General features: G+C 45.7%; 7 non-coding genes across 7 annotated transcripts; 1 reads left to right on the top strand and 6 right to left on the bottom strand.

The window, feature by feature from the left end:
- Positions 1-57,126: 57,126 nt before the first annotated feature.
- trnaw-cca (transfer RNA tryptophan (anticodon CCA)) lies at positions 57,127-57,198 on the top strand. The gene has a single exon. It is a non-coding gene; the product is annotated as a tRNA-Trp (tRNA).
- A 2,231-nt stretch (positions 57,199-59,429) lies between these two features.
- On the bottom strand, positions 59,430-59,502 carry trnav-uac (transfer RNA valine (anticodon UAC)). Its single transcript has one exon. It is a non-coding gene; the product is annotated as a tRNA-Val (tRNA).
- Positions 59,503-63,242: 3,740 nt separating this feature from the next.
- On the bottom strand, positions 63,243-63,330 carry trnap-cgg (transfer RNA proline (anticodon CGG)). The gene is given in 2 exon segments: positions 63,243-63,278; positions 63,295-63,330. It is a non-coding gene; the product is annotated as a tRNA-Pro (tRNA).
- Positions 63,331-71,237: 7,907 nt separating this feature from the next.
- Positions 71,238-71,325, bottom strand: trnap-cgg (transfer RNA proline (anticodon CGG)). Its single transcript is given in 2 exon segments — positions 71,238-71,273; positions 71,290-71,325. It is a non-coding gene; the product is annotated as a tRNA-Pro (tRNA).
- Positions 71,326-75,444: 4,119 nt separating this feature from the next.
- Positions 75,445-75,517, bottom strand: trnav-uac (transfer RNA valine (anticodon UAC)). The gene has a single exon. It is a non-coding gene; the product is annotated as a tRNA-Val (tRNA).
- An 11,187-nt stretch (positions 75,518-86,704) lies between these two features.
- Positions 86,705-86,779, bottom strand: trnan-guu (transfer RNA asparagine (anticodon GUU)). Its single transcript has one exon. It is a non-coding gene; the product is annotated as a tRNA-Asn (tRNA).
- A 13,534-nt stretch (positions 86,780-100,313) lies between these two features.
- On the bottom strand, positions 100,314-100,386 carry trnak-cuu (transfer RNA lysine (anticodon CUU)). Its single transcript has one exon. It is a non-coding gene; the product is annotated as a tRNA-Lys (tRNA).
- Positions 100,387-144,179: the final 43,793 nt, after the last annotated feature.

Raw genomic sequence — 144,179 nt, 5'->3', positions numbered from 1 at the left:
GACTGTTCAAGTCACCTGCTAACTCACTTTTAGCGTGGAAGCAAGTCTTTCTCGCTTTCGAGGGGCTGCATATGATGATGATGTTACATAAGCATTTGGCGGCTCATTGACTGAGGGATGGTTCGTCTGATTTAGTGCTGATAATTGAATTTAGTTGGTGATTACCTTGTCAAAGATTGTTAATTATTTTAGTTTGGAGTCTATTCCTTGCTCCCAAATTAACGTTTAATTTACCTGTTTATTTCCCTGCCTGATAGTTAACATCCTGACGATTGTGATCCTGCCTCGTGGAAAGTGCGGTCTCTCCAGATGTGTCACTCGCTATCTGGTGGCCATGGCAGTGACAGATCTCCTGGTCATTGTCCTCGACCTGATACTGAGACACATTCCGATTCTTTATCAGAAAGTGTTCCATTTCGTGCGGTTCTTCCATGTGTCTAATATTCACGCCGTCTTACTTCACGCAGCCACAGATTGTTCTGTCTGGTTCACCGTCAGTTTCACCTTTGATCGCTTTGTCGCCATTTGTTGCCAGAAGCTGAAAACTAAATATTGCACCGAGAGAACGGCGGCTGTGGTTCTGGGAACCGTGACTTTGCTGAGCGGGTTCAAGAACATTTTCTGGTATTTTATGTTGACAGGTTTCTATATACTTGACTACATGCCCTGGTTTTGCTATATAACAGAAGATGTTCTGAATTCACCGGTCTGGGGAGCAATCACACTCATTCATTATATTCTCACCCCATGTATCCCATTTGCTCTGATTATGCTGCTCAATACTGTCACCGCCAGGCATATTATATTGGCCAGCAGAGCCCGCAGGTAGCTCCTGGGTGCCAGCAGTGGGGAGTGTCCCAGTGACCCAGAGATGGCGAGCCGCAGGAATTCCATCATTTTACTGTTTGTTATCTCCGGCAATTTCATCCTGTTGTGGGCGGTGCTTATGGTGAATTCTATCTGGACCCACATGTACTTTTTAGGGTATGATTCTGTATATAAACCTATTTATGAAATGGACGTTGGAATAATGCTGCAGCTGCTGAGTTGCTGCACAAACACGGCAATTTATACCGTGACCCAGACTAAGTTCAGACAGCATTTGAAGAATGTAGGGAAATATCCCTTCACACTGATTCTGAAATTAATTAAACGATGAGAGGATGCAGAAACGTTCCTGCATCAGACTCCCTGTGTCCTGATATTGTGAGCGAGCTGCTCTCCCCCGCGTGGCCAGTGATTCGCGTGAATAATAACACTCTCACTCACACACTGATGACAACGGGTGCCCTGTGAGGGGCCTACAGTCCGGATGAATCACCATCAGCATCATAGACAATCCCACGAAATATAGAAACATAGAATCATAGAAAATAAGTGCAGGAGTAGGCCAGTCGGCCTTTCGAGACTGCACCACCATTCAATAAGATCATGACTGATCGTTCACCTCAGTACCCCGTTCCTGCTTTCTCTCCATACCCATTGATCCATCCGTAACGGCCATATTTTGAATATATTTAACGAATTGGCTTCAACAACTCTCTGTGGTAGCGAATTCCACAGGTTCACAACTCTCTGAGTGAAAAGGTTTCTCCTTATCTCGGTCCAAAATGTCTTACGCATTATCCTTAGCTTTGGACTTCCCCAACATTGGGAGAATTCTTTCTGTATCTAAAATGTCCAGTCCCGTCAGAATGTTATATTTTTCGAAGAGGTCCTCTCACATTCATTTAAACTCCAGTGAATACATGCACAGTGCATCCAATCTCTTCTCATATGCCAGCCATGCATCCCGGGAATCAATCTGGTGAAACTTCGCTGCACTCTCTCAATAGCAAGACCGTCCTTCCTCAGATTAGGACACCAAAACTGATCATGATAATCCAGGTAATGCCTCATCAAAGACCTGTACAACTGCAGTAAGACCTGCCTGCTCCATTACTCAAATCCCCTAGCTATGAACGCGAACATGCCATTTGTCTTGTTCACCACTTGCCAATTTTCAATAACAGATGTACCATGACTCCCAGGTCTCGTTGCACCTCCCCTTTTCCTAAGCAGCCACCATTCAGATAATATTCTGCCTTCACGTTTTCGCCGCCAAAATTGATAAATTCACAATTATCCACATTATACCTCATCTGCCATGCATTTGCCCACTCACCTAACCTGTCCAAGTCAACCTGCAGCCTTTTAGCATATTCCTCACAACTCACACCGCCACCTAGCTTGGTATCATCTTGAAACTGGGAGATATTACACACAATTCCTTCACCTAAATGATCGATGTATATTGTAAATTGCTGGGGTCCCAGCACTGAGCCCATCTGCACCACACTAGTCACTGCCTGCCTTTCTGAAAATGACCCGTTCATCCGGAATCTCTGCTTCCCTTCTGCCAACTAGATCTCTACCCACGTCAAAATATTACCACCAATACCATGTGCATTAATGTTGCACAACCATCTCTTGTGTGGGTCCTTGTCCAACGCTTTTTGAAAGACACCACAACCACTGGTTCCGCCTTGTCCACGCTACTCGTTAAATACTCAAAAAATTCTTGAAGATTGGTCAAGCATGAAGAGGGCTTACTTCCACGCCGACAAATGACGCGTTGGGAGCGAAATCGAGGAGCAATAATTTAGGCAAGTTATAGTGAAGTCCAAAAACGTTAGGGTAGTCACAGTGATATTTGGAAAACAGCGTGTTCACATCATAGGGAGGGAGTTCTGTGCCGTGTTTGGGAAGCAAATCAATAATTCATCCGGCGTGCAGAAGCACGTGATAGTTCACACTGACGAGAGCTACCACTCAGAGGCTCTTACTGTGGAAAGCCTTTTAAGCACTTGTTCCATCTGCTGACACACCAGAGAGTTCACGCTAGAGAGAGATTGTTTACCTGCCACGGGCGTGCGAAGGGATTCACTCAGTCCACGAAACCCGTGGAACTGCAGTGGATTCACAGCGGAGAGAAACAAGTTAAATCTTAGAATAAGGGGACATTAAAAACATAGAAACATATAAAATAGATGCAGGAGTAGGCCATTCGGCCCTTTGAACCTGCACCACCAGTCAATAAGATCATGGCTGATCATTCACCTCAGTACCCATTTACTCCTTTCTCTCCATAACCCTTCATCCATTTAGCTTTAAGGGCCATATCTAACTCCCTCTTGACTTTATCCAATTAACTGGCATTAACAAATCTCTGCAGTAGGGAATTCCACAGGTTAAGAACTCCATGAGTGAAGAAGTTTCTCCTCATTTCAGTCCTAAATGGCCTGCCCCTTATCCTAAGACTGTCCCCTGGTTCTGGACTTCTACAACATCGGGAACATTCGTACGGCATCGACCCTGTCGAGTACGGTCAGAATGTTTGTTGTTTCTATGAGATCGCTTCTCATCCTTCTGAAATCCAATGAATACAGTCCCAGTCACTCCAGTCTCTCCTCATATATCTGTCCTGCCATCTAGGGAATCACTCTGTTAAAGCTTTGCTGCACTCCCTCAAATCCAAGAACGTCCTTGCTCGGATTAGGAGACCAAAATTGAACAAAATATTCCAGGTGAGTCCTCACTGAGTCCTTGTACAACTGCAGTAAGACCTCCATGCTACTATATTCAAATCCCCTCGCTCTGAAGTCCAACAACCAATTTGCCTTCTTCACCACCTGCTGTAGCTGCATGCCACCTTTAAATGACTGATGTACCATGACAGCCAGGTCTCGTTGCACCTACCCTTTTCCTAATCTGCTGCCATTCAGATAATATTCTGAATGGCGGAAGATTCGGAAAACGGGAGGTGCAACGCCCATTTAAACCTGATATGATTAGGAATTTCTTCTCTCAAAGCTTAGTAGAGGTGTTCAATTCGCTGCCTCAGAGCGCTGTGGAAGGTGGGTTATTGAATATAATTAAGACAGAGATAGACAGATTCTTAACAGATGTGGGGAGAAGGGGTTATGGGGAGCAGGCAGGGAAGTTGACCTGAATCCGTGATCAGATCAGGCATGGTCGTATTAAATGGTGGAGCAGGCTCGAAGAGTCGTGTGGCCTGCTCCTGATCCTATTTCTCATGTTCATATGTCCTTACGCTGTTAAACGTACCGTGTATGGCAATGGCTCCACCCATGATGGTGCATCAGCGAGTTCACACTGAGGAGAGCAGTGCAAGGAAGGTAGTGCAGGGGTCCAATGCATTCAGTCCCCTTCAAAACAGATACACCGCTTTGGGTATTTTTGAGGGGGAAGAGTCATCGGGTGGGAGTAGCAGCAGCCAAGGTCAAGGCACCGTGGGTGGATCTGCTGCACAGGAGGGCAGGGAAATCAGTGGGAAAGCTCTCGTGAGAGGGGATTCGATTGTAACGGGAATAGATAAGCCTTTCTGCAGCCGCAACCGAGACGCCAGGATGGTATGTTGCCTCCCTGCTACAAAAGTCAAGAATGTCTCGAAGCGGGTGCATGACATTCTGAAAAGGGAGGGTAAACAGCCAATTGTGGTGCTGTAGGTAACAACGATATCGGTAAAAAAAAAAGGAATGATTTCCTCCGAGACGAATTTCGGGAGGTCGGAGCTAAATTAAAAGGTAGGAGATCAAAGGTAGTAAACTCAAGATTGGTACCAGTGCCACGTGCTAGTCAGAGGAGGAATCACAGGATAGCTCAGATGAATCCGTGGCTTGAGAAGTGGTGCAAGAGGGAGGGCTTCAAATTACTAGGACATGCGAATCGGTTCTGGGGGAGGTGGGACCAGTACAAAGCAGACGGTCTGCACCTGGGCAGGACCGGAACCAACGTCCCAGGGGCAGTGTTTGTTGGTGATGTTGGGGAGGACTGATACTAACATCATGGGGGATGGGAACCTATGCAGGGAGACAGAGGGATGTAAAATGGAGACAGAAGCAAAAGATAGAATGGAGAATAGTAAAGGTGGAGGGCAGATAAACCCATGGCAAACAACAAAAAGGGCCGCTACAACAGAAACATTCTGAAGAGGCAAAGTGTGTTAAAAAGACAAGCCTGAAAGCTCTGTGCCGCAATGCGAGGAGTATTCGGAATAAGGTGGACGAATAAACTGCTCAGACAGCAGTGAATGGATATGATGTATTTTGAATCACAGAGACATTGCTCCAGGTTGACCAAGTTTGGGAACGCAACAGCCAGGGGTATTCAACATTTCGAAGGGTGGAGAGAGGAAAAGAAGTCCGGGTGGCGTTGCTGATTAAAGAAGAAAGTAATGCTGCAATAAGGAGGAACTTTAGACTGGATGATGTGGAATGGGTGGTGCGGCGGAATTCCAAAGGGCAGAAAACGTTAGTGGTACTTGTGTACAGACCAGCAAACAGTAGTAGTAATGTTGGACACAGCATCAAACAAGAAATAAGCGGTGTGTGCAATAAAGGAACATCAGTTATCATGGGCGACTTTATTCTACATATTGATTGGGCAAAACAAACTGGTAGCGATGCGGTGGGGGAGGATTTCCCGGAGTGTATTAGGGGTGATTTCTGGACCAATACATCTCGGAACTAACGAGAGAGCTGGTGATGTATAATGAGAAGGGATTTTTAGCCATCTTTTTGTGCGAGGACCCTTGGGGAGGAGTGACCGTAATATGGTAGATTTCAATATTAAGATGGAGAGTGGCACATTTAATTTGGAAACAAGGGTGCTGAACTTAAGGAAACGTAACGTCGACGGTTATGAGGCGTGAATTGGATAGAATAGACTTGCAAAGGATACTTAAAGGGTTGATGGTGGATAAGCAATGGTAAACATTTGAAGATCACATGGATGAACTTCAGCAATTGTACATCTCTGTCTAGAGTAAAAATAAAACGGGGAAGGTGGCTTAACCATGGCAAACAAGGGGAAATAAGGAGAGTGTTAAAGCCAAGGAAGAGGCATAAAAATTGGTTGAAAAAGCTACAAACCTGAGGACTGGGAGAAATTTAGAATTCAACAGAGGAGGACTAATGATTTAATTTAGAGGGGGAACATAGATTACAAGAGGTGGCTTGCAGGTACGTAAAAACAGACTGCAAAAGTTTCTAAAGAAATGTGAAGAGAAAAATTCTAGTGAAGGCAAATATAGGTCGCTTGCAAGCGGATTCACGTGAAATTATAATGGGGAATAAAGAAATGGCAGACCAATTGAACAAAGACTTCGGTTCTGTATTCACGAAGGACTGCACAAATAATCTTCCGAATGTTCGAGGGGACAATGTGTCCAGTGAGGAGGAACTGAAGGATATCCTTATCAGGCAGGACATTGCTTGCGGGAAATTAATGGGATTGAAGGCCGATAAATACCAGGAGCCTGATAGTGTGCAACCAGAGTACGTAAGGAAATGGCCCTAGAAATAGTGGATGCATTGGTGATCATTTTCCAACAGTCTATCGATTCTGGATCAGTTCCTACGGACTGAAGGGTAGCTCACGTAACATCACTTTTAAAAAAAAAAAGGGAGAGCGAAAACGGGTAATTATACATCAGTTAGACTGACATGAGTAGTGGGGAAAATGTTGGAATCATTCGTTAAGGATGAAAAAGCGGCGCATTTGGAAAGCAGTGACAAGTACGGACCAAGTCAGCTTGGATTTATGAAAGGTAAATCATGCTTGACGAATCTTCTTGCATTATTTTGGGATGCAACTGGCAGAGTGAACACGGGAGAAACAGTGGATGTGGTGTATTTGACTTTCAAAAGGCTTTTGACAAGGTCCTGCACGAGAGATTGGTGTGCAAAATCAAAGCGCATGACCTAGGGGGTAGTGTACTGATAGAGAATTGGTTGGCAGACAGGAAGCAGAGAGTCGGGATAAACGGATCCTTTTCAGAATGTATGCAGTGACGAGTGGAGTGCCGCAGCGCTCAGTGCTGTGACCCCAGCTCTTTATAATATACATTAACGATTTAGATGAAGGAATTGAGTGTAATATCTCCAAGTTTGCTGATGACACTAAACTGGGTGGCGGTGTGAGCTGTGAGAAGGACGTTAAAGGGCTGCAGGGTGACTTCGGCATGGAAGGTGAGTGGTCAAATGCATGGCAGATGCAGTATAATGTGCAATTGGTGGCAAAAACACGAAGGCAGAATATTTTCTGAATGGCGGCAGATTAAGAAAAGGGGAGATGCAATCAGACCTTGGTTTCATGGTTCATCAATCGTTGAAAGTTGACATGCGGGTACAGCAGGCAGTGAAGAAGGCAAATTGCATGTTGACCTTAATAGCACCGGGATTTGTGGATAGTAACAGGGTGGTCTTACTGCAGTTGTACAGGGCCTTGGTGAGGCGTCACCTGTAGTATTTTGTTCAGTTTTGGTCTCCTAATCTGAGGAAGGACGTTCTTGCTATTGAGGGAGTGCAGCGAAGGTTCACCAGACTGATTCCCGGGATGGCTGGACTGTCATGTGTGGAGAGACTGGATCAACCGCGCCTTCATTCACTGGAGTTTAGAAGGATGAGAGGGGATCTCATCGAAACGTGTAGGATTCTGAGGCAACTGGAGAGGTTAGATGTGGGAAGAATGTTCCCGATGTTAGGGAAGGGACTTTGTCTTCGGATATGAGGTTTGCCATTTCGGACTGAGATGAGGAGAAACTTCTTCACTCAGAGAGTTCTTAACCTATGGAATTCCCTGCCGCAGAGAGATGTTGATGCCACTTCATTGGATATATTCAAGAGGGAGTTAAATATGGCGCTTACAGCTAAGGGGATCAAGGAGTATGGAGAGAAAGCAGGAAAGGTGTATTGAGCGAAAGTTCAAGCCATGATCTTATTGAATGACGGTGCACTCCCGAAGTGCAGATTGGCCTACTCCTGCACCTATTTTCTCTGTTTCTCTATATCTATGTTCACCTGCTCCCAGTGTGGGAAGGGAGGTACTTATTAGAGCTATCTGCTGAAACACACACCGAGCAGTTCACAAAAGATTCCCCCTGTTCACATCTGCTGTTCGTGCTAGTTTTAATCACATCCAGGTCTGAACTGTACCTGAGCTGTGGTTAATATTCTGGATATTTTTCAAATAAAGGAAAGAGTGATGGGCCTTTAAAAGGGCTTAGTTCCATTGCTTTAAATTACCAAGTATGTCGTCAATACATCCGAAAATAAGATTCATTCCTCTGGCCGGACGTTGCAATTAGATGACTCTGTGAATGATCTGAGCCATCACGATCTGTTCAGTAGTGACACCTGCGTCCAGCAGATGGGGATGTTCCACAATTTAATTCCAACTGAGAGGCGCGGAAAAGTCCCCGAGAAAAGTATGTGTGAGGAGAGCTCAGGGTCAGATTCTGAGCATACAGCTCCCCACATGGTCATCACACATTGCACCCTCCCTGGGGCAGCTCTGGGTCAGACACTGAACATACTGCACCCTACAGGGACATCACACACTGCACCCTCACTGGGGCAGCTCTGGATCTGACACTGAACATACTGCATCCTACAGCGACATCACACACTGCCCCTCCGTGGGGCAGCTCAGCGTCAGACTCACCACTTACTGCATCCCACAGGGACATTTCTCACTGTCCCCTACCTGGGGCAGCTCAGGATCAGACACTGAGCATTCTGCACCCCACAGCGTCATCATACTTTTCCCGCTCCTTGGGGCAGCTCAGGGTCAGACAATTCACCTCGCAGTGATATCACGCACATCCCCGTCCCTGGGGCAGCCCAGGGTCAGACTCACGCCTTACTGCACCCCACAGGGACATGACACACGGCGCCCTCTCTGGGGCAGCTCAGGGCGAGACACTGAACACACTGCAATCCACAGTGACATCACACACTGCCCGCTCACTGGAGCATCTCAGATTCAGAAACTAAACCGCAAAGGGCGATCACACACTGTCCCCTCCATGGGGCAGCTCAGGAACATGACCTGAACAATCTGCACCTCACAGGGCGATCACAACCTGCATCCGCCTGTACGAATACAGGCTTTGGTGTGTATTTTGAGGAATTAGGCATTGCAAGTGTCAAATGAACCAAAGACATTCATTGAAAAGCTTGCTTCTGCAAAGTCAAAGACACTGCTTTGGATTTTATGCTGACGCAAGGTCATGGCTCTGCCACCAGTCACTATGGTATTACGTCACACATTATCACTGCGAAACAAATGTATTATCACTGGGAAATAATACGGAGGAGCTCAGATCTGTCTTAGTTTGTCGCTCATCTCACTTCTCTGTACGTAGAATCACACAGAGCACTAGCAAACTGTTGAAAATAATAAATTATAAATCGTTTTTTCAAATTGTAATGCACTTAATTATAACTCGTTACTATCAAAATCCTGTGTTGCGTCGTCAGCATGGAAACTGAAAAGCATAACAGAAAAAGCTTGCACTGAGGTTGAAGATAAGGTCTTCTATAACCAATGCCTGGAGACAGAGGGTCCCAGGCTCCAGACTGGGAAGATGTGGATCTATAGGAGTTTAAGAGCGAAATACCTGAATTAGGGTAAAGTAATTCGGTGTGATTAAATAAAGTAAGAAAGTCTGAGAGTAGGATTTAAAGTAAGTTCATGGTCGAATAGTTGTATTAGGCAGAAACATTGAAGTCAGAGAAATTCTCTTAGGAGATAAGTGCACCCACAAGATTTATGCAGACACTTCACAAACATAATGAGAGGAGGCCACGATGTTCCAGCCACAGGAGATAACAGGAACAATGCCTCTTTTAAGCAGAGGGTAACCATATGTCTGCCAAGGAAATTAGCCTGAGAATTAGCCTGAGAAGACATTCGCAGAAAAGTTACACAAAACCTGCAGAGGCTTTTCCCCAGCAACAGTCGCTAGAACTGAATTAACCAATGGAAACATTAGAATTTACTGTATCCAATAAAATTAATGTAACTGTACCACCAAATGAAATTGCTGTAACCTGTATTGACCAATAGAACACTTCCCCGCGTAGTTCCACCATTTTGACTGTATTTGAACTGTATAAGAATGTAACTGCGGAGCTTGTCCCATGAGATCGGCGTTGAGAGCAGTCAGTAACGGTACTAATGAGGCTGGATCTCCGTTGATTGATCTGGTTTTAATAAACAACACTTTTCTCTATAAAAGACCTTTCTTGTGAGTGTTTTATTTTTAATAATCCACACCAGGAGATACACGGTTGGACAGATTTTTCGGTGGCTCCGTTCCTGGGGTGTATCTTGGTGAATTTGGATTATTCTCATCGTGATCGTGTCAGGAAAGGCACCGATCCAGAGACGGGCAGACGGTATACCAGTAGCAGGAGCGAGGAATAATCCTTCCTCCATCCCAAATCACCATCACGAGTAATATCATTCTCATTTTTAATTAGAAAACTTCTGCTAAACTCCGTTATTAATTTTCGCTTATCCTTAAATAAAATCTGAACTATTCGCACTGTGGTGTCAGCTTCAGTCTTTTGAGCAGACAGTCCAAAGAGAGTTCCAATTTAATCTTACGCAGGCACATCATACACGGCCCTCTCGTCGGGGCAGCTCACAGTCACTCACTGCAAAAAAGTGCCACCCTCCCCCCCACCAACTCACAGGGACATCACACGCTGCTCCCTCCCTGGGGCAGCTCAGGGTCAGGCACTGAACAAACTGCAATTCACAGTGACAGTGACAGTGACATCACACATTACCCCCTCCCTGGGGAAGCTCAGGGTCAGACACTGAACAAACTGCACTCCACAGGGACATCACACATTACCCCGTCCCTGGGGCAGCTCAGGGTCATAATTGCAACATACTGCTCTCCACAGGGACATCACACATTACCCCCTCCCTGGGGCAGCTCAAGTTCAGAAACTGAACACACTGCTCTCCACAGGGACGTCACACATTACCCCTTCCCTGGGGCAGCTCAGGGTCATAATTGCAACACACTGCTCTGCACAGGGACATCACACATTATCCACTCCCTGGTGCAGTTCAGGGTCATCATTGCAAAATACTCCTCTCCACAGAGACATTAGACACGGCCAGCTCAGGGTCACTTGCTGCATAAAGTGCCAACCCCCCACAGGGACATCACACACTGCCCCCTCCCTGGGGCAGCTCACAGTCACTTACTGCTCAAAGTGCTCCCCCCGCCCCCGACCACATATTGACGTCACACACTGCCCGCTCCCTGGGGCAGCTCAGGATCAGACACTGCACCCCACAGGTACATCACGCAACGCCCTTTCCCTCGGGCAGCTGAGGGTCAGACACTGCACACCACAGGGACATCACACACTGCCCCATCCCTGTGGCAGCCAAGTGTCAGACTCAGAATTTACTGCACCCCACAGGGACATCACACACTGCTCCCTCCCTGGGGTAGCTCAGGGTGAGACACTGCACCCCACAGGGACATCTCACACTGCCCCATCCCTGTGGCAGCTAAGGGTCAGACTCAGAACGTACTATACCCTACAGGGACATCACAGACTGCCCCATCCCTGTGGCAGCTAAGGGTCAGACTCAGAATGTACTACACCCCACAGGGACATCACACACTGCCCCATTCCTGTGGCAGCTAAGGGTCAGACTCATAATGTACTGCACTCTACAGTGACATCAAACACTGCTCCCTCCCTGGGGCAGCTCAGGGTGAGACACTGCACCCCACAGGGACATCACACACTGCCCCATCCCTGTGGCAGCTAACGGTCAGACTCAGAACGTACTACACCCTACAGGGACATCACATACTGCTCCCTCCCTGGGGCAGCTCAGGGTGAGACACTGCACCCCACAGGGACATCGCACACCGCCCCCTCCCTGTGGCTGCTAAGGATCCGACTCAGAACGTACTGCACCCTGCAGGGACATCACATACTACCCTCTTCCTGGGGCAGCTCAGGTCAATCACTGCAGCCCACATGGACATCACACACTCCCGCTTCCCTGGAGATGCTCAGGTTTAGACACTGCACCCCACAGGGACATCACACACTGCCGCCTCCCTGGAGCAGCTCAGGGTCAGACACTGCACTCCAAAGGGACATTACACACTGCCCCCTCCCTGGAGCTTCTCAAGGTCAGACACTGCTCCCACAGGGACATCAAACACTGCCCCCTCCCTGGGGCAGCTCAGAGTCAGACACTGAACAGACTACACACCACAGAAGCATCACATACTGCCCGCTCCCTGGGGCAGATCAGCTAAGATACTGAGCATACTGAACCCCACAGGGACATCACACACTGCCCAATCCATGGGGCTGCTCAGGGACATCACCTGAATAATCTGTACCTCACATGGAGATGACAAACTGCATCCACCTGCAAGAACACTGGCTTTGGAGACTATTTTTCAGGATGAGGCATTGCAAGTGTAAAATGAACCAAAGACTTTATTTGAAAAACTTGCTTCTGCAATGACTAACACATGGCTTTGGAGTTTCTGCTGACGCAAGGATCTGGCTCTGTCACCAGTGACTTTGTTGTTTGAATCACACATTATCACTGGGAAACAGACGTATTATCACTTGGAACCCTAACCCTAACACCGGGGAGCTCAGAACTTTCTTAGTTTATCGCGCATCTAGCTTTTTTCAAGGTAGATTCACACAGAAAATTTGCAAACTGTTGAAAATAATAAATAATGTAGTTTCACCTTCAGTACATTGAGCAGACAATCCAAAGAGACTTCCAATTTAATCTTACACAGGACAATCACACACGGCCCCCTCCCTGGGGCAGCTCACGGTCACTCACTGCCCCGACTGGGAAATCACAGGATGTCAATCCCTGGGGAAGCTCACTGTTATGAACTGCACATACATCAACCCACATTGACATAAAAACATCCCCCTCCCGAAGGTAGCTCGGCGTCATAATGTGAAAAGGCTGCACCCTTGCGATGATGCGCACACTGCCCCCACCCTGGGGAAGTCAGTGTTCGAGGAATTGCAGCTAGAAGCGAATCTACTCCACACCTTCTTGCCATGAATCCAGAATCGGATCCGGACCGAATCCTGCAATTTCCGGCTGCACTCTGTGAAGCCACGGACACGACGGGAATCACACGGACCCTACAGAAAATCACACTCACTACCACCGCAGGCCCCACAGGTTAGGGCAATCGACCTGCGACAGAGGGATCATTGTCTCTCCAAAGGATTGTTTGCTCCATCCTCTCCCAGAACGCAAAACTTTGGCTAACAGACCTGAGCGATTGGGTCACGAAACGGAAGAAGACATATCTCCCCCATTCCAGACCCCACAGGTGAACAGCTCTGTCATTTCTCCACAGCAGCTATACTCCCTTGAAGATGCTGACTCGGGCTCAGGGGAGAATTAATCACTGATCATCTTCGATTAATACCACAAGTCTTACAATTGAAAACTCTCATCGGCCACTGTCCGAGTCTCAACCAGAACCTCTCTCACGGTCTCCTGTCCGACGCCCACCCGCCGCCTCACCAGTCCCTGTGCAGACTAAACCACACCTTCACTCATCATCCCCTGTCCCAGTCTGAACCAGACTGACATAGACTCTCCTTCACCAGTCCTGTCGCAGATTGATTCAGATACTCTCACCAGTCTCTGTTTCAGGTGAACAAGACCGAACCAGATCCGCCCACCAATCCCTGTGCAATGCTGAAGCACAATCGTCCCCACTCGCTCCTGTCCCATTCCGTAGCAGACTGAAACAGACACTGCCTCACGAGCGCCTGTCCCAGACTGAATCAGACTGAACCAGATGCTCCCACCATCCATTGTTCCAGTCTTCAACGGAGTGAAATCGACCCCTTCACCAGGCACTTTCAAAGTATGCACCAGACGGAAGTGGACCTCCATCACCATCCTCTGTCCCAGTATGAAAAACACTGACCCAAACCATCCCTCACCATCTCCTGTCGCAGTGTGAACCACACTGAGCCAAACCCTCTGTCACCAGCCTCTGTCCCATTCTGAACCAGATTGAATCAGACTCATCCTCACCATCCACTGACCCAGTCAGAACCAGACAGTCCCAGACCTCCTTCACAATTCACTGTCCCAGTCTGAACCAGACTGACCCAAACCGGTCCCCGCCAGCCCCTGTACCAGACAGAAATAGACTGAACCAAACCTACTGCACCAGCCACCGACCAGGTCTAAACCAGTCTGAAGCAGAAACTCCCGAATCAGTCCCTCTCCCAGTTTGTACAAGAAACTCCCTAATCAGCCACACTCCCAGTCTGAACCAGAAACTCCCTAATCAGACCCTCTCCTAGTCTGAACCAGAAACTCCATAATCAGTCCCCCTCCCAGTCTGACCAGAAAATCCTTAATCCGTCCCTGTCCCAGAATGAACCAAACCCTCCCTATTCAGAATATTTCCCAGTATGAACCACAACATTCCTAATCAGTCCTGTCCTAGACAGAAACAGAAACTCCCTAATCTGTCCATTTCCCAGTCTGAACCAGAAACGCCCTGATTTGTACTTGTCTGCGAATGAACCAGAAACTCCCTAATCAATCCCTGTCCCAGTCTAAACCAGAAACTCCTGAATCTGTCCCGGTCCCAGACTGAGCCACAAACGACCGAATCAGCCGCTGTCCCAGTCAGAATCAGAAACTCTATAATCAGTAACTCTCCCAGTCTGAACCAGACTATCCCTAATCAATTCCCCGTCCCAGACTGAACCGGAAACTCCCTAATCGGCCACTGTCCCAGACTGAACCAGATACTTCTTAATCAGTCCCTTTCCCAGTCTGAACATGAAACTCCCTAGTCAACCCCTGTCCCAGAATGAACCAGACCCTCCATAACCAGTACCTGCCCCAATCTCATAGAAACATATACGATTCTGTCGGTTACACGATAGGTTACATGCGGGTAGAGTGTTCCCGATATTGGTGAAGCCCATAACCAAGGGACACAGTCGTAGGATAACGGGTAGGCCATTTAGGACTGAGATGAGGAGAAACTTCTTCACTCAGAGAGTTGTTAACCTGTGGAATTACCTACCGGAGAGAGCTGTTGATGTCAGTTCAATGGATATATTCAAGAGTGATTTAGATATGGCCCTTATGTCTAAGGGGATCAAGGGGTATGGAGAGGAAGCAAGAAAGCGGTACTGAGGTGAATGATCAGCCATAATCTTATTGAATGGTGTTGCAGGCTGGGAGGACCGAATAGTTAAGTTACTCCTGCAACTATTTTCCATGTTTCTATGTTGCTCAGCCCCAAACTGAACCGGACCCTCTCTAATCAGTCCCTGTCCCAGTCTGAACCAGAAACTCCCTAGTCGGTCCCTGTCCTCGTCTAAGCCAGGAACGCCATAATCAGACCCTCTCCCAGACTGAACCAGAAACACCCTAATCCGTCCCTTTCCCAATATGAACCAGAAACTCCCAAATCATTCCCTTTCCCAGTTTGAACCAGAAACGCCCTAATCAGTCCCTACCCCAGACTGAATCAGATACTCTATGTTCAGTACACCTCCTCGTCTTAACCAGAAACTCAATAACCAGTCCCGATACCAGAGTGAACCAAACCCTCCCTAATAAGACCCTGTCGCAGTCTGAACTCGCAACTACATAATCAGTCCCTTTCCCAAACTGAACCAGAAATTCCCGAATCAGTCATTATCCCAGACAGAACCAAAACGTCCCTAATCAGTTCTTATCCCAGACTGAACCAGATACTTCCGATTCAGTACCTCTTTGAGTCTGAAACAAAAACTCCACGATTAGTCCCCATCCCAGAGTGCACCAGACACTGCCTAATCAGCCCCTGTCCAAGTCAGAACCAGAAAGTCCAGAATCATTCACTCTCCCAGTCTGACCCAGACTCTCCCTAAACAATTCCCCATCCCAGACTGAACCGGAAACATCGTAATCGGCCCCTGAACCAGATTGAACCAGATACTCGCTAATCAGTACCATTCCCAGTCTGAACATGAAACTCCCGAATCAGCCCCTGTCCCATACTGAATCAGACCCTCCCAAATCAGTCCCTGTCCCAATCTCATAGAAACATATATGATTCTGACGGTTACAGTATAGGTTACATGCGGGTAGAATGTTCCCGATGTTGGGGAAGCCCATCGCAAGGGGACAAAGTCTTCAGATAATGGGTAGGCCATTTAGGACTGAGATGAGGAGAAACCTTTTCACTCAGAGAGTTGTTAATCGGTCGAATTTCCTGCCGCACAGAGTTGTTGATGCCAGTTCATTGGATATATTCAAGAGTGAGTTACATATTACCCTTACGGATAAGTGGAAAAAGGGATATGGAGAGAAACCACGAAAGGGGTACTGAGGTGCATGCTCAGCCATGAACTTATTGAATGGTGGTGCAGGCTAGAAGGACCGAATGGCCAACTCCTGCAACAATTTTCTATGTTGCTATGTTTCTATGTCCCAAACTGAACCAGTCCCTCACTAATCAGTCCCTTTCCCAGTCTGAACCGCAAACCACCTAATTAGCACCTGTCCCAGACTGAACCAGAAACTCCCTCATCTTTCCCTGTCCCAATTGAACCAGAAACTCCCTAATCGGTCCCTGTCCTAGTCTCAACCAGAAACGTCCGAATCAGTTCCTGTCCAAGTCTGAACCAGAAAGTTCCTAATCAGTCCCTATCGCAGTCTGAACCAGAAACTCCCAAATCAGTCCCTTTCCCAGTCTGAACCAGAAACGCGCTAATCTGTACCTGTCCCAGTCTGAACCAGAAACTCCCGAACGAGTCCCTCTTCCAGTTTGAACCAGAAACTCCCTAATCAGTCAATTTACCAGACTGAACCAGATACTCCCTAATCAGTACATCCCCTGGCCTGAACCAAAACTCCATAATTAGCATTTATCCCAGACTGAATCAGACCCTCGCTAATCAGATCCTGTCACAGTCTGAACCAGAAAGATCTCAATCAGTCCCTGTCACAGACTGAAACAGAAATTCCCTAATCAGTCCCTATCCCAGACGGATCCAGAAACTCCCTAATCAGTCCCTATCCCAGACGGATCCAGAAACTCCCTAATCCGTTCCTTTCCCGGTCTGAACCAGAAACTCTAGAACCAGACCCTGTCTCAGTCTGAACCAGAAACTACCTAATCAGTCCCTGTCCCAGATTTAACAGAAACTCCAGAATCAGTCGCTATCCCAGTGTGAACCAGAAACTCCATAATCAGTCCCTGTCCCAGACTGAACCCGAAACACCCTAATCCGTATCTGTCCCTGTCTGAAGCAGAAACACCCTAATACGTCCCTGTCCCAGACTGAATCAGGAAATCCCGAATCAGTTCTTGTCACAGACTAAACCAGAAACTCTCAATTCAGTCCATTTCCCAGACAGAAGAGAAATTCCCTAATTAGTTTCTGTCACATACTGAATCCGAAACTCACTAATCAGTCCCTGTTCCAGACTGAACCTGAAATTCCTTTATCAGTTCCTCTCACACACTGAAACAGAAACTCCCTAATCAGCAACTGTCGCAGTCTGAACTGGAAACTCCCGAATCAGTCACTGTCCCAGTGTGAAGCAAAAGATTCCTAATCAGTCCTATCCTATGCTGAACAAAAAACTCGATAATCAGTCCCTGTTGTACGCTGAACCTGTCCGTCCTTAGCCAGACCCTATCCAGTCTGAACCAGAATCTCTCTAATCATTGCCTGCCCAGTCTGAACCAGAAACTGTGTGATCAGTCCCAATCCCAGACTGAACAAGAAACTCCGTAATCAGACCCTGTCCCAAGCTGAACCAGAAACTCACGAATCAGCCCTGTCCCAGTCTGAACCACACCTTTCCTAATCTGTCCCTGTCCGAGTCTGAACCAGAATACCTGTCCCAGTCTGTCCCAGACTTAACCATCAACTCCATAATAAGCCCCGCTCCCAGTCTGAACCAGAAGCTCCCCAATCAGTCCCTATCCCTGTCTGGACCAAAGCCTCCCTATTTTGCCCTGTCCCAGTTTGAACCCGCAACTCCCTTATCGTTCCCTTTCCCAGACTGAACCTTACACTTCCTAATCAGTGCCTGTCCCAGTCTGAAACAGAATCTCCCTTTTTCGTCCATTTAACAGACTAAAGCAGACCCTTATCGAATCAGTCCTTGTCTCAGACTGAACCAGAAACTCGCTAATCTGTCTCTGTTCAAGTCGGAATCAGAAATACCCAAATCACTCCTGTCCCAGTCTGAACCATAAACTCCCGAATCAGTCCCTGTCCCAGTCTGAATCAGAAACTCGCTAATCATTCTCCTTCCCCAAGCTGAACCAGAACATCTCTAATCAGCCCCCGGCACATTCTGAACCAGACCCTCCCTAATCAGCCGCTGTCCCAGTCTGAACCAGACCCAGCGGTCGCACATTTAACTTGTATAAGGCTAGCACTAGCTCAGATGTAAGAAGCTGGTTATTTACCGCGTAATTAATGGACATCTGGAACAAGGTGTCATTTCATGTGGTGAATGCAATTTTGCTAAGTTCCTTCAACTGAGAGCTGGATCTCAGGGAATTCACGGTTAGAGTGATCTTCTGTATAACCGAGATTGTACCCAGAGGAATTTCATAGATTTTTTCCCCAAATTGGAGTGTTTGTTTCTGCTTGTTTGCCTGTCCCATGAGATCACACTGGTTCGGTTTGGTAGGTGTGGATATATTCTAGTACACATGGTGTCGGAATTTTGTTATGCAGGCACGGTGGAAAAGAGTGTCTTTACCTGTCCGTAATTATTCAAATGTCTCGATAATTCACGCCACTTTCTGAATTTGGACATTTAATCGTATTCTGTCGCAGGACTGACAGAGAACTAATTGGCCCAGTGCTTTCGAATAAGACGTCAGATCATGGCCCAGGAAATGATGGACATACAGGGTCCCATGGGAGAAGATTAGACATTTCTCCCCTCTGCCGATGCAGAATAACCTGTTGTTTCTCATATATACTTCATTGAAGAGATAGATAAATATATAATCGTATCAATAGGCCACCTCGTAGTGAACACGTGACACACTCAGTGATATGGGTACCAGTTCCCCAATCGGAACATACACCAACAAAATGATTTGGTTTACTTCTTCTTCAATCACTATATACAAACTGAACATTTAATTCAGTCTCACTGAGTGTATCACCGATGAATATAAAAGCAGACCGATTATGCTTCAACTGCATAAAACACTGGTTCAGCCACAGTTAGAGTGCAATTCCTGCACATCTACTACAGGAAAGATGTGATTGCACAAGAGAGGGTACAGAGGATATTGAAGAGGATGTTGCCTGGACTGGAGAATGTTGGCTATGATGCAAGATTGGATAGGCTGCGGTTGGTTAGTTTCGAACAGAGAAGGGATACATTGTTGACGTGTATAAAATTATGAAGGGACGAGATAGAGTGGATATTTCCCTTAGCAGAGTGGTCAACAACCAGGGTCACAGACTTAAAGTAATTGGTAGACGGTTTAGAGGGGATTTGAAGGGAAATGTATTCATGCCAAGAGTGGTGGGGGTCTGGAACGCACTGCCTGAAAGGAAGGTAGAGGTAGAAATGCTCACCACATTTAAAAAGAGCATTGGATGTGCACTTAAACTGCAGTAACCCACAGGGATACGGACCCAGAGCTGGATGGTTGGGTTAGACTGGATAGCTCTTGGTTTGCCTGCGGAGACAGGATAGGTCAAAAATGGCCTCCATCCGTGCTGTGAATTTCTATGATTCTATGATCGTGCTGACCGAGAGTCTGGAGATTATAGTTACATATATTTGTGAAAAAATTATATAATTTAAGAAGTTTTAATTTGAAGGACATTGTTTTCTACGGAGAAAAAGTAATCCTATCTTGACAACAATATTACCAGGTGGATACATAGTGATAAAGTACCAAGTATTTGAGTGAGAGGCGCTTGTTGATGGTCTGGGAGTGCACTGTTGTGTTCAGGGTTGTTGGGGAAGGGGAAATGAGGGGTGGTAGCAGATTGCGTCAGGAGCAGCATCAACCCCTGATCACCAGCCGACAGGGCGCGGAGGAATGAAAAGGATATCACTGCTTCATTCCCAACGCTACTGGCATCCCGTGAAATATAAACAGACGAGTTACCTCCTCCTGTTCCCAGGTATCTTTAACCTGTTACTTACCAGTTAGTCATTTCGATTCACATAACCGAGAACGGTCGCATAGTGGTTATGTTACTGGACTAGTAATCCAGTAATGACCTCGAGCTATAAAAGCCCACTATGGCTGCCGGTGCATTTCAGTACAGTTACTTAATTAAATCTGCAACAAAAAGCTATTGGCAGTAATTGTGACCAGGAAGCTACCGTACAAGTGAAAACAATATTTCCGGATTGTCTTAAAAGCCCATCTATTAAACTCCTTCATTACAGGGAAATCTACCGTACTTACCCAGTCTGGCACATATTTGTGACTCCAGACCAAGAGCGCGGATACAGATTTAGTTTAGGTCTAACTGATCTCTGAAACGGTCTACCGAGCCATTCAGTTGTACCGAGAACAACGGATATAGAAGGCGGTTCACCACCACCTTCTCAAGGACAGTTAGGGATGGGCAATAAATCCCGGCCTTGCCAACGACGGCCACATCCCATAAATGGATAAATAAAAGGAACCCTGTACCAATGGAACTTTCTTAAACTCTTCTAGCAACACTATACGCTGCTACCAACAATGGTATGGTAAACAAAGAAAATATTTCCCAGCCTTCAAAATCAATAGTTCCTCAATACCATTGACCTTTTCTGCAAGATCTACATAGAATAACCAAAGAAAGCAGGCCGATTTCTCCAAACAGGGAGGGCATGGAGCGTAATTCCGACTGTAAGCACTCGACATCGAAATCTGGCACTAAATTGTCAGCTGTGACTCAATGGGTGCACTCACTTCTGTGGCGGAATGTCAGAGGTTCCAGTCCCACACCACAGACTTCAGCATATGCTCTAGGCTGGCACTCCAGTGCAGTACTGAGGGAGTGGGCCAACGTCCATAGTGCTGTCTTTTGTGTGAGATATGAAACCAAGGCCCCATCTACTTGCTCAGATTCCATGCCATTATGTACACAAACAGTAAGCCTTTCTTTAGTCGCTTTTGCCACATGCCTGATATCAATGATTTTATTACCAACAGCGTTCAAATTATTCCCCAAACCTAAATCCGATGCATTAATCTATCCCTTATAACAAGTCAGTAAAAGTAAGAATGGTAAACCATAACAGTTAATATTAACCAAGTCATATATTACTTAACTAATTACATTTAAAAACAATCACACAATGACATAGCACACCATGAGGCCATTCGAACCATCATGATTGTGTAGGCTCTTTGAAAGTGCTACCCATTAGTGCCACTACAGTGCTCTTTCCCCATTGCCCTGTGAATGTTTCCCTTCAAACGATATATCCAATTACCGTTGAAGCGGCCAAAAAATATTTTCCAGCAGTGCATTCCAGATCATGATAACGTGGTGCATAAATAACTCTCCTCATCAGCCCACTGGCTATTTATTTGGTATATAACTTAATTACGAATAAGAGGTGTGATTATCGAAACGTATAGGATTACGAGGGGCTCGAGAACGTGGATGCAAATGGGATGTTTCCACTGAAGGGGGAGACTAGAATTAGGAAGCATAATCTTAGAATAAGGGGCCGACAATTTAACACTGAGATGAGAAGGAATTTCTTCTCTCAGAGTGTTGTAATTCTGCAGAATTCGCTGCCTCAGAGAGCTGTGGAAGCTGGGTCATTGAATAACTTTAAGATAGATAGAGACAGTTTCTAAACCGATAAGGGAATACGGGGACATTTGTAGCGGACACGAATGTTGACCTGAGTCCATGATCGGATCAGCCATGATGATATTAAATGGCGGAGCAGTCTCGAGGGGCCATATGGTCCACTCCTGCTCCTACTTCTTATGTTCCTATGATCCTATGTGAATATGTGTCCGATGGTACAGCCCCTCTTCCCAGTGGAAGCTGTCTACCCTATCTGTCCTGTAAATAAATCCAATAATGTTGAATACCTCTGTTAAATCTCGTCGTATTCCACTTTGCTCTAAGAAGAAGAATCGCAGCCTCTCTATTCTCTCCACGTAACGGGGTTCCCTCATCCCTGGGATCTTTGTGTTGAATCCCTCAGCATCATCTTCAAGGCAGATATACTTCATATAAAGGGAGCCAGGAATTGGACACATTACTCCAGATTATACCTAATCTCTAATTTACAAAGGTTTAGAATAACTTCCTTGTGTTCATACTCTATATAATTTAAGAATTAGGAACAGGAGTAAGCCATCTTGCCCCTCGAGCCTGCTCCGCCTTTCAACTAGATTATGGCTGATCTGGCCGTGGACTCAGCTCCACTTACCCGCCCGCTCTCCATAACCCGTAATTCCCTTATGGTTAAAAATCTATCCATCTGTGATTTGAAAAAACTCAATGAGCTAGACTCAACGACTTCCTTGGGCAGAGAATTCCACAGATTCACAACCCTCTGGGAGAAGAAATACCTTCAAGGCAGATATACTTGGTTTTAAATTGGCTCCCCCGTATTTTGAGGCTATGCCCCCTAGTTCTCGTCTCCCCGACCAGTGGAACATCCGCTCTGCCTCCATCTTGTAATTATCCTTTGGCATACAATGATGTGGATTTTTTCTTTCGTTATTTTCCTTTCTAATCCTCTGCTTGAACTCCGAGGTCAATGACTGGGCATCCTTGTGCTTCTGGGTCGTTTTGCTTTGGGCTCTAGTGATGTTTGGGATCTCTATTTTACACAAGAACATTCCCAAAAAGCAACCATTACCGCATTGTGATTCACTAATGGGCTTGGGTTTAGTCCCCTCCAGTTCCCTGGTGATGTTTTATCTTAACCACACACACTTGTGTGGATTTCCTTGGTTCGAGCTATTCGTGCATGTCCATGATTGGTTCAGCCATGACGGACCCTGTTCCAGGCTTGTCCATTCCACTTCAATTCGCCCCCTTTTGCATTTTCCGTGAAAGATTGAGTTTGTATTGGAAATATTTTATTGATAGCCCTCTGGACAACTTATCGCTGGGTCGTGGTATAAGATGGATTTAGCCAGTATTCCTCCTACTCAGACGAAGGTCCTGTAAAACAGAACATGTTTTCCGCGCATCACCAGTCGGTTAGGGTTTCATGTTATGCATAATGTTTTAACTGTATCCAATGTGTCCACCGTGCGGCTCCCCTTATCGCCACAAACATGCAGCTGTCGCTTACCATTATTACCTGGTGAGTGCCTGTCCATTTTGTTGAGAATCCTGGCTTTTCGGCGTATATTTCTACCGTTACCTTGCTCCCAATCTGTGGTTTCTGAGCGTTTTGTTCCTTGGTGCCAGCTTCCCAGTCCTTGATCACTTGCAGATCCCTGGTGTATGCCTCAGATCTTGTAATTGTTAACATAATTGCGTCACTAATCTCCTTACTTGGTCCCGGTAGGATCTGACTAAGGTCCGATATCATCACTCCCCATCACAAGAAACGCAGGTGATCTCATTGCTCTTCCTGTCATTAGTTCGAAAGGCGTGCAGCGAGTGGTCCGGTTTCGGCTCGCCCTGAACTTCGTTCAAATGAGGGTCAGTATATCTACCCATCCTTTTCCTCTTTCGTTTATCACTTTGGCCAGTGCCTTCTTCAGGGTCCTATTCACTCGTTCTACTAATCCGGATGATTCTGGATGATAGGGGATATGGAATTTCTGCCCGGTTCCCATTAGGCAGCATATTTGTTTCATTACTTGACCAGTGAGGTTTGTAACCTGATCTGAGTCTATCTGTATAGGCAATCCTCAACTAGGTATAATTTCTTCTGCTAATTTTCCAGCCACCGTCTCATTGAGCAATTTTTGTTGTGATTGGTTTTCCCCATTTTCTGAATTGATCTATTATAACCAAGCACTACATGTTCCCCTGGTGATTTGGCAGTGGGCCGTTGAATCCTGTCAGCATGTTTTATCATGCTACCTTTTGTCGGGGTTGCTCTCTCATTCTCAACTTTGTTTTTCCACCAAGGTAATGCTTTGCGCATGTTAAGCACTTCCTACACTACTTTTCTATATCGCTTCCCATTCCCTTCCACCACCAACATCGGGCCATTGAACTCGTCATGCATATCTTACCTGTATATGCATACCCGTGCTATATACTCAGTAGGTGTTGTCGGATATACCCTGGGCTATCACATTACAATCTTTTCTCCAGATTCCATCCATTCCTTTTTTACTTCCTGCCTTTTCCAATCACCATTTCCCTGCTGTAGGTTAGCCTCCTGTACATTAAACATATTTATTGCTTCCGGCCCAAGCGCACAGGTGCTTATTTTAGTCAATAGGCCGATGCTTCTGGCAATTTCCAACCTGCCTCATCTGCCGATGCATTGCCTTGCTGATGCCGGTCAGTTATTTTCTGATGGGCTTTGATTTTTATTATTGCATATTCCTGGGGCTGGATGGAAGTCTCTACCTGTTCGGTAAATATGTTCTCGTGTCGAATTGTTCCTCGCCCCGATGTCATGTCACCTCGCGGACTCCAGGCTATCATGTAATTGTGGACCATCCCAAATGCGTATCGGTTGTCTTTACATATATTTATCCTTTTACCTTTTGCCCCTTTGAGGGCTTCCGTTAGGGAGACTAATTCAGCCACTTGGGCTGAGAGGCTCGATTCCGATTAAGCTACTCCCCGTGTTTGCCCTTCACCATCTGTGTTCCCCAACTATTCTCTATTTCTTCACTCAAATGTTCCAGTGGGGGTTATATTGGTATCGGTGCAGGCAGTGCAGTGTGCGCTGTCGGTCGCCCAGTTACTGCTGCATATATTGTAACATTCCTACTGCTTACTTCTGCCTCTTCCATCTATTTTATTTTAGCTTTTAGCTTCTGTATTATCTGATCCTTTCTTTCCATCACTTTATTTTGTACTCGATAGCAGGCTAATACTACCGTGTGAGCCCGGTCTCCTTTATTCCTTGGCTTGCACCTCAATCACCTTGCCTGCCTCTCCACTGTATCGTCTGGTTGCGATTCCTATTTCTTCATTCCCTCATTTCGTGTTATGTTTTTACCTGCTAGCATTTTCCGTATATATCCTGAGAGTCACCAGTCGTATTCCCCGCCATTTCTAAAAGTGATAAGAGACTACCATTCCCTTAGTGGGCTCCTCTTGAACCTCCATCGTGTCTTTGACCGATTCTTGGTCGTTAGTACCGCACGCCGGTTAAACTCATTTCAGCCGACTCACACCCCAAATTTTTACTTGGTCTCCGTCCTCTCCTTGTCACGTTTATTTGTTCTCTCTGTAGATCTCCTGCTTTCCCGTAAACAGTTTAACAGCTCCAACTTGTAGCTGGTATTTAATAAAAGGAATTCACCCCAACAACTGCCACATCATTTCGGGTTTGCGTATAAAAATCCTGCAAACTACGCCAATTGATGGGGAGGATCGCCATTCTACTCAATTAACAAACTCGGAATCAACAGACTGATACCTTCAATAATGTTCAACGATTTTTTATTTCAGCACGTACATGTGGAGCATTTCACTTCCCATCCGCCTGAGAGGATCTCAACCGAACTGTTCAAATTACACGTTAATTATCCAGGATTTGGCACATGTGTGTACTCGTGGACAGACCTTAACAGTGACGTGATTGGTTTTACCAATGCATGATCGAAAACCAAATTGTTCACTTTTTCCAGGTGTCACTTGCCTTATATTGTTATATTGTTGTACAAGTTTATCTTTGAATTTTCTTTATTTCTCCCTTGAGTCCGAGGTCAACGCGTGGTCATCTGGTGTGTTCGATGCGAAGGTTTGGTTTTAAGCACAGCTCTTGTTGAGATAGCTAGGGCCTTCATAATAGCCTATAACATATTTGCTAATCAACATTGCCCTTGCAGATGATCAATAGAGTCGTTCAATGATGAAAGTAGATTAATTTATATAGAGTAGGCAACAGAAGGAGGAATTGAAATCTCGTCATGGATCGCATGGGGAGACTGGAGCAAAGCAGCCCAGCGAGGGGTATCACTGAGGGAGGGGAGGCAATAATCATTGCGAAAGTCTTTTACTTAATCCAGGCTGGTTCTGAGTTCGGCTGATCTCACACCCAGTGAGGCTCTGAGCCCAACACACACCGAATGGGTCAATGTAGACAGGGATTTATCTGTATCTAACCGCGTGCTTTACCTGCCCTGGGCGTGTTTGATGGGCCAGTGTAGAGAGAAATTTATTGCGTGTCTAACCCGTGCTGTACCTGCCCTGGGAGTGTTTGATGGGACGGAGTAGAGATAAATTTACTGTGTATCTAACCCCGTGCTGTACCTGCCGGTGGAACAATTTAACCTGAACTGGTTGTCATTCTCCACGCCTCCAATTGCTCAGCATTTAACGCAGCTGTACCATTTTTCATGGTCAGTCGTATTATTATTAAACTCATTCTGTTCACCCTGGTAGTTGCTGTCCCTGGCTGGGTTTCGGGTTCCTCAGGCACTTCCTTCACTCGTCAGCGCTAAGTGTTGCGATTGAAGCATCGGTGGCATCATGTTCTGTCTCCATCGTGATTTTCACCTTCATAACTTTGACTGTCTGCCCGAGCATCTCTTCTGCTGCAACCTTCATCTGTGATTTGGTTACATCTAGCCATGATATACGGAGAGGAAATAGATACAATTAATGTAATAGGTATCAGAGCAATGCTTCATAATGCGCGGATTGAATCCCGGCGCGGGATGTGATCAGAGCGGGGCTTATGCTTCGCTACGCTAATGATATATCACGTACAGCACACAAAGCAGCCATTCGGACCGACTGCTCCATGCTTACCCTATTAGCAGAATCTACTAATGTTTTCTGCCTGATTTGTTGATCTTGCTTCCCATTAAATGGTTCTGTACTATTCGCCTCAACCACTGACTCTGGAGGTTGGTTCCCCATTTTCACTTCTCTGGTTACAGAGGCTTCTCCTGGAATTATTATTGGATTTATTGCTGACGATTTCATCATCATGGCACTATTTTTGGTGTCATTATTATTTCATGATTTCGATTTTTTTAAACTCTATTTTAAACTCTATTTTAAACTGTGCTTGCTTTTCCGCTATTGCATTTATCAAATCACAAGTAACGATTCGAAACAGGCTCAAAAAGAGCACAGCATCGATTCTGCACACGAGACAAGGACTCAATGGCTTCTGTTATCAAAGGACCACAGAATCACACAGCACAGAAGAGCCCATTCGATTCATCATGCTGCTCCAGGCTCTGTGATCGAGCTATTCAATCAGCCATACACTCCTGTTCTGTTCCCAGATCCCTTCAAATACCGGAATTCCAGTATTGATTCCAATTACACATAAACATAAGAACATAAGAATTAGGAACAGGTGTCAGCCATCTAGCCCCTCGAGTCTGCTCCACCAATCAACAAGATCATGGCTGATCTGACCGTGGACTGAGCATCACTTTCCCGTCCGCTCCCCATAACCATTAATTCCCTGAATGTTTAAAAATCTATCAATCTGTGATTTGAATACATTCAATGAGCTAGCCTCAACTGCTTCCTTGGTCAGAGCATTCCATAGATTCACAATTCTCTGGGAGAAGAAATTCCTTCTCAACTCCGTTTAAATTGCCCCCCGCGGTATTTTGAGGCTGTGGCCCCTAGTTCAAGTCTCCCCGACCTGTGGAAACAACATCTCTGCCTCTATCTTGTCTATCCCTTTCATTATTTTCAATTTTTCTATAAGATCACCCCTCATCCTTCTGAACGTCAACGAGTAAAAACATCGTCTACTCAATCTATCATCATAAGGTAACCCCCTCATCTCCTGGATCAGCCTAGTGAATCGTCTCAGTTTACCCCTTCCAAAGCTAGTATATCCTACCTTAAGTAAGGTAAGCAGAACTGCACGCAGTACTCCTGGTGCGGCCTCGCCAATACCCTATACAGTTGCACCATGACCTCCCTGCTTTTGTATTCCATCCCTCTCATAATGAAGGCCAACATTCCATTCGCCTTCCTGATGACCTGCTGCACCTGCAAACTAACTTTTTGAGATTCATGCACAAGTGGACCCCCAGGTCCCTCTGCACCGCAGCATGTTGTAATTTCTCCCCATTCAAATAATATTCTCTTTTACTGTTTTTCTTTCCAAAGTGGATGATCTCACATTTTCCGACATTGTATTCCATCTGCCAAAATTTAGCCCATTCGCTTAATCGATCTAAATCTCTTTGCAGCCTCTATGTGTCCTCCACACAACCCGCTTTCCCACTAATCTTTGTGTCATCTGCAAATTGAAAAGTTATTGTTAAATCTGTTTCCATCCCATTTTCAGTGAGAACAATCCAGATGATGCAAACACGCAGTGTAAGACAAATTCTCCTCATCTTCCCTCTGTTAATTTTCGTAAAGCTCTTCCCTCTGGTTAACAACTCTTCTACCACTGGCAGAGTTTCTCTTCAGTTACTTTATCCAAAGCCCTCATATTCTTGAACAGCTCTATTAAATCTCTCGTTAATATTCTCTGATTGAACGGGAAAAATCACAGTTGCTTATATCTACTTATAACTCTCTCTGGGGGTACCAGTGCACCAGCGCAGCCTTCGGTCGCATGAGGAAGAGAGTGTTGGAAGATCACGCCATAAAATCTGGCACCAAGCTCATGGTCTACGAGAATTTAGACATAGCCAGCCTACTGTACGGATCACAAACGTGGACCGTATAAAATAGGTACCACAAATTACTGGATAAATACCTATGTCTCCTCAATATCCTGCAGATCCCTTGGGATGTCAGACGTAAGCGCCCTCGATCAGGCCAACAACCCCACATCGAAGCACTGAGCACACATGATCAGATCCGCTGGGTGGGCCACATTGTCCACATGCCTGAAACGAGACTCGCAAAGCAAGCGCTCCACTTGGAACTCCTGCACGGCAAACGAGCCCCGCGTGGGCATATGAAACGTTACAAGCACACCTTCAACGTCTCCTTGAAAAAGTGCAACATTCCCACTCACAGCTGGGAGTCCTTGGCCAAAGACTGCACTAATGGAGGAACAGCATCCGGGAGGTCGCTGAGCACCTCAGGTCTCGTCGCCAAGAGCATGCAGCAAACAAGCGCAGAGAGCGGAATGAGTGTGCGGCAAACCAGTCCCACCCACCCTTTCCCTCAACCATTATCTACCCCACCTGGTACAGAGACCGCTTTTCCCACATTAGACTGTTCAATCACCTGAGAACTCACTTTTCGAGTGGAAGCAAGTAATCCCCGATTTCGAACTACTGCCTATGATGATGATTAAGTCTCTTCCACACCTTCTCCAAGGCTTTCCTAATGTGTGCTGCTGAATCGTCATGCAGAGATTAACCGATGTTGAACAGATTTTTATTGTACCTTCATGATGTGTGAATCGGTGGTGTTGGCAGCATTTATTGTCCATCCCAAATTCCACCGAGAAGCTGCTGTTGAATTCATCGATACATCTAGAGGGCTATTTAGAGTTGACCATATTGCTGTGGCACTGGGGTCATATACCTGCCAGACTCGGTAAGGACGGGGGATTTCCATCCCGAAAACAGGTTATTGAACTCGATGGGTAATGACAATCCGAGATCCACACGGTCACCATTGCTGACACAATCTTTTAATTCTAGATTTATTTAATTCACCTTAAATTGCACAGCTGCCGTGGTGGGATCTGAACTCATGCCCTTGGATCTTTACTTCAGGTCTCTGGATCATTAGTATAGTAGCACAATCACTTTGCTGCCATACCCGATGATTCATAAAGTCAAAGATTCTTCCTCCGTTTTTAACAGTTTTATTAACTTGCCCTGCCACCTTCAAAGATTTGTGCACATCGACTCCCAGGTGTCTCTGCACCCGCACGCCATTTAAAAAATGTATTGTTTAACTTATATTGCCGCTTGTCATGTTCCTTCACAAAAATGTATCACTTCACACATGTTTAATTTTGCCTGTCATGTGTTTTCCCATTTAAGCAGACTATCGCTGTGCTCCTGATATCTGCTATGCTCCCTACTGCTAACTACATTTCTGAGTTTCGTGACATCTGCAAATTCGAAATTATGTCTTTAGTCTTAGGTCCTGGCTATTAATCTCTATCAGAAAGAGCACTGGCACTAATATAGAACCCTGGGTTTCACCACTCTAAATTCTCTTCTGTCTGAACGCCAAATTTTCACTGCCACTCTCAGTTATTTGTTCCGGTGCCAATGTTGTCTCCACACAGCCACTGTCCCTTTAATTCCATGAGGTACAGTTTCCCTATCAAGTCGATGAAGTGACATTTTATCAAACGCCTTTTGAAAGTCGATATATACAACATCAGCTGCACTACGCTCCTCAAACCTTTAGGTTATTACATCAAAGAACTCAATCAGGTTTTTCAGACACATTACGACATTAACACAATTTGCGCTGGTTGTCATTTATTAATCCATGTTTTTCCAAGTGACAGATAATTTCATACCAGATTATGGCCTTTAGAAGTTTCCCCACCACAGACGTTCGTCTGACTGGCCTGCAGCTACAGGTTTTTTCCCTCTCTCCTTTTTTGACCAGCGTGTACCATTTGCGAACCTCCAGTCCTCTGGCACCACTGACATATCCAGGGAGGATTAAAGATTCTGGCCTGAGCGATTTCCATCATTCCTTCACTTAGCAACACTCATAAATCCCATTCCGACAAGTTATATAGAAACATAGAAATTTACAACACAGGAGGCCATTTCCGGCCCATCATATCCACGCCGGCCGACAAAGACTCAGGCCATCGGTCAGCAGCCCTGAAGCTTACATGTAATCCTTTGAACCATTAACAATGGGCAAAAGTATCGAGCAGCAAGCACAAGCAGACTGCCCTACATAACTGTGACACACCATAAACTGAAACAGTATACACTCCAACCCAACCGGAGCAATGTGATCTCCCGGGAGAGGCAAAAACCAGTTTAAAATCCAGGTCAATTTCGGGAAAAGTGTTGGATTGAAAGGGGTTAATTGAAAATGTTTGTTCAGGGACTGTAATTAATATCAGTCTCCACGGGTTTACAGAAAGTATTTGTGCAGTGACTGTAATTAATATAAGTCTCTAGAAACATAGAAACATAGAAAATAGGTGCAGGAGTAGGCCATTCGGCCCTTCTAGCCTGCACCGCCATTCAATGAGTTTATGGCTGAACATGCAACTTCAGTACCCATTCCTGCTTTCTCGCCATACCCCTTGATCCCCCGACTAGTAAGGACTACATCTAACTCCTTTTTGAATATATTTAGTGAATTGGCCTCAACAACTTTCTGTGGCAGAGAATTCCACAGGTTCACCACTCTCTGGGTGAAGAAGTTCCTCCTCATCTCGGTCCTAAATGGTTTACCCCTTATCCTTAGACTGTGTCCCCTGGTTCTGGACTTCCGCAACATTGGGAACATTCTTCCTGCATCCAACCTGTCTAACCCCGTCAGAATCTTAAACGTTTCTATGAGGTCCCCACTCATTCTTCAGAACTCCAAAGAATACAAGCCCAGCTGATCCAGTCTTTCTTGATAGGTCAATCCCGCCATCCCGGGAATCAGTCTGGTGAACCTACGCTGCACTCCCTCAATAGCAAGAATGTCTTTCCTCTGGTTAGGAGACCAAAACTGTACACAATACTCCAGGTGTGGCCTCACCAAGGCCCTGTACAACTGTAGCAACACGTCCCTGCCCCTGTACTTAAATCACCTCGCTATGAAGGCCAACATGCCATTTGCTTTCTTAACCGCCTGCTGTACCTGCATGCCAACCTTCAATGACTGATGTACCATGACAGCCAGGTCTCTTTGCACCTCCCCTTTTCCTAATCTGTCACCATTCAGATAATAGTCTGTCTCTCTGTATTTACCACCAAAGTGGATAACCTCACATTTATCCACATTATACTTCATCTGCCATGCCTTTGCCCACTCACCTAACCTATCCAAGTCGTTCTGCAGCCTCATAGCATCCTACTCGCAGCTCACACTGCCACCCAACTTAGTGTCATCCGCAAATTTGGAGATACTAAATTTAATCCCCTCGTCTAAATCATTAATGTACAGTGTAAACAGCTGGGGCCCCAGCACAGAACCTTGGGGTACCCCACTAGTCACTGCCTGCCATTCTGAAAAGTACCCATTTACTCCTACACTTTGTTTCCTGTCTGACAACCAGTTCTGAATCCATGTCAGCACACTACCCCCAATCCCATGTGCTTTAACTTTGCACATCAATCACTTGTGTGGGACATTGTCGAAAGCCTTCTGAAAGTCCAAATATACCACATCAACTGGTTCTCCATTGTCCACTCTAATGGAAACATCCTCAAAAAATTCCCAAAGATTTGTCAAAGATGATTTCCCTTTCACAAATCCATGCTGACTTGGACCTATCATGTCACCTCTTTCCAAATGCACTGCTATGACATCCTTAATAATTGATTCCATCATTTTACCCAAGACCGATATCAGGCTGACCGGTCTATAATTCCCTTTTTTCTCTCTCCCTCCTTTTTTAAAAAGTGGGGTTACATTGGCTACCCTGCACTCCATAGCAACTGATCCAGAGTCAATGGAATGTTGGAAAATGACTGTCAATGCATCCACTATTTCCAAGGCCACCTCCTTAAGTACTCTGGGATGCAGTCCATCAGGCCCTGGGGACTTATCGGCCTTCAATCCCATCAATTTCCCCAACACAATTTCCCGACTAATAAGGATTTCCCTCAGTTCCTCCTCCTTACTAGTCCCTCTGACTCCTTTTATATCCGGAAGGTTGTTTGTGTCCTCCTTAGTGAATACCGAACGAAAGTACTTATTCAATTGGTCCGCCATTTCTTTGTTCTCCGTTATGACTTCCCCTGATTCTGACTGCAGGGGACCTACGTTTGTCTTTACTAACCTTTTTCCCTTTACATACGCATAGAAACTTTTGCAATCCGTCTTAATGTTCCCTGCAAGCTTCTTCTCGTACTCCATTTTTCCTGCCCTAATCAAACACTTTGTCCTCCTCTGCTGAGTTCTAAATTTATCCCAGTCCCAGGGATCGCTGCTATTTCTGGCCAATTTGTATGCCACTTCCTTGGCTTTAATACTGTCCCTGATTTCCCTTGATAGCCACGGTTGAGCCCTCTTCTCTTTTTTATTTTTCCGGCAGACAGGAATGTACAATTGTTGTAGTTCATCCATTCACTAAGGAGGATACAAACAACCTTCCGGATATAAAAGGGGTCAGAGGGTCTAGTAAGGAGGGGGAACTGAGGGAAATCTTTATTAGTCGGGAAATTGTGTTGGGGAAATTGATGGGATTGAAGGCCGATAAATCCCCAGGGCCTGATGGACTGCATCCTAGAGTACTTAAGGAGGTGGCCTTGGAAATATCGGATGCATTGACAGTCATTTTCCAACATTCCATTGAATCTGGATCAGTTTCTATGGAGTGGAGGGTGGCCAATGTAACCCCACTTTTTATAAAAATGGGAGAGAGAAAACAGGGAATTATAGACCGGTCAGCCTGACCTCAGTAGTGGGTAAAATGATGGAATCAATTATTAAGGATGTCATAGCAGTGCATCTGGAAAATAGTGACATGATAGGTCCAAGTCAGCATGGATTTGTGAAAGGGAAATCATGCTTGACAAATCTTCTAGAATTTTTTGAAGATGTTTCCAGTAAAGTGGACAAAGCAGAACCAGTTGATGTGGTATATTTGGACTTTCAGAAGGCTTTCGACAAGGTCCCACACAAGAGATTAACGTGCAAAGTTAAAGCACATGGGATTGGGGGTAGTGTGCTGACGTGGATTGAGAACTGGTTGTCAGACAGGAAGCAAAGAGTAGGAGTAAACGGGTACTTTTCAGAATGGCAGGCAGTGACTAGTGGAGTGCCGCAAGGTTCTGTGCTGGGGCCCCAGCTGTTTACATTGTACATTAATTATTTAGACGAGGGGATTAAATGCAGTATCTCCAAATTTGCGGATGATACTAAGTTGGGTGGCAGTGTGAGCTGCGAGGAGGATGCTATTAGGCTGCAGAGTGACTTGGATAGGTTAGGTGAGTGGGCAAATGCATGGCAGATGAAGTATAATGCGGATAAATGTGAGGTTATCCACTTTGGTGTTAAAAACAGAGAGACAGACTATTATCTGAATGGTGACAGATTAGGAAAAGGGAAGGTGCAACGAGACCTGGGTGTCATTGTACATCAGTCATTGAAGGTTAGCATGCAGGAACAGCAGGCGGTTAAGAAAGCAATTGGCATGTTGGCCATCATAGCGAAGAGATTTGAATACAGGGGCAGGGAGGTGTTGCTACAGTTGTACAGGGCCTTGGTGAGGCCACACCTGGAGTATTGTGTACAGTTCTGGTCTCCTAACTTGAGGAAGGACATTCTTGCTATTGAGGGAGTGCAGCGAAGGTTCACCAGACTGATTCCCGGGATGGCGGGACTGACCTATCAAGAAAGATTGGATCAACTGGGCTTGTATTCACTGGAGTTCAGAAGAATGAGAGGGGACCTCATAGAAACGTTTAAAATTCTGACGGGTTTAGACAGGTTAGATGCAGAAAGAATGTTCCCAATGTTGGGGAAGTCCAGAACCAGGGGTCACAGTCTGAGGATAAGGGGTAAGCCATTTAGGACTGAGATGAGGAGAAACTTCTTCATCCAGAGAGTGGTGAACCTGTGGAATTCTCTACCACAGAAAGTTGTTGAGGCTAATTCACTAAATATATCCAAAAAGGAGTTAAATATAGTCCTTTCTACCAGGGAGATCAAGGGGTATGGCGAGAAAGCAGGAAAGTGGTACTGAAGTCGCATGTTCAACCATGAATTCATTGAATGGCGGTGCAGGCTCGAAGGGCCGAATGGCTTACTCCTGCAACTATTTTCTATATTTTCTGTGTTTCTATAATGAGGGAGCATTAAACAACCCCAGCTGATTTCAACTTAGGAACTTAGAATATGAACAAACTTTCATATTTTCTCGTCTGATATTCTCTGCACAAGTGGAAACCAACAGGTGAAAAGCTGCAGCAATTAATCTCTTCCATTTGTATTCAAATACTTTAAATACTCGTTTCAAGGACACCCTCAAAGCTTCCATATTAAAATGCAACATCCCCACCGACACATGGTAGCTCCGAGCAAAAGACCACCCTAAGTGGAGAAAGTGCATCCGGAAGGGCGCTGATCACCTCGAGTCGTCGCCAAGAAAATGTAGAAACCAAGCGAGGGCTGCGGAATGAGCGTGTGGCAAACCAGACTCCCCACCCACCCTTTTCTTCAACCACTCTCTTTCCCGCCTATGACAGAGACTGTAATTACCATGTTGGACTGTTCAGTCACCTGATAACTCACTTTTAGGGTGGAAGCAAGTCTTTCTCGATTTCGAGGGGCTGCCTATGATGATGATGTTACATAAGCATTTGGCGGCTCATTGACTGAGGGATGGGTCGTCTGATTTAATGCTGATAAATTAATTTATTTGGTGATTACCTTGTCAATGATTGTTAATTATTTTAGTTTGGAGTCTATTCCTTGCTCCAAAATTAATGTTTAATTTACCTGTTTATTTCCCTGCCTGACAGTTAACATCCTGACGATTGTGATCCTGCCTCGTGGAAAGTGCGGGCTCTCCAGATGTGTCACTCGCTATCTGGTGGCCATGGCAGCGACGGATCTCCTCGTCATTATCCTCGACCTGATACTGAGGCACATTCCGATTCTTTACCAGAAAGAGTTCCATTTCGTGCGGTTCTTCCACTTGTGTAATATTCACGCCGTCTTACTTCACGCAGCCACAGACTGTTCTGTCTGGTTCACCGTCAGTTTCACCTTTGATCGCTTTGTGGCCATTTGTTGCCAGAAGCTGAAAACTACATATTGCACCGAGAGAACGGCGGCTGTGTTTGTGGGAACCGTGACTTTGCTGAGCGGGTTCAAGAACATGTTCTGGTATTTTAGGTTGACACATTTCTATATACTTGAAAACATGCCCTGGTTTTTCTTTATAACAGATGATGTCCTGAATTCACTGGTCTGGGCAGCAATCATATTCCTTTATTCTATTCTCATCCCATGTATCCAATTTGCTCTGATTCTGCTGCTCAATACTGTCACCGCCAGGCATATTATATTAGCCAGCAGAGCCCGCAGGCAACTCCGGGGTGCCAGCAGTGGGGAGTGTCCCAGTGACTCAGAGATGGCGAGCCGCAGGAATTACATCAATTTATTGTTTGCTATCTCCGGCAATTTCATCCTGTTGTGGGTGGTGTTTATGGTGAATTCTATATGGACCCAGATGTACTTTTTGGGTTATGATCCTGTATATATACCTATTTATGTAATGGACGTTGGAATAATGCTGCAGCTGCTGAGTTGCTGCACAAACACGGCAATTTATGCCGTGACCCAGACTAAGTTCAGACAGCAGTTGAATAATGTAGGGAAATATCCCTTAACACTGATTCTGAAATTAATTAAGCAATGAGAAGACGCAGAAATGTTCCTGCATCAGACTCCCTGTGTCCTGATATTGTGAGCGAGCTGCTCTCCCCGGCGTGGCCAGTGATTCGCGTGAATAATAATACTCTCACTCACGCACTGTCTGCAACGGTCTCCCTATGAGGGGCCTACAGTCCGGGTGAATCACCATCAGCATCATCGGCAGTCCCACGAAATATAGAAACATATAAATATAGAAAATAGTTGCAGGAATAGGCCATTCGGCCTTTCCAGACTGCACCATCATTCAATAAGAACATGACTGATCATTCACATCAGTAGCCCTTTCCTGATTTCTCTCCATACCCATTGATCCATCCGTGAGGGCCATATTTTGAATATATTTGACGAATTGGCATCAACAACTCTCTGTGGTAGTGAATTCCACAGGTTCACAACTCTCTGAGTGAAAAGGTTTCTCCTTATCTCGGTCCTAAATTTCTTACGCATTATCCTTATACTGTGACCAGTAGCTTTGGACTTCCCCAACATTGGGAACATTCTTTCTGCATCTAAACTGTCGAGTCCCGTCAGAATTTAATATGTTTCGAAGAGGTCCACTCTCATTCATTTAAACTCCAGTGAATACAGGCCCAGTGGATCCAATCTCTTCTCAGATGCCAGCCATGCATCCCGGGAATCAGTCTGGTGAAACTTCGCTGCACTCTCTCAATAGCAAGACGGTCCTTCCTCAGATTAGGACACCAAAACTGATCATGATAATCCAGGTGATGCCTCACCAAGGCCCTGTACAACTGCAGTAAACCTCCCTGCTCCAATACTCAAATCCCCTCGCTATGAACGCGAACATGCAATTTGTCTTGTTCACCACTTGTCAACTTTCAATAACACATGCACCATGACTCCCAGGTCTCGTTGCACCTCCCCTTTTCCGAATCAGCCACCATTCAGATAATATTCTGCCTTCAAGTTTTCGCCATCAAAATTGATAAATTCACAATTATCCACATTATACCTCATCTGTCATGCATTTGCCCAAACACTGAACCTGTCCAACTCACCCTGCAGCCTCTTAGCATATTCCTCACAGCTCATACCGCCACCCAGCTTAGTATCATCTTCAAACTGGGAGATATTACACACAATTCCTTCACCTAAATCATCGATGTAAATTGTAAATTGCTGGGGTCCCAGCACTGAGCCCATCTGCACCCAACTAGTCACTGCCTGCCATTCTGAAAAGGACCCGTTCATCCCGAATCTCTGCTTCCTGTCTGCCAAACATAACTCTATCCACGTCAAAATATTACCACCAATACCATGTGCATTAATGTTGCACAACCATCTCTTGTGTGGGCCCTTGTCCAACGCTTTTTGAAAGACACCACAACCACTGGTTCCGCCTAGTCCACTCTACTCGTTAAATCCTCAAAAGATTCTTGAAGATTGGTCAAGCATGAAGAGGACTTACTTCCACGCCGACAAATGATGCGTTGGGAGCAAAATCGAGGAGCAATAATTTAGGCAAGTTATTGTGAAGTCCAAAAACGTTAGGTTGGTAATAGTGATATTTGGAAAATAATCAGCGTGTTCACATCAAAGGGAGGTAGTTCTGTGCCTTGTGTGGGAAGCAAATCAATAAATCATCCGGCGTGCAGAAGCACGCGATAGTTCACACTGACGAGAGCTACCACTCAGAGGCTCTTACTGTGGAAAGTCATTTACGCACTCGTTCCACCTGCTGACACACCAAAGAGTTCACACTGGAGAGAGATTGTTTTCCTGCCACGGGCGTGCGAAGGGATTCACTCAGTCCACGAACCCCATGCAACTGCAGTGGATTCACAGCGGAGAGAAACAAGGTAAATCTTAGAATAAGGGGACATTAAAAACAAAGAATCATGTAAAATAGTTGCAGGAGTAGGCCATTCGGCCCTTCGAACCTGCACAACCATTCAATAAGTTCATGGCTGATCATTCACCTCAGTACCCATTTGCAACTTTCTCTCCATAACCCTTCATCCATTTAGCTGTAAGGGCCATATCTAACTTCCTCTTGACTATATCCAATTAACTGGCATTCACAAATATCTGCAGTAGGGAATTCCACAGGTTCACAACTCCCTGAGTGAAGACGTTTCTCCTCATCTCAGTCCTAAATGGCCTACCCCTTATCCTAAGACTATCCGCTGGTTCTGGACTTCTACAACTTCGGGAATATTTTTCCTGCATCTAACCTGTCGAGTTCGGACAGAATTTTAGTTGTTTCTATGAGATCCCTTCGCATCCTTCTGAACTCCAGTGAATACAATCCCAGTCGCTCCAGTCTCTCCTCATATGTCTGTCGTGCCATCCCGGGAATCAGTCTGGTAAACCTTCGCTGCACTCTGTCAATAGCAAGAACGTCCTTGCTCAGATTAGGAGACAAATATTGAACACAATATTCCAGGTGAGGCCTCACTGAGGCCCTGTACAACTGCAGTAAGACCTCCCTGCTACTATATTCATATCCCCTCGCTATGAAGGTCAACAACCAATTTGACTTCTTCACCGCCTGCTGTACCTGCATGCCACCTTTCAATGATTGATGCACCATGACACCCAAGTCTTGTTGCTCCTCCCCTTTTCCTAATCTGCTATCATTCAGATAATATTCTGAATGGCGGCAGATTAGGAAAAGGGGAGGTGCAACGCTCATTTAATCGTGATATGAGGAGGAATTTCTTCTTTCAAAGCTTAGTAGAGGTGTTAAATTCGCTGCCTCAGAGCGCTGCGGAAGGTGGGTCATTGAATAAAATTAAGACAGAAATAGACAGTTTATTAACAGATGTGGGGATAACTGGTTATGGGGAAGAGGCAGGGAAGTTGACATGAATCCGTGATCAGATCAGGCTTGGTCGTATTAAATGGTGGAGCAGGCTCGAAGGGCAACGTGGCCTGCTCCTGCTCCTATTTATTATCTTCTTATGTCCATATGCTGTTAAATGTACCGAGTATGGCAATGGATCCACCCATCCCTCCCGCTTGATGGTGCATCAGCGAGTTCACACTGGGGAGAGCAGTGCAAGGAAGGAAGTCTAGGGGTCACATGCGTCCTGCCACCTGCAAAACAGATACACCGTTTTTGGTACTTTTGAGGGGGATGACTCATCAGGTGGGAGCAGCAGCAGCCAAGGTCAAGGCACCGTGGGAGCCTCTGCTGCACAGGAAAATCAGTGGGAAAGTTATAGTGAGAGGGGATTCGATTGTAAGGGGAATAGCTAGGCGTTTCTGTAGCCGCAACCGAGACGCCAGGATGGTATGTTGCCACCCTAGTGCAGCAGTGAAGAATGTCTCGGAATGGGTGCAGGAAATTCTGAAAATGGAGGGTGAACAGTCAATTGTCGTGGTGCTGTAGGTACCTACGATGTAGGTAAAAAACGGGATGAGGTCCTACGAGACGAATTTCGGGAGCTAGGAGCTAAATTAAAAGCTAGGATCTCAAAGGGAGCAATCTCAAGAATGGTAACAGTGCCACGTGCTAGTCAGAGGAGGAATTGCAAGATAGCTCAGATGAATAGGTGGCTTGAGAAGTGGTGCAAGAGGGAGGGATTCAAATTCCGAGGACATGGGAACCGGTTCTGGGGGAGGTGGGACCAGTACAAACCGGATGGTCTGCACCTGGGCAGGACCGGAATCAATGTCCTCGGGAGAGGGTTTGTTAGTGATATTGGGGAGGATTTAAGCTACCATCATGGGGGATGGGAACCTATGCAGGGAGATAGAGGGAAGTAAAATGGAGGCAGAATCAAAAGATAGAAAGGGGAATAGTAAAGGTGGAGGGCAGATAAACCCAAGGCAAACAACAAAAAGGGCCGCATAACAGAAACATTCTGAAGAGGCAAAGTGTGTTGAAAATACAAGCGTGAAATCTCTGTGAGAAAGGATATGATGTATTTTGCATCACAAAGACATGGCTCCAGGTTGACGAAGGTTGGGAACGCAACAGCCAGGGGTTTTCAATATTTTGAAGGACAGGAGGGAGGAAAAGGAGGCGGGGTGGCGTTGCTGATTAAAGAGGAAATTAATGCTTTAGTAAGTAGGGACATTAGTCTGGATGATGTGGAATAGTTATGGGTGGAGCTGCGTAATTCCTAAGTGCAGAAAACGTTAGTGGGACCACCAGACAGTAGTAGTGATGTTGGGGACAGCATCAAACAAGAAATAAGCGGTGTGTGTAATAAAGTTACATCAGTTATCATGGGCGACTTTAATCTACATATTGATTGTGCTTACCACACTGGTAGCAATGCAGTGGGGGAGAATATCCGAGAGTGTATTAGGTATTGTTTCTAGACCAATATGTCTCGGAACCAACTGGAGATCTGACCATCATAATGTGATGTGTAATGAGAAGGGATTATTTCGCAATTATTTTGTGCGAGGCCCCTTGGGGAAGAGTGACCATAATATGGTAGATTTCATTATTAAGATGGAGAGTGACACAATTAATTCGGAAACTAGGGTGCAGAACTTAAGGAAAGGTAACTTCGACGGTATGAGGCGTGAATTGGCTAGAAAAGACTTCCTAAGGATACTTAAAGTGTTGATGGTGGATAAGCAATGTCAAACATTTAAAGATCACATGGATGAACTTCAGCAATTATAATCTCTGTCTAGGGTAAAAATGAAACGGGGAAGGTGGCTCAACCATGGCTAACAAGGAAAATTAAGGATAGTGTTAAAGCCAAGGAAGAGGAATATAAATTGGCTTGAAAAAGTTACAAACCTGAGGACTGGGAGAAATTTAGTATTCAACAGAGGAGGACTACTGATTTAATTGAGGGGAGGAACATAGATTACGAGAGGAAGCTTGCAGGGACATAAAAACTGATTGCAAAAGCATCTAAAGAAATGTGAAGAGAAAAAGATTAGTAAAGGCAAATGTATGTCGCTTGCAATCGGATTCGTTGAATTTATAATGGGGAACAAAGAAATGACAGACCTATTGAACAAATACTTCGGTTCTGTCTTCACGAAGGAATGCAGAAATAACGTCCGAATGTACTCGGGGACAATGGGTCTGGTGAGGGGGAACTGAAGGATATCCTTATTCGGCAGGACATTGTTTTAGGGAAATTGATGGGTTTGAAGGCCGATAAATACCGGGAGCCTGATAGTCTGCATACAGAGTACATAAGGAAGTGGCCCTAGAAATAGTGGATGCATTGGTGATCATTTTCCAACAGTCTGTCGATACTGGATCAGTTCCTATGGACTGGAGGGTAGCTAACGTAACACCACTTTTTAAAAAAAGAAGGGAAACAGAAAACTGGCAATTATAGAGAAGTTAGACTGACATCAGTAGTGGGGAAAATGTTGGAATCAATCGTTACGGATGAAATAGCAGCGCATTTTGAAAGCAGTGACCATGATCGGACCAAGTCACCATGGGATTTATGAAGGGGTATCATGCTTGACGAATCTTCAGGCATTTTTGGGGGATGCAACTAGCAGAGTGGACAAGGGAGAACCAGTGGATGTGTTGTTTTTGACTTTCAAAAGGCTTTTGACAAGGTCCCGCACGAGAGATTGGTGTGCAAAATCAAAGCGCATGGTATTGGGGGTAGTGTACTGATGTGGATAGAGAACTGGTTGGCAGACAGGAAGCAGAGAGTCGGGATAAACGGGTCCTTTTCAGAATGGCAGGCAGTGACTGGTGGAGTGCCACAGGGCTCAGTGCTGTGACCCCAGCTCTTTATAATATACATTAACGGTTTAGATGAACGAATTGAGTGTATTATCTCCAAGTTTGCTGATGGCACTAGACTGGGTGGCGGTGTGAGCTATGAGGAGGACGTTAAAGGGCTGCAGGGTGACATGGACAGGTAAGATGAGTGGACAAATGAATGGCAGATGCAGTATAATGTGCAATTGGTGGAAAACACGAAAGGCAGAATATTATCTGAATTTCGGCAGATTAAGAAAAGGAGAGATGCAACGAGACCTTGGTATCATGTTTCATCAGTCATTGAAAGTTGACATGCAGGTACAGCAGGCAGTGAAGAAGGAAAATTGCGTGTTGGCCTTTATAGCACAGGGATTTGTCGATAGGAACAGTGAGGTCTTTTACAGTTGCACAGGGCCTTGGTGATGCCTCACCTGGAGTATTGTGTTTAGTTTGGTCTCCTAATCTGAGGAAGGACGTTCTTGCTATTGAGTGAGTGCAACGAAGGTTCACCAGACTGATTCCAGGGATGGCTGGACTGTCATGTGAGGAGAGACTGGATCAACTGCGCCTTCATTCACTGGAGTTTAGAAGGATGAGAGCGGATCTCATAGAAACCGATAGGATTCTGAGGGAACTGGAAATGTTAGATGTGGGAAGAATGTCCCCGATGTTAGGGAAGTCCAGAACCAGGGGACTGTGTCTTAGGGCATGACGTTTGCCATTCAGCACTAAGAAGAGGAGAAACTTCTTCACTCAGAGAGTTCTTAACCTATGGAATTCCCTGCCGCAGAGAGTTGTTGATGCCACTTCATTGGATATATTCAAGAGGTAGTTAGATATGGCGCTTACAGCTAAGGTTTTCAAGGGGTATGGAGAGAAAGCAGGAAAGGTGTACTGAGGGAATGTTCAGCCATGATCTTATTGAATGACGGTGCACTCCCGAAGTGCAGATTGGCCTACTCCTGCACCTATTTTCTCTGTTTCTATATTTCTATGTTCACCAGCCCCCAGTGTGGAAAGGGAGGTACTTACTGGAGCTTTCTGCTGAAACACACACCGAGCAGTTCATAAGAGAGTCGACCTGATCACTTCTGCTGTTCGTGCAAGTTTTAATCACATCCAGGTCTGAACTGTACCTGAGCTGTGGATACTATTCTGTATATTTTTCAAATAACGTAAAGAGTGATGGGCTTTTTAAAGTGCTTACTTCCAATACTGTAAACTTCCAAGTATGACGTCAATACAACCGAAATAAGATTAATTCTTCTTGCCGGTCGTTGCAATTAGATTACTCTGTGAAACGGCTGAGCCATCACGATCTGTTCAGTAGTGCCACCTGCGTCCAGCAGATGGGGATGTCCGACAATTTAATTCCAACTGAGAAGCGTGTAACTGTCCCCGAGAAAAGTATGTGTGAGGAGAACTCAGGGTCAGATTCTGAGCATACAGCTCCCCACAGGGACATCACATACTGCACCATCCCTGGGTCAGCTCTGGGTCAGGCACTGAACATACTGCACCGTACAGGGACATCACACACAGCACCTTCCCTGGGGCAGCTCTGGGTCAGACTCACCACTTACTGCATCCCACAGGGACATTTCACACTGCCCCCTCCCTGGGGCAGCTCTGGATCAGACACTGAACATACTGCACCCACAGGGACATCACACACTGCCTCTCCGTGGGGCAGCTCTGGGTCAGACTCACCACTTACTGCATCCCTGAGGGACATTTCACACTGCCTCCTCCCTAGGGCAGCCCAGGGTCTGACACTGAGGATATGCAACCCACAGCGTCAGCACACATTGCCCGCTCCTTGGGGCAGTTCAGGTTCAGGCACTGCACCCCACAAGTACATCACACGCTGCCTCTCCCTGCGGCAGCTGAGGGGTAGACACTGCATCCCAGAGTGTCATCACACATTAACCCCTCCCTGGTGCAGTTCAGGGTCAGACTCTCGCTTTATCTCACCCCACAGGGACATCACGCACTGCCCACTCCTGGGGCAGCTCATGGTCAGACACTGAAAAGACTGCACCACAGAGGTACATCATACACCGCCCGCTTCCCGGCCAGCTCACGGTCAGACACTGCACACCACAGTGATATCACACACTGCCCCCTCCCTGGGACAGCCCAGTGTCAGACTCACGGCTTACTGCACCTCACAGGGACATCACACACGGCGCGCTCTCTGGGGCAGCTCAAGGCCAGACAATGAACACACTGCATCCCACAGTGACATCACACACTTTCCCCTCCGTGGGGCATCTCAGATTCAGATGCTGCACCGCAAAGGGACATCTCACACTCCCCCCTCCCTGGGGCAGCTCGGGAACATGACCTGAACAAACTGCACCTCACAAGGAGATTACAACTGTCATCCAGCTGTAAGAATACAGGCTTTGGTGAGTATTTTGAGGGATTAGGCATTGCAAGTATAAAATCAACTAAGGACATTCATTGAAAAGCTTGCTTCTGCAAAGACAAAGACAATGGTTTGGATTTTCTGCTGACGCAAGGCTCTGGCTCTGCCAGCAGTCATTATGGTGTTACGTCACACATTTCACTGCGAAACAAACGCACTGGGAAATAATACCGAGGAGCTCAGATCTGTCTTAGTTTATCGCTCATGTCGCTTCTCTGAAGGTAGAATCACACAGAGCACTTGCAAACTGTTGAAAATAATAAATTATAAATAGTTTTTTCAAATTGTAATGCACTTAGTTAGGACTCATTACTATCAAAATCCTGTATTGCGTCGTCAGCATGGAAACTTAAAAACATAACAAAAAAAGCTTGCATTGAGGTTGAAGATGAGCTCTGCCAAAACCAGTGCTTGGAGACAGAGGCTCCCAGGCTCAAGACTGGCTAGATGTGGATGTATATGAGTGTTAGAGCGAAAAACTTTAATTAGAGGTAAAGTAATTCGGTGTAATTAAAATAAAGTAAGGAAGACTGAGAGTAATATTTAAATTGCGTTCATGGAAACATAGCTGTGTTCGGCAGAAACACTGAGGTCAGAGAAATTCGCTTCGGAGATAAGAACACGCACAATATTTATGTAGACAACTCTCAGATATAATGTGAGGAGGCCACGATGTTCCAGCCACAGAAGATATCAGGGACAATGCCTCTATTAAGTAGATGGTAGCCATATGTCTGCCAAGAACATTAGCCTGAGAATAAGCCTGGGAAGACTTTCGCAGAAAATTAACACATAACATGCAAAGGCTTTTCCTCTGCAACAGTCGCCAGAACTCAATGTACCAATGGTATCAGTAGAATTTACTCTATCCAATAAAATTAATTGCACTGTACCAGCCAATGAAATTGCTGTAACCTGTATTAACCAATGGAACACTTCCCCCGTAGTTCCACCATTTTAGAAACATAGAAACATAGAAACATAGAAAATAGGTGCAGGAGTAGGCCATTCGGCCCTTCTAGCCTGCACCGCCATTCAATGAGTTCATGGCTGAACATGTAACTTCAGTACTCCATTCCTGCTTTCTCACCATACCCCTTGATTCCCCTAGTAGTAAGGACTTCATCTAACTCCTTTTTGAATATATTTAGTGAATTGGCCTCAACAACTTTCTGTGGTAGAGAATTCCACAGGTTCACCACTCACTGGGTGAAGAAATTCCTCCTCATCTCGGTCCTAAATGGCTTACCTCTTATCCTTAGACTGTGTCCCCTGGTCCTGGAGGTCACCAACATTGGGAACATTCTTCCTGCATCTAACCTGTCTAACCCCGTCAGAATTTTAAACGTTTCTATGAGGTCCCCTCTCATTCTTCTGAACTCCAGTGAATACAAGCCCAGTTGATCCAATCTTTCTTCATAGGTCAGTCCCGCCATCCCGGGAATCAGTCTGGTGAACCTTCGCTGCACTCCCTCAATAGCAAGAATGTCCTTCCTTAGGTTAGGAGACCAAAACTGTACACAATACTCCAGGTGTTGCCTCACCAAGGCCCTGTACAACTATAGCAACACCTCCCTGCCCCTGTACTCAAATCCCCTCGCTATGAAGGCCAACATGCCATTTGGTTTCTTACCCGCCTGCTGTACCTGCATGCCAACCTTCAATGACTGATGTACCATGACACCCAGGTCTCTTTGCACCTCCCCTTTTCCTAATCTGTCACCATTCAGATAATAGTCTGTCTCTCTGTTTTTACCACCAAAGTGGATAAACTCACATTTATCTACATTATACTTCATCTGCCATGCATTTCCCCACTCACCGAACCTATCCAAGTCGCTCTGCAGCCTCGTAGCATCCTCCTCGCAGCGCACACTGCCTCCCAACTTAGTGTCATCCGCAAATTTGGAGATACTACATTTAATCCCCTCGTCTAAATCATTAATGTACAGAGTAAACAGCTGGGGCCCCAGCATAGAACCTTGCGGCACCCCGGAAGTCACTGCCTGCCATTCTGAAAAGTCCCCATTTACTCCTACTCTTTGCTTCCTGTCTGACAACCAGTTCTCAATCCATGTCAGCACACTACCACCAATCCCATGAGCTTTAACTTTGCACATTAATCTCTTGTGTGGGACCTTGTCGAAAGCCTTCTGAAAGTCCAAATATTCATCAACTGGTTCTCCCTTGTCCACTTTACTGGAAACACCCTCAAACAATTCCAGAAGATTTGTCAAGCATGATTTCCCTTTCACAAATCCATGCTGACTTGGACCTATCATATCAACTCTTTCCAAATGCACTGCTATGACATCCTTAATAATTGATTCCATCATTTTCCCCACTACCGATGTCAGGCTGACCGGTCTATAAATCCCTGTTTTCTCTCTCCCTCCTTTTTTAAAAAGTGGGGTTACATTGGCTACCCTCCACTCCATAGGAACTGATCCAGAGTCAATGGAATGTTGGAAAATGACTGTCACTGCATCCACTATTTCCGAGGCCACCTCCTTAAGTACTCTGGGATGCAGTCGCATCAGGCCCTGGGGATTTATCGGCCTTCAATCCCATCAATTTCCCCAACACAATATCCCGACTAATAAGGATTTCCCTCAGTTCCTCCTCCTTACTAGACCCTCCGACCCTTTTTATATCCGGAAGGTTGTTTGTGTCCTCCTCAGTGAATACCGAACCAAAGTACTTGTTCAAATGGTCCGCCATTTCTTTGTTCCCCGTTATGACTTCCCCTGATTCTGACTGCAGGGGACCTACGTTTGTCTTTACTGACTTTTTTCTCTTTACATATCTATAGAAACTTTTGCAATCCGTCTTAATGTTCCCTGCAAGCTTCTTCTCATACTCCATTTTCCCTGCCCTAATCAAACCCTTTGTCCTCTCTGCTGAGTTCTACATTTCTCCCAGTCCCCGGGTTCTCTGCTATTTCTGGCCAATTTGTATGCAACTTCCTTGGCTTTAATACTATCCCTGATTTCCCTTGATAGCCACGGTTGAGCCACCTTCCCTTTTTTATTTTTACGCCAGACAGGAATGTACAATTGTTGTAGTTCATCCATGCGGTCTCTAAATGTCTGCTATTGCCCAACCACAGTTAACCCCTTCAGTATCATTCGCCAATCAATCCTAGCCAATTCACACCTCATACCTTCAAAGTTACCCTTCTTTCAGTTCTGGACCATGGTCTCTGAATTAACTGTTTCATTCACCATCCTAATGCAGAATTCCACCATATTATGCTCACTCATCCCCAAGGGGCCTCGCACAACGAGATTGCTAATTAAACCTCTCTCATTGCACAACACCCAGTCTAAGATGGCCTCCCCCCTGGTTGGTTCCTCGACATATTGGTCTAAAAATACATCCCTTATGCACTCCAGGAAATCCTCCTCCACCGTATTGCTGCCAGTTTGGTTAACCCAATCTATGTGCATATTAAAGTCACCCATTATAACTGCTGCACCTTTCATGCATGCACCCCTAATTTCATGTTTGTTGCCCTCCCCAACATCAGTTCTACTGTATGGAGGTCTGTACACAACTCCCACTAAGGTTTTTTGCCCTTTGGTATTCTGCAGCTCTACCCATATAGATTCCACATCATCCAAGCTAATGTCCTTCCGAACTATTACCTTAATTTCCTCCTTAACCAGCAATGCTACCCCACCTCCTTTTACTTTTATTCTATCTTTCCTGAATGTTGAATACCCCTGGATGTTGAGTTCCCAGCCATGATCATCCTGGAGCCACGTCTCCGTAATCCCAATCATATCATATTTGTTAACATCTATTTGCACAGTTAATTCATCCACGTTATTGCGGATACTCCTTGCATTAAGACACAAAGCCTTCAGGCTTGTTTTTTTAACACCCTTATGAGTAATTTTGACCTTTGCTCCTTTATTCAAACTCCAGAGTGATGGTACAGCATGGGAGGCTTGCTTATATATTGTGCTCCCAAGGGACGTACGACCCCACCAGTAAGTGCCTGCCAACCCGAAAATGGCCTGTTTATTCCTACTCTCTGTTTTCTGTCCGTTAAGCAATCCTTAATCCTTGCTAGAATATAACGCCCAATCCCATGAGCACTAAATTTATTCAATAATCTCTTGAGTGGCACCTCATCGAATTCCTTCTGTATATATAAATACACCACATCCAGTGGTTCCCCCTTATCTATCCTGCTAGTTACCTGAAAAAACACTGACAGATTTGTCAAGAACAATTTACCTTTCATAAATCCGTGTTAATTCTGCCCAATCCTGTTATTCGTTCCGAAGTGCCCTGTTACTACGTGCTTAATAATAGATTTTAGCATTTTCCCTACTATTGCTGTCCAGACTACCGGTACTGCACGGGTTAGAGACAGAGTAAATCTCACTCCATCCTGTACCAAACACTACCATGGTTGATACAGAGTAAATCTCAGTCTACAATATCCCAAACACTCCCGGGGCAATTGCACATGGGTTAGTTACAGAGTAAAGCTCCCTCTTCACTGTCGCATCGAACACTCCCAGGCCAGTTACAACACAGGTTAGATACAGAATAAAGCTCCCTCTACACCGTCCCATCAAATAGTCCCAGGGTAGGTAAAGCACGGGTCAGATACAGAGTAAAGCTCCCTCGAGACTGTCCCGTCAAACTCTCCCAGGGCAGGTACGGAACAGGTTAGGTCCAGCATAAATCTCCCTCTTCACAGTCCCCAACAACATTCACAGGGCAGCTCCAGCACAGGTTAAATACAGAGTAATTTCTCCCACAACACTGTCCCATAAAGCACTCAAAGGGCAGTTACAGCACAGATTAGATACACATTTTCCCACTGGACATTCCCATGGCAGGAACTGCACAGGTTAGATACAGAGTAAAGTTCCTCTACATTGTCCCATAAAACTCTCCCAGGGCAGGAACAGCATGCGTTAGATACACAGTAAAGCTCCCTCTACACTGTCCCATCAAGCACTCCCAGAGCAGGTACTGCTGTGGTTAGATGCAGAGTAAAGCTTCCTCCACACTTTCCAAATAAACACTCCAAGGGCAAGTACAGCATAATTTAGTGAAAGGGTTACCCTCTCAAACCTCACTAAATAATTGTACAGGGCCTTGGTCAGACCACACCTGGAGGACTGTGCACATCTTTGGTCGCCTTATCTAAGGAAGGATACTTGCCTTGCTTAGATATAGAGCAAAGCACCCTCAACATTGTCCCACCAGACATTCCATGGGCAGGTACAACACAGGCTAGATATGGAGTATATCTCCCTCTACACTGTCTCAAGCATTCTAGAGTAGATACTTCATTGGTTAGATACAGAATAAAGTTCCCTCTACATTGTCGCATCAAACACTCCCAATGCAACTGCAGCACGGGATAGATACAGAGTAAAGCTCCCTCTACTCTGCCGCATCAAACACTCCCAGAACAGGTACAACATGGTTTAAATATTGAATAAATCTCCCTATATACTGTTCCATCGGACATTGCCAGGGCAGGTACCGCATGCATTAGATACAGCATAAAACTCCCTCAACACTGTCCCACCAGGCATTCCAAGAGCATGTACAACACTGGTTAGGTATGGTGTATTTCTCCCTCGACACTATGCAAAGCATTGCAGGGTAGATACAGCATTGGTTAGATACAGAATAATGCTCCATCTACACAGTCCCATCAAACACTCCCAGGGCAAGTACAGCACGGGATAAATATAGAGTAATCTCTCCCTCTGCATTGTCCCAACAAATAATCCTAGGGCAGGTAGCACGTGTTAGATACAGAGTAAAGCTCTTTCTACACTATCCCTACAAATAATCCCAGGGCAGGTACAGCACAGGGTAGATCATAATATAAGATATAGGAGCAGGAGTAGGCACTTGGCCCCTCGAGCCTGTTCCACCATTTAATAAGATCATGGCTGATCTGATCTTGGGCTCAGCTCCACTTCCCTGCCCGCTCCCCATGACACTTTATTCCCTTATTGCTCAAAAATCTGTCGATCTCCTCCTTTAATATATTCAATGGCCCAGAGTCCACAGCTCTCTGGGGCAGACATTCCATAGATTTACAACCCTCAAAGAAGAAATTCCATCTAATCTCAGTTTTAAATGGACTGCCTCTTATTCTGAGACTATGATCCCTAGTTTTAGTTTTCCCTATGGTTGCAAATATCCTCTCTGCATTCACCTTGTCGAGCCCCTTCATTATCTTATATGTTTTGATAAGATCACCTTTCATTGTTCTGAGCTCCAATGGGTAGAGACCCAACCTACTCAACCTATCTTCATAAGTCAACCCCCTCATCTCTTGAATCAATCTAGTGAACCTTCTCTGAACAGCCTCCAAACCAATACATTCTTCCTTAAATACAGAGACCAAAACTGTATGCAGTACTCTAGGCGTGTCCTCACCAATATTCTGTACAGTTGTAGCAGGACTTAACTGCTTTTATACTTTATCCACCTTGCAATAAAGGCCAAGATTCCATTTGCTTTCCTGATTACTTGTTGTACCTGCATACTAACTTTTTGTGTTTCATGCACAAGGACCCCAAGTTGCGACTGTATTGCAGCACTTTGCAATTTTTATCCATTTAAATTATAATTTGTTTTTTATTTTTTCTGCCCCAGTGGATAACCTCACATTTTCCCACATTATACTCCATCTGCCGAATTTTTTTGCCCACTCACTTAGCATGTCTGTATCCCTTTATAGATTTTTGTGTCCTCTTCACAAGTTTCTTTCCCACCCATCTTTGTATCATCAGCAAACTTTTCGAGATTGCACTCGGTCCCTTCATCCAAGTCATTAATATAGATTGAGGACTGAGCACCGACGCCTATGACAATGCTGGAGCTAGTTTGCCAATGGAAAAATCACCCCATTTATCTTGACTCAGATACAAAGTAAAGCTCCAACTGCATTGTACCATCAAACACAGCCAGGGCCGGTACAGCACGCGTTAAATAGAGTAAAGCTCCCTCTACCCAGTCGCATCAAACACTCCCAGGGTACGTAGTGCATTGGTGAGATACGAAGTAAAGCTCCTTCTACACTTTCCAAATAAACACTCCTCGGGCCGCGTACAGCTTAATTTAGATAAAGGGTAATCCTCTCAAATCTCACTCTACAATTGTACAGGGCCTTGGTGAGACCACACTTGGAGTAGTGTGCACAGTTTTGGTCTCCTTATCTAAGGAAGGGTTTTCTTGCCTTGCTTAGATACCGAGTAAAGCTTCCTCAACACTCTCCACCAGACATTCCAAGGGCAGGTACAACACTGGTTAGATAAGGTGTATATCTCCCTCCTTCAAGGGAGGGGAACCAGTGAGTGTAGAACTGAACCCAGACAGAGTCAGCACCTTCAGGGGAAGGGAATCAGTGAGTGTAGAACTGAACCCAGACAGAGTCAGCACCTTCAGGGGAGGAGAGGGGAACCAGTGAGCGGAACTGAATCCAGCCAGAGTCAGCACTGAAGGGGAGGGTAACATAAGAAGATAATAAATAGGAGCTCGAGGAGGCCACAAGGCACATCGAGCCTGCTCCGCCATTTAATAGGATCATTGCTCAATAGGACTTGGGTCCACCTGCCTGCCCACTCCCCATAAACCTTTAATCCATTATCGGTTAAGAAACTGTCAATCTCTTAAAGTTATTCAATGACCCAGCTTCCACAGCTCTCTGAGGCAGTGAATTCCACAGATTTACAATGCTCTGGGAGAAGAAATTTTTCCTCATCTCAGTTTTAAATGGGAGGTCCCTTATTCTGAGATTATGCTCCGTATTCTAGTCTCCCCTATCAGTGGAAACATCCTCTCTGCATCGAACTGGTCAAGCTGCTTCAAAACCTTATACGTTTCGATAAGATCACCTCTCATTCTTCTGAATTCCAATGAGTGGAGGCCCAAGCTCCTCAAACGTTCCTCATAATTCAACACCTCATCTCCGGAATCAACTTAGGAACCTTCTGTGAACTGCCTCCAAAGCCAGTATATCCTTTCATAAATGTGGAAACCAAAACTGCACGCAGTAGTCTAAGTGTGGCCACACTAATACCCTGTATGACTGTGGCAAGACTTCCCTGCTTTTATACTCCATCCCCTTTGCTATAGAGACCAAGATTCCATTGGATTTTCTGTTCAATTGCTGTACCTAAATACTAAACTTTTGTTTCGTGCACAAGTACCCCCAGGACCCACTGTACTGTAGCAATTTGCAATTTTTCTCCATTTAAATAATAATTTTCTCTTTGATTTCTTGTTCTGCCAAAGTACATGACCTAACACTTTCCCACATTTTACTCGATCTGCCAAATTTATGCCCACTCACTTAGCCTTCCTATGTCCTTTTTGCAGATTTTTTGTGACCTCTTCACACATTGCTTTTCCTCCCATCTTTGTATCATCAGTGTAGTGGGAATTTTTAGAAACTCCGCTTTATGCATTCTGGCGATGTTAAAATGGTCAAATAAAGTCTGCTGATTCTGAGTCATGTGGAAAGAAGAAGTTGGACAAAGTATGGTTGTAGTGCAAACAGATGTATGCATGTTTTTTCTCTGATAAGGAGGAACGAATGCCCTAAACGCTGAACTCAGGGTCCCATGTACTTTATTGTGAAAGGTTTTTCTTCATCCATTGTAACCACAATGACGCACGTGCTTGTGGGTTGTGAGATTAATATGGAACAGCCGGGCGAGTTCGGGGGCAAGAGGCTGCGGAGCTTTTAGACTGATCTCCAACTCGGCCGAGTCTCTGTATACAAAAAATAAACTTGGGTGTTTTCCACTTGAGCAGATGGGTGTCTGAGTCATATTCTTTAACATAGTTTCCACCCCAACAATTTGGCTACATTACACTCGGTCCTTTCTTCAAAGTCGTTAATGTAGATTGTTAATAGTTGGGGTCCCAGCACTGATCCATGTGGCACCCGACTAGTTACTGATTTCCAACCCGAGAATGAACCATTTATCCCGACTCTCTGTTTTCTGTTAGTTAGCCAATCCTCTATCCATGCTAATATATTACCCCCAAACCCATGTTTTTTTTAATCTTGTGTGGTAACCTTTTATGTGGCACCTTGTCAATGCCTTCTGGAAGTCCAAATACACCACATCCACTGGTTCCCCTTGATCCACCCTGTTTGTTACATTGGTGGAGCCCAGATGATATTGGACAGGAGACGGTCGGTTGTCGGTGCGGGGCAGGAATTGGAGATGTAAGTGGGCTGGTGAGCCTCATAAACATCTGCTTTAGGTCCCAGGCCCCAATCACAGGCCACAGGCCCTGGGATGGCCCCGTGGTGACAGGCCCGGGTCAGCGGGGTCACTGGCCGCCATCTTGGACGGTTCATGGCGCATGTGCGGCCACCTTGTTGCAGGAACCAAGACATTTAGCAAAACATCAAATGCTGATATTTGTGTGCTGGGGTCCGGCAAAATATCAGCCACAGTTCCCCATACACCTCTGCAGGGAATTCCACAGGTTAACAACTCTCTGAGTGAAGAGGTTTCTCCGCATATCCTTCTTAATTGGCCTACCGCTTATCCTAAGACTATGTCCCCTGGTTCTGGACTTCCCCAACATCGGGAACAATATACCCGCATCTACCCTGTCCAGTCCCGTCAGAATCTTATACATTTCCATGAGATACCCTCTCATCGTTCTAAACTCCAGTGAATAAAGGCCCAGTTGATCCAGTTTCTCCTCATATGACAGTCCAGCCATCCCGGGAATCAGTCTGGTGAACCTTCCCTGCACTCCCTCAACAGCAATAACGTCCTTCCTCAGATTAGAAGACCAAAACGGAACACAATATTCCAGGTGAGGCCTCACTAAGACCCTGTACAGCTGCAGTAAGAACTCCCTGCTCCTATACTCAAAGACCCGAGCTATGAAGGCCAACATACCATTTGCCTTCTTCACTGCCTGTTGCACCTGTATGCCAACCTTCAATGACTGATGACCCATGACACGCAGGTCTCGTTGCACCTCCCCTTTTCCTAATCTGCCGCGATTCAGATAATATTCTGCCCCAGTGTTTTTGCCCCCAAAATGGATAACCTCACATTTATCCACATTATTCTGCATCTGCCATGCATTTGCCGACTCACCTAACCTGTCCAAGTCACCCTACAGCCTGTTAGCGTCCACCTCACAGCTCACACCGCCACCCAGTTTAGTGTCATCTGCAAACTTGGAGATATTACACACAAGTCCTTCATCCAAATCATTGATTTGTATTGTAATGAGCTGGGGTCCCAGCACTGAGCGCTGCGGCACTCCACAAGTCACTGCCTGCCATTCTGAAAAGGACCCGTTTATCCCGAATCTCTGCTTCCTGTCTGCCAACCAGTTCTCTATTCACTTCAGTACATTACCCCCAATACCATGTGCTTTGACTTTGCACACCAATCTCTTGTGTGGGACCTTGTAAAAAGCCTTCTGAAAGTCCAAATACACCACATCCACTGGTTCTCCCTAGTCCACTCTGCAAGTTACATCGTCAAAAATTCCAGAAGATTTGTCAAGCATGATTTCCCTTTCATAAATCCATGCTGACTTGGACTGATCCTGTCACTGCTTTCCAAATGCCCTGCTGTTTCATCTTTAATAATTGATTCCAACATTTTCCCCACTGCTGATGTCAGGCTAACTGATCTATAATTACCCGTTTTCTCTCTCCCTCCTTTTTTAAAAAGTGGTGTTACATTAGCTACCCTCCAGTCCATAGGAACTGATCCCGAGTCAATAGAATATTGGAAAATGACCACCAATGCATCCACTATTTCTCGGGCCACTTCCTTAATACTCTGGGACGCAGACTATCAGGCCCTGGTGATTTATCAGCCTTCAATCCCATCAATTTGCCTAACACAATCTCCCGCCTAATAAGGATATCCTTCAGATCCTCCTTCTCACTCGACCCTCGGTCCCCAAGTACATTCGGAACATTATTCGTGTCTTCCTTCGTGAAGACAGAACCGAATTATTTGTTCTTTTGGTCTGCCATTTCTTTGTTACCCATTGTAAATTCACCTGAATCCGACTGCAAGGGACCTACCTTTGTCTTCACTAATCTTTTTCTCTTCACATATTTACAGAAGCTTTTATGTTCCAAGCAAGCTTCCCCTCCTAATGAAATCCTTAGTCTTCCCCTGTTGAATTCTAAATTACTCCCAGTCCTCAGGTTTGCTGCTTTTTCTGGCCAATTTTTGTGCCTCTTCCTTGGTTTTAAAACTATCCTTAATTTCCCTTGTTAATCACGGTTGAGCAACGTTCTCCGTTCTATTTTTACTCCAGACAGGGATGTACAATTGCTGAAGTTCACCCGTGTGATCATTAAATGTTTACCATTGCCTATCCACTGTCAACTCTTTTAGTATCCTTGGCCAGTCTATTCTAGAATTGCCAAATTCACACCTCAGACCGTCAAAGTTCCTTTTCCTTAATTTCAGGACCCTAGTTTCTGAATTAACTGTGACACTCTCCACCTTAATGAAGAATTCTACCATATTATGTTACATTTCCCTAAGTGGCCCCGCACAACAAGATTGCTAATTAGACGCTTCTCATTACACATCACCCAGTATAGGATGGCCAGCTCTCTTATTGGTTCCTCAACATATTGGTCGAGAAACCCATCCCAAACACGCTCCAGGAAATCCTCCTTCACCACATTACGACCATGTGGTTAACCCAAACTATAAGTAGATTAAAGTCACCCATGATAACTGCTGTACCACCACTGCATACATCCCTTATTTCTTGTTTGATGCTGTCCCCAACCTTACCACTACTAAACAGTGAGATAGACATTGCAGCAAGGGTCTGGTTATTGTGAAACAACAATTCTAGAAGAACAGTGACCCCGACATGATTTGAACAAGCAGCCCTTCGATCTAGAATCAGACGCACTACCGTTAAACCACGAGGTGTACACAGTAGTTAAGGGATGTTCGTCTATATGAAGGTTCTGCAATACAAGGGACTTTAAATTCCCCGCCTATTAAAATACAGTGAGTAAAATGGGATATGGTTTAACAGTCAGATGCAAAGTGTCATGTATTGATGCTTGGGGTCACTAGACGCCAGGGGGCGCCACTGTCGGAGGTCATCGGGCTGTACGCGCGTGTGCGCGGGCCCTGGTATTTAAGAGCGAGTACTATGTCACGTGGGCACTTTGGGAATAAGTAAAGTTGAACCAGATTTACAGTAGAGTGAGTTTACAGTAACAAGTCTGTCGAGTCATTCTATACATTGCACAAAACAAAGGACAAATGATTGAAGTATGGAGTGTCCCTGAGTTAGCATTTGTTTGATTGAGCAAAAGAAGGTGAGGGGTTAATTCATGATGCTTTCCCATGAAAGCAAGACAAAAGGTTAAGAAAAAAACCATACGGTGACTGTCCGGTGAGCGCTGCTTGCGCTATCTGGTGGGAATGGGCAGTAATTTTAAAGCCCCTTGTATTGCAGAACCTTCATAAAGCCGAACATCTCCAGCTTACTGTGTAGGCCTCGTGGCGCAACGGTAGCGCGTCTGACTCCAGAGCAGAAGGTTACGTGTTCAAATCACGTCGTGGTCACTGTTCTTTTGGATATTGTTCTTCCAGAATTAATATTTCATTTGCTGTTTGAAAATAAACAGACCCTTGCTCCAAGGTCTGTCTCACTGTTTCCCCATGTGTCAGGCAGAGATACGCCTGCTGCCCTCAATTATTTCATGTGACAGGACACAAAATTTCAAAATCAATCTGCAGGTGGCCACACACAGCAGTGAGTAGTCAGGATGGCCAAGTGGTCGAAGGTGCTGTGTTCAGTTCAAAATCTATCTTGAAGACAAGGTTCCAAATCCCACTTCTGGTGTTTATTATTTTTAATCATGAAGCAGAAACAAACAACAACTTTGTAAATATTGAACCATTCATGTTAATTATTTCATTTTCTCTAATCTTTAATTGATCAATGTTCAAAATGTTTACGTGGGGATGCGATGCGGGGAGTTTTCACGTGTTAAACGAATGTGATAACCACTACACTACTGAAACACTGCAATTGACACAATGCGAGGAACATAACCAGAGCTTTAACCTACACAGCTGGCCGATACTTCAGGAGCTGGTTTTACGAGAATAGAATGACGGTGCTGTATTTAGGAAGGCAGTGAGTGTGGTAGGAATTGATCTCGTGTTTCCCAGACTTTGCACATCGGAACAGGAGCTGGCCATTTAGCAGCGAGTGGTTAGGATCAGGAATGCACGGCTTGAGACTTTCTGGCCTCAGGTAAGAAGGTGGTGCTCAGGAATAAGGTGAAAGGTTGAATCTTCTGCACTGACTCTCTTTTACAAACTCCAGCACCAGGTCAGACGGAAATGTTAAGCGAGCAGCTGAACTGCTGAATCCCACTTTGAAGGAGTTGGCCGTGGTGTCAAACAAATGTGTTCCGTTTAAAGATAATAATTGTTAGAAATGGAATTCAAGCTGAACACACGTGAAGAGGAGACAGTGACCTGAACACAGCACCTTCGACCGCCCGGCCATCCTGACTACTCAGCGCTGTGTGTGGCCACCTGCAGGTTGATTTGAACTTTTGTGTCCTGTCACATGAAATAAATGAGGGCAGCAGGCGTATCTCTGCCTGACACCGGGGAAACAGTGAGGCAGACCTTGGAGCAAGGGTCTGGTAATTGCCAAACGTCAAAGGAAATATTAATTCTGGAAGAACAATATCCAAAAGAGCAATATCCTAACGTGATTTGAACACACAGCCTTTGGATCTGGAGTCAGACACACTACCGTTGCACCACGAGGCCTACGCTGTGAGCTGGAGATGTTCGTCTATATGAAGGTTCTGCAATACAAGAGGCTTTAAAATCCCCGCCCATTCCCAACACGTATCAAAAGCAGCGCTCGGCTGACAGTCACCGGATGGTTTGTTCGAAAACTTTTCTCTTGCTTTCACGGGAAACCATCATTAATTAACCCCTCACCTTCTTTACACAATCAAACAAATGCTAACTCAGGGACACTCCATACTTCAATCATTTGACCTCTGCTTTGGGGAGCGGGCAGGGAAGTGGACCTGAGTCCATTATCAGATCAGCCATGATTGTATTAAATGGTGGAGCAGGCTCGAGGGGCCGTATGGCCCACTCCTGCTCCTATTTCTCATGATCTTATGTTCTTATGCATGTTAACCCATTTTACGCACTGTATTTTAGCTTTCTGGTTGAAAGTGTTCATTGCCGATGACACCACGAATCTGGGGCAACTTTTATCAAATTTATCAGCACCGATTATTCCTACCGTGCACACAAAATACAATCAGTAGTGAAGATAAAATCCCACCATGTGTATTTTCAGATTCAACGCAGTAGCATTTCAAATAAAGTGAAAGAATTTTACACTGAAAAGATTTGCAAGTGTTACTTGTATTTGTGTCTTTAATTAAACTTTGTGGCGCCTGACTCCCGTTCATGCCACTGCTGAATAAGAAAGGAGGATTCGACATTGACCAGACTGCACTGCCCCTGATATTTGTCAGCTCATCCTTTATATTCAGTGGTTTCTCCCCCTTTGATGGCTGCAGTGTAGCGGATATCACGTTGGCCTCACACGCAAAAGGTCCCCGGTGGAACCGTTTTCTCTCACTCAAAGTTATCTATTTATTGGTGAAATAAAGAGCAATTAATGAATAAGGGAGCCCTTTTGCCAGGAGAATAAATAGCAAATACTGGAAATCTCAGCAGGTCAGGCAGCATTTGCAGGGAGACGAAACTCGCCTCTGATTGTTCATCCACAGCAAGTATAAACATAATGTTTCTGCCTGGGATTGAACCAGGGACCTTTTGCGTGTAAAGCAAACGTGATAACCACGACACTACAGAAACCCCTTGTACAACGGCCCCCACAGCGTGGAGCTGACCAGTGAGCTCCCTCTGTGCAGATCGGGAATGTGTTGGCTCTCCTGAAACAAATTCTGCCCCACACTGAAAGTTTTCAATCCTTCTCCTCTGCTGCCCTTTACAGAAATGTCACGGATCACCCAGCCACCGTGTTCATTTCCACATCCTCACAGTGGGGCCACAGAGGCTCCGACCGTCTCCCCGCGATCAGCGAACTCACCCAGTTTACAAAATTAAACCCCAAACACGTGCCCGGCAAAGTGCAGGAGAAGCCAGATAGTCTGTAATCTCGGTCTATCACAGAGAGTATTGGTATTCCTGGTGATTACAGCAATTATTAAGCGTTTCACAGACGTCAATTAATTTTCTGCGATGAATTGATCGAGGATTGAAACCAGGTAAGTGCGCCGGGTCTTAACCCCTCGACCACCAGGGAACAGTTACGATACATGTCGAACCAGGTTCGTTCACCGGATCTTAACCCCTCGACCACCAGGGAACAGTTACGATGCATGTCGATACATTTATATATATTTATATATGAACCTGAATGTCAATGGCTACCAACCGAGACCTCGTGGCGCCCACGGTAGTGCGTCTAACTTTGAGTGAGAGAAACGGTTCCACAGTGACACCTGTCATGTGTTCGACATGGTTACTGCTTGTACTATTACAAGGTGTGCCACCAGAGGGCACTGCAGTGGGAGACTTGTAGCTTACCTGCACAGGTGTGCCTGGCCTAGTATAAAAGGGAGGCCACCAGGTGTTATCCTCACTCTGTGGTTATCAATAAAGGACTCAGGTCACTACAGTTAAAGAATGACTCATTGTCTCGTAAGTCATTATCAGAGCATTTGAAGGTATAACAAGGGAGCCAAAAGCCTCAGAAACTGGAAATTCTACCAAAGCGTCGAAGTCATGCTGTAGGTGCCTGGGACAACACATTGCTCAAAGTTCTCCACACGTGAAGGCAGAGTGTTTCTTCGACAGAAAGACTGGGCATCTTGCGAAGGCATGCCGACTGAAGGGTAAACCTATTTTTAATGCTATGAGTCCAGCGTTCAAAGCTATGAGTAGAAATCTCAAGAGACTACATAGTATGGAAGACCAACAACAGGATGAGGAGATGTTAGAGTTACACATCATCAGGAGCACTAGTTTAACGGACAGTGATTCGGAAAGCATCAAAATCCACATAGATGTTGCTGGATTCAAGATACCAATGGAAATTGACACGGGTGCATCCGTGAGTGTAATACCGGCGTCACTGTACCGCGACAAATTACGTGATTTCCAACTGGATAAACCCAAGATAGAGCAGCGAGGCTACTCGGGAGAGTAAATTCCTGTGGTTGGTCATATCACTGTACCGATCGGTGAAATATAAAGATTAATTTCAGAACTTGCCTCGAATAGTAGTGAAAAGAGACAAGTCTGCCTTAGAAGGAAGAAATTGATTAAGCTCACTGAAGCTGGATTGTAGTCAGATTTTCTGTGTGGAAGCGAGATTTTCATCAACGGATGAGGTTATCAAGAAGTATCCAAAGGTGTTCTGCGAAACGGACAGTCCGATGCAAGGCTTCAAGGCGAGTGTCAGGGTACAGAAGGACGCTAGATTGGTTTACTACAAGCCTCGTTCCGTACCATATGCACTCAAGGAGAAAGTTGAGCATGAACTCAAAAAACTAGAAGGTGTTAAACGTTACACTGCGGAAACATCTCCACTTTCAGCACAAGATTAACAAAATTAAACCCAATGAGATCGGGAGAAAAGTTCCTCACATGCTCAGGGCAAAATAAATAATTGTCGTTCTACAAAAGAATGAACAAATTTCAGCACCAGGTCAGAATGAAATGTTCAACGAGCAGGTGGATTGCTGAATCGCACTTTTAAGGAGTTGGTGGTGACAAAGCAAATGGGTTCTGCCGAATGATTCAATATCAGAAATGTCTGCAATACGATTCGAACACTATCTATAGTGACCTGAACACATCACCATGACCACTCGGCCATCATTACTATTCACTGCCGTGTGTGGCCACCTGCAGGTTGATTTTGAACTTTTGTGCCCTGTCACATGAAATAAATCAGGGCAGCAGGCAGATCTCTGCCTGACACCGGGGAAAGAGTGAGACAGACCTTGGAGCAAGGGTCTGGTTATTGTCAAACAGCAAATGAAATATTAATTCTGGAAGAATAACATTGAAACGAAATGTGATCCTGACACCCAGAAACAAGTGCTAAGGCAAAAGGTTAAATGCTGCATCCCTTCCTGCAAAAAATTCCTTTCACAACCATTTTTCTGAACAAAACGTCACAAAACAACAATGTTCCTTTCAAAGTCATTAAACTCCCGAATTTCCACGCCCCGCGACTCTCCTGAATCAGATGCATCTAGTTTTGCCGACTCCATCCATATCCCTTTGCTCCAAGGTCTGTCTCCCTGTTTCCCATGTGTCAGCCAGAGATCCGCCTGCTGCCCTCATTTATTTCACTCTCTAATATTCCAACAGCAGCCATGGTTGTGTGAAGGTTTGTATTCTGTTAATCGTCGCCAATTGTTGTGAAAAGTAGAACACCAAGAGGCTGAGTACTGTGAGCTAAACTTAGTGTGATCTTAGTCTTCTTTATTACAACTCCAGAGTGCCTGAACAACATGGCTGCCAACCTTTTAAACTGGCACTGCAGGTGTGGGCATGTGACCATTAGGACTCCAACAGTCACGCCCTCTGGTGGCAAGTTTGACATAGTTACATACTTCACATAATTGTTATCATTAAGAAGTTATAATTCCAATGAATGCCTCAATAATCAGAAAGGAGCCTGGTTTGTAGGACAAGGCTACATATCAGGAAGGAGCGTAGTTAGATGACAAGGGAAGTGATACTCTGATGAAATGTTTGGAGAATAAAAAGAGTAAATACTGGAAACACTGAGCAGGCCAGGCAGCATCTGTGGAGACAGAAACAGAGTTAACGTTTCAGGTTAATGACCTTCCATCAGAGGTTGGGCAGTTGTGTTAGGTAATACTATTAAAAGTTTCAATTGTCACGAAGCAGGGGTAAGGAAAATATATAAAATGTGGCATTTGGAACGGATAGTTTAGAATCCGATTAATGTTTCATCAATTTGTACACCGAGCTGAAAACTGCAACGTGTTTGAGTTATTCAGCTAACATTCGCAAGGTTTGGGTGTAAATACTATTAAATGTATGTTTCATTATTGTCTGCTTAATAACTCTGACATTTAATGTTGTGGACCCTATTCCTGCACTGCGTGTGTTCCAGCTCTGTTTGGAGCACCGATCCCTTCAATCCGTCGCTTACAGGGACAGTTGGATTCACCGTTTCTTTGTTTGGTGAAATTTAAAAGATTGAAAGCGGCGCACATCAACCTGGTCACCTACTCACTAACCGCTACACGCTGGTCCCGTGAGGTGGATGCACAGTTACTGTTACAAGCTTGAACGCAGGTACAAGCAGAACTCATTCATAGAAAGTCCAAGTCCCTGAGGCACCTGATTTTTAGCACCAAACTCCTTCGCAACGAGTTGCGGTTCGTGTGGGGTGATTTGGGCACATCTTTCCCCAAACGACAACACTTCAACACAACTCAACGGATGCAAAGCGCTTTGGGGCGTCATGAGTTCCTGAAAGGTGTTGTAGAAATGCAAGTCCTTCTTTGCAAAAGTTTGATGCAATTTCAAAATTCTTGGTAAACTGAGGGCTCGTCCGGGATTTGAACCCGGGACCTCTCGCAAATTTCAAGCAATAACCCCGAAGCGAGAATCATACCCCTAGACCAACGAGCCAACTGCTTAATGATCGTGGCGATGAGGTGCAACCATTATTGAAACATTTTTAGTGTGTTGCTATTCTTGATCGGAGGAGCACATGAGATGGAATCAGTGACTTTGCTTTTTCGACCTGTCTTCTGAAGCACAGCACGGTCCAACTCCGAAAGTCAATGAGCTGTTGGGACGTTAGTGTATCCAGGCTGTGGGCGGTCACCCCGAGCGCAGCAGAGGGGTTTCTGCATTAGTTCTGGGTGCGGACAGTATATTTCCCCTTCTCTCTTCCTCTTGTCTATAACCCTGTGCTTTGGTTTCTCTATTTATTCCCCTGTCTCGGTTTCTCGTGATTAAAAGGGAACAAAAGATGAAATGGGTCACACTGTGGAACAATTTCTCTCACTCAAAGTTAGACACACTACCGTGGGCAGCACGAGGTCTAGGTAGGTAGCCGTTGATATTCAGCGTCACATATAAATATATTTAAATATATCGACATGTATCGTAACAGTTCCCTGTTGGTCGAGCGGTTAAGACCCGGCGGACTAACCTGGTTTCAATCCTCGATCAATTCATCGCATAAAAATAATTGAGGTCTGTGAGACGATTAATAATTGCTGTAATCACCATGAATACCAATATTTCTGTGACAGACCGAGCTGACAGACTATCTGACTTCTCCTGTCCATTTCCGGGCATGTTTTCTGGGTTTAATTTTGTAAACTGGGTGAGTTCGCTGATCGCGGATAGAAAGGTCGGAGCCTCTGTGGCCCAACTGTGAGGATGTGGAAGTGAACACTGTGGCTGGGTGATCCCTGACATTTCTGTAAAGGGCAGCGGAGGAGAAGGATTGAGAACATTCAATGCAGGACAGAAGTTGTTTTAGGTGAGCCAACACACAATGCCGATCAGCACAGACGGAGCTCACTGGTCACCTCCCCTCTGTTGGGGTTATTGTACCTGAGGTTTCTGTAGTGTCGTGGATATCACGTTTGCTTTACACGGGGAAGGTCCCTGATTCAATCCCGTGTTTAGTCTCCTGGCAAATGCTGCCTGACCTGCTGAGATTTCCAGGATTTGCTATTTTTCTCCTGGGCTCCCTTATTCCTTAATTGAACTTCATTTCACTTCAATAAATAGATAACTTTGACTGAGAGAAAACGGATCCACCGGGGCGCTTTTGCGTGTGAGGCCAACGTGATATCCGCTGCACTGCAGCCCATCAAAAAGTGAGAAACCACTGAATATAAAGGATGAGCTGGTCAACGTGCAACCCTCCTTTCTTATTCAGCAGTGGCATGAACGGGAGTCAGACGCCACAAAGTTTAATTAAAGACAAAAATACAAGTAACACTTGCAAATCTTTTCAGTGTAAAATTCTTTCACTTTATTTGAAATCCGACAGCATTGAATCTGAAAATACGCACGGTGGGATTTTATCTTCACTACTGATTTTATTTTGTGTGCACGATAGGAAAAACCGGTGCTGCTAAATTTGATAAAAGTTTCCCCAGATCCCTGAAGATTTTAACCAGAAAGCTAAAATACAGTGAGTAAAATGGGATATGGTTTTCGAGTTGAGATGCAAAGCACAGGCCAAATGATTGAAGTATGGAATGTACCTGAGTTAGCATTTGTTTGATTGTGCAAAAGTAGGTGAGAGGTTAATTAATGATGGTTTCCAGTGAAAGCAAGAGAAAAGTTTTCGATTAAACCATACGGTGACTGTCCGGTGAGCGCTGTTTGTGATACCTGGTGGGAATGGACGGGGATTTTCAAGCCCCTTGTATTGCAGAACCTTCAAAAATCTCCACTTCACTGTGTAGGTCTCATGGTGCAACGGTAGCGTGTCTGACTCTTGCGTATTCAAATCACGTTAGGGTCAGTGATTTTTTGGATATTTTTCTTCCAGAATTAACATTTCATTTGCTGTTTGACAATAACCAGACCCTTGCTCCAAGGTCTGTCTCACTGTTTCCCCGGTGTCAGGCAGAGATACATCTGCTGCCCTCAATTATTTCATGCCACAGGACACAAAATTTCAAATCAATCTGCAGGTGGCCACACACAGCAGTGAGTCGCCAGGATGGCCGAGCGGTCGAAGGTGCTATGTTCAGTTCAAAATCTATCTTGAAGACAAGGGTCCAAATGCCACTCCTGGTGTTTATTATTTTTAATCCTTCAGCAGAAACAAAAAACACCTTTGTTAATATTGAACCATTAATGTCAATTATTTCATTTATTCTAATCTTTAATTAATCAATGATCACGGCAGGTTGCGATACGGGGACTTTTCACGTGTTAAGCGAATGTGATAACCACTACAATACGTAAACACTGCAATTGACACAATGCGAGGAACATAATCAGCGCTTTAACCTACACAGCTGGCCGATACTTCAGGAGCTGGTTTTACGGTGGAATGACGGTGCTATATTTTGGAAGGCTGTGAGTGTGGTAGGAATTGATCTCGTGTTTCCCAGACTTTACACATCGGAACAGGAGCTGGCCATTTAGCAGCGAGTGGTTAGGATCAGGAATGTACGGCTTGAGACTTTCTGGCCTGAGGTATGAAGGTGGTGTTCAGGAATAAGGTGAAAGGTTGAATCTTCTGCACTGACTCTCTTTAACAAACTCCAGCACCAGGTCAGACGGAAATGTGAAGCGAGCAGCTGAACAGCTGAATCCCACTTTGAAGGAGTTGGCCGTGGTGACAAACAAATGTTTTCCGTTTAATGATAATTATTGTTAGAATTGGAATTCAAGCTGAACACATGTGTTGAGGAGACAGTGACCTGAACACAGCACCATCGACCGCCCGGCCATCCTGACTATTCAGCGCTGTGTGTGGCCACCTGCAGGTTGATTTTGAACTTTTGTGTCCTGTCACATGAAATAAATGAGGGCTGCAGGCGTATCTCTGCCTGACACCGGGGAAACAGTGAGACAGACCTTGGAGCAAGGGTCTGGTTATTGCCAAACAGCAAAGGAAATATTAATTCTGGAAGAACAATATCCAAAAGAGCAATACCCCAACATGATTTCAACACACAACCTGTTGATCTGGAGTCAGACACACTACCGTTGCACCACGAGGCCTACACAGTGAGCTGGAGATGTTCATCTATATGAAGGTTCTGCAATAGAAGGGACTTTAAAATCCCTGCCCATTCCTACCAGGTATCAAAAGCAGCGCTCAGCTGACAGTCACCGGATGGTTTGTTCGAAAACATTTCTCTTGCTTTCACGGGAAACCATCATTAATTAACCCCTCACCTTCTTTACACAATCAAACAAATGCTAACTCACGGACACTCCATACTTCAATCATTTGGCCTGTGCTTTGGGGAGCGGGCAGGGAAATGGACCTGATTCCATTATCAAATCAGCCATGATTGTATTAAATGGTGGAGCAGGCTCGAGGGGCCGTATGGCCCACTCCTGCTCCTATTTCTCATGATCTTATGTTCTTTTGCATGTTAACCCATTTTACTCAATGTATTTTAGCTTTCTGGTTGAAAGTGTTCATTGCCGATGACACCACGAATCTGGGGCAACTTTTATCAAATTTATCAGCACCGATTATTCCTACCGTGCACACAAAATACAATCAGCAGTCAAGATAAAATCCCACCGTGTGTATTTTCAGATTCAACGCAGCAGCATTTCAAATAAAGTGAAAGAATTTTACACTGAAAAGATTTGCAAGTGTTACTTGTATTTGTGTCTTTAATTAAATTTTGTGACGTCTGACTCCCGTTCATGCCACTGCTGAATAAAAAAGGAGGGTTTGACATTGACCAGACTGCACTGCCCCTGATATTTGTCAGCTCATCCTTTATATTCAGTGGTTTCTCGCCCTTTGATGTTCTGCAGTGTAGCGGATATCACGTTGGCCTCACACGCAAAAGGTCCCCGGTGGATCCATTTTCTCTCACTCAAAGTTATCGATTTATTGGTGAAATAAAGAGCAAATAATGAATAAGGGAGCCCTTTTGCCAGGAGAATTAATAGCAAATAAAAACAGCAAATGCTGGAAATCTCTGCAGGCCAGGCAGCATTTGCAGAGAGACGAAACTCGCCTCCGATTGTTCATCCACAGCAAGTTTAAATATAATGTTTCTGCCGGGGATTGAACCAGGGACTTTGCACGTGTAAAGCAAACGTGATAACCACTACACTACAGAAACCTCTTGTACAACAGCCCCCACAGCGAGGAGCTGACCAGTGAGCTCCCTCTGTGCTGATCGGGAATGTGTTGGCTCACCTGAAACAACTTCTGTCCCACACTGAATGTTCTCAATCCTTCTCCTCCGCTGCCCTTTACAGAAATGTCACGGATCACCCAGCCACCGTGTTCACTTCCACATCCTCACAGTGGGGCCACAGAAGCTCCTACCATCTCCCCGCGATCAGCGAACTCACCCAGTTTACAAAATTAATCCCCAAACACGTGCCCGGCCAAGTGCAGGAGAAGCCAGATAGTCTGCAAGCTCGGTCTATCACAGAAAGTATTGGTATTCAGGGTGATTACAGCAATTATTAATCGTCTCACAGACCTCAATTATTTTTACGCGATGAATTGATCGAGGATTTAAACCAGGTTCGTGCGCCGGGTCTTAACCCCTCGACCACCAGGGAACAGCTACGATACATGTTAAACCAGGTTAGTGCACCGGGTCTTAACCCCTCGACCACCAGGGAATAGTTACGATGCATGTCGATATATTTATATATATTTATATATGAACCTGAAGATCAATGGCTACCTACCTAGACCTCGTGGCGCCCACGGTAGTGCGTCTAACTTTGAGTGAGAGAAACGGTTCCGCAGTGACACCTGTCATGTGTTCTACATGGTTACAGCTTGTACTATTACAAGGTGTGCCACCAGAGGGCACTGCAGTGGGAGACTTGTAGCTTACCTGCACAGGTGTGCCTGGCCTAGTATAAAAGGCAGGCCACCAATAAAGGTTATCAATAAAGGACTCAGGTCACTGCAGTTAAAGAACGACACATTGTCTCGTGGAGTCATTATCAGAGCATTTGAAGGTATTACCTGGGAGCCCAAAGCCTCAGAAACTGGAAATTCTACCAGAGCGTCGAAGTCATGCTGTAGGTGCCTGGGACAACACATTGCTCAAAGTTGTCCACACGTGAAGACAGAGTCTTTCTTCGACAGAAAGACTGGGCATCTTACGAAGGCCTGCCGCCTGAAGGGTAAACCTGTTGTTAAAGCTATGAGTCCAGCGTTCAAAGCTCTGAATCGAAATCCCAAGAGACTTCATAGTATGGAAGACCAACATCAGGACGAGGAGATGTTAAGTTACACATCATCAGGAGCACGAGTTTAACGGACAGTGATTCGTAAAGCATTTAAATCCACATAGATGTTGCTGGATTCAAGATACCAATGGAAATTGACACGGGTGCATCCGTGAGTGTAATACCGGAGTCACTGTACCGCGACAAATTGCGTGATTTCCAACTGGAGAAACCCAAGATAGAGCTGCCAGGCTACTCGGGAGAGTAAATTCCTGTGGTTGGTCATATCACTGTACCAATCGGTGAAATATAAAGATTAATTTCAGAACTTGCCTCGAATAGTAGTGAAAACAGACAAGTCTGCCTTACAAGGAAAAAAATTGATTAAGCTCAATGAAGCTGGATTGTAGTCAGATTTTCTGTGTGGAAGCGAGATTTTCATCAACGGATGAGGTTGTCAAGAAGTATCCAAAGGTGTTCTGCGAAACGGACAGTCCGATCCAAGGCTTCATGGCGAGTGTCAGGGTACAGAAGGACGCTAGATTGGTTTACGACAAGCCCCGTTCCGTAACATATGCACTCAAGGAGAAAGTTGAGCATGAACTCAAAAAACTAGAAGGTGTTAACCATTACACTGCGGAAACATCTCCACTTTCAGCACCAGATTAACAAAATTAAACCCAATGAGATCGGGAGAAAAGTTCCTCACATGCTCAGGGCAAAATAATTAATTGTCGTTCTACAAAAGAATGAACAAATTTCAGCACCAGGTCAGAATGAAATGTTCAACGAGCAGGTGGACTGCTGAATCGTACTTTTAAGGAGTTGGTGGTGACAAAGCAAATGGGTTCTGCCTCATGATTCAATATAAGAAATGTCTGCAATAGGATTCGAAAACCATCTATAGTGACCTGAACACATCACCTTGGACCACTCGGCCATCATTACTATTCAGTGCTGTGTCGCCTCCTGCAGGTTGATTTTGAACTTTTGTGTCCTGTCACATGAAATCAATCAGGGCAACAGGCGGTTCTCTGCCTGACATCGGGGAAAGAGTGAGACAGACCTTGGAGCAAGGGTCTGGTTATTGTCAAACAGCAAATGAAATATTAATTCTGGAAGAATAACATTGAAACGAAATGTGATCCTGACACCCAGAAACAAGTGCTAAGGCAAAAGGTGAAATGCTGCATCCCTTCCTGCAAAAAGTTCCTTTCACAAACATTTCTCTGAACAAAACGGCACAAAAAAAAATGTTCCTTTCAAAGTCATTAAACTCCCGAATTTCCACGCCCCGCAATTCTCCTGAATCAGATGCCTCAAGTTTTGCCGACTCCATCCATATCCCTTTGCTCCAAGGTCTGTCTCCCTGTTTCCCCGGTGTCAGGCAGAGATCCGCCTGCTGCCCTCATTTATTTCACTCTCTATGAATCTCTCTAATATTCCAACAGCAGCCATGGTTGTGTGAAGGTTTGTATTCTGTTAATCGTCGCCAATTGTTGTGAAAAGTAGAACACCAGGAGGCTGAGTACTGTGAGCTAAACTTAGTGTGATCTTAGTCTTCTTTATTACAACTCCAGAGTGCCTGAACAACATGGCAGCCAACCTTTTATACTGGCCCTGCAGGTGTGGGCAGGTGACCATTCGGACTCCAACAGTCACGCCCTCTGTTGGCAAGTCTGACATAGTTCCATACTTCACATAATTGTTATCGTTTAGAAGTTATAATCCCAATGAATGCCTGAATCATCAGATAGGAGCCTGGTTTGTAGGACAAGGCTACATATCAGGAAGGAGCGTATTTAAATGACGAGGGAAGTGATACTCTGATGATAAGTTTGGAGACTAAAAAGAGTAAATACTGGAAACACTGAGCAGGCCAAGCAGCATCTGTGGAGAGAGAAACAGTGTTAACGTTTCAGGTTAATGACCTTCCATCAGAAGTTGGGCAGTTGTGTTAGGTAATACTATTAAAAGTTTCAATTTCACGAAGCAGGGGTAAGGAAAAGATATAAAATGTGGCATTTGGAAAAGATAGTTTAGAATCCGATTAATGTTGGATCAATGTGTACACCGAGCTTGGAACTGTAACGTGTTTGATTTATTCGGCTAACATTCGCAAAGTTTGGGTGTAAGTACTATTAAGTGTATGTTTAATTATTGTCTGCTTAATAACTCTGACATTTAATGTTGCGGACCCTATTCCTGCACTGCGTGTGTTCCAGCTCTGTTTGGAGCACCGATCCCTTCTATCCGTCGCTTACAGGGACAGTTGGATTCACCGTTTCTTTGTTTGGTGAAATTTAAAAGATTGAAAGCAGCGTACATCAACCTGGTCACCTTCTCACTAACCGCTACACGCTGCTCCCGTGAGATGGAAGCACAGTTACTGTTACAAGCTTGAACGCAGGTGCAAGCAGAACTCATTCATAGAAAGTCCAAGTCCCTGAAGCACCTGATTTTTTGCACCAAACTCCTTCGCAAAGAGTTGCGGTTCGTGTGGGGTGATATGGGCATATCTTTCCCCACACGACAACACTTCAAACATAACTCAACGGATGCAAAGCGCTTTGGGGCGTCATGAGTTCCTGAAAGGTGTTGCAGAAATGCAAGTCCTTCTTTGCAAAAGTTTGATGCAATTTCAAAATTCTTGGTTAAACTGAGGGCTCATCCGGGATTTGAACCCGGGACCTCTCGCAAATTTCAAGCAATAACCCCGAAGCGAGAATCATACCCCTAGACCAACGAGCCAACTGCTTAATGAACGTGGCGATGAGGTGCAACCATTATTGAAACATTTTTAATGTGTTGCTATTCTTGATCGGAGGAGCACATGAGATGGAATCAGTGACTTTGCTTTTTCGACCTGTCTTCTGAAGCACCGCACGATCCAACTCCGAAAGTCAATGAGCTGTTGGGACGTTAGTGTATCCAGGCTGTGGGTGGTCACCACGAGCACAGCAGAGGGGTTTCTGCATTAGTTCTGGGTGGGGACAGTATCTTTCCCCTTCTCTCTTCCTCTTGTCTATAACCCTGTGCTTTGTTTTCTCTATTTATTCCCCTGTCTCGGTTTCTAGTGATTAAAAGGGCACAAAAGATGAAATGGGTCACACTGTGGAACAATTTCTCTCACTCAAAGTTAGACACACTACCGTGGGCAGCACGAGGTCTAGGTAGGTAGCCGTTGATATTCAGGGTCACATATAAATATATATAAATATGTCGACATGTATCGTAACAGTTCCCTGTTGGTCGAGCGGTTAAGACCCGGCGGACTAACCTGCTTTCAATCCTCGATCAATTCATCGCATAAAAATAATTGAGGTCTGTGAGACGATTAATAATTGCTGTAACCACCATGAATACCAATATTTCTGTGATAGACCGAGCTTACAGACTATCTGACTTCTCCTGTCCATTTCCGGGCATGTATTCCGGGTTTAATTTTGTAAACTGGGTGAGTTCGCTGATCGCGGATAGAAAGGTCGGAGCCTCTGTGGCCCCACTGTGAGGATGTGGAAGTGAACACTGTGGCTGGGTGATCCCTGACATTTCTGTAAAGGGCAGCGGAGGAGAAGGATTGAGAACATTCAATGCAGGACAGAAGTTGTTTTAGGTGAGCCAACACACAATGCCGATCAGCACAGACGGAGCTCACTGGTCACCTCCCCTCTGTTGGGGTTATTGTACCTGAGGTTTCTGTAGTGTAGTGGTTATCACGTTCGCTTTGCAGGGGGAAGGTTCCTGATTCAATCCCGAGTTTAGTCTCCTGGCAAATGCTGCCTGACCTGCTGAGATTTCCAGCATTTGCTATTTTTCTCCTGGGCACCCTTATTCCTTAATTGCACTTCATTTCACTTCAATAAATAGATAACTTTGACTGAGAGAAAACGGATCCACCGGGGACCTTTTGCGTGTGAGGCCAACGTGATATCCGCTGCACTGCAGCCCATCAAAAAGTGAGAAACCACTGAATATAAAGGATGAGCTGGTCAACGTGCAACCCTCCTTTCTTATTCAGCAGTGGCATGAACGGGAGTCAGACGCCACAAAGTTTAATTAAAGACAAAAATACAAGTAACACTTGCAAATCTTTTCAGTGTAAAATTCTTTCACTTTATTTGAAATCCGACAGCATTGAATCTGAAAATACGCACGGTGGGATTGTATCTTCACTACTGATTTTATTTTGTGTGCACGATAAGAAAAACCGGTGCAGCTAAATTTGATAAAAGTTTCCCCAGATCCCTGAAGACTTTGAACCAGAAAGCTAAAATACAGTGAGTAAAATGGGATATGGTTTTCGAGTTGAGATGCAAAGCACAGGCCAAATGATTGAAGTATGGAATGTACCTGAGTTAGCATTTGTTTGATTGTGCAAAAGTAGGTGAGAGGTTAATTAATGATGGTTTCCAGTGAAAGCAAGAGAAAAGTTTTCGAATAAACCATACGGTGACTGTCCGGTGAGCGCTGTTTGTGATACCTGGTGGGAATGGACGGGGATTTTCAAGCCCCTTGTATTGCAGAACCTTCATATAGACAAAAATCTCCACTTCACTGTGTAGGTCTCATGGTGCAGCGGTAGTGTGTCTGACTCTTGATCAGAAGGTTGCGTATTCAAATCACGTTAGGGGCAGTGTTTTTTTGGATATTTTTCTACCAGAATTAACATTTCATTTGCTGTTTGACAATAACCAGACCCTTGCTCCAAGGACTGTCTCACTGTTTCCCCGGTGTCAGGCAGAGATACAACTGCTGCCCTCAATTATTTCATGCCACAGGACACAACATTTCAAATCAATCTGCAGGTGGCCACACACAGCAGTGAGTCGCCAGGATGGCCGAGCGGTCGAAGGTGCAATGTTCAGTTCAAAATCTATCTTGAAGACAAGGATCCAAATGCCACTTCTGGTGTTTATTATTTTTAATCATTAAGCAGAAACAAAAAACAACTTTGTCAATTTTGAACCATTAATGTCAATTATTTCATTTTTTCTAATCTTGAATTGATCAATGATCACGGCCGGTTGCGATACGGGGACTTTTCACGTGTTAAGCGAATGTGATAACCACTACGCTACGTAAACACTGCAATTGCCACAATGCGAGGAACATAATCAGCGCTTTAACCTACACAGCTGGCCGATACTTCAGGAGCTGGTTTTACGAGAATGGAATGACGGTGCTATATTTTGGAAGGCTGTGAGTGTGTTAGGAATTGATCTCGTGTTTCCCAGACTTTACACATCGGAACAGGAGCTGGCCATTTAGCAGCGAGTGGTTAGGATCAGGAATGTACGGCTTGAGACATTCTGGCCTGAGGTATGAAGGTGGTGCTCAGGAATAAGGTGAAAGGTTGAATCTTCTGCACTGACTCTCTTTAACAAACTCCAGCACCAGGTCAGACGGAAATGTGAAGCGAGCAGCTGAACAGCTGAATCCCACTTTGAAGGAGTTGGCCGTGGTGACAAACAAATGTGTTCCGTTTGATGATAATTATTGTTAGAATTGGAATTCAAGCTGAACACACGTGTTGAGGAGACAGTGACCTGAACACAGCACCTTCGACCGCCCGGCCATCCTGACTATTCAGCGCTGTGTGTGGCCACCTGCAGGTTGATTTTGAACTTTTGTGTCCTGTCACATGAAATAAATGAGGGCTGCAGGCGTATCTCTGCCTGACACCGGGGAAACAGTGAGACAGACCTTGGAGCAATGGTCTGGTTATTGCCAAACAGCAAAGGAAATATTAATTCTGAAAGAACAATATCCAAAAGAGCAATACCCCAACATGATTTCAACACACAACCCGTTGATCTGGAGTCAGACACACTACCGTTGCACCACGAGGCCTACACAGTGAGCTGGAGATGTTCATCTATATGAAGGTTCTGCAATACAAGGGACTTTAAAATCCCTGACCATTCCCACCAGGTATCAAAAGCAGCGCTCAGCTGACAGTCACCGGATGGTTTGTTCGAAAACTTTTCTCTTGCTTTCACGGGAAACCATCATTAATTAACCCCTCACCTTCTTTACACAATCAAACAAATGCTAACCAGGGACACTCCATACTTCCATCATTTGGACTGTGCTTTGGGGAGCGGGCAGGGAAATGGACCCGAGTCCATTATCAAATCAGGCATGATTGTGTTAAATGGTGGAGCAGGCTCGAGGGGCCGTAAGGCCCACTCCTGCTCCTATTTCTCATGATCTTATGTTCTTTTGCATGTTAACCCATTTTACTCAATGTATTTTAGCTTTCTGGTTGAAAGTGTTCATTGCCGATGACACCACGAATCTGGGGCAACTTTTATCAAATTTATCAGCACCGATTATTCCTACCGTGCACACAAAATACAATCAGTAGTGAAGATAAAATCCCACCGTGTGTATTTTCAGATTCAACGCAGCAGCATTTCAAATAAAGTGAAAGAATTTTACACTGAAAAGATTTGCAAGTGTTACTTGTATTTGTGTCTTTAATTAAACTTTGTGGCGTCTGACTCCCGTTCATGCCACTGCTGAATAAGAAAGGAGGGTTTGACATTGACCAGACTGCACTGCCCCTGATATTTGTCAGCTCATCCTTTATATTCAGTGGTTTCTCGCCTTTTGATGTGCTGCAGTGTAGCGGATATCACGTTGGCCTCACACGCAAAAGGTCCCCGGTGGATCCATTTTCTCTCACTCAAAGTTATAGATTTATTGGTGAAATAAAGAGCAAATAATGAATAAGGGAGCCCTTTTGCCAGGAGAATTAATAGCAAATAAAAATAGCAAATGCTGGAAATCTCTGCAGGCCAGGCAGCATTTGCAGAGAGACTAAACTCGCCTCCGATTGTTCATCCACAGCAAGTTTAAATACAATGTTTCTGCCTGGGATTGAACCAGGGACTTTGCACCTGTAAAGCAAACGTGATAACCACTACACTACAGAAACCTCTTGTACAACAGCCCCCACAGCGAGGAGCTGACCAGTGAGCTCCCTCTGTGCTGATCGGGAATGTGTTGGCTCACCTGAAACAACTTCTGTCCCACACTGAATGTTCTCAATCCTTCTCCTCCGCTGCCCTTCACAGAAATGTCACGGATCACCCAGCCACCGTGTTCACTTCCACATCCTCACAGTGGGGCCACAGAAGCTCCTACCATCTCCCCGCGATCAGCGAACTCACCCAGTTTAAAAAATTAAACCCCAAACACGTGACCGGCCAAGTGCAGGAGAAGCCAGATAGTCTGCAAGCTCGGTCTATCATAGAAAGTATTGCTATTCATGGTGATTACAGCAATTATTAATCGTCTCACAGACCTCAATTATTTTTATGCGATGAATTGATCGAGGATTTAAACCAGGTTCGTGCGCCGGGTCTTAACCCCTCGACCACCAGGGAACAGCTACGATACATGTCAAACCAGGTTAGTGACCCTGGTCCTAACCCCTCGACCACCAGGGAATAGTTACGATGCATGTCGATATATTTATATATATTTATATATGAACCTGAAGGTCAATGGCTACCTACCTAGACCTCGTGGCGCCCACGGTAGTGCGTCTAACTTTGAGTGAGAGAAACGGTTCCACAGTGACACCTGTCATGTGTTCTGCATGGTTACAGCTTGTACTATTACAAGGTGTGCCACCAGAGGGCACTGCAGTGGGAGACTTGTAGCTTACCTGCACAGGTGTGCCTGGCCTAGTATAAAAGGCAGGCCACCAATAAAGGTTATCAATAAAGGACTCAGGTCACTGCAGTTAAAGAACGACACATTGTCTCGTGGAGTCATTATCATAGCATTTGAAGGTATTACAAGGGAGTCCAAAGCCTCAGAAACTGAAAATTCTACAAGAGCGTCGAAGTCATGCTGTAGGTGCCTGGGACAACACATTGCTCAAAGTTGTCCACACGTGAAGACAGAGTGTTTCTTCGACAGAAAGACTGGGCATCTTACGAAGGCATGCCGCCCGAAGGGTAAACCTGTTGTTAAAGCGATGAGTCCAGCGTTCAAAGCTCTGAGTCGAAATCCCAAGAGACTTCATAGTATGGAAGACCAACATCAGGACGAGGAGATGTTAGAGTTACACATCATCAGGAGCACGAGTTTAACGGACAGTGATTCGTAAATCATTTAAATCCACATAGATGTTGCTGGTTTCAAGATACCAATGGAAATTGACACGGGTGCATCCGTGAGTGTAATACCGGAGTCACTGTACCGCGACAAATTCGTGATTTCCAACTGGAGAAACCCAAGATAGAGCTGCCAGGCTACTCGGGAGAGTAAATTCCTGTGGTTGGTCATATCACTGTACCAATCGGTGAAATATAAAGATTAATTTCAGAACTTGCCTCGAATAGTAGTGAAAACAGACAAGTCTGCCTTACAAGGAAGAAATTGATTAAGCTCAATGAAGCTGGATTGTAGTCAGATTTTCTGTGTGGAAGCGAGATTTTCATCAACGGATGAGGTTGTCAAGAAGTATCCAAAGGTGTTCTGCGAAACGGACAGTCCGATCCAAGGCTTCATGGCGAGTGTCAGGGTACAGAAGGACGCTAGATTGCTTTATGACAAGCCCCGTTCCGTACCATATGCACTCAAGGAGAAAGTTGAGCATGAACTCAAAAAACTAGAAGGTGTTAACCATTACACTGCGGAAACATCTCCACTTTCAGCACCAGATTAACAAAATTAAACCCAATGAGATCGGCAGAAAAGTTCCTCACATGCTCAGGGCAAAATAAATAATTGTCGTTCTACAAAAGAATGAACAAATTTCAGCACCAGGTCAGAATGAAATGTTCAACGAGCAGGTGGACTGCTGAATCGCACTTTTAAGCAGTTGTTGTTGACAAAGCAAATGGGTTCTGCCTCATGATTCATTATAAGAAATGTCTGCAATAGGATTCGAACACTATCTATAGTGACCTGAACACATCACCTTGGACCACTCGGCCATCATTACTATTCAGTGCTGTGTCACCACCTGCAGGTTGATTTTGAACTTTTGTGTCCTGTCACATGAAATAAATCAGGGCAACAGGCGGTTCTCTGCCTGACATCGGGGAAAGAGTGAGACAGACCTTGGAGCAAGGGTCTGGTTATTGTCAAACAGCAAATGAAATATTAATTCTGGAAGAATAACATTGAAACGAAATGTGATCCTGACACCCAGAAACAAGTGCTAAGGCAAAAGGTGAAATGCTGCATCCCTTCCTGCAAAAAATTCCTTTCACAAACATTTCTCTGAACAAAACGGCACAGAAAAAAATGTTCCTTTCAAAGTCATTAAACTCCCGAATTTCCACGCCCCGCAACTCTCCTGAATCAGATGCCTCAAGTTTTGCCGACTCCATCCATATCCCTTTGCTCCAAGGTCTGTCTCCCTGTTTCCCCGGTGTCAGGCAGAGATCCGCCTGCTGCCCTCATTTATTTCACTCTCTATGAATCTCTCTAATATTCCAACAGCAGCCATGGTTGTGTGAAGGTTTGTATTCTGTTAATCGTCGCCAATTGTTGTGAAAAGTAGAACACCAGGAGGCTGAGTACTGTGAGCTAAACTTAGTGTGATCTTAGTCTTCTTTATTACAACTCCAGAGTGCCTGAACAACATGGCAGCCAACCTTTTATACTGGCCCTGCAGGTGTGGGCAGGTGACCATTCGGACTCCAACAGTCACGCCCTCTGTTGGCAAGTATGACATAGTTACATACTTCACAAAATTGTTATCGTTAAGAAGTTATAATTCCAATGAATGCCTGAATCATCAGAAAGGAGCCTGGTTTGTAGGACAAGGCTACATATCAGGAAGGAGTGTAGTTAGATGACAAGGGAAGTGATACTCTGATGATAAGTTTGGAGACTAAAAAGAGTAATTACTGGAAACACTGAGCAGGCCAAGCAGCATCTCTGGAGAGAGAAACAGTGTTAACGTTTCAGGTTAATGACCTTCCATCAGAAGTTGGGCAGTTGTGTTAGGTAATGCTATTAAAAGTTTCAATTTCACGAAGCAGGGGTAAGGAAAATATATAAAATGTGGCATTTGGAACAGATGGTTTAGAATCCGATTAATGTTTGATCAATGTGTACACCGAGCTTGGAACTGTAACGTGTTTGAGTTATTCGGCTAACATTCGCAAAGTTTGGGTGTAAGTACTATTAAGTGTATGTTTAATTATTGTCTGCTTAATAACTCTGACATTTAATGTTTGGACCCTATTCCTGCACTGCGTGTGTTCCAGCTCTGTTTGGAGCACCGATCCCTTCTATCCGTCGCTTACAGGGACAGTTGGATTCACCGTTTCTTTGTTTGGTGAAATTTAAAAGATTGAAAGCGGCGCACATCAACCTGGTCACCTTCTCACTAACCGCTACACGCTGCTCCCGTGAGATGGAAGCATAGTTACTGTTACAAGCTTGAACGCAGGTACAAGCAGAACTCATTCATAGAAAGTCCAAGTCCCTGAGGCACCTGATTTTTTGCACCAAACTCCTTCGCAAAGAGTTGCGGTTCGTGTGGGGTGATATGGGCACATCTTTCCCCACACGACAACACTTCAAACATAACTCAACGGATGCAAAGCGCTTTGGGGCGTCATGAGTTCCTGAAAGCTGTTGCAGAAATGCAAGTCCTTCTTTGCAAAAGTTTGATGCAATTTCAAAATGCTTGGCTAAACCGAGGGCTTGTCTGGTATGTGAACCCGGGACCTCTCGCAAATTTCAAGCAATAACCCCGAAGCTAGAATCATACCCCTAGACCAACGAGCCAACTGTTTGATAAATATGGAGATAAGGTGTAACCATTATTGAAACATTTTTAGTGTGGTTGCTATTCTTGATCGGAGGAGCACATGAGATGGAATCAGTGACTTTGCTTTTACGACCTGTCTTCTGAAGCACCGCACTGTCCAACACCGACAGTCAATGAGCTGTTGGGACGTTAGTGTATCCAGGCTGTGGGCGGTCACCCCGAGCACAGAAAAGGCGTTTCTGCATTACTTCTGGGTGGGGACAATATCTTTCCCGTTCTCTCTTCCTGTTGTCTATAACCCTGTGCTTTGGTTTCTCTATTTATTCCCGTGTCACAGTTTCTAGTGTTTAAAAGGGAGCAAAAGATGAAATGTGTGTCACTGTAGAACAATTTATCTCACTCAAAGTTAGACACACTACCGTGGGCAGCACGAGGTCTAAGTAGGTAGCCGTTGAAATTCAGGTTCACATATAAATATATATAAATATATCGACATGTATCGTAACTGTTCACTGGTGGTTGAGCGGTTAAGACTCGGCGGACCAACCTGGTTTCAATCCTCAATCAATTCATCGCATAAAAATAATTGAGTTCTTTGAGACGATTAATAATTGCTGTAACCACCATGAATACAAATGCTTTCTGTGATAGACCGAGTTCACAGACTATTTGGCTTCTCCTGCCCTTTGCCGGGCACGTATTCGGGTTTAATTTTTTAAACTGGGTGAGTTCGCTGATCGCGGATAGAAAGGTAGGAGCCTCTGTGGCCCCATTGTGAGGATGTGGAAGTGAACACGGTGGCTGGGTGATCCCTGACATTTCTGTAAAGGGCAGCGGAGGAGAAGGATTGAGAACTTTCAGTGTGGGACAGAAGTTGTTTCAGGTGAGCCGACACACAATGCCGATCAGCACAGAGGAAGCTCACTGGTCACCTCCCCTCTGTTGGGGTTATTGTACCAGAGGTTTCTGTAGTGTAGTGGTTATCACGTTTGCTTTACACGGGAAAAGTCCCTGGTTTAATCACGTGTTTCGTCTCCTGGCAAATGCTGTCTGACCTGCTGAGATTTCCATCATTTGCTATTTATTCTCCTGGTAAAAGGGCTCCCTTATTCCTTAATTGCACTTTATTTCACTTCAATAAATAGATAACTTTGACTGAGAGAAAACGAATCCACCGGGGACCTTTTGCGTGTGAGGCCAACGTGATATCCGCTGTACTGCAGCCCATCAAAGGATGAGAAACCACTGAACAAAAAGAATGAGCTGGTCATCGTCAAACCCTCCTTTCTTATTCAACAGTGGCATGAACGGGAGTCAGACGCCACAAAGTTTAATTAAAGACACAAATACAAGTAACACTTGCAAATCTTTTCAGTGTAAAATTCTCTCACTTTATTTGAAATCCGACAGCATTGAATCTGAAAATACGCACGGTGGGATTTTATCATCACGACTGATTTTATTTTGTGTGCATGATAGGAAAAACCGGTGCTGCTAAATTTGATAAAAGTTGCCCCAGATCCCTGAAGACTTTGAACCAGAAAGCTAAAATACAGTGAGTGAAATGGGATATGGCTTTCGAGTTAAGATGTAAAGCACAGGCCAAATGATTGAAGTATGCAATGTCCCTGAGTTAGCATTTGTTTCATTGTGCAAAAGAAGGTGAGGGGTTAATTAATGATGGTTTCCCGTGAAAGCAAGAGAAAGGTTTTCGAGCAAACCATTCGGTCACTGTCCGGTGAGCGCTCTTTGTGATACCTGGTGGGAATGGGCGGGGATGTTAAAGCCCCTTGTATTGCAGAACCTTCATACAGACGAACATCTCCAGCTCACTGTGTAGGTGTCATGGTGCAACGGTAGTGTGTCTGATTCCAAATTAGAAGGTTGCGTTTTCAAATCACGTTAGGGTCAGTGTTTTTTTTGGATATTTTTCTTCCAGAATTAATATTTCATTTGCTGTTTGACAATAACCAGAACCTTGCTGTAATGTCTGTCTCACTGTTTCCCCGGTATCAGTCAGAGATACGCCTGCTGCCCTTATTTATTTCATGTGACATGACACAAAAGTTCAAAATCAACCTGCAGGTGGCCACACAAAGCACTGCATAGTCTGGATGGCCGAGCGGTCTAAGCTGCTGTGTTCAAATTGCAGTTTTCTCTGAAGGTGAGGGTTCGAATCCCACTTGTTACTTTTCTGATCTTTAAGCGGAACCCATTTGTTTTGTCATCACCAACTCCTTAAAAGTGCAATTCAGCAGTCCACGTGCTCGCTTAACATTTCCCTCTGACCTCGTGCTGAAGTTTGTTCATTCTTTTGTGGACCATCAATCAGATATTTTGCCCTGAGCATGTGAGGAACATTTATCCCGATCTCATTGGGTTTAATTTTGGTAATCTGGTGCTGAAAGGGGAGATGTTTCCGAAGTGTAACGGTTAACACGTTCGCCTCACACGCGAAAGCACCTCGGACGGAAATATTTTCTGGAGCTTTATCATGCATGTTCAGAGAAGAGTTTGTTCTCCTGTGAAAGGTCAAGAGATCAAAAGAACGTAAGAGTTAGGAACAGGAGTCAGCTATTAGGCCCATTTTCAAGTTTTCAAGATCTTTCCGCCCGGTTTCGGACCGGGGACCTTTCGTGTGTGAGGCGAATGTGATAACTACTACACTTCGGAAACACTATGATAGAATCTATCACAGGATAAAACCACAGCTCTAACCTACACAGCTAGCCGAGAATTCAGGAACTTGTTTCAAGAGAATAGAATGAGGGTGCTATATTTAAGAAGGCTGTAAGTGTGGCCTTCGAAAGCGTGGACCATTTTCCACGCCTCGTGAACCTACTATCAACAAGGGCAGACATCGAAGACGAGGTTCAACACCGCCTCCAGTGTGCCAGCACAGCCTTCGATCACCTGAGGAGGAGAGTGTTTGAAGACCAGGACCTCAAATCTGGCAACAAGCTTATGGTGTGCAGGGCGGTGGTGATAACTGCCCCGCGGTATGGAACCGAGACATGGACTATATACAGCAGACATCTCAAATCACTGGAGAAATACCACCAGGGCTGTCTCCGCAAGATCCTGCAAATCCCCTGGGAGGACAGACGCACCACCATCAGTGTTCTCGATCAGACAACATCCCCAGCATTGAAGCACTGACCACACTCGACCAGCTCCGTTGGGCTTGCCACATTGTCCACATGCCCAACACGAGACTCGCTAAGCAAACGCTCCACTCAGAACTCCGATACGGTAAGCGAGCCCCAGGTGGGCAGAAGAAACGTTTCGGGCACACCCTCAAAGCCTCCCTGATAAAATGCAACATCCCCACCGGCACCTGGGAGTCCTTGTTCCTCGGGTTGAGTTGCCTGTGCTGCATGATCCGTGCCGGATCGATCATCCTCTGCCACGTGGTATGTCACAGCACGTTTGCACATTCACTGGAGGTACCCCTTCGTTGTGCAGCCTTTTCACACGTAGTGCTTGAATCGATATTGATGGGCCCGAGGATTATCCCCGCAGCACCAACACGGTGCTAATAGATTCACATCGATCCCCGATGGCGGACTCTGAGTCATCACAAGTCTTGCAGCCACAGACGTTTCGACCCTGCCATATGCATTTCGGCCTGCTAGCGACATCATTTTATGCACAGTACTTGCCGATGAGCTTCGATGTTGAGAAGATATCTGTTTGGTGTTATCGTCCGTGGCCATGCATGCCTGGGCGATCGCGATGGCCCTGCTCTGGTCTCGGGTTTCAGCAGCCAGCAGCTTTCGAAGAATGACCTCGTGGCTGATGCCCAGCACGTAAACGTCCGACAGCATTTGCCCCAACGCAGCTCCAAAATAGCAAAGTCCAGCGAGCTGTCTCAGGTCGGTGAAATAATCCGCCAGGTCCTGGTCCCCGGAGCGATGGTGCGTGTAAAAACGATATCTGGCCATGAGGATACTCTCCTTCGGCTTTAGGTAGTCCCAAACCAGTGTGCACAACGCTGAATATTCCTTCTCCTTTGGTTTTGTCGGTGTGAGCAGATTCTTGATGAGGCTGTATATTTTCGGCCCACAGATGGTGAGGAGAACCGCCCTGTGCTCCGCCACGTTAGTGTCTCCTTCCAGCTCGTTGGCCACAAAGTACAGGTCGAGCTGCTCGACGAAGGCTTCCCAATCATCATCCTCTTTGGATCTCTCTGATATTCCAACAGCAGCCATGGTTGCGTGAAAATTCGAATTCTGTTACTCGTCGCCAATTGTTGTGCAGAGAAAAACTCACCGAGGCTGAGTTCTGTGAGCTAAATTTCGTGTGATCTTAGTCTTCTTTATTACAACTGCAGTGTGCCTGAACTACATGGCAGCCAACCTTTTATACTGGCCCTGTTCGTGTGGGCAGGTGACCATTAGGACTCCAACAGTCGCGCGCTCTGGTGGCAAGTATTACATCGTTACATACTTCACATAATTGTTATCATTAAGAAGTTAGAATTCCAATGAATGCCTGAATCATCCGAAAGGAGCCTGGTTTGTAGGACAAGGCTACATATCAGGAAGGAGTGTAGTTAGATGACAAGGGAAGTGATATTCTGATTATAAGTTTGGAGAATAAAAAGAGTAAATGCTGGAAACACTGAGCAGGTCAGGCAGCATCTGTGGAGAGAGAAACAGAGTTAACGTTTCAGGTTAATGACATTCCATCAGAAGTTGGGCACTTGTGTTAGGTAATACTATTAAAAGTTTAAAATGTCACGTAGCAGGGGTAAGGAAAAGATATAAAATGTGCCATTTGGAACAGATAGTTTAGAATCCGATTAATGTTTGATCAATTTGGACACCGAGCTGGAAACTGCAACGTGTTTGAGTTCTTTGGCTAACATTCGCTTGGTTTGTCTGTAAGTACTGTTAAGTGTATGTTTAAATATTGTCTGCTTAATAACTTTGACATTTGATGTTGCGGACCCTATTCCTGCACTGTGCGTGTTCCAGCTCTGTTTGGAGCAGCGATCCCTTCAATCCGTCGCTTACAGGGACAGTTGGCTTCACCGTTTCTTTGTTTGGTGAAATTTCAAAGATTGAAAGCGGCGCACATCAACCTGGTCACCTACTCACTAACCGCTACACACTGATCCCGTGAGATGGAAGCCCAGTTACTGTTTCAATCTCGAACGCAGGTACAAGCAAAACTCATTCACAGAAAGTCCAATCCCTGAGGCACCTGATTATTTGCACCGAACTCCTTCGCAAAGAGTTGCAGTTCGTGTGGGGTGATTTTGGCACATCTTTCCCCACAATACAACACTTCAACACTTCAAACATAACTCAACGGCTATAAAGCGCTTTAGGGCGTCATGAGTTCCTGAAAAGTGTTGAAGAAATGCAAGACCTTCTTTGCAAAAGTTCGATGCAATTTCAAAATTCTTGGGTAAATTGAGGGCTCGTCCAGGATTTGAATCCGGGACCTCTCGCAAATTTCAAGTATCAACCCCGAAAAAATTATCATAACCCTAGACCAACGAGCCAACTGTGCAGCAAATGTGAAGATAAGGTGTAACCATTATTGGAGCATTTTTAGTGTGTTGCTCTTCTTGATTGGAGGAGCACATGAGACGGAATCAGTGACTTTGCTTTTTCGAGCTGTCCTCTGAAGCACCGCACAGTCCCACTCCGACAGTCAATGAGCTGTTGGGACGTTAGAGTATCCAGGCTGTGGATGGTCCCCCCGATCGCAGCAGAGGGGTTTCTGCATTTGTTCTGGGTGGGGACAGTATTTTTCCCCTTCTCTCTTCCTCTTGTCTATAACCCTGTGCTTTGGTTTCTCTATTTATTCCCCTGTCTCAGTTTCTAGTGTTTAAAAGTGAACAAAAGATGAGATGGGTGTCACTGTGGAACAATTTCTCTCACAAAGTTAGACACACTACCGTTGCACCACGAGGTCTAGGTAGGTAGCCGTTGATATTCAGGGTCATATATAAATATATATATGTATATCGACATGTATCGGAACTGTTCCCTGGTGGTCGAGCGGTTAAGACCCGCCGGACTAACCTGCTTTCAATCCTCGATCAATTCATCGCATAAAAATAATTGAGGTCTGTGAGACGATTAATAATTCCTGTAATCACCATAAATACCAATACTGTCATGTATCTCACACTACTGTACATAACTACCTTACCATGCCATACATGACTGTAACTAGAGATGACCTGTAACCACAAACTTACCTTACCACCAGGGGTGCATTTGCAGAGACACTGGATACCTTTCCCAGACAGGTATATAAGGATAGGTCTCAGGCAAGTGTGGCATTCGAGAGCTGTGTAATAAAGGTGCAGCTCCAGAGTGAACTTGACTTCAGTATGTGCCTCGTGTGAGTCTGTATTACAGGGTCAGGACTTTTCAGTGGCGACGAGCTACGGGATTACAGAATCCACAGAATGGCGACCAACGGCTCAGATGAAAAATACAATGCTGGAGATAATTGGGAGGACTTTATAGAAAGGCTCCAGCAAAGCTTTGTAACCAAAGACTGGTTCGGCGACAATAAGGCAGACAAGAGAAGAGCCCATCTCTTGACAAGCTGCGGCTCGAAAACATACGCTTTAATGAAGGACCTGCTGGCACACGAGAAACCAGCAAGCAAGCCGTTTGAAGAATTGATCACACTGGTAAGAGACCACCTGTGCCAGCAAGCAGCCTACACATGCAAGCTACCTCGGACCCGTGCCAAAGCTCCCCGTACATCGAGCACAGGCTCAGGAAAACCCCGGGGGAGAGGATATCCCGGTAACTGGGCGTTCCAGCGACACTGAACAAGTGCCCGTTTTGAAACTTTCCAGTGTAATAACTTGCAACTTGAACATCCAACAGTCAGGATGGCCGAGCGGTCTAAGGCGTTGGTTCAGGTTACTGTCTCCTCCGGAGGCGTGGGTTCAAATCCCAATCCTGACATTCAGTGTTTTTAATGAAAACTCATTTGTTTGTACACCACTCTGAAGTGCTTTGGGACATCCATCGAACTGAATAAAATGACGCATTTCAATTACAAACAGTGATATCAAAGTTACTTCTCACACCGGGAATCGATCCTGGGTGGCTGTAGCGAATGGAATGGTTTTGCGAAGCATTGCAATGTGCACTCTAAATATCTCGCACTGCTCATTTAAAAACACGGTTAAAATTTGTTTCAGTGCATAAGAAGGCAGGCTCGAACGGCCAAATGGCCGACTCCTGCTCCTGGTTTTTGTGTTCTTGTACAGAGCACAGAATAAATGATTAAATGATCAACTCTCCCTCAGTTCGCATTTCTTTCATTGTGCAAAAGAAGATTATGGGTTTATTAATGATGTTTTCCTGTGAAAGCACCAAAAAAGTTTAAGGAAAATAATTCATCCAACGTGGGGTTTGAACTCACAACCCTGAGATTAACAGTCTCATACTCTACCGACTGAGCTAGTCAGGACTGCATAAGTTGCATCTCCCTGTCACTGATCGCTGCCAGGGATCTGTTGGCTCCGCACCATGGATGTATCTCGAAATTCAAACCTCGAAACTGGTTCTCCTGATTTCCAAGCCCCTTGTATTGTAGAACCTTCATTTCGACGAACATCTCCACCGCACTGTGTAGGCCTCGTGGCGCAACGGTAGTGTGTCTGACGGTAAATCCGAAAATTTTGTGTTCCAATCAGGTCGGGGTCACTGTTCTTTCAGACATTTGTTTTCCAGAATTAATAGTTCCTTTGAAGTTTGGCAATAACCAGACCCTTGCTCCAAGGTCTCTCTCACTATTTTCCCGGTGTCAGGCAGAGATACGCCTGCTGCCCTCATTTATTTCACATAAAAGGACACAAAAGTTCAACATCAACCTGCAGATGGCCACACACAGCACTGAATAGTCAGAATGGCCTGACTATTATCCCTACCACAGTGGATAACCTCATATTTCCCACATTATACTCCACCTGACAAATTACTGCCCAGCCACTGAGCCTATCGATATCGCTTTGCAGATTGTTTGTGTCCTCCTCACAACTTGCTTTCCCACCGATCTTTGGATCACTATGGCTACATTACCAACATGCAGAGCACAGAACCAATTATTGACCGACTGACTTTCCCTCAGTTAGCATTTCTTTCATTGTGCAAAAGCAGATTATCGATTCCTTAACGATGTTATACCATGAAAGCAAAATAAAAGTTAAACGAAAATAATTTGCACACTTGAAAGGAATATTTTATTTTGGTGCAGTTCCGGTCAGAGAGATGTTGTGAAAGGAACTTTTTGCAGAGAGAGGGATTGAGTATTGCAGATTGCTGCTGTACATTTCTCTCTGGGCTTGGCATTAGCTGCTGGTTTCTGTAGTGTAGCGGTCATCACATTCGCATCACACACGAAAAGTTCCCGGTTCAAACCCGGGTGGAAACATTATTTCTGAAACAAAAATTAGTTTTAAATGTTCATTGTTCATGTGACAATGGCCTCCTTCCGTGCTGTTAACTTCTCTGATTCCATGGTGAGCAATGAACATTTAAAACCAGTCTCCTAAAATACAGAGTGTGTAAAATCAGAAAAGGAATAAAACTTCCTCAATGATTCAAGTTTCACAAATTATTAAAATTAAGTAGTTTAAGTTTCGACTGTCACTCAGTGATCATGTTAGCATTTATTTCATTCTGCTAAATAATGCTATCGGTTAATACCAGCAAATACAAGCCGCATTTCAAACCCGGAAACAACTCATTCATTATTCACCCTTCCCAGTTCCAGTGCACAGAGGGTTATTCATCCTCAATCCCAGAAACTCAAATCCAACTTCTGACATTCCTATTTTTCTAATTACCAACTCATTTGTTTTGACACCAGTCTGAAGTGCTTTGGGTCATCTGTGTAATTTAATTAAATTACTTCACTTTAATTAAAAACGGTGGTCGCAAAGTTACTTCTCTAACTGGGAATCGAACCCTGTAGCTGTCGTGATCAGAATGTTTTTGTGAAGCATTTAAATATGCTCTCGAAAAATCTCGCATTCCTAATTTACAAATAGGGTTACCATTTGTTTCAGTTTGAAAGAAGGAGATTGAAAATGACAACAAAAACACCAGGCAGCGACTACATTAAGACAAATTCAAACTTTTCACAAAGTTGGTTTACGAAGTAACGGCTGAGCTAAAGTTGGCACTCACCAGTCCCATCCGAATTTTAAATGTTTTATGAGATCGCCGCTCATCCTTCTAAATTTCAATGTATAAACACCCAGTTGATCCAGTCTCTACTCATATGTCAGTCCGGCTTGCCCCTTATCCTTAGACTGTGTTCCCTGGTTCTGGACTTCCACAACTTCGGGAACATTCTTCCTGCATCGAACCTGTCCCGTCCCATCCAAATTTTAAATGTGTCTATGAGATCCCCTTTCATCCTTCTAAACTCCAGTGAATACAGGCCTAGTTGATCCAGTCTCTCCTCATATGTCAGTCCTGCCATCCCGGGAATCAGTCTGGTTAACCTTCGTTGCACTCCCTCAATAGCAAGAACGTCCTTTCTCAGATTAGGAGACCAAAACTGAACACAATATTCCAGGTGGTGCCTCACCAAGGCCCTGCACAACTGCAGTCAGACCTCCCTGCTCCTATACTCAAATCCGCTCGCGATGAATGCCAACTTACCATTTGCCTTCTTCATCGCCTGCTGTACCTGCATGCCAACTTTCAATGACTGATGAACCATGACAACCAGGTCTCGTTGCACCGCCCCTTTTCCTAATCTGCCGCCTTTCAGATAATATTCTGCCGTAGTGTTTTTGACCCCAAAGTGGATAACCTCACATTTATCTACATTATACTGCATCTGCCATTCATTTGCCCACTCGCCTAACCTGTCCAAGTCACCCTGCAGCCTCTTAGCGTCCCCCTCACAGCTCACACCGCCACCCAGTTTAGTGTCATCTGCCAACTTGGAGATATTACACTGTTACATGTTCATTACATGTTACAATGAACATTCTGAATCAGACACCTCAAGTAAAGTGCGTGCAATGGGCAATGATTCAACAATTAACATAAGTATGTAAGGAGCAGGAGTCGGCTATTCGGCCCCACGAGCCTGCTCCACCATCCAATAATATCGTGGCTGTTCTGATCCTGCACCCATGCTCTTTTCATACTCCTCTCGAGTTTCTGCAGTGTCGATTTCTCGCTATCTGTCCTAAGCTTCCCTTTTTCCTTTATCTTACCCTGTGTGTCCCTTGAGGGATTTTTATCCCCTATCTGACTTTACTCACTCTGTGTTTTAGGAGACTGGTTTAAAATGTTAATTGCTCGTCATGGAATCAGAGAAATTTACAGCACGGAAGGAGACCATTCGGCCCATCGTGTCCGTGCCAGCCGACAAACAGCTCCCCAGCGCAGTCCCACTTTCCAGCTCTTGGTCCGTAGCCCTGTAGGTTACGGCACTTCAGGTGCACATCCAAGTACTTTTTTAAATGTGCAGAGTGTTTCTGAATCGATCACCCTTTCAGGCAGTGAGTTCCAGTGATTTCCCCTCAAATCCCCTCTAAACCTTCGACCAATTACTTTAAATCTGTGCCCCCTGGTTGTTGACCCCTCTTCTAAGGGAAACAGAACCTTCCTGTACACTCTATCCAGGCCCTTCATAATTTTATACACCTCAATCCTCTCCCCTCAGCATCTTCTGTTCCAAGGAAAACAAACGCAGCCTATCCAATCTCTGCTCAGAGCTAAAATTCTCCAGTCCCGGCAACATCCTCATAAACCTACTCTGTACCCTCTCCAGTGCAATCACGTCCTTGCTGTAATGTGGTGACCAGAACTGCATGCAGTACTCTAGCTGTGGCCTAACCGTTCAAGAATAACCTCCCTGCTCTTGTATTCCAAGCCTCTGTATAATCGATCTGGACAGCAGCCTGTCCTGTCGAGAGGTGATCGTGGGAGGCTGAGCCTTAGTGGAATCGGAGAGGAGGAAGTTTTCTGCTGATCAACATGCAGTCACCCACAATTCCTCATTCTTTAGGCGGGACTGTGTTACTGTAAGTTGGGGTGGATTAGTAAGAGAGTCCATGTCATTACTGGCTTGCAACAGAAGCTATTTACCCAACGTGGGGCTCAAACCCCCAACCCTGAGATTAAGAGTTTTATATTTGACCAAGTGAGCTGGCTGGTCTTGGCAAAGCTATGGATCCTTGTTGTATCTCAAATCTTGTGGGTGGATTAATTATTGAAATAATGGTTGAGTATCTCACAGACTTTAATTATTTTGCCAACTTGTCATCGGGAACATTCTTCATGCATCCTCGTGAACCTTGTCTGAACTGCCTACAATGTAAGTATATCGCTCCTTAAATAAGGAGACCAAAACAGTTAGCATTACTTTCATTGTGCAAAAGAAGATTAAATCCCGTGAAAGCAACACAAAAGTTTAAGGAAAATAATTCACCCGACGTGAGGCTCGAACCCAGGACCCTGAGATTAAGAGCCTCCTGTCCTACCGACTGAGCTAGCCGGGCTTCTCCACATCGCTCCTGTCAATCCCCTTCAGTTACTGGTCAATGGTGATCCCAGGCTGTTGATGGCGGGGGATTCGGCGATGGTAATGCCGGTGATAGCCGGGCCTGCTTCAGTTGCATCTTCCTGTCGCTGATTGCTGCCAGGCGCCTGTTGGCTCCGCCCCGTGGGTTAATCTCGAACTTCAAACCACGAAACAGTTTCTCCTGAATTCCAAGGTGTGTACGGAGATCAACCATCAAAAGCTCTGTCATTAACCACAGGGGGTCCGGCATTTTCTGATCGCAATGCGCTTTCAGTCCTTGTCCTTAAAATTGTGGATGTGTAAATTGGGGAGTTTAATGACTTTGAAAGGAACATTGTTGTTTGGTGCAGTTCCAATCAGAGAAATGTTTGTGAAAGGAACGTTTTGCAGAGAGAGGGATTGAGCGCCTGTTGGCGGAAACATTTTTGAAATGAAATCTTGTGGACGATAAAATGGAACAAGAGCAGTCCGGGGTACATTGTCACATGATGCAAGCTATCTCTTACCCGGACCAAAGCTACCCGTACACCGAGCAGAGGCTCAGGAAAAACCCGGGTAGAGGATATCCCGGTCACTGGGCCTTCCAGCAACACTGAACAAGTGCCCGGTCTGAAACTTTCCAGAGTAATAACTTGGAACGAAAGCATCCAACAGTCTCTTGGGATCCCTTGGAACTTCAGGGGATGCGCTCCCTGGTGGTGGAACATGGGAGTGCATGCTTTACAGAGACACAACATCACTCCCCCGCTAAAGTCAAAGTGAAAACTATTTACAAGGTGAGGCGGACGGGAGCATTTCTTTCCCTGGTGGACCGCCTCGGTACAAATGTATGTTCTGGTGTTTTGGCTTTGCCCTCGCTGAGCAGGCGTGTTGTTGGCCCTGCAGGGCTGCTGGGTGAGTCTGGCCTTGCTGGGCTGTTGGGTGTGATGGGTTCGATTTCCGATCCGTGGTGGTGTCGTTGATCCTTTGGGTGTGTGTTGCGGATTCGAAAAAGGTGGTGTCTGCTGTGGGTTGTTCAGGGCAGTCTGTGAACCGCAGCCTCGTTTGGTCCTGGTGCTTTCTGCAAATTTGTCCATTGTCTAGTTTGAAGACAAACACCCGACTCCCTTCTTTCGCGATCACCGTGCCCGCGATCCACTTGGGACCATGTACATAGTTTAGCACATACAGAGGGTTATTCAGATCAATTTCCCGTGACACAGTGGCGCGACCATCATTTACATTTTGTTGCTGACGCCTGCTCTCTACCTGATCATGCAGCTTGTGGTGGACCAGCGAGAGTCTACTTTTAAGTGTCCTTTTCATGAGTAGCTCAGCCGGGGGCACCCCTGTGAACGAGTGGGGTATCGTGCTATAGCTGAGCAGTACTCGGGACAGGCGGGTTAGGAGTGAGCCTTCTGTGACTCGTTTGAGGCTCTGTTTGATTGTTTGTACTGCCCGCTCTGCCTGCCCATTGGAGGCTGGTTTAAACGGGGTCGAGGTGAGATGTTTGATCCCATTGCGGGTCATGAATTCTTTAAATTTGGCACTGGTGAAACAAGGCCCGTTGTCACTGACCAGTATTTCAGGCAGGCCGTGGGTGGCAAACATGGCCCTCAGGCTTTCAATGGTGGCGGTGGCGGTGCTTCCCGACATTATTTCTCATTCAATCAATTTTGAAAAAGCATCCGCCACCACCAGGAACATTTTACCAAGAAATGGGCCTGCATAGTTGATATGGATCCTCGACCCTGGTCTGGAGGGCCAGGACCACAAACTTAGTGGTGCCTCTCTGGACGCGTTGCTCAACTGAGCACATACACTGCATTGCCTTACACAGGACTCTAAGTCAGAGTCGATACTGGGCTAGCACATGTGGTATCTCGCTATCGCTTTCATCATTACTATACCCGGGTGTGTGCTGTGGAGATCCGAGATGAACGTCTCCCTGCCCTTTTTTCGTAGCACTACGCGGTTACCCCACAACAGGCAGTCTGCCTGACTGGACAGCTCGTCCTTTCGCCGCTGGAACGGCTTGATTGGCTCTTGTATTTCAACGGGAATGCTGGCCCAGCTCCCATGCAATACACAGTTTGTTATTAGGGACAGCAGAGGAACTTGGCTGGTCCAAGTCCTAATCTGGCGGGCCGTGACAGGTGATTTATCATTTTCAAATGCTTCCATGAACATCAACAAGTCAGCGGGCTGCGCCACCATCAACAAGTTTGCAGGTTGCGCCAATTCCACCCCCGTGGTGGGCAATGGTAGCCGACAGAGCATCCGCACAGTTCTCAGTGCTTGTCCAGTGGAGGATGGTCTAGTTATACGCTGAGAACGTGAGTGCCCACCTTTGTATGCGGGCTGAGGCATTCGTATTTATTCCCTTGTTTTCAGTGAACAGGCATGTGAGGGGCATGTGATCGGTTTCCAGCTCAAATTTGAGGCCAAACAGGAACTGATGCAGTTTCTTTACCCCGAACACACACGCTAATGCCTCTTTCTCAATCATGCTCGAGGCCCTCTCGGCCTTAGACAAGCTCCTGGAAGCATAGGCTACAGGTTGCAACTTCCCTACAATGTTAGCTTGTTGTAATACACACCCGACTCCGTACGACGACGCGTCACATGCTAGCACAAGTCTTTTACACGGGTTATAAAAGACAAGCAGCTTGTTGGAGCATAAAAGGTTGCTGGCTTTGTCAAAAGCAATTACTTGTTTTTTTTTCCCCACACCCAGTTCTCACCTTTGTGCAATAACACATGTAGGGGCTCTAAAAGGTGCTTAACTCCTGTAGGAAGTTACCAAAATAGTTGGGGAGTCCCAGGAATGACCGCAGCTCCGTGACGTTCTGTGGCCTGGGCGCGTTCATGATAGCCTCTGTCTTGGCGTCTGTGGGCCGAATGCCACCGCCGTGATCTTTCTCCCGGAAATCTCCACTTCTGTTGCCATGAAGACGCATTTCGACCTCTTCAGCCGCAGCCCTACGCGATCTAGTCGCTGGAGGATCTCCTCCAGGTTTTGTATGTGATCGACGGTGTCCAGACCCATAACCAATATGTCCTCCTGAAAGACCACCGTGTGTGGTACCGATTTGAGTAGGTTCTCCATGTTTCTCTGGAAGATCGCTGCAGACGACCGAATTCCAAACGGGCATCTGTTGTCGCTGAACAGTCCCTTTTGCATGTTGATGCAGGTGAGGCCCTTCAAAGACTCCTCCAGCTCCTGCATCATGTAGGCCGAAGTCAGCTCAAGCTTGATGAACGCCTTGCCTCCTGCCAGCGCGCCAAATTGGTCGTCTGTCTTAGGTAGCGGGTATTGGTCCTGTAGCGAGAAACGATTAATAGTTACTTTATAATCGCCGCAAACCCTGACCGTGCCTTCACTTTTGAGTACTGGAACAATCGGGCTGGCCCATTCACTGAATTCCACTGGGGAGATGATGTCCTCGCGTTTCCGCCTGTCCAGCTCGATTTCCACTCTCTCCTCATCATATGAGGTACCGCTCGCGCCTTGTGGTGAATGGGTCGTGCCTCTGGGACCAAGTGGATCCGCACATTCGCACCGGAAAAGTTTCCAATGCCTGGCTCAGAAAGGGAAGGAAATTTGTTCAGAACCTGGGTACATAATGCCTCATCGACATGTGATAGCGTTCGGATGGTATCCCAGTTCCAGCGGATTTTGCCCAGCCAGCTCCTTCCAAGCAGTGTGGGGCCATCGCCCGGGACAATCCAGAGTGGCAGTTCGTGCACCGTCCCCTCGTAGGTGACCTTGACCATGGCGCTGCTCAGGTCAGTGATAAGCTCTTTGGTGTACACTCTCAGTTTTGTGTGGATGGGGCTTCGGGCTGGTCTGAATGCGTTGTTGCACCACAGTCTCTCAAACATCTTTTTACTCACGATGGACTGGCTAGCGCCCGTGTCCAGTTCCATGGTTACGGGTAAGCCATTCAATTTTACATTTAGCATTATAGGTGGACATTTCTTCGAAAATGTGTGCACCCCGTGTACTTAAGCATCTGCCTCCGCTCTCTAAGGCTCGAAATTGCTTTGATCCATCATGGACCGATCTTCCTCTGCCACATGGTGGTTAGCAGGTTTTGCAGAGCTTTCAGCTCATTCGCAAGCTCGTTGGAGATGCCCCATTGTTCCACAGCTCTTGCAAACATAATGTTTGAAGCGGCATGAATAGGCTGAATGGAAGCATGCACATCACCAACAAGGTGTGAATTGCCTTGCACTCATCCTTTGTTGGAGACTCTGAGTCATCTGGGTCACCTGAGGCCTGCTCGCAGTTGCAGATTCGTGGGTTCTGCCCTGTACATTTCTGCTCACAAACACAGTTCCAGTTAATTTATGAACATTGCCAGCACTTGTGTGCTGAGAGATTTGTGTGGTGTTATCACTAGTGGACATAAATACCTCTGTTATCGCAATGGCCTTACTGACGGTCGGTGTATCTACAGCCAAAAGTTTTCGTAGGATGGTCTCGTGGCCAATGCCCAGTGCAAATAAGTCTCTGAGCATTTGCTCCAGGTAGCCATCAAACTCACATTATCCTGCAAGTCGCCTTAGCTCGGCGATGTAGCTCGCCACTTCCTGATCTTCAGTTCGCTGGCACGTATAAAACCGATACCACGCCATAGCACGCTCTCCCTCGGGTTAAGATGGTCCCGAACCAGTGTACACAGCTCCTCATACGATTTATCGGTGGGTTTCACCAGAGCCAGAAGGTTCTTCATGAGGCTGTATGTCTGAGCCCTACAGACTCTGAGGAGGACCACTCTCCTTTTTGCAGCACTTCCTTCTCCGTCCAGCTCGTTGGCTACAAAGTACTGGTCTAGCCGTTCGACATAGAATTCCCAGTCCTCACCGTCCGAGAACTTCTCCAGGTTGCCCACAGTTTGCTGCATCTTTTTGTTGGATTCGTATCCTCGACGCCAGTTATTTATTCCTAACACAGATGAGGCTGCACACAGGGACGTTAAAGTAACAGTGACCTCAGTCTTTAATAAGACACTCCAGAGTGAGAAACTGGCCTTAGGGGCCGGCTTAAATGCAGTGCTCCCAAGGGGTGTTGGGATCCCTTGGGACTTCAGGGGATGAGCTCCCTGATGGTGGAACATGGGAGTGCATGCTTTGCAGATACACAACACATTCGTTGCCTCAACTTTGATTTCTGCCAACATCGCTTGTGTTTAACATTCGCCGCAACTCCGCCACAATCTCTCACCGCTCCTCCACCACGATCTCTCACAGTTCGTCCACCACGATCTCTCGTCACTCCTCCGCCACGATCTCTCACCGTTCCACCACCACGATCTGTCGCCGTTCATCCACCACGACCTCTCACCGTTCCTCCACCACGATCTCTCACCGCTCCTCCACCACGACCTCTCACCTTTCCTCCACACTGATCTTCCCGCTCCTCCGCTGCACCTGGGTCCCGCCGATGTTCCTGCCTTCCCAAGCACAAAACAGCGACCTGTGTTTTGATGACGTGCAGCACAGCAGGACTCCAGCTGTCCTGGTTAACCCTTGCCACTGGACCAAGACCTCGCTCTGTCAAGTCCGTGCGGTGGCTGGTGTCCAACGGTCACACCACGTTAAAAGAATCCACCCACAGGCATCTTCCACGCTTTGATTGGAGTTCAGAACTGGAACATCGGGTCCTTCATTGAAACACCTGTGAACACATGTGGAAGTAAGCCTTCCTCGTTCGAGGACCCGCCAATGATGATGATGATGATGATGTGTGGGACCTTACCAAATGCCTGCTGGAAACCATCAGATTAAATCTAGTAAGACCCGTCCCTTTATTCAGTTTTCACTGACCTTGCCTTAGGAAGGCTATATTGGCGTTGGAGGGAGCACTGTGTCGGTTTCCCAGAATGATACCTGGATTGCAAGGTTTAAATTAAGATATGAGATTACACCCACTGGAAATTAGAGGGTCGAGCATTGATTTGATCAAAATTTTCAAAGATAATAAGGGAAGAGATAGAGTAGATAGAGAGAAATGATTCCCGCTGGTTGGGGAGTCCCAGGCTAGGGGCCATAGTGTAAACATTAGAGACAGACGTTTCAGGAGTGAAATTCGGAAACATTCCAACACACACATGGTGGGAGAGGTTTGGAACTCCCTTCTGCAAAGGGCAGTTCGTGCTGGGTCAGTTGTTCATTTTACATCGCATTTTGATCAAAGGTATTAATGAAGATTGTCCAAAGGCGGGTATATGGAGTTTGCTCACAGATCAGCCATGATCTCATTGAATGGCGGAACCGGCTCGAGGGGCTGAATGGCCTCCTCCTGTTCCTGTGTAACAGGCTTGAGCGGCTGAATGGCGTCCTCCTGTTCCTGTGTAACAGGCTCGAGGACCTGAATGGACCTCCTCCTGTTCCTGTGTAACAGGCTCGAGAGGCTGTATGGGCCTCCACCTGTTCCTGTGTAACAGGCACGAGCGGCTGAATAGCCTCCTCCTGTTCCTGTATAACAGGCTCGAGGGGCTAAATGGGCCTCCTCCTGTTCCTGTGTATCAGGCTCGAGGGGCTGAATGGGCCTCCTCCTGTTCCTGTGCAACAGGCTCGAGGGGCTGAATGGGCCTCCTCCTGTACCTGTGTGTAAGGTCTGGGAAACAAAGGGAGGTGATATGAGAAAACATAAACTAAATGGTATTGTGTTAAAAGAGACGCAGAAGGATTGAGTGATTTACACACAGAAATCTCTGAAGCTGGGTAGATAACTTACTCAGTTGTTTAAAATGAATACAGGGCCCTTGGCTTTATATGAAGTGAAATAGAGGACACCAGCGAGGAAGTTGTACCATACCTTTTCAAACCCGGTTTAGGCGTCAGTTGGAGAACTGTTTACAGTTCTGAGCACCACAATTTAGGAAGGATATCAAGGCATTGGATAGAACGTAAGAAATATATAAGAAACATTTTCTATTGTTGTAGAAGACACAAACACAGGCATTCATCGAGAATCAACCTGCAGGTGACCACACACAGATTAAAGAGCCAGAGAGACCGACAGAATCGGGAAACACCGGCACATAGACAAGAGATATTGACAAGGACTGAAAGCACTTTGCGATCAGAAAATTGACGGCACAGCTGTGGTTAATGACACGGCTTTTGATGATTGATCTCCGTACAAGCCTTGAAATTCAGGAGAACCGGTTTCGTGGTTTGATGCTCGAGATAAAGCTCGATATAAAGCCACGGGGCGATACCAACAGGCGCCTGGCAGCAATCAGCGACAGGACGATGCACCTTAAGCAGGCCCGGCTAGTTCAGTCGGTAGAGTATTAGACTTTTAATCTCCGGGTCGTGGGTTTGAACATCATGTTGGGTGAATTATTGTCCTTAAACTTTTATGGTGCTTTCACAGGAAAACATCATTAATGAACCCATAATCTTCTTTTGCACAATGAACGAAATGCGAACTGAGGGAGAGTTGATCATTTGATCATATGTTCTCTGCTCTGTGAAAGAGCACAAGTACCAGGAGCAGGAGTCGGCCATTTGGCCCTTCGTGCCTGCCTTCTTTTGCACTGAAACAAATTATAACCGTGTTTTTAAATGAGCAGTGCGAGATATTTATAGGGCACATTTCAATGTTTCACAAAACCATTCCTTTCGTTACAGCCACCCACAATCGATTCCCGGTTTGAGAAGTAACTTTGATATCATTGTTTGCAATTGAAGTGGGGTCATTTTATGAAGTTCGATGGATGTCCCAAAGCACTTGAGTGTGGTGTCCAAACAAATGAGTTTGTAATTAAAAACACTGAACGTCAGGTGTGCGATTTGAACCCATACCTCCAGAGGAGAGTGTGACCTGAACACAGCACCTTAGACCGCTTGGCCATCCGTACTGTCAGAAGCTCCGGTTACAAGTTATTACTCTGGAAAGTTTCAGACTGGGCACTTGTTCAGTGTTTCTGGAAGGATCAGTGGCCGGGATATCCTCTCCCCCTTTGTTTTCCTGAGCCTGTGCACGGTGTCCGGGGAACTTTGTTCCGGATCCGAGGTAGCTTGCATCATGTGACAATGCACCCCGGACTGCTCTTTTTCCATTTTATCGCACGTTAGTTTTTGGTGCAAAAATAATATCTCCAGAGGAGACAGTGATCTAAACACAGCACCGCATACCGCTCGGCCATCCTGACTGTTCATTGCTGTGTGTGGCCACCTGCAGGTTGATTTTGAACTTTTGTGTCCTGTCACATGCAATAAATGACGGCAGCAGGCGTATCTCTGCCTGACACCGGGGAAACAGTGAGACAGACATTGCATTGTGTTCAGGTTTAATCACAGCAATATCCGCAGTCAGGAGCTGAAAAGGACGAAGAGCTGAAAAAACACAAGAAAAACACAAAGAAATGTCAGCAATTGTGGTAAACTCTTTAATGTGTTTCCTGCTCGTTTCGTGATGCGGCGCTCACAGAGGGAGCACGGATTCAGAAAATAATTCTTCCATTCAAAATCTTTAAAATAATGACATGCAACTAATTAAACTGTGTGCCGGGGGATGGGGATGGGTGAAGATTATTTGTTTTATTCCCCATTCATTAACCGACAGCGTTGTTTTATAGAATTGTTACTGAGGGACAGTGGAAACTTCAATAACTGAACTTTAATTATTTCAGGATTTTGAATCATTGATGAAGTTTTCTCCCCTATCTGACTTTACTCACTCTGTATGTTGGAGACTGGTTTAAAATGTTCAGTGCTCATGCGACAAGGAACCTGGGGCGACTTTTGTTCAATTTATTACACAGCAAAAGTATTCTCCAAAATACAATTTCCACCCGGGCTCGAACCGGGGACTTTTCACGTGTGAGGTGAATATGATAAAAAGTACACGACAGAAACACTGTGTCGAAAGCAATCTAAGGAAAAAAATCAGAGCTTTAACCTACACAGCTGGCCGATACTTCAGGAGCTGGTTTTACGAGAAGAGAATGACGGTGCTATATTTCGGAAGGCTGTGAGTGTGCCAGGAATTGATCTCGTGTTTCCCAGACTTCATACATCGGAACAGGAGATGGCCATTTAGCAGCGAGTGGTTAGGATCTGGAATGCACGGCTTGAAAGGGCGGTGGAGGCAGACTCAATCTTATCTTTCAGACGGGAGTTGGATAAGTGTCTGAAGGAAAAACAATTGCAGGGCTACAGCGAAAGGGCGGGGAGTGGGACTCGCTGAGGGTCGGCACGGGCTCGATGGGCCGAATGGTTTTCCGTGCTGTAACCATTCCATGATTCGATAAGTTAGTCGCACATTTCATAGTGTGGCTGGGAGCACAACATTGCAAAGGGACATGGAATGAGTCGCCAAAACTAGAGGCATCTGATTCAGGAGATTCGCGGGGCATGAAAATTTCGGAGTTTAATGACTTTGAAAGCAACATTTTTGTTTTGTGCCGTTTCGGTCAGAGGTTTTCCATTAAAGCAACATTAAATGAAAAGAAATCGCCCAACGTGGGTCTCGAACCAGCGACCTTGAGATTAAGAGTCTCATGCTCTACCGACTGAGCTAGCCAGGCTTTCATTCAAAGCAGGTTTTTATCACTCATTGCAGCCAGGTGCCTGTTGGCTCCGTCCCAGATGTTTAAACTTGCTGTTGAAGAACTGCCAGGATCTTCTTGAATGGTGGACCAGGCTCGAGGGGCCGAATGGCCTACTCCGGCCCCTAATCCTCACGTGTTTATGTTTACGTCTTTATGCGGAGCTCCTTTGGGGTAAAAGAGCCAAAGGAGGACAGCGGAAACGTTATAAGGACAGCATCAAAGCCTCCCTGGTAAAGTGCGACATCACCACTGACACCTGGGAGACCCTGACCGCAGACCGCCCGATGTGGAGAAAGACCTTCTGAGAGAGCGTTGAGCTCTTGACTCTAGAAGCAAGGAGCATGAAGAGACCAAGCACAGGCAGTGGAAGGAGCACGCGGCAAACCAGTTCCACCGACCCCTTCCCTCGACGTATGTCTGTCCCACCTGTAACAGGGTCTGTGGCTCTCGTATCGGAATGTTCAGCCATCAAAGGACTCACTTTGGGATGGAAGCAAGTCCTCCTCGATCCCGAGAGACTGCCTCTGATGGTGTCTGTGATTTGCGGTACACTGCGGAAACATCTCCACTTTCAGCACCAGATTACCAGAATTAAACCCAATGGGATCGAGAGAAAAGTACCTCATATGCTCAGAGCAAAATATATCATATGACAATAGAATTTTATGTATTAATTAATGATGTTTAAATCAATGCTTCTTTTGTTTTTACACTGAGATGCATAAAGATGTGTAAAATAGATGAACTATTTTTTTATTCGGTTTTGAATTAAAAGTACAATTTTCCTGACCGGGAATCGAACCCGTGCTGTGGCGTTGAAAGCACTAAATCCTAACCACTAGACCATCAGGGAACCTGGTTTGGATAGACATGCAGTGGTTGTGTCGAGGTTCACATCGAGCAGATCCGTAACACAGGACTCTGTGCTCTCCGGGCTGTTCAAAGCGACACACACCGAGACAGACATCACCTGCTGCTGGAGTGCCATCAACTCAGTCAAAGATGCTCTTTGGTCTTGCCGAAACTTGCTGGTCTTCCAGAGCAAGGAGATGTCCACGTCTGCGTGTTGCAGGCTAGCGCAATCCAAGATCCAGGATTACGTGCTGAGGGACACACTTAAAATTGGTGTAGTTGCCGCAAAGGCAGGGTGGGGAATGGCCACAGTTTAAAGCCCTTCTGACACGGTAAACCCCGGGGCAGGAATCAGAATAAAACTCCGCTCGGGCCGTACTTGTAACTTCTCTATTGTGTACATGGAGCACCATGATCTGTAAACACCTATGTAGTGCCATGTACAATGTAACGTCTGTTTCGTGATGCACGTTGAAAAAATGTTTAATGTTCCGTCACCCATTCCATGTACTCTATAGTGACACGAGTGATGTAATTTGTTGAATGTACTACAAGGTATCCCGTATTGTACCGAATTGTACTGGAACTGAAAAGCAAGGGAATACATCGACCAGAACTGCCGTCAGCACCCAAATGTAGTGCATGGGATCACTGACCGCAGCTAAATGTACTGAACTGCTTTTGAATGTACTGTACAAATTTTTATCAGAATAAAGTATTTTTTTAAATAAAAAAAAAATCTCTGCCTGACACCTTGGAAACAGTGAGTCAGACCTTGGAGCAAGGGTCTGGTTGTTGCCAAACGTCAAAGGAAGTATTAATTCTGGAAGAACAATATCCAAAAGAACAGTGACCACGACGTTATTTGAACACACAATTTCGGAGCTGGAGTCAGACACACTACCGTTGCACCATGAGACCTACACAGTGAACAGGAGATGTTCGTCTATATGAAGGTTCTGTAATACAATGGGCTTTAAAATCTCCGCCCATTCCCACCAGGTATCACAAGCAGCGCTCACCTGACAGGCACCGTATGGTTTCTTCTTAAACTTTTCTTTTGCTTTCACGGGAAACCATCATTAATTAACCGCTCACCTTCTTTTGCACAATCAAACAAATGCTAACTCAGGAACAGTTCATACTTCAATCATTTGTCCTGTGCTTTGCATCATAACTCGAAAACCACATTCCATTTTACTCACTGTGTTATAGCTTTCTGGTTCAAAATCTGCATTGCCGATGACACCACGAATCTGGGGCAACTTTTATCAAATTTAACAGCACCGGTTATTCGTACCGTGCACACAAAATACAATCAGTCGTGAAGATAAAATCCCACCGTGCGTATTTTCAGATTCAACGCAGTAGCATTTCAAATAAAGTGAAAGAATTTTACACTGAAATGTATTGCAAGTGTTGCTTGTATTTGTGTCTTTAATTAATCTTTGTGGCGTCTGACTCCAATTCATGCCACTGCTGAATAAGAAAGGAGGGTTTGACATTGACCAGACTGCACTGCCCCTGATATTTGTGAGCTCATCCTTTATATTCAGTGGTTTCTCGCCCTTTGATGGGCTGCAGTGTAGCGGATATCACGTTGTCCTCATATTGAGCACTGTTGAGGGGGATGACTCATCAGGTGAGTGCAGCAGCAGCAAAGTTCATGGCACCGTGGCTGGCTCTGCTGCGCAGAAGGGCAGGAAAAAGAATGGGACAGCGATAGTGAGAGGGAATTCGATTGTAAGGGGAATAGATAGGCGTTTCTGCGGCCGCAAGCGAGACTCCAGGATGGTATGTTGCCTCCCTGGTGCAAGGGTCAAGGATGTCTCGGAGCGGGTGCAGGACATTCTGAAAAGGGAGGGAGAACAGCCAGTTGTCGTGGTGCACATTGTTACCAAAGATTTAGGTAAAAAAAGGGATGAGGTCCTACGAGATGAATTTAAGGAGCTCGATGCTGAATTAAAAAGTAGGACCACAAAAATAGTAATATCGGGATTGCTACCAATGCCACGTGCTAGTCAGAGTCGGAATCGCAGGATAGCTCAGATGAATACGTCGCTGGAGCAGTGGTGCAGCAGGGAGGGATTCAAATTCCTGGGGCATTGGAACCGGTTCTGAGCGAGGTGGGACCAGTACAAACCAGACGGTCTGTACCTGTGCAGGTCCGGAACCAAAGTTCTTCGGGGGGAGTGTTTGCTAGTGCTGTTGGGGAGGAGTTAAACTAATATGGCAGGGGGATGGGAACCAATGCAGGGAGAAAGAGGGAAACAAAATGGAGACAGATACAAAAGACAGAAAGGAGATGAGTAAATGTGGAGGGCAGAGAAACCCAAGGCAAAAACCAAAAATAGCCACTGTACATCAAAATTCTAAAGGATCAAAGTGTAATAAAAAGGCAAGACTGAAAGCTCGGTGCCTCAATGCGAGGAGTACTCAGAACGCAGGAGAGGGCTCTGAGCTAGTTAGAGTGGGTGAGAGCGCAGATAAACAAAATCCCAAGAAAGAATGCAAAAGGCAGGAGGCAACAGAGCAGAGTAGCACTGGGGTAAGTGTAAACCACAAGGTAATTGGAAGGGACAATATGTCTGAATATAAAGCGGCTGCAGGAGGGGTCAAAACTAAAAATCATGGATTAAAACTAGTATTAAATACTTTACCTAAACGCACGCAGCATTCAAAATAAAGTACATGAGTTGACGGCACAAATCATGACAAATGGGTATGATTTGGTGGCCATACAGAAACGTGGTTGCAGGGTGGCGAAGACTGGGAATTAAACATACAGGGGTAGCTGACAATTCGGAAAGATAGACAAGAAGGGAAAGGAGGTGGCGTAGCTCTGTTAATAAAGGATGATATCAGGGCAGTTGTGAGAAATGATATTGGCTCTAATGAACAAAATGTTGAATCATTGTGGGTGGAGATGAGAGATAGTAAGGGGAAAAAGTCACTGGTGCGTGTAGTTTATAGGCGCCCAAATAATAACTTGACGGTGGGGTGGGCAATAATCAAGGGAATAATGGAGGCATGTGAAAAAGGAACGGCAGTAATCATGGGGGATTTTAATCTACATTGGTCAAATCAAATCGCACGGGGTAGCCTGGAGGAGGAATTCATAGAATGCATACAGGATTGTTTCTGAGAACAATATGTTACAGAACCTACAAGGGAGCAAGCTATCTTAGATCTGGTCCTGTGCAATGAGACAGGAATAATAAACGATCTCCTCGTAAAATATCTCTCGGAATGAGTGATCACAGTATGGTTGAATTTGTAATATAGATTGAGAGTGAGGAAGTAGTGTCGCAAACGAGCATACAATGCTTAAACAAAGGGGACTATAGTGGGATGAGGGCAGAGTTGGCTAAAGTAGACTGGGAACACAGACTAAACGGTGGCACAATTGAGGTACAGCAGAGGACTTTTAATGAGCTCTTTCATAGTGCACAACAAAAATATATTCCAGTGAAAAAGAAGGGCAGTAAGAGAAGGGATAACTTGCCGTGGATAACGAAGGAAATAAAGGAGAGTATCAAAGTAAAAACCAATGCGTATAAAGTGGCCAAGGTTAGTGGGAAACTAGAAGATTGGGAAAATTATAAACGACAGCAAACAATGGCTTGAAAGCAATAAAGAAAGGAAAGATAGATTACGAAATTAAAATTGTGCAAAACATAAAAACAGATAGTAAAAGCTTTTACCGATATATAAAACGGCAAAGAGTGACTAAAGTAAATGTTGGTCCCTCAGAAGATGAGAAGGGGGATTTAATAATGGGAAATGTGGAAATGGCTGAGATCTTAAACAATTATTTTGCTTCGGTCTTCACAGTGGGAGACACAAAAACCATGCCAGAAATTGCTGGTCACAGGAATGTGGGAAGGGAGGACCTTGAGACAATCACTATCACTAGGTGGGTCGTGCTGGACAGGCTAATGGGACTCAAGGTAGACAATTTCCCTGGTCCTGATGAAATGCATCCCAGGGTATTAAAAGAGATGGCGGAAGTTTTTGCAGATGCATTCGTTATAATCTTCAAAACTTCTCTGGATTCTGGGGAGGTACCAGCGGCTTGGAAAGCAGCTAATGTAACGCCTCTGTTTAAAAAAGGGGGCAGACAAAAGGCAGGTAACAATAGGCCGGTTAGTTTAACATCTGTAGTGGGGAAAATGTTTGAAACTATCATTGAGGAAGAAATAGCGGGACATCTAGATAGGCTTAATGCAATCAAGCAGACACAGCATGGATTCATGATGGGGAAATCATGTTTAACTAATTTACTGGAATTCTTTGAGGATATAACGAGCATGGTGGATAGAGGTGTACCGATGGATGTGGTGTATTTAGATTTCCAAAAGGCATTCGATAAGGTACCACACAAAAGGTTACTTCCGAAGATACAGGTACGCGGAATCAGAGGATATGTATTAGCATGAATCGAGATTTGGCTGGCGAACAGAAAGCAGAGAGTCGGGATAAATGGGTGCTTTTCAGGTTAGAAATCGGTGGTTAATGGTGTGCCACAGGGATTGGTGCTGGGACCACAACTGTTTGCAATATACATAGAGTGTAGTGTAAAATAATTTGCAGATGACACAAAGATTAGTGGGAAAGCGGGTTGTGTAGAGGACACAGAGAGGCTGCAAAGAGATTTGGATAGGTTAAGCGAATGGGCTAAGGTTTGGCAGATGAAATACAATGCCGGAAAGTGTGAGGTCATCCACCTTGGGAAAAAAAACTGTAAAAGAGAATATTATTTGAATAGGGAGAAATTACAACATGCTGCAGTGCAGAGGGACCTGGGGGTCCTTGTGCATGAATCCCCAAAAGTTAGTTTGCAGGTGCAGCAGGTAATCAGGAATGTGAATGGAATTTTCGCCTTCATTGCGAGAGGGATGGAGTACAAAAGCAGGGATGTCCTGCTGCAACTGTATAGGGTATTGGTGAGGCCGCACCTGGAGTACTGCGTGCATTTTTGGTCACCCTACTTAAGGAAGGATATACTGGCTTTGGAGGGGATACAGAGACGATTCACTTAGCTGATTCCGCAGATGAGGGGGTTATCTTATGATGATAGATTGAGGAGACTGGGTCTTTACTCGGTGGAGTTCAGAAGGATGAGGGGTGATCTCATAGAAACATTTAAAATAATGAAAGGGATAGACAAGATAGAGACAGAGATGTTGTTTCCACTGGTAGGGGAGACTTGAACTAGGGGGCACAGCCTCAAAATACGGGGGAGCCAATTTACAACCGAGTTGAGAAGCAATTGCTTCTCCCAGAGATTTGTGAATCTGTGGAATTATCTGCCCAAGGAAGCAGTTGAGGCGAGATCATTGAATGTATTCAAGTCACAGATAGATAGATGTTAAACAACTAAGGGAATTAAGGGTTACGGGGAGCGGGTGGGTAAGTGGAGCTGAGTCCACGGCCAGATCAGCCATGATCTTGTTGAATGGCGGAGCAGGCTCGAGGGGGTAGATGGTCGACTACTGTTCCTAATTCTTAAGTTTCTTATGTTTCTTATGGAGTAGGCGTCTACTACAACCAAAAACATTTTTGAAAGGACCTGCGTAGTCCTCATGGATGCGTGCCCAATGCTTGGTGGGCCAGGACTAGGGGCTAAGGGGGGCTTCCCTGGGCGCATTACCCAGCTGGGCAAACGTGTTGCACCTGCGAACACAAAGTTCCAGATCTGCGTCTTTCCCTGGACACCAAATGTGTGACTTGACAATTGCCTTCCTCATGACAATGCCCGGGCGCTCATTGTGGAGTTCTCTGATGAACACCTCTCTGGCCATCTGGTTTCTGCGCGGTTTCCCCACAGTAGGCAATCGGCCTGAATCGAGAGTTCATCCCTGCACCTGTGAAATTGTTTAACTTCCTCACGACATGCCCTGTACGTGGCTGCCCAGTCCCCATTCAGGACGCATTTCTTGACTGGAGACAATAGCGGGTCTCTATTTCTCCAGACATTAATCTGACGGGCTGTCAAGGGTGAGCCTTCACTTCCGAAAGCTTCAACAGCCATGACCATCTCAGCACCATGCTCGGTAGCCCCCTCAGTGGTGGCTAGTGGGAGCCTGCTGAGTGCATCGGCGCAGTTTTCGGTGCCCGGTCTGTGCCGAATTGTGTAGTCATAGGCGGCTAACGTGAGTGCCCACCTCTGTATGCGGGCCGATGCATGTGCATTTATGGCCTTGTTGTCGGCCAAAAGGGACGTTAGGGGTTTGTGATCTGGCTCCAGCTCAAATTTCCTGCCAAACAGGTATTGGTGCATTTCCTTTACTGCATGTACACATGCGAGAGCCTCCTGTTCTACATCCCGTAACCCCTTTCTGCCTGGGACAGACATCTGGAGGCCTAAGCTAGCGGCTGTAAATGACATTTGGCATTGACATGCTGCAACACACACCCGACTCCATAGGACGACGCATCGTTATACAAGTTTCTTACATAGGTCATATAGCGTTAACAGAGTGTTGGAACATAACAAATTGCGAGCTCTATTAAAAGTCCTTTCCTGGCTGTCCCCCCAGACACTTTCGCGACCTTTGCGTAGGAGCACGTGTAGCGGCTCTAGCAGCTTGCTCAATTTGGGAAGAAAGTTACCAAAATAGTTCAGGATCCACAGGAACGAATGCAGCTCCGTCGTGTTACGGGGTCTGGGTGCTCTCCGGATCGCTTCCGTTTTGGAGGCAGTAGGGCTGATCCCGTCTGCTGCTACCCTCCTTCCCAGGAATTCTACCTCTGGAGCTATGAAGACTCACTTTGCTTTTTTCAGTCGCAGCCCGATCCGGTCCAGTCTGCGTAGCACCTCCTCCGGTTGTGGAGGTGTTCTTCAGTATCGTAAACCGTAATGAGGATGTCGTCCTGAAAAACCACCGTCCCTGGAATCGACTTGAGGAGGCTTTTCATATTTCATTGGAAGATCGCGGCAACCGAGCGAATCCCGAACGGACATCTGTTGTACTCAAACAACCCCTTGTGTGTCGTGATGGTGGTCAGCTTCATCGACTCACTCGCCAGCTCCTGGGTCATGTAAGCTGAGGTCAGGTCTAATTTTGAAAAAAGTTTGCCACCGGATAGCGTCGCAAAGAGATCCTCCGCTCTCAGTAGCGGGTACTGGTCTTGGAGTGACACCCGATTGATGGTTGCCTTGTAATCACCACATATCCTGACCGACCCATCCGCCTTGATCAGCGGCACAATCGGGCTCGCTCAGTCACTGAATTCAACTGGCAAGGTGATGCCTTCCCTTAGCAGGCGGTCCAATTCGCCTTCTATCTTTTCCCGCATCACATACGGCTCCGCCCTGGCCTTGTGGTGTACTGGCCTGGCGTCCGGATTTATGTGAATCACTACCTTGGCCCCCATGAAAGTGCCAATGCCGGGTTGAAATAATGAGTCAAATTTGTCGAGGATCTGTGAGCATGATACTTGCTCCACAGAGGAAATTGCATTGAGATCGCCCCATTTCCAGTTCATGACAGCAAGCCAACTTTGTGGGTCACGACTACCGTGGCGCTGCCTAGCACCTGAATGATCTCCTTTGTATACGTTCGTAGCTGTGCGTCAATCGGCAATAATTTTGGCCTCCTGGCCTTCGACGCCCACAACTTTTCGAACTATTTGATAACCATCAGGGATTGGCTGGCCCACGTGTCTAGCTCCACTGATACTGGGATGCCATTGAGGAGCATTTTATCATTATCGGTGGCGTTCTGTTGCATGAACTGTATACGTGCTCCACATGAACTAACTGAACTTCACCTTCCAGCGATTTCCCCCAGTGTCCATTTCTGCAATTTCTGTAGGTATTTTGCTCATCTCTGCAAACTCCGGTTGAGTGTGTGCCTCCACGCCTCCAACATGAGCTGCTGTTGGAAACAAAAGGTCTCTTGCCAGTCGATCGTCACTGACTGCCCCGTGATTGTCCTTCAGTGCACCATTAACAGGTGTTGATGGCCCCATTAGTGGCCGCATTGTCCCTTGCAATGACGTGAATTGCCGTTCAGTTTGCCATTGTCATTGTCGAACTCCCCCTCTTGGTTCGGCTACATATTGGGGCATGCCTGACTGCCCTTGGCTGCCTGGAGAACTGTGTGATGCTTTAACAATGTTGAATCTCTGTCCCAACCATTGCTTAACACAGTACCTCTCGTCTGTTCTGCTCGTGGCCATGCTCGCGTGGTTTAAATGCCAGTTTCACGTCGCCATTAATAAGTCCTTACTATACAGTGTAAATGCACACGAGGCCCATGCTTCAGAGAAGGTCAGTCTATGACCTGTCCTTTATTCCTTAGCACTCAAGTGATGGAAGTGGGTGGAGCTTCCCCTTTTATACCTGAAGTTCCAGGTTAGGAGTGTCTTCCACAAGTTCACCACCTAGTGGTCATTGTTCTCACAGTGTCCAACATCGGTCAGATTATACATGGGTTACAATGCTGGTTGAATACATGACAGTCCCGGCCTCACTCACTCTGGAGCTGGGGACGAGCGATTAGTCGATGGGTTGTTTGCGGCTTCGAGCTGCTGTTGTGAAGCGAGGCGGAGATGCAGGATTCTTTAATAATCTCTCCCAACTCAACTGAATGCAGCCGGAACGTGCAGCTTTGAGAGGGCCTTTCGACACCGTCAGGGCTGCAAACGGGAGGGAGTGAGAGACACTGTGTAGAGTTTGAGTCTGTACAGAACTGTACAGAGAAACCAGCCAATTTAACAGGGCTGTGAGACACTGCATTTTGTTAATAGTATAGGATTAGGCAGTCCCTCGTATCGAGGATGACTTGTTTCCAGACTAAAAAGGGATAAGTTTACAGGTGTTTCGATGAGAGACCTGACAATCTAGGTCGAGAACTACATGCTGAAGGGTGGAAGATGCCTGTGGGTGGATTGTTTTAACGTGGGGTGACCGTTGCACACCAACCACCACACGAGCTTGACAGAGCTAGGTCTTGGTCCAGTGGCAAGGATTACACAAGACGACCATAGACCAAGCTCTGCTGCATGGACGTAGTGTGTACACATGCGCCGACTATCCATAGATCGCAGTGTGGGCTGGCCCGTGCTGTTCCTGGGCCCTCGCCTCTCCTGAGCCCCGATCACGACGCTCCTGGGCCCCGATCTCTCACCGCTCCTCCGCCCCGATCAAAAATGGAGCAGTCAGAAACAGAAAATCAAACAGTCTTTCTAATCATGGAGACATTAAATATCAACACTGTTATTTGAAATATCAAAATTTTAAACTCCAGCCTAGTTGAAGGGTTATTAACATCAGCAGAAACAAACACCAACTTTGTTAATATTGAACCATTAATGTCAAATATTCAATTTTTTCTAATATTTAATTGAACAATGTTCAAAATGTTCCCACCCGGTTTCGAACGGATGACTTTTCGCGTGTTAGGCGAACGTGATAACCACTACACTACAAAAACACTGCAATTGACGCAATGCTAGGAACATAACCAGAGCTTTATCCTACACAGCTGGCCGATACTTCAGGAGCTGGTTTTAAGAGAATAGAATTAAGGTGCTATATTTCGGAAGGCTGTGAGTGTGGCAGGAATTGATCTCGTGTTTCCCAGGTTTTGCACATAGGAACAGGAGCTGGCCATTTAGCAGCGTGTGGTTAGGATCTGGATTGCACGGCTTGAAAGGGCGGTGGAGACAGACTCAATCTTATCTTTCAGATGGGAGTTGGATAAGTGTCTGAAGGAAAAACAATTGCAGGGCTATGGGGAAAGGGCGGGGGAGTGGGACTCGCTGAGAGTCGGTACGGTCTCGACGGGCCGAATGGCATTCCGTGCTGTAATAATTCCATGATTCGATAAGTTAGTGGCATATTTCCTCGTGTGGGTGGAAGCAGAACATTGCAAATGGACATGGATTGAGTCGGCAAAACTGGAGGCATCTGATTCAGGAGATTCGCAGGGCACGGAAATTCGGGAGTTTAATGACTTTGAAAGGAAATTTTTGTTTTGTGCCTTTTCGGTCAGAGAAATGTTTGTGAAAGGATTTTTTTCCAGAAAGGGATCCAGCATTTAACCTTCTGCCTTAACACTTCTTTCTGGGTGTCAGGTTACATTTGGATTCAATGTTATTCTTCCAGAATAGCTATAAGAACATCAGAATATAAGAATTAGGAACAGGAGTGGGTCATCTTTACCTCGAGCCTGCTCCAACTCCTCCAAGATCGGGTACAATCTACCCACATCTACCCAGTCCTGTCCCATCAGAATCTTGTATGTTTCGATGAGATCCCCTCTCATCCTTCTAAACTCCAATGTATAAAGGCCCAGTTGATCCAATCTCTCCTCAGATGTCAGTCCAGCCATCCCGGGAATCAGTCTGCTGAACCTTCGCTGAACTCCCTCAATAGCAAGAACGTCCTTCCTCAGATTAGGAGACCAAAATTTAAAACAATATTCCAGGTGAGGCATCACCAAGGCCCTGTACAACTGCAGTAAGACTTCCCTGCTCCTATACTCAAATCACCTAGCTATGAAGGCCACCACACCATTTACCTTTTTCCTGCCTGCTGTACCTGTATGCCAACTTTCAGTGACTGATGAACCATGGCACACAGGTCTCATTGCACCTCCCCTTTTCCTAATCTGCCACCATTCAGATAATATTCTGTCTTCACGTTTTTGCCCCCAAAGTGGATAACCTCACATTTATCCACATTATACTGCATCTGCCATGAATTTGCCCACTCAGCTAACCTGTTCAAGTCACCCTGCAGTCTCTTAGCGTCCCCCTCACAGCTCACACCGCCACCCAGTTTAGTTTCATCTGCAAACATGGAGATATTACACTCAATTCGTTCATCCAAATCATTGATGTACATTGTAAAGAGCTGGGTTCCCAGCACTGATCCCTGCGGCACTCCACTAGTCACTGCCTGCCATTTTGAAAAGGACCCTTTTATCCCGACTCTCTGCTTCCTGTCTGCCAACCAGTTCTCTAACCACGTCAGTATATTACCCCCAATACCATGTGCTTTGATTTTGCACACCAATCTCTTGTGTGGACCCTTGTCAAAAGCCTTTTGAAAGTCCAAATACACCACATCCACTGGTTCTCCCTTGTCCACTCTCCTAGTTACATCCTCAAAAATTCCAGAAGATTTGTCAAGCATAAATCCATCCCTTTCACAAATCCATGCTGACTTGGACCGATCCTGTCACTGCTTTCCAAATGCGCTCCTGTTTCATCCTTAATAATTGATTCCAACTTTTTCCCCATGACTGATGTCAGGCTAACCGGTCTATAATTACTCGCTTTCTCTCTCCTCCCTTCTTAAAAAGTGGTTTTACATCAGCTAACCTCCAGTCCATAGGAACTGATCTCGAGTCAATAGACTGTTGGAAAATGAGCACCAATGCATCCACCATTTCTAGTGCGACTTCCTTAAGTACTCTTGGATGTAGACTATCAGGCCCCAGGGATTTATCATCCTTCAATCCCATCAATTTCCCACCTCATAAGGATATCCTTCAGTTTCTCATTCTCACTAGACCCTCGGTCCCCCAGAACTTTTGGAAGGCTATTCGCGTCTTCCTTCGTGAAGACAAAACTGAAGTATTTGTTCAATTGGTCTGCCATCTCTTTGTTACCCATTATAAATTCACCTGAATCCGACTGCAAGGGACCTACAGTTGTCTTCACTAATCTTTTTCTCTTCACATATCTACAGAAGCTTTTGCAGTCAGTTTTTATGTTCCAAGCAAGCTTACTCTCACAATCCATTTTCACCCTCCTAATGAAACCCTTAGTCCTCCTCTGTTGAATTCTAAATTTCTTCCAGTCCTCAGGTTTATTCCTTTTTCTGGGCAATTTATCTGCCTCTTCCTTGGTTTTAACACTATCCTTAATTCCCCTTGTTAGCCACGGTTGAGCAACGTTCTCCGTTCTATTTTTACTCCAGACAGGGATGTGCAATTGCTGAAGTCACCCGTGTGATCTTTAAATGTTTGCAATTTCCTATCCACCGTCAACCCTTTAAGTATCTTTGGCCAGTCTATTCTAGCCAATTCACACCTCATACCGTCAAAGTTACCTTTCCTTAAGTTCAGGACCCAAGTTTCTTAATTAACTGTGACACTCTCCATCTTAATGAAGAATTCTACCATATTATGTTACTCTTCCCCAAGGGGCCTCGCACAAATCGATTGCTAATTAGTCCCTTCTCATTACACATCACCCAGTCAAGGATGGCCAGCTCACTTCTTGGTTGAGAAAACCATCCATAATACACTCCATGAAATCCTCCTCGACCAAATTACTACCATGTGGTTAGCCCAATCACGATGTCGATTAAAGTCACCCATGATAACTGCTGTCCCACCACTGCACACATCGCTTCTTTCTTGTTTGATGCTGTCCCCAACCCGACCACTGCCAACCAGTGAAACAGACATTGCAGCAAGGGTCTGGTTATTGTGAAACAGCAATTGCTAAAAGAACAGTGATCCCCACATGATTTGAACAAGCAACCCTTTGATCTAGAGTCAGACGCACTGCCATTGCACCACAATAGTTAACAGATGTTCGGTTATATGAAGGTTCTGCAATACAAGGGGCTTTAAAATCCCGCCCATTCCCACCAGGTATCACAAGCAGCGGTCACCTGACAGTCACCGGATGGTTTGTTCGAAAACTTTTCTCTTGCTTTCACAGGAAAGCATCATTAATTAACCCCTCACCTTCTTTTGCACAATCAAACAAATGCTAACTCAGGGACACTCCATACTTCAATCATTTGTCCTGTGCTTTGCATGTTAACTGCTAAACCATACCCCATTTTACTAACTGTATTTTAGCTTTCTGGTTCAAAGTCTTCATTGCCGATGACACCACGAATCTGGGGCAACTTTTATCAAATTTAACAGCACCGGTTATTCCTACCGTGCACACAAAATACAATCAGTAGTGAAGATAAAATCCCACTGTGCGTATTTTCAGATTCAACGCAGTAGGATTTCAAATAAAGTGAAATAATTTTACACTGAAAAGATTTGCAAGTGTTACTTGTATTTGTGTCTTTAATTAAACTTTGTGACGTCTGACTCCCATTCATGCCACTGCTGAATAAGAAAGGAGGTTTTGACATTGACCAGACTGCACTGCCCCTGATATTTGTCAGCTCATCCTTTATATTCAGTGGTTTCTCGCCCTTTGATTGGCTGCAGTGTAGCGGATATCACGTTGGTCTCACACGCGAAAGGTCTTCGGTGGATCCGTTTTATCTCACTCAAAGTTTTCTATTTATTGAAGTGAAATAAAAAGCAATTAAGGAATAAGGGAGCCCTTGTGCCAGAAGAATAAATAACATATAAAAACAGCAAACGCTGGAAATCTCAGCAGGTCAGGCAGCATTTGCAGCGAGACGAAACTCGCATCCGATTGTTCATCCACAGAAAGTTCAAACATAATGTTTCTACCCAGGATCGAACCATGGCCCTTTTACATATAAAGCAAACGTGATAACCACTACACTACATAAACCTCTGGTACAACGCCTCCAACAGAGGGGAGCTGACCAGTGAGCTCCCTCTGTGCTGATCGGGAATGTGTTGTCTCACCTCAAACAACTTCTGTCCCACACTGAAAGTTCTCAATCCTTCTCCTCCGCTGCCCTTTACAGAAATGTCACCCATCACCCAGCCACCGTGTTCATTTCCACATCCTCACAGTGGGGCCACAGAGGCTCCTACCGTCTCCCCGCGATCAGCGAACTCACCCACTTTACAAAATTAAACCCCGAACACGTGCCTGGCAAAGGGCAGGAGAAGCCAGATAGTCTGTAAGCTCGGTCTATCACAGAAAGTATTGGTATTCATGATGATTACAGCAATTATTAATCGTCTCACAGACCTCAATTATTTTTATGCGATGCATTGATCGAGGATTGAAACCAGGTTAGTGCGCCAGATCTTAACCCCTTGACCAGCAGGGAACAGTTACGATACATGTCGATATATTTATATATATTTATATATGAATTTCAATGGCTAGCTAACTAAAGCTCGTGGTGCCCACGGTCGTGTGTCTAACATTGAGTGAGAGAAATTGTTCCACAATGACACCTTTCATGTGTTCTACATGGTTTCAAGGTGTGCACCAGAGGGCACTGCAGTGGGAGACTTGCAGCTTACCTGTACAGGTGTGCCTGGCCGAGTGTAAAAGGCAGGCCACCAGGTGTGATCCTCACTCTGTGGTTATCAATAAAGGACTTCGGTCACTACAGTTCAAGCATGACACATTGTCTCGTGGAGTCATCATCAGAGCATCTGAAGGTATAACAATTGGCGACGAGATTACGGACCTTCACACGAAAATGGCTGACCTTGGTACGTTGCAGCAGTTCGCTGATGGTGATAATTGTGAAGCCTTTGTGGAGAGGCTCGACCATTTCTTCACAGCAAACGACCTGGCAGGTGACAACCCGGCTACACTGGCTGATAAGTGCAGAGCTATCTTGCTAACCAGTTGTGGGCCCACCGTCTATGGACTCGTCAGGGACTTGCTGGCACCAGCGAAGACAACGACCAAGACATACGAGGAGCTTGTAACACTGATCCAAGAACAACTCAATCCCAAAGAGAGCATCCTCACAGCCAGACAGCGGTTTTATACACACCGACGGCCCGAAGGCCAGGATTTCACGAAATATGCTGCAGACCTCAGGAGGCTGGCGGCACCGTGGGATTTTGGTGACCACCTCACCGAAGCACTGCGGGATATCTTTGTCATCGGAATCGGCCAAGAGGGCCTTCTTCATAAGCTACTGTCAGCGGATACTACAGTCATACTGCAGACGGCCATCTCCGTGAGCCAAGCATTCATGACCTCGACCTGTGGCTCCAGGCAGATGACTCATCCTCAGGACTCAAACGCGGCAAGTAATATGCACAGAGTGGCGCCTTTTAGAGGCTGGGCTGTAGAACGTGAACCTTCTCAGGGGAGAGAGAACAGGCCCCCGAGTCCCTTAACTCAAAGTCCATGGTCAGATCAGCCATGATCTTATTGAATGGCAGAGCAGGATCGAGGGGCCGAATGGCCGACTCCTGTTCCTATTTCTTATATTCTTATGTTAATCATTTAAGGAGCTTGAATCATTGATGAAGTTTTCTCCCCTATCTGACTTTACACAGTCTGTATTTCGGAGACTGGTTTAAAATGTTCACTGCTCATGCGACAAGGAACCTGTGGAGAATTTTGTTCAATTTATTTCACAGCAAAAGTAGTCTCCAAAATAATGTTTCTACACGTACAAACCGGGGACCTTTCACCTGTGGTTCTCCACAGTGGTGGATGTTGTGCTCGAGTTTAAAATGGTGCATTGTTTCCACTTTGAAAATGCATCTACAACTACAAGGAACATTTTGCCCATGAATGGGCCCGCATAATCTACGTGCACCCGCGGCCACGGTTTGGTAGGCCAGGGCCAGGTGCTCAGTGGAGCCTCCCTGGGGGCATTGCTGAGTTGGGCACAAATAGTGCACCTTCGGACGCAGAGCTCCAAGTCCGCGTCGATACCAGGCCACCAGACGTGAGATCTGGCTGTGGCCTTCATGAGAACAATCCCCGAGTGCTCGCGGTGCAGCTCCCGGACAAATGCCTCTCTGCCTTGCAGAGGCATGACTACTCGGCTGCGCCACATCAGGCAGTCTGCTTGTAGTGATAGTTCAAGCATGCTCCTGTGAAAGGGTTTTAATTCCTCGGGGTAGGCATCATGAGCCTCTGCCCAGTCACCGGTTAGGACACATCTTTTTACTAAGGATAACGTGGGGTCGCTGGCCGTCCAGGCTCTGATTTGGTGAGCTGTTATGGGCGAACCTGTGGACTCAAAGGCTTTGATTGCCATGACTATCTCACAGTCCTGTTCGTCAGAGCCTTCCGTGGTCGCCAGGGGTAGCCTGCTGATCGCGTCGGCAAAGTTGTCTGTGCCTGGTCTGTGCCTTATGGAATAGTCGTAGGATGCCAGCATGAGTGCCCACCGTTGAATTCGCGCTGAGGCGTTGCCGTTTATTGCCTTACATAAACATCTGGTACAACAGCACCAACAGAGGGGAGCTGACCACTGAGCTCCCTCTGTGCTGATCGGGAATGTGTTGGCTCACCTTAAACAACTTCTGTCCCACACTGAGGGCCAACGTATCGGGTGGAGTTGCTCCTAGTTTTTTGAAGCAACTAGTTTAGTTTGGAGAATGTTAGAAATTGCAATTCTCGGATATTAGTTTGCTTCAGTTCAACTGAGTTAGTTGAGGTTGGCTTCAGGTAAGGTATTTATTTTCAAAAGAGGGTGTGTCCAGCCACTCAGGCCTGTTTTGCAAGTTTCGGCAGTGAAAACATACTACAATCTAACTTAGGCTGGAGTAAGTGCCCTCTTTTGTAAGTTCAGAACAACCTTACCTAGAGGTAAGCTCAGTGCAGGCACAGCCAGAGAGGAGGTGGGAATTAAACACAAAAAGGACTGAAGCATTAAACACATCACTTAAAATGTCCAAAAACCTCTTTTGATGATACCTTGCCTTATATCTGCTGAATGAGGATAGTTGCTTCTCTTTTTATAAATAAACAAGTGCAGCCACCCGTTTGAGGCAGGCACATTCCGGATGCTTTCAGATGAGCTGTGAGAGATTATTAAAGGGTCCGAGTGTCCTGTAGCCCCACACACCAGGATATACTCTCCCCCGTGGTTTTCCTCTGCTTGTGCTCGGTGTACGGGGAGCTTTGGCCCGGGTCCGAGGTAGCTTGCATCCTAGGGATGGACAACAACCCTCTGAGCTCTGGAACTGGGAAGAGCGAATAACTAATGAGTTGTTTGTGGGTTTGAAATGCGGCTTAGATCTGCTGGTATTAACCGAGGCAGGGGCTGTGGGACATGGATGGGTGAAGATTATTTGTTTTATTCCCCATTCATTACTCGCCAGCGTTGTTTTGTAGAATTGTTACTGAGGGTCAGTGGAAACTTCAATAACTGAAATATAATCATTCAAGGATTTTGAATCATTGATGAAGTTTTCTCCCCTATCTGACTTTACACACTCTGCATTTAGGAGACTGGTTTAAAATGTTCAGTTCTCATGCGAAAAGGAACCTGGGGCGACTTTTGTTCAATTTATTTCACAGCAAAAATAGTCTTCAAAATAATGTTTCTGCACGGGCTCGAACCGGGGACCTCTTGCGTGTGAGGCAAGCCGAATAACCGCTACACTACACAAACGGTGTGGTTAAAGTAATCTTAGGTATATAACCAGAGCTTTAACCTACACAGCTGGCCGATACTTCAGGAGCTGGTTTTACGAGAATAGAATGGCGGTGCTATATTTAGGAAGGCTGTGAGTGTGGCAGGAATTGATCTAGTGTTTCCCAGACTTTACACATAGTAACAGGAGCTGGCCATTTAGCAGCGAGTGGTTAGGATCTGGAATGCACGGCTTGAAAGGGCGGTGGAGGACGACTCAATCTTCTGTTTCAGACGGGAGTTGGATAAGTGTCTGAAGGAAAAACAATTGCAGGGCAATGGGGGAAGGGCGGGGGTTGTGGGACTCGCTGAGAGTCGGCACGGGCTCGATGGGCCGAATGGCCTTCTGTGCAGTAACCATTCCATGATTCGATAAGTTAGTGGCACATTTCATAGTGTGGGTGGGAGCACAACATTGCAAAGGGACATGGATTGAGTCGGCAAAACTAGAGGCATATGATTCAGGATATTCGCGGGGCATGGAAATTCGGGAGTTTAATGATTTTGAAAGGAACATTTTTGTTTTGTGCCGTTTCGGTCATTGAAATGTTTCTGAAAGGAATGTTTTGCAGAAAGGGATGCAGCATTTAACCTTCTGCCTTAACACTTCTTTCTGGGTGTCAGCTCACATTTCGTTTCGATGTTATTCTTCCAGAATTGCTATTTTCTTTGGTGTTTCACAATAACCAGACCCTTTCTCTAAAGTCAGTCTGAATGTTTCCACAGTCTCCGATTTTTGTTACCAGCAATGATCATTTTGACCCAGACCCCGAAAGCACAGTGTGTAAAATGGTTTATGGTTTCAGAGTTCAATTGCAGAGCACAGAAGAAATGATTCAATTATGGAGTTCCTTCAGTTAGCATTTCTTTAATTGTGGAAAAGAAGATTGCGGGTTAATTAATAATGATTTTCCATGAAAGCAACATTAAATTAAAAGAAATGCAATCGCCCAACATGGGGCTTAATCCCACGAACCTGTAATTAATAGTCTCATGTTCTACCGACTGAGCACGCCAGGCTTCTGGACAACGCTGGATTTTATCGCTCATTGCAGCCAGGCGCCTGTTGGCCACCCGCAGCCTGGATACACTAACGTCCCAACAGCTCATTGACTGTCGGTGTGGGACCGTGCGGTGCTTCAGAAGACAGGTCGAAAAAGCAAAGTCACTGATTCCGTCCCATGTGCTCCTCCGATCAAGAATAGCAACACACGGAAAATGCTTCAATAATATTTACACCTGAGCTCTACATTTGTCAAGTAGCTGGCTCGTTGGTCTAGGGGTATGATTTTCGCTTTTGGGTTGTTACTTGAAATTTGCGAGAGGTCCCGGGTTCAAATCCCGGACAAGCCCTCAGTTTACCCACGAATTTTGAAATTGCATCGAACTTTTGCAAACAAGGACTTGCATTTCTTCATCATCTTTCAGGAACTCATGACGCCCCAAAGCGCTTTCCAGCCGTTGAGTTATGTTTGAAGTGTTGTCGTGTGGGGAAATATGTGCACAAATCACCCCACACGAACCGCAACACTTTGCGAAGGAGTTTGGTGCAAAGAATCAGATATCTCAGGGACTTGGACTTTCTATGAATGAGTTCTGCTTGTACCTGAAATCAAACTTGAAACAGCAACTGGGCTTCCATCTCACGGGAGCAGCGTCTAGCAGTTAGTGAGTAGGTGACCAGGTTGATGTGCGCCGCTTTCAATCTTTGAAATTTCACCAAACAAAGAAACGGTGAATCCAACTGTCCCTGTGAGCGACACATTGAAGGGATCGGTGCTCCAAACAGAGCAGGAAAACGCGCAGTACAATAATAGGGTCCGCAACATTAAATGTCAGAGTTATTAAGCAGACAACAATTAAACATACACTTAACAACAGTACTTACACCCAAACCTTGCGAATGTTCGCCGAAGAACTCAAACACGTTCCAGTTCCCAGCTCAGTGCACAAATTGATCAAACATTAATCGGATTCTAAATATCTGTTCCAAATGCCACATTTTATATATTTTCCTTATCCCTGCTACGTGAGAATTGAAACTTTTAATAGTATGACCTAACACAAGTGCCCACCTTCTGATGGAAGGTCATTAACCTGAAATGTTAACTCTGTTTCTATCTCCACAGATGCTGCCTGACCTGCTCAGTGTTTCCAGCTTTAATCTTTTTATTCTCCAAACTTATAATCAGAAAACGACTTACCTTGTCATCTAACTGCACTCCTTCCTGATATGTAGCCTTGTCCTACAAACCAGGCTCCTTTCGGATAATTCAGGCATTCATTGGAATTATAACTTCTTAACGATAACAATTATGTGAAGTATGTAACTCTGTAATACTTGCCAGTAGAGGGCGCGACTTTTGGAGTCCGAATGGTCACCTGCCCACACGTGCAGGGCCAGTATGAAAGGTTGGCTACCATGTTGTTCAGGCACTCTGGAGTTGTAATAAAGAAGACTAAGGTCACACTAAGTTTAGCTCACAGTACTCAGCCTCGGGGAGTTCTTCGATACACAACAATTGGCGACGAGTAACAGAATACGAACCTTCACACAACCATGGCTGCTGTTGGAATATTAGAGAGATCCATAGAGGGTGATGATTGGGAAGTCTTTGTAGAGCAGCTCGCCCAGTACTTTGTGGCCAACGATCTGGAAGGAGACACTAACGTGGCCAAGCACAGGGCGGTTCTCCTCACTGTCTGTGGGCCGAAAATATACAGCCTCATCAAGAATCTGCTCACACCGACAAAACGAACGGAGAAGGCATATTCAGAGTTGTGCACACTGGTTTGGGACAACCTCAAGCCGAAAGAGAGTATCCTCATGGCCAGATATCGTTTTTACATGCACCATCGCTCCGGGAACAGGACCTGGCGGATTATGTCACCGACCTGAGACACCTCGCGGGACCTTGCTATTTTGGAGCTGCGTTGGGGCAAATGCTGTGAGACTTTTACGTGCTGGGCATCAGCCACGAGATCATTCTTCGAAAGCTGCTGGCTGCTGAAACCCTAGACCTGAGCAGGGCCATCGCGATCGCCCAGGCATGCATGGTCACGGACGATAACACCAAACAGATATCTTCTCAACATCGAAGCTCACCGGCAAGTACTGTGCATAAAATGATGTCGCCAGCAGGCCGAACTTCACATGGCAGGGTCTATACGTCTGTAGCTGCAAGACCTGTGATGACTCAGAGTGCGCCATCGGGGGTGATTGTGAAAGTATTAGCAACGTGTTGGTGCTGCGGGGGTAATCCTCGGGCCCATCAATGTCGTTTCAAGCACTACGTGTGCAAAGGCTGCACAACGATTGGGTACCTCCAGTGAATGTGCAAACGTGCTGTGACATACCCCGTGGCTGAGGATGATCGATTCGGCACGGATCATGCAGCACAGGCAGCTCAACCCAGGGAACAAGGACTCCCAGGTGCAGGTGGGGCTGTTGCATTTTATCAGGGAGGCTTTGAGGGTGTGCCCGAAACGTTTCCTCTGCCCACCTGTGGCTCGCTTACCTGTCGTAGTTCTGAGTAGAGCGCTTGCTTAGGGAGTCTCATGTTGGGCATGTGGACAATGTGGCCCGCCCAGCGGAGCTTGACAAGTTTGATCAGTGCTTCAATGCTGGGGATGTTGGCCTGAGCGAGAACACTGATGTTGGTGCGTCTGTCGTCCCAGGGGATTTGCATGATCTTGCGGTGACAGCCCTGGTGGTATTTCTCCAGTGATTTGAGATGTCTGCTGCATGTAGCCCATGTCTCGGAGCCATACCGCGGGGCAGGTATCACCACCGCCCTGCAGACCATAAGCATGGTGCCAGATTTGAGGTCCTGGTCTTCAAACACTCTCCTCCTCACGGGATCGATGGCTGTGCTGGCACACTGGAGGCGGTGTTGGACCTCGTCATCGATGTCTGCCCTTGCTGATAGTAGGTTCGCGAGGCGTGGAAAAGGTTCCCGAGGCGTGGAAAAGGCACTTACAACCTTCCTAAATATAGCACCCTTATTCCATTCTCTTAAAACAAGTTTCTGAATTCTCGGCTAGCTGTGTACTTTCGAACTGTGGTTTTATCCTCAGATAGATTCGAACACAGTGTTTCCGTAGTGTAGTAGTTATCACATTCGCTTCACACACGAAAGGTCCCCGGTCCGAAACCGGGCGGAAAGATCTTGAAAACTTGAAAATGGTCCGAATACCTGACTCCTGTTCCGAATTATTACATTCTTATGATCTCTTGTCCTTTCACAGAAGAACAAACTCTCCTCTGAACATGCATAAGAAAGCTCCAGAAAATATTTTCCCCCGAGGTGCATTCGCGTGTGAGGCGAACGTGTTAACCGTTACACTGCGGAAACATCTTCACTTTCAGCAGCAGATTACCAAAATTAAAACCAATGAGATCGGGATAAAAGTTCCTCACATGCTCAGAGCAAAATATATGATTGATGGTCTACAAAAGAATGAACAAACTTCAGCACCAGGTCAGACGGAAATGTTCAGCGAGCAGGTGGACTGCTGAATGGCACTTTTAAGGAGTTGGTGGTGACAAAACAAATGGGTTTCGCTTCATGATTAAATGTTAGAAATGGGTCATAAACCCACATCTCCAGAGAAGACAGTGACTTGAACACAGCACTTTAGACCGCTCGGCCATCCTGACTATTCAGTGCTATGTGTGGCCACCTGCAGGTTGATTTTGAACTTTTGTGTCCTGTCACATGAAATAAATGAGGGCAGCAGGCATATCTCTGCCTGACACCGGGAAACAGTGAGACCGGCCTTGGAGCAAGGGTTTGGTTATTTCGACACAGGAAAGGAAATATTAATTCTGGAAGAACAATATCCAAAAGAACAATGACCAGTGAGCTCCCTCTGTGCTGATCGGGAATGTGTTGGCTCAACTTAAACAACTTCTGTCCCACACTGAAAGTTCTCAATCCTTCTCCTCCGCTCCCCTTTACAGAAATGTCACCAATAACCCAGCCACCGTGTTCAATTCCTCACAGTGGGGCCACAGAGGCTCCGACCATCTCCCTGCGATCAGCGAACTCACTCAGTTTACAAAATTAAACCCCGAACACGTGCCTGGCAAAGGGTAGGAAAAGCAAGATAGTCTGTAAGCTCGGTCTATCATAGAAAGTATTGGTAATCATGGTGATTACAGCAATTATTAATCGTCTCACAGACCTCAATTATTTTTATGCGATGAACTAATCGAGGATTGAAACCAGTTTAGTGCGCTGGATCTTAACTCCTTGACCACCAGGGAACAGTTACGATACATGTCGATATATTTATATATATTTATATATGAACCTGAATGTCAATGGCTACCTACCTAGACCTCGTGGTGCCCACGGTCGTGTGTCTAAATTTGAGTGAGAGAAACGGTTCCACAGTGACACCTGTCATGTGTCCTACATGGTTATTGCTTGTACTATTAGAAGTTGTGCACCAGAGGGCACTTCAGTGGGAGACTTGTAGCTTACCTGTCCAGGTGTGCCTAGCCAAGTACTAAAGGCAGACCACCAGGTGTGACCCTCACTCTATGGTTATCAATAAAGGACTAAGGTCACTACAGTTGAAGCATGACACATTGTCTCGTGGAGTCATCATCAGAGCATCTGAAGGTATAACAATTGGCGATGAGATTACGGACCTTCACACGAAAATGGCTAACCTTGGTACGTTGCAGCAGTTCGCCGATGGTGATGATTGGGAAGCCTTTGTGGAGAGGCTCGACCATTAATTCACAGCAAACGATCTGGCAGGTGACAACCCGGCCACACTGGCTGATAATTGCAGAGCTATCCAGATAACCAGTTGTGGGCCCACCGTCTATGGCCTCGTCAGGGACTTGCTGGCACCAGCGATGATAATGACCAAAACGTACGAGGAGCTTGTAACACTGATCCAAGAGCAACTCAAGCCCAAAGAGAGCATCCTCACAGTCAGACACCGGTTTTATACACACCGACTGCACGAAGGCCAGAAGATCACGAAATATGCTGCAGACCTCAGGAGGCTGGAAGCACCGTGGGATTTTGGTGAACACCTCACCGAATCACTGCGGGATATATTTGACATCGGAATCGGCACGAGGGCCTCCTTCTTAAGCTACCGTCAGCGGATACCACAGCGGATGCAGAAGGCCATCTACGTGAGCCAAACATTCATGACCTCGACCTGTGGCTCTCGGCGGATGACTCCTCCTCAGGTCTCAAACCCGGCAAGTACTGTACATAGAGTGGTGCCTTTTGCAGGCTGGACTGTAGAACGTGAACCATCTCAGGGGAGAGAGAACAGGCCCCCGAGTCCCTTAACTCAGAGTCCATGGTCAGATCAGCCATGATCTTATTGAATGGAAGAGCAAGAGCGAGAGGCCGAATGGCCGACTACTGTCCCTATTTCGTGTGTTCTTATGTTAATCATTTAAGGAGCTTGAATCATTGATGAAGTTTTCTTCCCGATCTGACTTTATACACTCTGTGTTTAGGAGACGGGTTTAAAATATTCACTGCTCATGCGACAAGAAACCTTGGGCGACTTTTGTTCAATATATTTGCAGCAAAAATAGCCTCCAAAATAATGTTTCCTCCTGGGCTTGAACCAGGAACTTTTCGCATGTGAGGTGAATGTGATAACCGCTACACTACAGAAACGTTGTCGTTAAAGTAATCTTCGTAATATATCTAGAGATTTAACCTACACAGCTGGCCGATACATAAGGAGCTGGTTTTACGAGAATAGAACGAAGGTGTTGGAGTGGATTTTCAGACATAGCAAAGCATGATGGGGTAAGCCACCACGAAATGAACTTTGTACCAAGAAGCCTATCTGCTGTCCCTGATATGAACTCTGCAGCAACAAGTGACTCCTGGCCAGGTGCAGACCACTGTTTCATCGAAAGCTTTGCAACAGAATAACGAAACACAAAATAAGATAAAGAGGAAGAGTTCCAAACTCGCACCATGCTATCAGGTTTCACTAACACTAAAAAGTTGAATGTAAATGAATTGCGTTGCCATATGGATCGATTGGTTGTATGTAAATGAATTTAAATGATTGTATTCTGCCCCCTTCTAAACTGCTTATAACCCCGCGGCACAAGGCAATCGGGGAGATCGCTGGATCTCAACTCTTCTCCCAGAGCTCTGTTAGCAATAAAGTTGTCTCTGTTACCTTACCAGAGTCTATGTGAATTTATTTTCACTAACAGTGGATGCAGAGAGGATGTTTCCACCGATGGGGGAGACTAGAATTGTGGCATGATCTTAGAATAAGGGGCCGCCCATTTAAAACTGAGATGAGGAAGAATTTCTTCTCTCAGAGGGTTGGAAATCTGTGGAATTCACTGTCCCAGAGAGCTGTGGAAGCTGGGAAATTGAATATATTTAGGACAGAAATAGACAGTTTCTTAAACAATAAGGGGTTAAGGGGTTATGGGCAGCGGGCGGGGAAGTGGAGCTGAGTCCATGATCGGATCAGCCATGATCTTATTAAATTGTGGAGCAGGCTCGAGGGGCTGCATGGCCGACTCCTGCTCCTATTTCTTATGTTCCTTTGACTAATACACATCAACATCCTGGAGGTTATCATTGACGAAGTAGATGTGGGCAAGTCTGGCTAGTTCAGTCTATGGAGCATGAGATTTTTAATTTTAAGGTCATGCGTTCGAGCCCCACCTTGCATGAATTATTTTCCTTAAACTTTTATGTTACTTTCACGGGAATTAACCCGCACATTCAAAAAGGAGTTAGATATGTCCCTTGTGGCTAAAAGGATCAAGGGGTATGGAGAGAAAGCAGGAAAGGGGTACTGAGGGAATGATCAGCTCTGATCATAGTGAATGGCAGTGCAGGCTCGAAGGGCCGAAGGGCCTACTACTGCACCTATTTTCTATGTTTCTATGTTTCCCCTTGTGGGGGAATCTAGAACTTGGGGGCACAGTTTCCGAATAAGCGGTCATAAGAACATAAGAAGTCGGAGTAGGAGTAGGCCACATGGTCCCTCGAGATGCTCTACCATTCAATACGATCATGGCTGATCCCCATAACCCCTTATTCCCTGACCGTTTAAGGGTCGCCCATTTAAAACGGAGATGAGGTGGAATTTCTTCTCTCAGAGGGTGGTGAATCTTTGGAGCTCTCTGCCCTAGAGAGCTGTGGAGGCTGGGTCATTGAATATATTTTAGGTGGAGATAGACAGATTTTTGAACGAGGCCATATGGATTCAATTGGAGAACAGAAAAGGGGCGATCACACGACTGGGAGTGTACGAGAGACCCCCGAACATCCAGAGGGAGATATTGGGTCTGGTTATTGTGATTCAGCAAGGAAACTATCGATCCTGGAGGACAAATACTCTGTTCCAAAGGAAACGGACCCAGCCTCTCCAATTCATCAGTTAATTAATGATGCTTTCCCGTGAAAGCAACATAAAAATTTAATTTAACAGAACTTATTCGCGCAACGTGGGGATGGAACCCACGACTCTGAGATTAAGAGTGTCATGCTCTATCGACTGAGCAAGCCGGGTTTGGCAAATGTGGAATCCTTGACGTATGTCAAATGTTGTGGGTGGATTAGTGATGATTGAAATCATGAATGAGTATCTCACAGACTTGAATTTTGTAGTTCCTTCAGTTAGCATTTATTTAATTGTGCAAGAGAAGATTGTGGGTTAATTAATGATATGTTTCCATGAAAGCTGCATTAAATTAAAAGAAATGTAATCACCCAAAGTGGGGCTCGGACCCACGAACCTGAGATTAAAAGTCTCAAATTCTACCGACTGAGATCGACGGGATTCTGCCCAACACAGATTTTTATCGCTCATTGCAGCCAGGCGCCTGTTGGCTCCGCCCCAGATGTTGAAACTTGCTGTTGAAACTTGTGCTGTGTTTATCACGTTTGCTTTGCACGCAAAATGTGCCTGTTTCAATCCCAGGCAGAAACATTATGCTTAACCTTTCTGTGGATGAACAATCGGAGGCGACTTTCGTCTCCCGGCAAATGCTGCCTGACCTGCTGAGATTTCCAGCATTTGCTGTTTTTATTTGCTATTTATTCTCCTGGCAAAAGGGCTCCCTTATTTATTAATTGCTCCTTATTTCACTTCAATAAATGGATAACTTTGACTGAGAGAAAACGGATCCAACGGGGACCTTTTGCGTGTGAGGCCAACGTAATATCCGTTATACTGCAGCTCATCAAAGGACGAGAAACCACTGAAAACAAAGGATGACTTGACAGATATCAGGGGCAGTGTAGTCTGGTCAACGTCAAACCCTCCTTTCTTATTCAGCACTGGCATGAACGGCGGTCAGACGCCACAAATTTTAATTGAAGACACAAATACAAGTAACACTTGCAAATCTTTTCAGTGTAAAATTCTTTCACTTTATTTGAAATCCTATTGGGTTGAATCTGCAAATATGCACAGTGGGATTGTATCTTCACAAATGATTACATTTTGTGTGCACGATAGGAAGAACCGGTGCTGTTAAATTTGATAAATGTTGCCCCAGATCCCTGAAGACTTTGAACCAGAAAGCTAAAATACAGTGTGTAAAATGGGATATGGTTTTCGAGGTAAGAAGCAAAGCACAGGAAAAATGATTGAAGTATGGACTGTTCCTGAGTTAGCATTTGTTTGATTGTGCAACAGAAGGTGAGGGGTTAATTAATGATGGTTTCCCGTGAAAGCAAGAGAAAAGTTTAAGATGAAATCATACGGTGCCTGTCAGGTGAGCGCTGCTTGTGACACCTGGTGGGAATGGGCGGGGATTTTAAAGACCCTTGTACTGCAGAATCTTCATATAGAGGAACATCTCCAAGTCACTGTGTATGTCTCATGGTGCAACGGTAGCGTGTCTGACTCCAGTTTAAAGTGTTGTGTGTTCAAATCACTTCGGGGTCACTGTTCGCTTGGATATTTTTATTCCAAAATTAATATTTCCTTTGCTGTTTGGCAATAACCAGACCCTTGCTCCAAGCTCTGTCTCACTGTTTCGCCGGTGTCAGGCAGACATCCGCATGCACCCCTCATTTATTTCATGTGACAGGACACAAAAGTTCAAAATCAAGCTGCAAATGGTCACATGCAGCACTGAATAGTCAGGATGGCCGTGCGGTCTCAGCTGCTGTGTTCAGGTCACTATCTCCTCTGGAAATGTCGGTTTAGGTCACGCTTCTGACATTTCTTATGTTTAATCATTAAGCGGAACCCATTTGTTTTGTCACCAACCAACTCCTTAAAAGTACGATTCAGCAGTCCACCTGCTCGCTTAACATTTCCGTCTGCCATGGTGATGAAGTTTGTTCATTCTTTTGTAGACCGGCAATCAGATATTTTGCCCTGAGCATGTGAGGAACTTTTATCCCGATCTCATTGGGTTTAATTTTGGTAATCTGGTGCTGAAAGTGGAGATGTTTCCGCAGTGTAACGGTTAACACGTTCGCCTCACACGCGAAAGCACCTCGGGGGGAAATATTTTCTGGAGCTTTCTCATGCATGTTCAGAGGAGAGATTGTTCTCCTGTGAAAGGTCAAGAGATCAGAAGAACGTAAGAGTTAGGAACAGGAGTCAGCCATTCGTCCCATTTTCAAGTTTTCAAGATCTTTCCGCCCGGTTTCAGACCGGGGACCTTTCGTGTGTGAGGGGAATGTGATAACGACTACACTACGGAAACACTGTTTAGAATCTATCTTAGGATAAAACAACAGCTCTAAACCTACACAGATAGCCGAGAATTCAGGAACTTGTTTTCAGAGAATAGAATGAGGTTGCTACATTTATGAAGGCTGTAAGTGTGGCCTTCGACAGCGTGGATCATTTTCCACGGCTCGGGAACATACTATCAACAAGGGCAGACATCGATGACGAGGTCTAACACCGCCTCCAGTGTGCCAGCACATCATTCGATCACCTGAGGAGGAGAGTGTTTGAAGACCAGGACCTCAAATCTGGCACCAGGCTTATGGTCTGCAGGGCGGTGGTGATACCTGCTCCGCAGTATGGCTCCGAGACCTGGACTATATACAGCAGACATCTCAAATCACTGGAGAAATACCACCAGGGCTGTCTCCGCAAGATCCTGCAAATCCCCTGGGTGGACAGACGCGCCAACATCAGTGTTCTCGCTCAGGCCAACATCCCCAGCATTGAAGCACTGACCACACTCGACCAGCTCCGCTGGGCGGGCCACATTGTCCACATGCCCGACACGAGACTCACTAAGCAAGCGCTCTACACAGAACTCCGACACGGTAAGCGAGCCCCCGGTGAGCAGTGTCATTTATTTCACACTACTCTATATAACTGTACCTTACCATGCGATACATGACTGTAAATAGATATGACCTGTAACCACAAGCATACTTTACCACCAGGAGACACTGCATACCTGTTCCACACAGGTAAATAAAGGCATGTCTCAGGCAAGTGTGGCACTCAAGAGCTATGAAATAAAGGTGCAGGTCCAGAGTGACCTTGACTTCAGCATGTGCCTCGTGTAAGTCTGTACTGCAGGGTGAGGACTTTACAGTGGCGACGAGTTACGGGATCACGGAATCCATAGAATAGCTACCAACGGCTCAGATGAGAAATATAATGCCGGAGACAATTGGGAGGACTTTGAAGAAAGGCTCCAGCAAAGCTTTGTAACCAAAGACTGGTTGGGCGACAATAAGGCAGACAAGAGAAGAGCCAATCTCTTGACCAGCTGTGTCTCGAAAACATACGCCTTACGAATGACCTGCTGGCACCCGAGAAACCAGCAAGCAAGTCGTTTGAGGAGTTGAGCACACTGGAGAGAGACCACCTGAAGCCAGCGAGCAGCCGACACATGGCCAGACACAGGTTCTACAACTACAGACGCTGTATGGGCCAGAGCATACCCGACTTCGTGGCGGAACTTCGGACGTTGGCGAGTTTACGTGAGTTCTCCAATGAACTAAGGAGAGAAGTACTGCGAGACTTTTTTATTGAAGGATTAGGCCACGCAGGCATATTCCGAAAGCTTATAGAGACCAAGAACTTGAACCTAAAGGCAGCAGCACTGATCGCACAGACATTCTTGGAAGGAGAAGAAGAAATAAGGTTGATCTACACTGCGGATACGACAACTAACGAAACATCGGAACAAGGGGTTCACAGCGTGAAACAAGCCGCTACCCCCACAGACAAAGGCAGGAGAGCAGGCCTTCAAAAGTGGCAGTGGCGCCAGAAGCCATCAATGGCCACATGGACGACCTTTCACACCTCATCAACCCACAATGCGAGCAATCAACTACAGACTGTGAGAAGCTCAACAGAGATCAGCCAGACGCAGCTCATCCTTCGTAAACAATGGAAGCGGTCTGTGTTAGAAATGTGGGGGAAGGCACTCAACAAGGGGGTGTCGATTTCAGCATGCTGTTTGCAGAAACTGCAACGATACAGGACATCTGGCTCACGTGCAAAAAAACAGCAGCTCGGCTGGTATACGAATCAGAAGGGTCGGAAAGCGGACGAGAAGAAGGTGGGGACAGTGCCCGGGACACCGAGGTACAGCGGTCAACACGATCAATGTCCACTGTTCTTACAACAAGACGCCTCCAATAATGATAAGGGTCCTAGTCAACGGGATACCCGTCAACATGGAACTGGACACGGGAGCAAGTCAATCCCTCATGAGCATCCAACAATTTGAACAGATGTGGCCGCACAAAAGCGACAGACCAAAACTCACAAGGGTCGACACCAAACTAAGGACCTGCACCAAAGAAATCTTCCCAGTCCTTGGCAGCGCCATGCTCTCTACGACACACAAAGATACAGTGAACCGATTTCCGTGTGGAATGTCCCCGGAGATCTCCCAGCATTGTTGGGAAGAAGCTGTCTGGCAAAACTAAAATGGAAATGGGATGATGTGCACAGCATGCCGTCAGAGGAACGGACCTCCTGCTCAACAGTTCCAAATCGTTTTGAACATCTCCTTCAGCCTTCAAAGGGGCGAAAGTTAAAATCTGCGTCACGCAGGATGCCAGACCTGTCCATCACAAGGCTAGAGCTGTGCCTAATGTGATAAGGGAAAAGATTGAACACGAACTGGACCGGCTTTTTCGGGAAGGCATTATCTCACCCGTGGAATTTAGCGACTGGGCAAGTCCCATCGTCCCCGTCATGAAGCCTGATGGATCCGTACGAGTCTGTGGGGATTATAAGTCTACCATAAACAGAGTCTCCCGACAGGACCAGTACCCGCTGCCCAGAGCGGAGGATCTATTTGCCACATTGGCTGGAGGAAAACTTTTCTTGAAACTAGATCTCACATCTGCGTATATGACGCAAGAACTGACCAAAGAGACTAAGCTGCTCACCACCATCAACATACATCGAAGCCTTTTCACGTACAATCAATGCCCATTCGGCATCAGGTCGGCAGCTGCTATATTCCAGCGCAACATGGAGAGTCTGCTCAAGTCCATCCCGGGGACGGTTCTATTTCAAGACGACATACTTATCACGGGCAGGGACACCGACTCCCATCTCTGCAATTTGGAGGAAGTACTAAGTCGATTGGTACGGATAGGCCTAAGAGTTAAGACATCCAAGTGTCTGTTTCTCGCGCCCGAGGTTGAAATTTTGGGCAAAAGGATTGCCGCTGATGGAATCCGCCCAACAGAATCCAAAACAAAAGCAATTCGCCTGGCACCCAGGCCCCGGAATTCTCAGAACTGTGCGCCTTTCTCGGGCTACTCAATTACTTTGGGAACTATATGCAGAACTTAACCACGCCTCACCATGTGATACTCAGGAAGGGGTGCGATTGGTTTTGGGGGGACACCCAGGAACGCGCCTTCAATAAGGCATGCAACCTTCTATGTTCCAACAGTGTTTTGGTTTTCTTTGATCCAGGGAAAAAGCTAGTTCTCACATGTGATGCGTCAGTGTATGGGGTCGGGTGCGTTTTATAACATGTCAATGATGCGCGTAAATTACAACCCATAGCTTATGCCTCCAGTTCACTTTCGCGGGCGGAGCGCGGGTACTGTATGGTTGAGAAGGAGGCGCTCGTGTGCGTTTACGGTGTCAAAAAGATGCACCAAGACCTTTTCGGGGCCAGTTTCGCGTGAGAAACTGACCACAAACCCCTCGCATCCCTCCTATCCGAGTGCAAGGCAATAAACGCCAATGCCTCGGCACGCATTCAGCGGTGGGCACTCATGTTAGCGTCTTACGACTATACAATAAGTCAAAGGCCAGGCACAGACAACTGTGCCAACACGCTTAGCAGGCTAGCCCTGGCGACCACGGAAGGGTCCGACGAACAAGACTGTGAGATGGTCATGGCAATCAATGCCTTTGAATCCACAGGTTCACCGATGACGGCTCACCAAATCAGAGCTTGGACGAGCAGCGACCCCACGTTATCCTTAGTCAAAAGATGTGTTTTAACTGGTGACTGGGCAGAGGCTCGTGATGCCTGCTCCGAGGAGATCAAACCTTTCCATAGGCGCATGCATGAACTATCACTACAGGCAGACTGCCTGATGTGGGGCAGCCGAGTAGTTATGCCCTTGCGAGGTAGAGAGGCGTTTGTCCGGCACCGTTCAAGCCGGCCTCCAATAGACAGGCGGAGCGAGCAGTGCAAATCGTGAACAAAGGATGCTAAAAATCCAAATTCCCATGCTGCAGAGCCGCCTGTCGCGACTTCTGAGACATACAGACCTCGTCCGCATTCGTTGACTGCGGTTCCCCCGCGCAACTATTGATGAAACGAACCTTAAAGACGAGACTCCCTTTAATCCTCCCAGACATGCATGAAATTATTGAGGCAAAGCGCCGGAAGCTAACTGAGTACCATGATCGAAATTCGAGGGGGAGGTGGAATGAGATAGGGGACAAAGTGTTTGTGCTAAACAATGGCCGGGTTCCCAAATGGTTTGCAGGGACAGTAATAGATAAGGAAGGAACAGGCCACTGTGGTACAAATGGACAATGGCCAAGCGTGCCGGAAGCATGTAGACCAAGTAAAATGTAGATTCACTGATGGCACTGCAGAACCAGAGGCAGACTACAATGTGGAACTCACACCACACCTGGTGGACAGACAGAGGGAACAACCTGAGAAAAGGGCAGTCTCAACAGACAGCCCAGGCGAGACACCAGCAATCAAACCGAAAGAAAAACAGGCACCAAGGCAAACAACTGAACCACAACTAAGACGCTCCACGCGACAGCGTAGACCACCTGAGAGACTGAACCTATAAAGAAAATAAGACCTTGGGGGAGGGCTATGTCATGTATCTCACACTACTGTATATAACTGTACATTACCATGCTATACATGACTGTAACTAGATATGACCTGTAACCACAGCGTACTTTACCACCAGGGGTGCACTTGCAGGAGACACTGCATATCTGTTACACACAGGTATATAAAGGCAGGTCTCAGGCAAGTGTGGCACTTGAGAGCTGTGAAATAAAGGTGCAGGTCCAGAGTGACCTTGACTTCAGCATGTGACTCGTGTAAGTCTGTACTGCAAGGGTCAGGATTTTACAGGCAGAGGAAACGTTTCGGGCACACCCTCAAAGCCTCCCTGATAAAATGCAACATCCCCACCGGCACCTGGGAGTCCTTGTTCCTCGGGTTGAGTTGCATGTGCTGCATGATCCATGCCGGATCGATCATCCTCTGCCACTTGGTATGTCACAGCACGTTTGCACATTCACTGGAGGTACCTCATCGTTGTGCAGCCTTTGCACACGTCGTGCTTGAAACGACATTGATGGGCCCGATGATCACCCCCGCAGCACTAACACGGTGCTGATAGATTCACATTCATCCCCGATGGCGCACTCTGAGTCATCACAGGTATTTCAGCCACAGACGTATAGGCCCTGCCATAAGCAGTTCGGCCTGCTAGCGACATCATTTTATGCACAGTACTTGCCGGTGAGCTTCGATGTTGAGAAGGTATCTGTTTGGTGTTATCGTCCGTGGCCATGCATGCCTGGGCGATCGCGATGGCTCTGCTCAGGTCTAGCGTTTCAGCAGCCAGCAGCTTTCGAAGAATGACCTCGTGGCTGATGCCCAGCACGTAAAAGTCCCACAGCATTTGCCCCAACGCAGCTCCAAAATCGCAAGGTCCCGCGAGGTGTCTCAGGTCGGTAACCTAATCCGCCAGGTCCTGGTCCCCGGAGCGATGGTGCGTGTAAAAACGATATCTGGCCATGAGGATACTCTCCTTCGGCTTGAGGTAGTCCCAAACCAGTGTGCACAACTCAAAATATTCCCTCTCCGTTGGTTTTGTCGGTGTGAGCACATACTTGATGAGGCTGTATATTTTAGGCCCACAGATGGTGATGAGAACCGCCCTGTGCTTGGCCACGTTCGTGTCTCCTTCCAGCTCTTTGCCAGAAAGTACTGATCGAGCTGCTGCACTCAGGCTTCCCAATCATTACCCTCTACGGATCTCTCTAATATTCGAACAGCAGCCATGGTTGTGTGAAGGTTCGTATTCTGTTACTCGTCGCCAATTGTTCTGCAAGGAAGAACTCCCTGAGGCTGAATACTGTGAGCTAAACTTAGTGTGACCTTAGTCGTTTTTATTACAACTCCAGAGTGCCTGGCTAGCTCAGTCGGTAGAGTATAAGACTTTTAATCTCCGGGTCGTGGGTTCGACACCCATGTTGGTGAATTATTTTCCTGAAACTTTTGTGGTGCTTTCAAAGGAAAACATCATTAATGAACCCATAATCTTCTTTTGCACAATGAAAGAAATGCAAACTGAGGGAGAGTTGATAATTTAATCATTTATTCTGTGCTCTGTATAAGAACACAAGAACCAGGAGCAGGAGTCGGCCATTTGGCCCTTCGAGCCAACCTTCTTTTGCACTGAAACAAATTATAACCGTGTTTTTAAATGAGCAGTGCAAGATATTTAGAGGGCACATTTCAATGCTTCACAAAACCATTCCATTCGCGACAGCCACCCAGGATCGATTCCCGTTTTGAGAAGTAACTTTGATATCATTGTTTGCAATTGAATTGGGGTCATTTTATTCAGTTCGATGGATGTCCCAAAGCACTTCAGAGTGGTGTCCAAACAAATGAGTTTTTAATTAAAAACACTGAATGTCAGGATTGAGATTTGAACACACGCCTCCAGAAATGACAGTGACCTGAACGCAGCGCCTTCGACCACTCGTCCATTCTGACTGTTGGATATTCCAGTTGCAAGTTATTACACTGGAAATTTTCAGAACAGGCACTTGTTCAGTGTTGCTGGAAGGCCCAGTGACCGGGATATCCTCACCCCCGGGGTTTTCCTGAGCCTGTGCTCGGTGTACGGCGAGCATTGACACGGGTCCAAAGTAGCTTACATGTGTAGGCTACTTGCTGGCTTCAGGTGGTCTCTTACCAGTGTGATCAATTCTTCAAACGACTTGCTTGCTGGTTTCTCGTGTGCCAGCAGGTCCTTCATTGAAGCGTATGTTTTCGAGCCACAGCTGGTCAAGAGATGGGCTTTTCTCTTGTCTGCATTATTGTCGCCTAACCAGTATTTGGTTACAAAGCTTTGCTGGAGCCTTTCTATAAATTCCTCCCATTTATCTCCAGCATTGTATTTTTCGTCTGAGCCGTTGGTCACCATTCTTTGGATTCTGTAATCCCGCAACTCGTCGCCACTGTAAAGTCCTGACCCTGTAGTACAGACTCACACGAGGCACATACTGAAGTCAAGGTCACTCTGGAGCTGCACCTTTATTACACAGCTCTCGAATGCCACACTTGCCTGAGACCTGTCATTATATACTTGTCTGGGAAAGGTATGCAGTGTCTCCTGCAAATGCACCCCTGGTGGTAAGGTAAGTTTGTGGTTACAAGTCTTCTCTGGTTATAGTCATGTATTGCATGGTAAGGTACAGTTATGTGCAGTAGTGTGAGATACATGACAGTATTGGTATTCATGGTGATTACAGCAATTATTAGTCGTCTCACAGACCTCAATTATTTTTATGCGATGAATTGATCGAGGATTGAAACCAGGTTATTGCGCCAGATCTTAACCCCTCGACCACCAGGGAACAGTTACGATGCATGTCGATATATTTATATATATTTATATATGAACCTGAATATCAAAAGCTACCAACCTAGACCTCGTGCTGCCCACGGTAGTGCGTTTAACTTTGAGTGAGAGAAATTGTTCCACAGTGACACCCATTTCATCTTTAGTTACCTTTTAAACACTGGAAACTGATTCAGGGGAATAAATAGAGAAACCATAGCACAAGGTTATCGACAAGAGGAAGAGAGAAGGGGAAAGATACTGTCCCCTCCCTGAAATAATGGAGAAACACCTCTGCTGTGCTCGGGGTGACCACCCACAGCCTGCATACTCTAACGTCCCAAAAGCTCATTGACTGTCGGAATGGGACCGTGCGGTGCTTCAGAAGACAGGTCGAAAAAGCAAAGTCACTGATTCCATCTCATGTGCTCCTCCGATCAAGAATAGCAACACACTAAAAATGTTTCAATAATGGTTACACCTTATCTCCACATTTATCAAGCAGTTGGCTCGTTGGTCTAGGGGTATGATTCTTGCTGGGGGGTTGTTGCTTGAAATTTGCGAGAGGTCCCGGGTTCAAATTCTGGACGAGCCCTGAGTTTACTCAAGAATTTTGAAATTGCATCATGCTTTTGCAAAGAATGACTTGCATTTCGACAACACCTTTCAAGAACTCATGACGCCCTAAAGCGCTTTACAGCCGTTGAGTTATGTTTGAAGAGTTGTAGTGTGGGGAAAGATGTGCCCAAATCACCCCACACGATATGCAACTCTTTGCGAAGGAGTTTGGTGCAAAAAATCAGGTGCCTCAGGGACTTGGACTTTCTATGAATGAGTAATCCTTGTACCTGCGTTCAAGCTTGTAACAGTAACTGGGCTTCCATCTCACGGGAGCAGCGTGTAGCGGTTAGTGAGTCGGTGACCAGGTTGATGTGCGCCGCTTTCAATCTTTGAAATTTCACCAAACAAAGATCCGGTGAATCCAACTGTCCCTTTAAGCGAAGGATTGAAGGGATCGGTGCTCCAAACAGAGCTGGAACACACGTAGTGCAGGAATAGGGTCCGCAACATTAAATCTCAGAGTTATTAAGCAGACAATAATTAAACATACACTTAACAGTACTTACACCCAAACCTTGCGAATGTTAGCTGAAGAACTCAAACACGTTACAGTTCCCAGCTCGGTGTACAAATTTTCAAATATTAATTGGATTCAAAACTATCAGTGCTAAATGCCACATTTTATATTTTTTCCTCACAACTGCTTCGTGACAATTGAAACTTTTAATACTATTACCTAACACAACTGCCCAACTTCTGATGGAAGGTCATTAACCTGAAACGTTAACTCTGTTTCTCTCTCCACAGATACTGCCTGGCCTGCTCAGTATTTCCAGCATTTACTCTTTTTATTCTCCAAACTTATAATCAGAGTATCACTTCCCTTGTCATCTAACTACGCTCCTTCCTGATATGTAGCCTTGTCCTACAAACCATGCTCCTTTCGGATGATTCAGGCATTCATTGGAATTATAACTTCTTAACGATAACAATTATGTGAAGTATGTAACTATGTCAAACTTGCCACCAGAGGGCGTGACTGTTGGAGTCCTAATGGTCACCTGCCCACACGTGCAGGGCCAGTATAAAAGGTTGGCTGCCATGTTGTTCAGGCACTCTGGAGTTGGAATAAAGAAGACTAAGATCACACTAAGTTTAGCTCACAGGACTCAGCTTCCTGGTGTTCTACTTTTCATAGCAATTGGCGACGATTAACCGAATACAAACCTTCACACAACCATGGCTGCTGTTGGAATATTAGAGAGATTCACAGAGAGTGAAATAAATGAGGGGAGCAGGCAGATCTCTGCCTGACACCGGGGAAACAGGGAGACAGACCTTGGAGCAAAGGGATATGGATGGAGTCGGCAAAACTTGAGGCATCTGATTCAGGAGAGTTGCGGGGCGTGGAAATTCGGGAGTTTAATGACTTTGAAAGGAACATTTTTGTTTTGTGACTTTTTGTTCAAAGAAATGTTTGTGAAAGGAATTTTTTGCAGAAAGGGATGCAGCATTTAACCTTCTGCCTTAACACTTGTTTCTGGGTGTCAGGATTACATTTCGTTTCAATGTTATTCTTCCAGAATTAATATTTCATTTGCTGTTTGACAATAACCAGCCCCTTGCTCCAAGGTCTGTCTCACTCTTTCCCCGGTGTCAGGCAGAGATCTGCCTGCTGCCCTGATTTATTTCATGTGACAGGACACAAAAGTTCAAAATCAACCTGCAGGTGGCCACACACAGCACTGAGTAGTAATGATGGCCACGTGGTCTAAGATGAGGTGCGCTGGTCACTATAGATAGTGTTCGAATCCTATTTCAGACATGTTTTAGATTGAATCATGAGGCAGAACCCATTTGCTTTGTCACCACCAACACCTTAAAAGTGCGATTCAGCAGTCTACCTGCTCGCTTAACATTTCCGTCTGACCTGGTACTGAAATTTGTTCATTCTTTTGTAGAACGACAATTATTTATTTTGCCCTGAGCATGTGAGGAACTTTTCTCCCGATCTCATTGGGTTGAATTTTGTTAATCTGGTGCTGAAAGTGGAGATGTTTCCGCAGTGTAACGGTTCACACCTTCTAGTTTTTTGAGTTCATGCTGAACTTTCTCCTTCAGTGCATATGGTACGGAACGGGGCTTGTAGTAAACCAATCTAGCGTCCTTCTGTACCCTGACACTCGCCTTGAAGCCTTGGATCGGACTGTCCGTTTCGCAGAACAACTTTGGATACTTCTTGATAACCTCATCCGTTGATGAAAATCTCGCTTCCACACAGAAAATCTGAGTACAATCCAGCTTCAGTGAGCTTAATGAATTTCATCCTTGTAAGGCAGACTTGTCTCTTTTCACTACTATTAGAGGCAAGTTCTGAAATTGATCTTTATATTTCACCGATCGGTACAGTGATATGACCAACGACAGGAATTTACTCTCCCGAAGAGCCTCGCAGCTCTATCTTGGGTTTCTCCAGTTAGAAATCACGCAATTTGTCGCGGTACAGTGACTCCGGTATTACACTCACGGATGCACCCGTGTCAATTTCCATTGGTATCTTGAATCCAGCAACATCGATGTGGATTTTGATTTTTTCCGAATCACTGTCCGTTAAAATCGTGCTCCTGATGATGTGTAACTCTAACATCTCATCGTCCTGTTATTGGTCTTCCATACTATGTAGTCTCTTGGGATTTCTACTCATAGCTTTGAACGCTGGACTCATAGCTTTAACAACAGGTTTTTCCCTTCAGTCGGCATGCCTTCGCAAGATGCCCAGTCTTTCTGTCGAAGAAACACTCTGCCTTCACATGTGGACAACTTTGAGCAATGTGTTGTCCCAGGCACCCACAGCATGACTTCGACGCTCTTGTAGAATTTCCAGTTTCTGAGGCTTTGGGCTCCCTTATTTGACCTTCAAATGCTCTGATAATGACTCCACGAGACAATGTGTCGTTCTTTAACTGTCGTGACCTGAGTCCTTTATTGATAACCTTTATTGGTGGCCTGACTTTTATACTAGGCCAGGCACACCTGTGCAGGTAAGCTACAAGTCTCAACCCCCCGCAGTGCCCTCTGGTGGCACACCTTGTAATAGTGCAAGCAGTCACCATGCAGAACACATGACAGGTGTCACTGTGGAACCTTTTCTCTCACTGAAAGTTAGACGCACTACCGCGGGCGCCACGAGGTCTAGGTAGGTAGCCATTGACATTCAGGTTCATATATAAATATATATAAATATATCGACATGTATCGTGACTGTTCCCTGGTGGTCGAGGGGTTAAGACCCGGTGCACTAACCTGGTTCGACATGCATCGTAACTGTTCCCTGGTGGTCGAGGGGTTAAGACCCGGCGCACTAACCTGCTTTCAATCCTCGATCAATTCATCGCATAAAAATAATTGAGGTCTGTGAGACGATTAATAATTGCTGTAATCACCATGAATGCCAATACTTTCTGTGATAGACCGAGCTTACAGAATATGTGGCTTCTCCTGCACTTTGCCGGGCACATGTTTGGGGTTTAACTTTGTAAACTGGGTGAGTTCGCTGATCGCGGGGAGACGGTAGGGGCCTCTGTGGCCCCACTGTGAGGATGTGGAAGTGAACACGGTGGCTGGGTGATCCGTGACATTTCTGTAAAGGGCAGCGGAGGAGAAGGATTGAGAACTTTCAGTGTGGGACAGAAGTTGTTTGAGGTGAGCCAACACATTACCGATCAGCACAGAGCAAGCTCACTGGTCAGCTCCTCGCTGTGCGGGCTGTTGTACAAGAGGTTTCTGTCGTGTAGTGGTTATCACGTTTGCTTTACACGTGTAAAATCCCTGATTCAATCGCAGGCAGAAACATTATGTTTAAAGTTGCTGTGAATGAACAATCGGAGGTGAGATCAGTTTCCTGCAAATGATGCCTGACCTGCTGAGATTTCCAGCATTTGCTGTTTTTATTTGCTATTTATTTTCCTGGCAAAAGGGCTCCCTTTTTCATTAATTGATCTTTATTTTATCAATAAATATATAACTTTGAGTGAGAGAAAACGGATCCACCGGGGACCTTTTACGTGTGAGGCCAACGTGATATCCGCTACACTGCAGCCCATCAAAGGGCGAGAGACCACTGAATATAAAGGATGAGCTCACAAATATCACGTGCAGTGCAGTCTGGTCAATGTCAAACCATCCTTTCTTATTCAGCAGTGGCATGAACGGGAGTCAGACGCCACAAGTTTTAATTAAAGACCCAAATACAAGTAACACTTGCAAATCATTTCAGTGTAAAATTATTTCACTTTATTTGAAATGCTACTGCGTTGAATCTGAAAATACATACTGTGGCATTTTATCCTCACTACTGATTGTATTTTGTGTGCACGGTAGGAATAATCGGTGCTGATAAATTTGATAAAAGTTGCCCCAGATACCTGGTGTCATCGGCAATGAACACTTTGAATCAGAAAGCTAAAATACAGTGAGTAAAATGGGTTAACATGCATACGAACATAAGAACATAAGAAATAGGAGCAGGAATGGGCCATACGGCCTCTCGATCCTGCTCCTCCATTTAATACGATCATTGCTGATCTGATCATGGACTCAGGTCCACTTCCCTGCCCGCTCCCCAAAGCACAGGCCAAGTGATTGAAGTATGGAGTGTCCCTGAGTTAGCATTTGTTTGATTGTGCAAAAGAAGGTGAGGGGTTAATTAATGATGCTTTCCTGTGAAAGCTAGAGAAAAGTTTTCGAACAAACCATCCGGTGACTGTCAGGTGAGCGCTGCTTTTGAAAACTGGTGGGAATGGGCGGGGATTTTAAAGCGCCTTGTATTACAGAACCTTCATATAGACGAACATTGCTTAACTACTGTGTAGAGCTTGTGGTGCAACGGTAGTGCGTCTGACTCTAGACCAAAGGGTTGCGTATTCAAATCATGTCAGGCTCACTGTTCTTTTAGCAATTGCTGTTTCACAAAAACAGACCCTTGCTGCAATGTCTGTCTGACTGGTTCGTCGTGGTAAGGTTGGGGACAGCATCAAACAAGAAAGAAGCGATGTGTGCAGTGGTGGGACAGCAGTTATCATGGGTGAGTTTAATCGACATCGTGATTGGGCTAACCACATGGTAGTAATGTGGTGGAGGAGGATTTAATGGAGTGAATTTTGGATGGTTTTCTCAACCCAGAAGAGCGCTGGCCATCCTTGACTGGGTGACGTGTAATGAGAAGGGACAAATTAGCAATCTTGTTGTGCGAGGCCCCTTGGGGACGAGTAACATAATATGGTAGAATTCTTCATTAAGATGGAGAGTGTCACAGATAATTCAGAAACTTGGGTCCTGAAATTAAGGAAAGGTAACTTTGACGGTATGAGGTGTGAATTGGCTAGAATAGACTGGCCAAGGATACTTAAAGGGTTGACGGTGGATCGACAATGGCAAACATTTAAAGATCACATGGGTGACTTCAGCAATTGCACATCCCTGTCTGGATAAAAATAGAACGGAGAACGTTGCTCAATCGTGGCTAACAAGGGAAATTAAAGATAGTGCTAAAACCAAGGAAGAGGCAGATAAATTGGCCTGAAAAAGGTACAAACCTGAGGACTGGTAGAAATTTAGAATTCAACAGAGGAGGACGAAGGGTTTCATTAGGAGGGGGAAAATGGATTATGAGAGGAAGCTTGCTTGGAACATAAAAACTGACTGCAAAAGCTTCTTTAAATATGTGAAGAGAAAAAGATTAGTGAAGACAACTTTCGGTCCCTTGCAGTCGGATTGAGGTGAATTTATAATGGGGAACAAAGTAATGGCAGACCAATTGAACAAATACTTCAGTTCCGTCTTCACGAAGGAAGGCACGAATAACCTTCCAAAAGTACTAGGGGACCGAGGGTCGAGTGAGAAGGAGGAACTGAAGGATATCCTTATGAGGTGGGAAATTGATGGGATTGAATGATGATAAATCCCCGGGGATTGATAGTCTGCATCTAAGAGTACTTAAGGAAGTAGCCCTAGAAATAGTGGATGCATTGGTGATCATTTTCCAACAGGCTATTGACTCGGGATCAGTTCCTATCGACTAGAGGGTAGTTAATGTAAAACCACTTTTTAAGAAGGGAGGGAGAGAGAAAGCGGGTAATTATACACTGGTTAGCCTGAATCAGTAGTGGGGAAAATGTTGGAATCAATTATTAAGGATGAAATAGCAGCGCATTTGGAAAGCAGTGACAGGATCGGTCCAAGTCAGCATGGATTTATGAAAGGTAATTCATGCTTGACAATTCTTCTGGAATTTTTGAGGATGTAATTAGTAGAGTGGACAAGGGAGAACCAGTGGATGTGGTATATTTGGACTTTCAAAAGGTTGTTGACAAGGGTCCACACAAGAGATTGCTGTGCAAAATCAAAGCACATGGTATTGGGGGTAATATACTGACCTGGATCGAGAACTGGTTGGCAGACAGGAAGCAGAGAGTTGGGATAAAAGGGTCCTTTTCAGAATGGCAGGCATTGACTAGTGGAGTGCCTCAGGGCTCAGTGCTGGGACCCCAGCTCTTTTCAATATACATCAATGATTTGGATGAAGGAATTGAGTGCAATATCTCTATGTTTGCAGATGACACCAAACTGGGTGGCGGTGTGAGCTGTGAGGGGGACGCTAAGGGACTGCAGGGTGACTTAGACAGGTTAGGTGAGTGGACAAATTCATGGCAGATGCAGTAAAATGTGGATAAATGTGAGGTTATCCACTTTGAGGGCAAAAACGTGAAGACAGAATATTATCTGAATGGTGGCAGATTAGGAAAAGGGGAGTTGCAATGAGACCTGGGTGTCATGGTTCATCAGTCACTGAAAGTTGGCATACAGTTACAGTAGGCAGGAAAAAGGTAAATCGTATGTTGGCCTTCATAGCTTGGTGATTTGAGTATAGGAGCAGGGAATTCTTATTGCAGTTGCACAGGGCCTTGGTGAGGCCTCAACTGGAACATTGTTTTCTATTTTGGTCTCCTAATCTGAGGAAGGACGTTCTTGCT

This window comes from Pristiophorus japonicus, unplaced genomic scaffold (genome assembly GCF_044704955.1).
Source record: "Pristiophorus japonicus isolate sPriJap1 unplaced genomic scaffold, sPriJap1.hap1 HAP1_SCAFFOLD_35, whole genome shotgun sequence".
In the NCBI taxonomy this organism is placed as follows: domain Eukaryota; kingdom Metazoa; phylum Chordata; class Chondrichthyes; family Pristiophoridae; genus Pristiophorus; species Pristiophorus japonicus.
Note: the sequence above shows the minus strand (reverse complement) of the source record. Positions and strands in the feature narration are given on the sequence as shown.